The sequence below is a fragment of the Lissotriton helveticus genome, chromosome 3_1 (genome assembly GCF_964261635.1).
Source record: "Lissotriton helveticus chromosome 3_1, aLisHel1.1, whole genome shotgun sequence".
In the NCBI taxonomy this organism is placed as follows: Eukaryota; Metazoa; Chordata; class Amphibia; order Caudata; family Salamandridae; genus Lissotriton; species Lissotriton helveticus.
In genome coordinates this window covers 266,711,430-266,855,608 of record NC_136061.1, presented here as the reverse complement: position 1 = coordinate 266,855,608, position 144,179 = coordinate 266,711,430, and positions in this window count along the sequence as shown.

The window sequence follows — 144,179 nt, the reverse complement described above, 5'->3', positions numbered from 1 at the left end:
AAACAAACAGAGACCTCCCGCCAAGCGCCTGGCACTCTGCAGCGCCACATGTTTGTACCAAAGGTGCCAGGGCCGCTGTGTGTTGGGGGTCCTCCGCCGACGCCTCGGGCTGAAGTGTTGCTCTCCTGCATTTATTTGGCAGGAGCAAACATCTCATTAACAGCTGGGTGAAAACCAACAAGGGTGCCCCTTTTTTCACGGTGGAGTGAACCAGGCTGCCAGGCCCGGGACCAGCTGCCTGCTCCAGAACAAAGCTGTACAGAGAAAGCAGGCTGGCTTCACACCCAACAGACAGCGCAGCGCACCCCGCTGCTGGGTTTGTTTGGACCCAATTCACTACTCCTCACACGGACACACCACTGCTGCTATGGACCTTCAAGGGCTCGTGCTGGCGGGGTGGTGTGGAGCGCTGGTCTTTTGTTTCACACTTTGGTGCCATATGCAAGGGGTGCTATAGATTTCTTACAGCACGCTGTACATATCTATCTATCTATCTATCTATCTATCTATCTATCTATCTATCTATCTATCTATCTATCTATCTATCTATCTATCTATCTATCTATCTATCTATCTATCTATCTATCTATCTATCTATCTATCTATCCATCTATCTACATATAGATGTAGGTAGGTAGGTAGGTAGGTAGGTAGGTAGGTAGATAGATAGATAGATAGATAGATAGATAGATAGATAGATAGATAGATAGATAGATAGATAGATAGATAGATAGATAGATAGATAGATAGATAGATAGATAGATAGATAGATAGATAGATAGATAGATAGATAGATAGATCTATCTATCTATCTATCTATCAACATATAGATGTAGGCAGATAGATAGATAGATAGATAGATAGATAGATAGATAGATAGATAGATAGATAGATAGATAGATAGATAGATAGATAGATAGATAGGTAGGTAGGTAGGTAGGTAGGTAGGTAGGTAGGTCGGACGGTAGGTAGGTAGGTAGGTAGGTAGGTAGGTAGGTAGGTAGGAAGCGAATTCGAAAGTGCAAGTGCATTTATTTTCATTTTCTGTCAGTCACATTAACATTGCTCAGCAGCGGAAAGCACCGACTACAGAGATGTGCTTGCAACCTGCAGTTCAGTTCAGTGACTCAAATTGCTGCATTTCTGACTCCATCTTTTATCTTTCCGAGTTTTACAAAATGAGCACTTTTGAGTTGCAAAATAGTAGGAACTGTTATTTGCAATACGATAAAATTGTGGTAACGATCATCAGTATACAGAAAGTTATTATTAAATGAGGTGAATTATTCAATGAATGAAATATTCATAGTCCCTGGGGTGTAATAGGGCCTTTTAATTACGTTGGTGCTTAAAAATACAGAAACCACAATACATAGTTTAACCACATAAGGTTGACTGAAAAATGGACGAGCATTGGCAATGACAGTAAATCTGGCGTTTTAACTAATGTGCCCCCTCAGTAGCTGATGGATTTAGGCATTCAAATAGTCATCTTACATACCATGTCACTTACCGTAGCACTCATGCATTCATTCGTACACCCACTTAATCATTCTTGCATTCATCCACTTAAGGAAACACAATAAACTCACGCACAAACCCAACAGCATATTGAAGATAAATTAAAAAAGAAAAGTAGAAAAAGAAAACATGCTGCAGCCAACACATGGCAGGCATAGTCTTACAGTAAAAAATACAATTAAACATAGCAGCAGATGGCAGTCTTGAATGGTATTTTACATGGTGTTTCACTGTTTTGAAGTGCCATCATGGCCATCGCATTTAGAACCAATGTGTTAGTTGTCTTGGAATGGTAAAACCGTGAAATTATGGACAATACCATTCCATGACAGTGGCCTGGGCTAGAAGGCGTGGGCATACGAGATGAGATGAAGTGGAAGCAGCCCGTTAGCACTGTGTTGGGAGCTGCAGTATGCTCTGAAATTAATGACATTAAATGGGAAGAAAAACTGAAAGACTGCCGAGCCAGTGTTGATACTGATGCACACTCATGTTCACATGGATATGTGAATGATCAGAAAAAAGCAGTCACTCAAGGAGAAATGCAGCCGGCGCCAATGTCTGAAGTGGATGGATTGCCCCATGTGGTAGGGTATCATGGATGTAAGTAGAGCGCTCTATTGCATTGGCTCCGTTGCTCTGTGAGTGACAACATTGTCTTGATCAGATTTCTTTCCATCTCTACTATTTATTTTAAACATATGTGTTTGTGTGTGTCTGTGCTTGTGTGTAGTAGCAGCCACTGAGGAGTCTTAAGTAAGTCAGAGTTTCCATTGGAAGAGTCAAAGCCTACTAGACAATGCAGCAGCATGGTCTGCTTAAAAAGTCTGTGGACATTCTGAAAGCTTTCCTAGAAATGCATTCCACCCATTATTTACCATAATCTTTGTGTTTTGTAAGTAACAGTTGCCTACTTTCTATCTGCTGGCTTTGTTTCATGCTGCCCAGCTTGAGTTAGTCTCTCCCCTGGAGCATAGCCTGTTTACTGTAACTCCCTTCCGCTCTCCCTTAGGAAGACTTCCTCCCAACTTGAGTACAGGAAACTGCTCAAGACATGGCTTTTAAGAAATTAGCGTTGCCTGACACAGTATGGTAGACCATGAGCGCCTAGACACCTAAGGGTATTAGTGCGCACTACAAATTGTTATAACATAACATAACTGTATTCTTCCATGAGTGAGTGCTCGCTTTCAGTAAACATGCCTATACATTTTGTTATCAACTTGTCACATTTGCCAAGCATTCAAAGACAGAAATCAAATGTCATGCTCTGTCTTGAGAGGGAGCTTGATGTTTACTTTTCTTTCTCTGACTACAAAATGAGAAGGTTTATCTAACAATCAGGTGAAGTGTTGTGGAGATAAAAATATCAATGCACTCAAAATAAATCAATGCACTAGGTGATGCCATTTCCACTTACTATCGTTGTGCACTGTATAGATTTTTCTGTAAAACTGTATGTATGTGCAAATGTAATGGTCATTTTACTTGAAAATGTGTTGTCTGTGATGGTAGTGAACTACCACACCATGCCTACTCCACTCTATAACACTCTACTCCACTCTATGCCACTCTACTCACTGCCAACTCCACTCTATGAAACACTACTCTAATCCCCGCAAAATCACCATCATATGTATAGGAAATTGGGTTATTAGTCATGTACGATGTGAGGCCTGTGCAAGTAATAGGTCAAAAATGTCCCCTTACTAGGAACCAAGCACCCCATTGTGGCTCTTGAACCGCTCAGCCTACCGAAGTAGAGCAGTCTAAGGCCTACTCAGGGGCGGTGGTGTGGGCTAGTAATCGCTATTCACTAACATGCAGTAATAACACTCAATACATGATTTTCCAGATAGTGCTTTTTCTTTAAAAAAGGAAAAGTAAATATATTATTATACACTCACTACTAAATAATATGCATTAACTTACATAAGGCCAATTAAACACCTTAGATGGCATTATGGCATCACATTTGACTTGTAAAGGAGCATGAGACCCTAAATCAAAGTACCCCCCCACCCCCCACCTATACCAGAAAGGACATCACAAAATTCAGGAGTATCACTGTAAATAAAGTACGTCTATTGGCTTTGTTAAGGGATCACCACCACAACATGTATGGCAAGCCTGTTAGTTTTGACAGAAATCACCAAATCAGTAATATAAGGCATGCCTTTTGGCCCTGTTAAAGGTGCATCACATTAAAAAAACAATGAATCCACATGTTAAACACACCAGTATTTCACTGTAATCAATAATCATGCACAAATGCACTCATAATTATCAAAGTTCAAAAGTCACTGTCAGTTTACATGATTAATTAAGCTTTAAAAGTTCAGCTAGAGTTAATACTATAACCATAAACTCTAAATACTATGTTTCCAGTTCTAGGTTTTCAATTATTACATTAGTGCATTCTGAGAATTATAGCCTCTCTGCTTGCTCTATTTTGCCCTATTGTTCTAACATACTTTATCAAGGTGACTTGTAAATGGAAAACACTGACCTCACCCGATGTTGTTTAGGGGTGGGGGAGGAAGCACACTATTGGCGTCTCAGCAAAATGTATTTGTATAGAGGTCATTACATAAATACCATAACTATTTGACGACATACTTACGGATCTCTGTTTATTATGATCACTCATATCACAATATACAAACATGATTATACAGAGAGTATGTGTAAACGTTAACTATTCAATACATTACTTATAAAAACATGACTACTACATAAATCAAAATAATCAAATAATCAAAACAATAATACTAATTAACCCCTTAAATGCATGTGTTGGCCAATGGCCCATCAACGTACACCCTCCCCAGTGCGTCAGTGGGCCATTAGCCAACATCGGGGAGGGCTTAAGATGATCCTCCAGTGCTAGCATCAAAAGATTTCTTTAAAAATAAAAAAGGCAGGAGAGATGCAGAATTGCTTCTGCCTCTCCTCCACCCCAGTTCTGCTCATATGTGATGTAAGCACGCCGCAAGACACGCTGACAGCACTTTTTCCTCATCGGAGCACAAGACAGAAGCAGGTACGCTTCGTCTCCCACACCGGCCTCCTTTGAAAGGGGAGAGTCTCCCTTTCAAATGAGGTCTTCCTGAAAGGGTTTATTGATTGTGGATCACAGTCGCGCTGGGATCCAAAGCCAGAAAACCCCGCTAGACAGCAGTGAAGTGACGTGGGGGGTCGGCTCACATGCAAGTGGGCCAGGGCATATATTTTTAAAACATTTGGTGGTTTTTCCCTTATCTCAAGAAACTATAACTCGTGCCCTTAGGTAACTATAAATAACTCACACCTCTGCCATGCACAGTTTTCTCATCACTAATTTTGTTGCAGATGTTGCAGTTGTATAATGAATGATGTCATACAAGATGTCATTACTGATGTAATATGTGGAATAAGTAGCAGTGCATGTTGAGGACGCAAGTTATAGTTACCTTAGGGCACGAGTTATAGTTTCTTGAGATAAGTCTAACTACAACTGTTAAATTTCTACGGTTTTGTGCATCTAAAATCTGAACCTAAATATAACGTCCCTCTAACCTCTGTTTTTTTCAGTGAATTTCAAAGGCTTTTTAAATTCTATATCCTAACTATAATGTCTCTGTAACCTTTGGTTTCTTCACTGAGGGTGTTATTTAACTATTATTAATATTTCATTACCTTGCGTTGATCCAAACCCTGCCACGCATGGGCTTTGGCCATGTTGGCAGTGTTAGGGGCCAGGCCATGCAACCCAACCCTCGTAGTCCCACAACCCTGCTCTATGCAGCTCTTCAGCAGTGCACAGAGATGGGTAAACTGCACCCTACAGGAACCTACCCCGATGCCTTGCAAGGCCTTTTGCCATGCTCGGCGGGTGAATGGCCGCAGGACATGGCCACCCATCTTCCACATGTAGGCAACCCAGGAGGGGGCATGCATCCCCCTCCCCAGGCCAAATACAGCCCAGGGCACCCCATCACTTGAGGTCACCCAATTATTAAAAGGGAAAGAGGGACAGGTAAGAACATTTTGGGGATCTAGTCAGGCCACACCTCCCTGGACTCACCAGGTGTCTAGTTTTCAGAAATGTGTGGGTCTGATAGGTTTCTCTGGATGACTGCCGAGCCCGGGACCAAAAATGTAAGCTAAGTCATTTTGTGATAGATAATTTTTATGTATCCCCACCAAATCTTGGGACCTTCCTTGTAGTGGGCACTTTGTCTACCCACACAAGTGAGGTAGAATTTTTATCAAGAGACCTGAGGAAATGCTTGGTGGTCGGACTTTTGTGCTGGGCTCAACTTTCCCACACAGAAATGTGAGGAAAATGTGACTTTTTAGCTAAATTTTAAGTGGGCAGGGAATTCTGGATAAGAAAACATTGGGGATCCACACAAGCCACATCTTCCTGGATCCCCTTCACCCGCCAGGGTTCTACGTTTCAAAACGGTGCTCGTTTGGTAGGTTTCCCTAGGTGCCTGCTGAGCTGGGGCCTAAAAGCCACAGCTACTAACATTGCAAAAAACACATTGTTTTCCGTGGCAAAAGGTGATGTGTCTTTGTTGCGGTTGGCCTTCCCACACAAATGAGGCACAGTTCTTTTTGGTAGACCTGGGAAAATATTGGGTGCTAGGACATTTTGTCTGCTTGCACATTCTAAGACTGGTTTTATTAGGCAAAGTTTGAGCTTTGCAATGGATTCTGGCAGTAGTGACCAGTGTCAGGGAAAAATGGTGGGGCAGCGCAGGGGGGTTGGACAATAACAAAATAAAACAATACAAAAAGAACTTAGCTGCCTCCTCACCCCTCTTCCGCTCCTCTGGCTTTACTGCAGCACAGGCTCAGATTCCCAACATCCCCTATGGCTAATCCAGATGCTGCTCTCATGCTGCTGGAAGCATGAGAGCAGCACTGGGATTGGCCTGAGCTGACTGGATTTGTGCTTCCACGGGTTCTGGGAGCCTGAGCATTCTGCTGCCTCCAATCTGGGAACTCACCTCGGGTTGCAGACATCTCAGTGCGTATGTCAGTTTGCTGCCCCAAGATGGTCGGCTGAACCCACATGAGAACTTGCAGCAGTGCCCTCCACTTCTCCTACATACATGTCATCATGATGGCCCCACCCCCAAGGAGGCTCTGTGAAGAAAAATAAAATGATAATAAACCTGTTTAATTATCATTTCATTTTTCCTAGGTTTGCCATAACGGTAGGAGACGCCCCTGTATTCTGGGTAAAAAATCTTGGTGAGAGCAATGCAAGTCACCACACCCTGGACTCACCTAGTTTTAAAAAATATGTTGGCGCAGTAGGTTTCCCTAGGTGGCGGCTGAGCTGGAGTTTAAAAGTCGCAGCTGCCATTATTGCAAAAAACACAGCGCTTTCAGTGGGAAATTGTGACGAGTCTATATTGCTTGTGGCACCCTTTCATGTAGCGAGGACTTGGCCCACCCACACAAGTGAGGCCCCATTTTTCTCAGAAGACTTGGGGAAGCACTGGATGGTAGGAAATATGTGGCTGCCTGCAGATTTCAGGACTTTTCCTCACAGTAATACAAGGAAAATTGTTTTTTAGGCACATTTTAAGCTTTGCTCAGGATTCTGGGTAAAAAAACCTTGGCAGAATCACACAAGTTACCCCACCCTGGATGCCCCCGGGTTTCGAGTTTTCAAAACTGTGCTGATTTGGCAGGATTCCATATGTGCCAGCTGAGATGTGGCACAAAATCCACACTGACCAACATTACAAAAACACATCGTTTTCAGTGAATAAATATGATGTGTCTATGTGGCATTTGGCGTATTTGTTTTGTTTTGTGGACACTTGCCTACCCACACAAGTTAGACACCATCTTTCTCAGGAAACTTCAGGAACACTGGATGGTAGGACATTTGTAGCTGCCTTTAGATTCCAGGACTTTTTCTAAAAAAAATGCAAGGAATTTTTGTTTTTTATTCAAATTTAAGCTTTGCACGAGATTCTGGGTCAAAAATACCTGGTCAGAGCCATGCAAGTCACCCCATGTTGGACTCCCCTGGGTATTGAGTTTTTAAAGATAAGCTGTTTTGATAGGCTTCCAAAGATGCCAGGTGAGCTGGGGCCCAAACTTCACAGGTAGACACCTTATAAAAAAACACGCATTCTGCAGGGTGAAATATGATGTCTCATAGGTCATGTTTTGGGATATTTTGTGTCACAGATGCAAAGCCCAGCCACACAAGTGTAGTACCATTTATATCAAGAGACTTGTTGGAATGCTGAATATTAGAAGTTTTGTCATTACCAATTCAATATCTCTCCCTTTTTTGCCTTTCAAATGTGAGCAAGTGTGTAACACAAAAGACATTTTACAAAATAGTTCCTGTAACACATGCCAGTATGGGAACCAATAAATTCAGAAATGTACAAACAACCTTTGCTCCTAAACTCAGTATATGGTGTAAATTTCAGAAATACAGAGTTTTACTACATATCCTTTTTCAATTCTTTATAATTTACCGATGGATTTTTGTACAGTTGGTGCACAATGAAAAACCAGTGTAAGGTGCCGCTCGGTTGTTGCCTCCGGGTACCTCGGGTTCTTGGAGAACCTACAAGCCCTATATATTGCCATGACAAGAAAGGTTCAGAAAATGTAAGCTGTATTGCTTTTGAAAATCTACCATAGTAAGAAGTAGTTACAGATGAAAATGTAGATACAAATTGCTGTTTTTTTCAACTCAATTTCAATATTATCTTATTTCAACTGTTTCTTTTTGATGAGAAAACCTTGAAGAATCTAAAATAATGACCCTTTGCTGAATTCATATATTTGTCTAGTTTTCATAAAGGTATAGCTTTCCAGGGTGTACCATTGGTTTCAGACCTGTTTCTACCACAAACTGGAAGGAAGTTGAAAGCACAAAAAATAGGAGAGATGGGCTATCTCCCTGTATAATGCAAAACAAGTGTTAAAGAATTTCTTCTTGTTTCTGAAAGCTGGGAAGACGTTGATTTTAGCACCACAAACCCTTTGTTGATACCATTTGCTGGGAAAAAACCTGGATTATTTCCTATGAAGCACTTTTTTCCAATGTTTTCCAATTATTGCTACATTTTGGCTAATAGACTCCCCAGGATGTTGGAAAACAGGAATCTGGCATAGATACCTTTTGTAGAACAAAAGTTATGAAGCCCTAAGCGCAAACTACTCCAAGTAGCAAAAAAGGGCTTACCACGGAGGGACGCTGGAAGGGCCAACAGTTAATGGGTTAATTAATGGAAACAAAACAAAAAAAATAGTATGGGCATTTATCTCTCTCTCTCTCTAATATATATATATATATATATATATATATATATATATATATATATATATATATATATATATATATATATATATATATATATATATTCACTGAAAAAACCATAGGTTATAGACCATATATAGTTAGGAATTAGCATTTACAAAACCTTGAAAATTCACTGAAAAAACCATAGGTTATAGACCATATATCGTTAGGAATTAGCATTTAAAAAACCTTTTTTTACCCACACAAAACCATTGAAATTCCATATATAGTTAGTTGCACTAACTATATATCGCGCACCCGCAATCCACTGCTGATGATGTCACATATTACATCATTCATGACATGGTCAGTGACATCACTGATGACATCACTGATGACATCTCAAATGACATCACTGATGACATGACTGATAACAACATCCAGTGATTTTTTGTTTCTGTAAAGTTTAAATATGTCTTACATATTGAAGAATGAGTGGATGTGTAAGTGTCTGGACGAAGGATTTAGTAGGTGCATGACTGACTGTATGACTGAGTGATTAAATGTGTCTCACTGAGTGCATGGGTTAGTGACTAAACTGTCTTAATTTGTGCATCATTATGTCTGTTGTTCTATAAACTGCTGCATGTGTTGATCAGTAGCTATATGAGTAACTATATGGGTTATTGATTGATTGCCCAAGTATTTGTATGGGAGACTGAGTGTGTGTGTGGCTGGCTGGGAGGTGTATGACTCTGTGCAGATCAATGTGTACTTGTATCAATGATTGTATAAGAAGGTAAGTATGTGTTAGTATATGTTTGAAAATGTAAGGTGCTCTATGTTTAACTGTATAGACAAGAAAATGGAAGTGTCATTGATTCTTTACAGGACTGACTAGGTGTGTGAGTAACTCCATGGATGAGTGGCAGACTGTGAGTGTCTGTATAGGTGTATGAGTGCATATGATAGTGTTGTAAAGATGAGTGATTGTATGTATGAATGATTGTATGGGTGAATGAGTGAAGGTGTGTGTAGACGTAGGAATCAGTGAGTGCGTATGTAGTAACTAGTATTGGTGTGTCAATGGTTTCAAAAATTATACTCTGTATTTAACACTGGGTGAAACAGAGGTTATATTAAAATGTGAGGAGATGCATTGTATTGTCACATGAATGATATCATCAGTGATGTGGTCATTGATGTCAAATGAGATGTCATCAGTGATGTCATCAGTGATGTCATTTGAGATGTCATCAGTGATGTCATCAGTGATGTCACTGACCATGTCATGAATGATGTAATATGTGACATCATCAGCAGTGCATTGCGGGTGCGCGATATATAGTTAGTGCAACTAACTATATATGGAATTTCAATGGTTTTGTGTGGGTAAAATAAGGTTTTTTAAATGCTAATTCCTAACGATATATGGTCTATAACCTATGGTTTTTTCAGTGAATTTTCAAGGTTTTGTAAATGCTAATTCCTAACTATATATGGTCTATAACCTATGGTTTTTTCAGTGAATTTTCAAGGTTTTGTAAATGCTAATTCCTAACTATATATGGTCTATAACCTATGGTTTTTTCAGTGAATTTCAATGGTTTTTTAATAGCAAATATCATAAGCTGTCGAATGTCAAGTACGTGGTAAGTAAAAACATTTTCGTGTTTATGCACACTGATCTGCTTTGAATGCTGCCCCCCCCCCTCATTTCTATTAGGAGTACTCTCTCTTTGCAGATAGTGAAAGGTAGTTAACGCAGGCCTTTGCCCCCGTTGTAATACGTCGTGCCTGCTTCTCTCTCCATTTGATTGATTGTTATCCAAGCATTTACTGTTTTAGAATTGGTTCTCTTTGGTTCATTCTCTATTTACAAACAAACACAGAGTCGCAATACTCTGTTTAGTCTTTGCAGATAACGAAAAATCGTGTAAAAAAACAAAAGGAATCGAGCAAAATCAGTAGGCCACTAATGGGATCTCTTTTTGACCTCGCTAAAATAGAAACATTAAGAACAACCCCTCATGACAAATACGAAACTAGTGAGATGAACTGAACTCCACACCATGATGGCTGCAATACAGCTCGGCTCCGCCACCCACCCCGCCCAAAATAACGATAAAGAGCGGCTGCCATGATTGCTCGCGGAATGGCCACGACGGAGCTACGAAATGGTGGTGCTCTCATGCTAACGCCAGCTTCAGTCTGAAACATCCAGAAACACTGTAGACTACCAATTCGATCAGTTCCGGTAGCGCCCCAATGTAACCCGGTAGAGAAGAACTAGCTCTCCCCTCTTTGACTGATGGTTCTTGTTGCCTGTCCCTTCTTTTGTCATTTAACAGAACTATTTAGCCTGCTGAAAGGGGTTGTGTTCCGACCGCTGGTTGGTGGAGACATTTTGACTATATTCTGGACCTGCGTTGTCGCGTAATGCGTCATATGGTGCGCCGCGTTAGCGCATCCGGAAGTCATCCGGGGCGCGACGCGCAGCGCGTAACGTAAGCATAACAGTTCATGTGACTTGTTAATAAAACTTTTCATTGGTTCATTTTACTTTTCTTATTCTAATGATGAAAGGCTTGGTCATATGACCTAAAAATTACGCTTTTTATTACTTCCGAACATTATTTTTTCTTAAATATATGTTATAATGTTCCAGGCTAATGTACTTTCCCGGAAAATTTACAACTGTCCTGCAAGTAAAATATATTCTTTTTTCGAGAAAAAGGGCGTTTCTTCGTCCCATGACGGAGCCGTTGAGCAAAAGAGGGTCGACCTGCTGTCTTAGTCGCCGATACGCCTGAATATGAGATTCTTATCGATCACTTTATGTTGCAGGAGTAGAAAACACAACAGCCCTTGACCATTTATCTTTACTGCGTTCCTGCGTGTTATACCTTTTACCCTTCATGTAATTGGTCTGCTTTATTTCACTTGCCTTTTAATGATTCTAAAACAGTGACTATTATTAAAAACTTTACCAATGTATATACTACTACCATGTTTTCTTTTAAAAACCTTTATTGTGAAAATTTCATTATACAAATACGAGCCTATAACCACGTGGGCCGGCCACGGAGCAAACTGTAATCGTATATGATGAGTAGACATTTACACTGTAGAGGAACGTAACGGGCGGGCCATTAGGTTGCAAGAACTAAGGTGTCTAACAGTTGCGGAATCGGTGGACGTACATTTTATAATTAAAATACGACAGGGCCAGTTACAATAAAATTATCTAGATATACATTTGTGGGCAAGTACCATGCGTGACGTTAATTCGAACTTTCAATAGTACAGTAATCAATAACACATCAGAACTTAATATCAATAGGGATGTCGAAATACTCAATCAATTCTCGTCCCCGCCCGCCATGTGCTTCAAAACTGCATACGTATCTCGTGATTTCAAGGTTCTGCAACCAGTACACAACAAGGAGTTACGAGTCCCATTTATTCCGGCGCCATTTTGGGCGAGGACGGGCAGGTCCAGGATATAGTCAAAATGTCTCTACCAACCATCGACTATGATGATGTTCATATGCTGTATTTATTAGAGTAACACTCATCTGTACACATGAAATTAATTTGCCACAATCTAAACATGTCATTGTAATCTTTCCAAAGTTCTTCTAAATATTTGGGACCGTTTCCCTTGCCTCTGATGCTGTCAGTGCCACTTCTTTGATGAATGTACTGGCAGGTCGGGGGTTCTCCTCCAAATCTCTCTTTTATGCAGCACTATAATTAATTGGTGCCACCTCTCCATATGACGATGCATGGTATAGTTACCATAACTATATTTTTTTTCGGTTCCTCTGGAGAGTACATCGTGGCAGATGAAGCGTATAACGTACCGGGCATTTACCTTTTTTTGCATGTAGAGGAAAGGAAAAAAAATCGAGCGTCCGAGTTCTAAGGTGTCCCAGGGCCATTTTAGTGGACCAGGCCCAAATCCAAAGAACAGGCCGCCATTTTGAGAGTCCTGTTGCAGCCGCCTGTCGCTGTAGCATCAAGAGCGGCCAAAACTCAGCTGAATGGCAACTGAAACGGTAAAGGGGCGCCCCACTACAGCAGACGAGCCTCCACCTAGGAAGGCCCGTTCACGCCGGCCCCCCCCCCCTTCGGGCACCCCACGCCGTTATTCGGAGCAGTATTGTAGGATGGCCACACCAGTGCAGCAACTTTCTAGACACCACCTCGGTGGTAACCGAATCTCAGCGCCTTGTGGTGTCTTCTATTCAGAAAACATTGTTGTGCTGCCTTCGACCTATTCGCCGCAAGTGCGCACGCAACTCAGCTGCATAGCTTGCTAGACACCACCTCGGTGCTAACCGAATCTCAGCGCCTTGTGGTGTCTTCTATTCCAAAAATATTGTTGCGCTGCCTTTGGCCCCATTCGCACATCGGTCCGCTACTGCCGCCATCTCACAGGCCAACGGGGCGCCCCACGCCGACTTTCAGCATTGTAGGATGGCCACACCAGTGCACCTTACTAGACACCACCTCGGTGCCATCCGGATCTTGGCATCTCAGCGCCTTGTGGTGTCTTCTATTCAGAAAATATTGTTGCGCTGCCTTTGGCCCCATTCGCACATCGGTCCGCTACTGACGCCATCTCACAGGCTAATGGGGCGCCCCACGCCGAGTTTCAGCATTGTAGGATGGCCACACCAGTACAGCAACTTGCTAGACATCACCTCGGTGCCATCCGGATCTTGGCATCTCAGCGCCTTGTGGTGTCTTCTAGTCAGAAAATATTGTTGCGCTGCCTTTGGCCCCATTCGCACATCGGTCCGCTACTGACACCATCTCACAGGCCAACAGGGCGCCCCACGCCGACTTTTACCATTGTAGGATGGCCACACCAGTGCCACAACTTGCTAGACACCACCTCGGTGCCATCCGGATCTTGGCATCTCAGCGCCTTGTGGTGTCTTCTATTCCGAAAATATTGTTGCGCTGCCTTTGGCCCCATTCGCACATCGGTCCGCTACTGACGCCATCTCACAGGCCAACGGGGCGCCCCACGCCGACTTTCAACATTGTAGGATGGCCACACCAGTGTGGCAACTTACTAGACACCACCTCGGTGCCATCCGGATCTTGGCGCGTTGTGCTGCCTTCGGCCTATTCGCACATCGGTCCGCTACTGACGCGAACTCACAGGCCAACGGGGCGCCCCACGCCGACTTTCAGCATTGTAGGATGGCCACACCAGTGCTGCAACTTGCTGGACACCACCTCGGTGCCATCCGGATCTTGGCGCGTTGTGTTGCCTTCGGCCTATTCGCACATCGGTCCGCTACTGACGCCGCCTCACGTGCCAACGTATTTTCTCCGCATTTTATACCCTATGCCGCATAACAGGTCATGTGACTTGTTTATAAAACTTTTCATTGGTTCAGTTTACTTTTGGTTTCCTAATGATGGAGGGCTAGCTGATAGCCTAGGACCGGCCTGGACAATCGGACACAGAGGAAAAGGAGTGTCAGAGGGTGCGGTAGTGAATAGGGCGAAAGGGAGGTGTCGGGCGGGCACAGGGTGTGATTCTCAGGGAAGAGCAGCGCAGATGGGGGGAGGTTTATTACCCATGCATAAGACAGAGAACGAGGGTGACCAGTGCCTGGGGGAGATGCTTGCGAGGGTGGGGAGCCATGCTAAGGATCGACAGCGTGCAGAGAGTGGGTCTGGTCAAGGCATCTAAAATGACTGCCGTGCACGACAAAAGTGTGGCATTTGAAAAAAGGCAAGATGGCGCAGACAATGTTTTTCAACACTTCCTGATTTCCTTCGAATCGAACGTTAACAGACGTTGGGGCATATTACCAAAGTTAAGCGATATTTATCCCTAACGATGCTTAGCAACAAATTTTTTACCGCTAAGCATCGTCAGAAATTATCGCAGATAAACCTTGCTATTATCAAGGTTTATCGCAAATGCCATAAAAAATGACCGCAATGCATTAATATCGCTGAAAACTCAGCGATATTCATGCATTACCGAGCTAATGCTCTTAGCCATGTTATCCACCTCCCATTGGATAACATGGCTAAGAACTGCTCAGGGCAGGTGGTAGCTTTTGGAGATATTCGCGCTTAGCGCGAATATCTCCAAAAGTTGGTAATAGGAGATAGCGATGTTAGCGACTGTTTCCAGTCGCTAACATCTTGGCATGCCCACTTTGCATGTCATTAGTGATAAATATCACTGACATGCAAAGTGGGGCCCAAGATGGTCACTATCTCCTACTAGCGGTCGCTAACTGGTGTTAGCAACAGCTAGGTAATACAGAGATAATTTTATCTCCGCGAAGCGGAGCGCTGTTACAGATATATATCTTTTTTTGAACGTTAATTTCTCAAAATCCACTGAAGCACATATATTGAGACCTAGCAAAGGCACATCGAGCTACCAGTCCCTACAATTTTGCCAAGTTTCGTGCAAATCCATTCAGCCGTTCGATTATTATTATTTTTTTTTTTTTTGCCCCGCGGGGCCCTTTTAAAACCTCCACATCAAACCTAGGGGGTCAGGGAGGATCTACTATGCCCCCTTATGGTCATTTGCCCCTTCGCTTTGGCCTCCTCTTGTCTCTCGATCCTACCGAGAGACAAGATGGCGGCCGCTACGGACTGTTTGGAATGTTTACAGACGCCGGAGAACCAATCAGCTTCGCAAAGCTCCGTTACGCGAAAAGTACGCGAAGCGGAGCGCTGTTACAGATATATATCTTTTTTTGAACGTTAATTTCTCAAAATCCACTGGAGCACATATATTGAGACCTAGCAAAGGCACATCGGGCTACCAGTCCCTACAATTTTGCCAAGTTTCGTGCAAATCCATTCAGCCGTTCGATTATTATTATTTTTTTTTTTTTTGCCCCGCGGGGCCCTTTTAAAACCTCCACATCAAACCTAGAGGGTCAGGGAGGATCTACTATGCCCCCTTATGGTCATTTGCCCCTTCGCTTTGGCCTCCTCTTGTCTCTCGATCCTACCGAGAGACAAGATGGCGGCCGCTACGGACTGTTTGGAATGTTTACAGATGCCGGAGAACCAATCAGCTTCGCTTCACAAAGCTCCGTAACGCGTAAAGTCCGCGAACCGGAGCGCTGCCTGGTCCGCTGTTACAGATATATATCTTTTTTTGAACGTTAATTTCTCAAAATCCACTGGAGCACATATATTGAGACCTAGCAAAGGCACATCGGGCTACCAGTCCCTACAATTTTGCCAAGTTTCGTGCAAATCCATTCAGCCGTTCGGGCTAAAAGTGAGGCCAACCGCCCTATGGAAAACTCAATGTTAAAAACACGTTTTGGGACCCCCCTTTTTTCTCGGCCCCCCCTTGACGAACCCCCCCCAAATTTTCAGGGGCTGCTCAGAAACAAAATGTTCCATTTTCCTGAAAATTTCAGCCAATTCCGTCCACAAACGCCAAAGTTATTAGACATAGAATTTTCAAAAATCCCATAGAGAAAAAATCCTAACTATATATACCTACTGGCGACCGCCAGTAGGTAATATATATATATATATATATATATATATATATATATATATATATATATATATATATATATATATATATATATATATATATATATATAACTAAACATATTAAAAAGTATATATATGTTATATACACACACATATATAATATTATCAATATATATATTTAAGTAGATCAATACATCTATGACAGTTAAGATGATTAATTTATTTTTCTATAATAACAGATATCTATCACAATGTGTAAACATGATTATAACAATTGTATCTATAAGTGTTTCACTATTGAAATAATAAGGACAAACATAAGGTTTTTTTTAAACTCCACAATAATGAACAACATTTTTAAAAAACTTCAATTTGCAGGAAAAAAGGAAAAGCCTGAGTTTGTAAATATGTATCCATGCATGTACATGCGGTTCTCTATCTGGTACATATGTGTTATCTTGTTAAAATCTCCATGCATGTATGACTGTTATGTGTGGTTATGTATCTACATATTTATATATTTATTTTCCTCCCACTGTAGAGGAAAGAAAAGTTAACTAATCTCCCCAAAGCTTACCAAATTACCACTTTATGGCTAATCATATTCCTCTCCCAAAATATCCTCTAACCCCCTCTCTGACTCATCCTAAACCTTTTTTGCTACTATGAACTCTCAAATATTCCTTTCTAAACTCTCCCCTCCATCCATTGTTTATCATATTTACCCAATTGACAGACTTACATGCATAACAGAGCTTTATTGTCTCATCAATGGTAGTAAGTGCTATATAATTACAATTACAATTAAATGCAGACATAGAACCAACTGAGGGCACTGAACACCCAGCTGTATAGCAGAATCCCCAGCCTTCGAAGTGCTTGAAATAATGATGAAATCCTGAAGGGGTCATAATCTCCTGGACACCACAAATATGGGGTCAGTTTTTTAAAATTACTTAGCAGGTGCTGATGTGTCTCCTGTATGCACACACAACATCATTGGTGGTGCCTCTGCCCATTGTGAGGCCACCACAAGAAGAGAAAATGCAGGCAAATTAGGCATTGCAAGGCGTTGGGGTACCTCTTAGCCAAAAGCATGAATAATAATTGAGTGACTTTAGTCACATTCTGTGGCAGCTAAGCAGTTTTGCGTTGCATGAGTTTTTTTCTTTTTGTTCGGGGTGTCCTGTTCCACCTGGCAACCCACCACAGTTGAGAGAGCGCAACTGTGTTGCCCCACCTCCTGACTTTTCAGGGGCCTCGAGATGGTGTCCTGTGTCTGTCTCTTCTCCTGGGGGAGGAAAAGAGTGCAACGGTGCTCAGACTTTTATTTTCCTAGCAAGAGCACAGAGATTGAGTCATAGATCCCCTTTTACAAACAACTGCCTGGAGTAGAGGGTCCCGTCGCCTTGGGTAGCTATGGGGAGAGGGCTCCACACATGCCCCCTCCCAGGCTTATTAAACATTAAGGATGCGTGGCTCCATCTCCGGGCTCTGGCCCCCCAAGGGATATTTTTTTAAGGTGAGCTAGAACTCCACATGATTTGATCCTCACTACTGGGTCAAAGGACACCTTTATTAAAAAGGTCATAACTTGGGCCCCATTGGACCGATTTGAACAAACCTGGGCTCATTTTGCCCCTGGTTGTGAGGCCTGGCCTCCAGGGGCAGCTCCATGAGGCCTCCCAGCCTTACAAGTGGTATAATTTGGAGGAAGATGGCTTCACCGCTCCCTGTGCCAGCTTACCTCCTGGTCATTCTCTCTGGTGCTCCACTCCTCCTTTTGGGGTGTAATAGTCCAGATCTTGCCCCTGCTGGTAGTAAGGGGGCTGGGGGTGGTAAGGGGGCAAGCCTCACTATCCCTTGGTGAGAACTACCTGTCCTGGAATCAACTGTGGCCAGAGTCACAAGTCCCTTAGGGCATCAGTGGGCTTTGTCCTTTCAGTAGTCACTGGCTATTGCTACTGACCAGTTCCAGTAAAAAGCACTCTCTCTTGTGCAAGAGGTTTTAAAAGAGGGTGGACGGTACTAGAAGCCAGAGACCCCTGACCAATACTAGGGTGCCATATCACCTCTCCCCGTCCTAACAATCCTGCATGTTGGGACAGTTCATGATGGCACTGTCCAGAAGACACTGGTCACATTTTCTCTAAGAGCCTCAACTTGAACCCTAGCTGATATCACTGTCATGGCCTTTTTCACCAAACTTCAACAAGGATCCCCCTCCTGTGTTGCCTCCAGTTGTCTGGGCTTCCCCCCATTGTTCAGTGGACCTGGACTGTCCCAGCCCTGGTACAATGTGAGGGTTAATTAACAAACCTCCCACCACAGGAGTTGAGGAAAGCCCTGTCAATTACTTACTTTGGTGTGGGGAGGCCTTTGTTCCCTCTGCTGGGGAGCAGAGTCATTAACTTGTCCAAGCAGGGTCTCAAAGGCCTAGGCTATGATCCTGAGCTAAGGCAGAGAATCTGAACATTCTGGACCACCCATAAGATGTACATGTATCTTCTTGGGACTTGCATATCTGAACTTGATGCACACTTTCACCCCATTTGAAATCTTGCAGGACTTTGCAGGCCAAAGGGAAGCAAAACTGCACTCAAACTCAGATTTCCTCCTGTGTGTATCATAAAGTGGCACTACAGACAAAACAGTAAACCATCTTCTCATCTATCTGATCACTCAGTGGTATTTATGGAACTTACCGGGTTCCCTAAAGCTTCTCCTAGAATTTGGTCATTTGACCGTTCTTTACTCTCATCGTCAGACGACATTTCTTTTCTTAAAACTGAAGCCCAAAACTTCATGCATAATAATATTGGATCGGCTGCACCTGGAATTGTCTGGGACTCTTATAAGGTCGTTTTGAGGGGTCTTATTACCAACAAGGTCTCATATTGGAGAAAACAGTATAGAGAGGAAGTTGCTTCCATTGAAGCTGGCATAGTTAAAACCCAAGCTGATATTGATCTGAATGGTGCTTCCTCCGATACTGTTCTACTACCGTTACACAATAAATTACTTTCTATGAAGGGTCAGCTGGGCTCTGTTTTAAATCAGAAAATTTTGCAGAAATGGGAGGCTAGTAAAGTAGCCAATTTCCAGTATGGCGAAGGTGCTGGGAAGCTATTGGCCTGGAAGTCAAAAACTGACCAGGTCCGCAACAATATTGATACTATTACCGCTAGCAATGTTACATACTCTTCAGATGAGGATATCAGAAGAATATTTAGAGAATTTTTCCAGACCATCTATCATGATGATAAAAAGATCGAACCGGAGCATATTGAGAGTTGGCTGAGAGGAATCTCTCTCCCGGCACTCTCCTCGGAACAACGAACATTTATTGATAGCATCATCACGGAAGAAGAGGTTAGGGTCGCTATCCATAATAGTAAGAAGGGAAAGGCTGCAGGACCCGATGATCTCCCAGCTGAAATCTATAGGGGCCGGGAACATGAAATAATACCCTTTCTTGCTATCTTATTTAATCAAATCTTACAGGAAGGTTTACCCCCCTGCATCTTGGGATAGCGCATCAATCACCCTGATCTTGAAACCAGGGAAGCCAGCCTCGTGTTGTGGGTCATATAGGCCAATCTCAATATTAATAGTAGATTATAAAATCTTTGGTACAGTTCTTGCGAAGAGGTTGGGTCTAGTGGCACCTGATATTTTACATCGTGATCAGAAGGGGTTTGTCAAGGGCCGTCAACTATATGAGTTGACATATGACTTGATAGAGGCTATTGACATGGCAACAAATGACACCCTGCCTCTGGCTGTTTTCACGCTTGATGCCACCAAAGCCTTCGACAGGGTAAATTGGTTATACCTGTCGGGGGCCTTGAGCAAGTTTTTTTTATTTTATTTTTTTTTTTAGTTCAACACTGCTTTATTGCATCATTTGAAAGGAAGTACACAGCTGTGCGTGTCCACAACCCGGAGGCCGGCAGCATGTCGCAACCATCATAACACAGCCTTTAAACCGGCATCCCGGAGGCCCGGTGGCAGATTGTACACCTGTGGGTCGTGGAGCACCTGAGGGAAGAGCAGCAGCAGAACAGTGTTTTCGAGATTTACATATAGTATCATAACATCAAACAGAACTCCCCAACTTCAAAAAACCAAGAGGCAATTCATTCTTCTTCAGAAAAAATAAGAGGTGTCTGGTCGGTAAGGCAGCCTAGATAGGGACGGTCATGCAAGTCACCGTATTCGCAGCTCCGTTTAACCATTAGGGAGCCCACATGTCCACTGACCTCTACATGTGTGGTGCTGTGCTTTGTGGCGAGGCAAGGATAATGTATGTGTATGCGGCAGGTGCGATGGACAGTAGTCAGGACCATACAGGTGAGGGAAACAGCAATCTCCGAACGGGGGGGACCCCAACAGCAGGCCTCGTGTGGAAGAAGGTTGTAAGGACGTTAGCCCTGCGCCCCTGGAACAATATGTCGAGATGGGTGCGAGACACACCTGTGTGTGGAGGTAGGATCGAAACTAACTGCCCCTGTCAGGTTCGCAAGGAAGATCCTTAGAGAGCGTCCGGGCCGCCCTCCGACGTGCCCGCATCATCAGTGTGTGCTAGCAGATAGGACACTAGCGGGCCCCATATGTCCCTGGGTCGACTGGAGATGGGTAGCAATTCAGCAAATGTAGTGTGTTGGTCTTGACAGTAGGTCAAGTCCTCTAACCAGTTCTTGAATTTAGGTGCCCTGCCCCGACCCCATCGACAAGCCACGCGTCTCTCAGCCAATAGGAGCGCAGTGTCTACAAATCTCCGGGAAGTGCTAGGAATCAGTTGACTGTATCCAAGGAGCGTCACCAAGGGGTCAACGGGCACAGCTGCGTTCGTCATTTCCGCAAGAGCAGCCGTCACCTGTTGCCAATATTGTGCCACTTGGGGGCACTCCCATGCCAAGTGTAAAAAATCCGCATGTTCTGCTCGGCATCGCAGACATCGATCGTTATCTGCTAAGCCAAATCTATGTTTTCGCACCGGCGTATAGTACAGGCGCTGTAGGTATTTGTAATGTATAATTTTCAATCTGCTACTGGCAGATATACGGGAGGTGAGCGCACTGCAATAGAGCCATTGGTCATCAGTGATGTCGACGGCAAGTTCAGAGGCCCAGTGTGCCCGAGCATTGGAATCTAGCCTCGAGGCCGTGGTCCGGAGTTGGCGGTAGGCCAGAGACCAGGTGAGTCCCGTCCTGAGAGCATAACAGGAAATGTAGTGGGGGTAGTGTATCCGGTTCATCAGGGAAATTAGGAAGAACGTCCCTCATTCCCGCACGTAAACGGATGTAGTAGAAAAGCTCTAGAGGGGTATAGTTGTGCGCCGCAAAGAAAAGTTCCGCTGATTTGAACTTGCCATTTGAGAACAAATCACCCCAGTTCGCGACACGAACCTTCGCACAGAGGGTGCGTAATCCCTGTTCCCTCAGTAAGGTGAGGTCAGGGTGATAGGCAAGTGGCAGCCTCGGTGAATATGGCAGGAGGCAAGCCAATCTCTTAGCGATACGGCGCCATGCATCCATAGTGCATGATACTGAGGTATTTGGAGTGGTGATGGATGCTTCTGGACAGTGGAGCAGACCATTCAGCGGTATGGGGTGTACGATCCAGTCCTCCACCGCTATATGGGGCATGAATTGCGTGGGAGCCATCCAGTGGTAGGCGAATTGCACCTGTGCGCATAAATAGTACTCCTCGAAGTCGGGGACATCAAAACCGCCTTTGTCATAGGGGAGGGTGAGCGTAGACCACTTGAGCCGCGGGTTCTTGCCACCCCAAAACAGTCTGCGTAGCTCCCCTTTTAGGGTCCGGAAGAAAAAAGCGCCCGGGAAGTAAGGAATATTAAGAAAGAAATAAAGAAATTTGGGGAGGATAACCATTTTGATGAGGGATGCTCTCCCAGCCATAGAAAGCGGTAAGGTGAGCCATCTGTCCACAGATGCAGTCAGTTTGGTAACTGCGACCCCATAATTGGATCGTAAAGTCTCCTACCTATCGCGGGAGACGCGAACCCCCAAGTATCGGAGATCCGCCCGGCACCATTCCAACGGATAATCAAGGGGGAATTCATCCATCGCCTCCGTTAAGGGAAAAATTTGCGATTTAGACCAATTAATATGCACTCCCGATTGTCCCCCAAACACTAGAAACTCCCTGAGTAAGGGATTGAGGTGTGTCTCGGGGTGTTTAACATATAATGTGATATCGTCCGCATAAAGGGACACGTCTATTTGCCTCTGTAGGCACTGAATCGCCCCGTCGCGGTGTAGCTGACGTATGCGACATGCGAGGGGTTCCACAGCTATAGCAAACAATAAGGGTGAGAGTGGACAGCCCTGTCGTGTGCCTCTAGTAATATCAATTGGTTGTGAGAGTCGAGAGTTGACCAAAACTTGCGCCGTAGGTCGAGTATAAAGTAAACGGACCCATGATATAAACAGGGGCGGGAAACCCATAGCTGTCAGAACGGCAAATAAGTATGGCCATTCGACGGAATCGAAAGCTTTGGTAGCATCTAGAAAGACGGCCGCGATCGGTATGTCTGGATGAACAGTGCGGAGGAGAGAAAAAAGGGTACGGAGGTTATGCGACGTGGAACGGCCTGCGACAAATCCCGATTGGTCGAGTAGTACAATGCGAGTCATCAGTAGAGATAGTCTAGTAGCCAGAACCTTAGCCAGTATTTTAACATCGCAGTTGAGGAGAGAAAGTGGTCGGTAAGAATTGCAGGAAGTCGGGTCCTTGTCAGGCTTCAGGAGAGACGTGATTACCACCCGCATGGAGCCCGGAAGGACGCCATCGTTGAGGGATTCTATATAAACCTCGCGAAGGACAGGTGCCATTATATCGATGTAAGTCTTGTAGAACTCAGCGGGAATGCCATCGAGGCCCGGTGCTTTACCATTCTGGAGGGACATGATGGCATCTCGGATCTCATCGAGTTCGAAAGGTGCCCCCAGGAATGCCCTATCCCCATCACTGAGCCAACACAACGCGACGTCCGCTAAATAGTCAGAATAGGAAGTGTCTGACCCTGCGCTGGTAGTGTAAAGCGAGCGGTAGTGTGTTGTGAATGCACTGAGAACCTCGTCCGCATTTCTGAGTACATCGCCGGTGGCGTCCGCAAGTTCGAAGACGACATTGCGATCTCGTGGAGTTCGCGTAAGTGCGGCAAGGACCCTCCCAGGACGATCTCCCTCACAATATCTACGGGCTATCCAATGCTTCCCACGGAACTTAGATTCCCTGGTAGCCTCCTCCTCATACTTCGATAATGTTTCCCTGAAAGCCGCACATAAGTCGGGACTAGAGTCTTCTACCATGCGGACTTCCAGAGCTTTCAGTTCCTTTTCAAGTTTGGTAAGGGTACGGAGGATGTTGCGCAAAACCCCATAGCTTTTGGAGATGCAATAACCCCTGACAGTTACCTTGAAGGCCTCCCAGATGTGTTCCACCGAGTCTACCGAGTCTTTATTTCTGGGAAAAAAGGCGGCTATCTCCTCCCCCAGCTCAGCGCGAAACAGAGTATCCAGCAATATGTCAGGGCATAATCTCCAATGGGGCCTCTGGCAATTCCACCCAGGGGTATGAAATCTAAGCAGAATGGGACTGTGATCAGAGTATGTCCTCGGCAGATGTTCCACCTCTTCCAACTCAGTGGCTAACCCCTTGGTGATCAGGAAATAGTCTAGTCGCGCCCACGTTCCCATGTGTGAGGTAAAGTGTGTGCCCTCCTTCGTTCATGGGTGTAAATGTCTCCAGGCATCCATCAACTCTCCCTCCTCGATCATACCCTCCACCGCCTCACGCGCTCTGGGTTTATAGGAGCAAACCCCGTCTGCCCTGTCCAATGGAGGAAACAATGCTAGGTTGAAATCACCACCCCAAATAATATGACGCGAGCCTGCAGCTCGTATCTTGCCCCACAGTGTGGTGAAAAAAGCAGGTGTATCCACATTCGGTGCGTACCCCACCACAAACGTGTATGTGTCTCGGCCAATTCTACCCCACAGTAAGGCATAGCGCCCCTCACCATCAACTAGTTCCCCAACTTTCTGAAACGGTACAGTGCGTGCTATTAGGATAGCAACTCCCCTCGCATAATTTGAGTATGAGGAAAAAATGCGGTCCCCAGCCCATCTGCTTGCAAAGGTGGTCCTATCTCGTGGCGGCAGATGGGTTTCCTGCAGCATGGCAACCTGAACATGATGTCTATCCAGGTAGGCAATGACATTACGACATTTTTTAGCATTATTCAAGCCCCGGATATTCCATGATAGACATGTTAATTTAGCGTTCGCATTTAGAGGAGCCATAGACAAATCAACAATATCAGCAGCAATGTCAACTTGGGCAGCGAGTCCAGGCCTGACCCATCCCATCCACACAAGCCCACGTGCCAGTATATATTCTGCAACTGTAGTCCAAGCAACAACTGCCTCTTCATCCAGCATCCCAACCCCCCTCCCGCTACGGCATCCCAACCACGCCAACAGCCATTGTTCCTCTCCCAACATCCCTCCTCTCGCCCACCCGCCAACACCCCCAGCATTAATTGCACCAATATTAGTAGTCTTTGCCTCTTCATAGAACAACCCCCCCCTCCCACCCCAGCATCCCAATCATGCCAGAAGCCATTGTACCCCACCCAGCATCCCTCCCCCCTCCCCAACTTCCGTAACACCAACAAAAACATTAGCAGTCTTAAGGGGAATGCCCTGTAGGGGTATAACATAGAGTTCGCACAGCCAGTTCTCGGCCCATAGCTCCAGTTCTGTACCGCCCTCGATGGAGAATATGGCAAGGAGAGTGGTCCTCGGGTACGTTACCACAGGAGCGTTGAGTCTGCGTAGGTCCATGACTTGCAGTCAGCCCAGCGTCCGCACTTCGAGTGACAGCGAGAATTCAAACAATGCAGGAAACGCATTCTATGCAGTTGACGTCAGCAGTCAGTGACCGCTCGGTGCAGGAGAAATGTGTCCGTCCTCTCATTCCTCTGCGGCGTCGCGATCTTCCCTGCACGCTCTTCGGAGTGATTTAAAAAAATCCTCTGCTTTCTGTGGATTGGTGAAAAAACGCTGCGTGCCTTGGTGTGTTATCCGCAGTTTTGCCGGGTAGAGGAGTGCATAATCGATTTGGGCGTCCCGCAGCTTTTTCTTCACCGGGAGAAATTTACGCCTTTCCTCCTGCACCAGTGGCGTGAAATCCGGGTAGATGGAGAAAGTGACGCCATTGTATTGTAAAGTCCATTGGGTTCGGGCTGCCCTCAGCGCAGTGTCACGGTCTCGATAGTTCAATAGTTTGGCAATAATCGGCCTCGGTGACAATCCGGGCTTGGGTACCGGCGCTAAGGAACGGTGTGCTCTTTCCACGATGAATTGAGGAGAGAAGGCGTCCTCTCCGATCGAGCCTTTGAGCAGTTTCTCAATATACAGCTCCATCCTACCCGTATCCGTCGACTCTGGTACATTGACGACGCGTATGTTGTTCCGTCGGCTACGTGCTTCCAAGTCCTCGTTTTTAGCCGCTATTACCCGGAGCAGGTTGTCCATCCTAGCCAGTTGTGTTGCATGAGTCGAGGCGGCGTCCGAGTTGTCAGAAATGCGTTGCTCCGCAGCCGTCAGCCTCTCCTCATGGCGGTCTACCTTATGAACCAGGGCATCCAATCGAGCAGTGACGCCGTCGACCTTCTCGACAACAGTGGCAAACCCCTGCCGCATCTCTTGAAACAGGCTGTGCATGTCAATGTCCTTGGCAGGGGACTCGATGGCCTTTGGAGCCGCGGCGCTGGGCCCAGGATCCGTCGGGAGTGATTTCGCGCCCTTTCTGGCGCCATCAAAACTGAGCTTCGTTTGGCGATTTTCTGGCCGCACCATGGTGGCAGCGGGTCGCAGCACCAGCACACCACGTGTCGTATCAGCACTCTAGGTCCAAAAGTCCAGTGAGCGGGGGCAAAGGTGGTGCGTATGTAATGGTACAGGTGAGGCGCAATGTAGCCGTCTTCAGGCGGGGGGGCCTGCGGCGAGTCTGCAGTTGTCTAGTGGGATAGGTGCAGGCGCTCAGCCCCGTTCCCGCTCCCCCTAGGTGCTTTGGCGATGAAAGGTGGCAAAGCGCAGACAGCAGTGGTGTTCCAGCGTCCCCCTCCGGGGATGGTAGGTCGTAGTGGCGGCCCCGCTATCCAGCAGCAAGCCGGAGGATCCTGAGTATCGGGCCCAAGAGGAAGGCAAAGTTCAGCACAAGTCAGGCACTTCTGGAGATGCCGCCCCCCTAGCCCACCCGCAGGGGAAACTTAAGAGCTGGCAGCCTGAGGGACACCACCACGTCCCCAACGGACCTCAGTATGTCCGTAATGTGAGAGGCAGAGTGTAGCTCAGCATCCAGTATGAGATCAGGTGTCCCAGAGGCAGATCCAGCCGTGCAGAGCGAGCTCTCCCACAGCGGGGGATCCACAGCGCCGCGATCGCCCTCCGGCCCGGGCTCCTCCCGCCACAGTCCCTCACCGTCGGGTCTTTCTGGGCGTGCAGGAGGCCGACCCGTGACCCAGCGCGCCTCCGGGTCCCGGAGCTGGCTCGTCAGACGAGCGGGTCAGCAGCAGCAGGGGGGGACCCAATTGTCGGAGGGCACATCAGCCTCTCACCTCCGTCTCAGATGGTCGCGCAGCGGCCGCCTCACCTCCGGGTGGCCGTCCAAGCTTGCGGCCCTCCCCCTCGTGGTGATCCCCGGCGTCACGTACTCCTCCGCAGCCGGCCTTCCTTGTCCGCCGCGTCCAGAGCAATCTCCGGCGGGCAGAGAAATGGTGATAACTCCGGCTCTGGATGGCGCAGCGGCTCCAGTCTTGGGCCGAGTGTTCCTCCCAGGTATCCGCAGCAGATGTAATTAAAATGCTATATGTGGGCAGCCTGTGGTAGAGGATAGATGTAGGATAATTGTCCGAGGAGCAGGAGCCGCTTATCTAAGCAGCCATTCCGCGTGTGCGCCCTCTAGCGCCCCGGCCTTGGCCAAGTTTAACATCGGTGGGGGCTTCCGTCGAGGTGTCAGTCTTCTGTACCAGAGCCCTACAGCTCGTGTTTTGGTTTTGGTATCGGACCCTTTTACCATCACAAGGGGGACGCGGCAGGGCTGCCCACTTTCCCCTCTCCTATTCGATCTATACATAGAACCCTTCGCTCAGCGTCTGAGGGAGGATATAAACATCAAATCCTTTATCTATAGGGGATGGGAAAGGAAAGTGGCCCTGTACGCGGACGATATTCAGATTTTTTCATCAGAGATACGTACTGCATTTCCAGCAGCAATTAAGCTGGTTCTGGAATTCGGGGAAATCTCAGGGTATGAGGTTAACGCCTCTAAAACTGAGATGATGGTTTGGAATGATGATGTCTGTGATATAAACATGCAGTCCAGTTTAAGCTTGCAATACTTAGGACTCAATATTGTTAAAGACATAAATCAAATTGCTATAACTAATGTTGCTGCTGTTGCAAAAGATTGTCGCAAACTCATGCGATCAATGGACACAACTTCGACTATCTTTATTGGGTAGAGTGAATCTGATTAAGATGACTATCTTACCAAAAGTTTCCTTTTTATTTAATACTATTCCTCTTTATTTTGATCCATCTTTATTAGTAAAACTACAGGGAGAAATTACTTCTTTTATCTGGGATAAACATATCCCAAGGATCGCATGGAAGAAACTTAGGCGACGCAGGGAGAAAGGTGGGTTAGCAGCTCCGGATCTGCAAATCTAAGCATGGGCGTTCCAACTTTCCCATGCCCTAATGCTACTAAAGATGCCTACAGATTTCGGCATTAGGAGCATGTTTTCAGCTTTGCTTACAGGGGAAGGAGTAGCTCAGTCAGGCTTCCTGTTCAAATTTGGAGATCCCAAGTGTTTCAAGAAGATCAAACTGAAGGTTTTGCAGGGGCTGGCAAAAACTTGGGCTAAAGTGAGGGCATCAATAAAGTTGGGTACTTCTCTAGCAGGTCACCTCTTTGGGGTCTTCCTGAGAGTCCTGGATGGCTGGGAGACAGTTTAGTTGTTCCTTTAAGGGATGCAGGGTTGGAGGTTTGGGGTGATCTGTTCATGGAAGGGTGCTTGCTTCCATGGGAATGCTTAAAAAATAAAATTGGGCCAAATCTTTCAAGGTTTAAATACATGCAGATTGCTTGTTGGGATCACTCTTACATCTCCCAGCCCTCCCGGGGGTGTAGATTTCCACTTGGTGGTTGCAGTCAACTGGAATCCCTACTGTTAGACAAACCTCCGGCCAAAAAGGAGATCTCCTTATGGTATAATCTGATTCATAAAGAAGTGGATGGTGAATTTCAACTACCAGAGTAGCTGTGGGGTCCCATACTTGTCGGTCACAATGTGCAAGACCTGTGGCTTACATCGTGCAAGGTACTGTGGGACATTGTTAAGCCTGCTTGGCTACGTAGGAACCATCTTTTCACTCTACATAGAGCATACTATTTCCCACAAAGACTGTCAAAAATTTCACAAGGAAACCCAGTGGCTTGTGCCAAAAGTTTTTTTTAAATATAAACAAAAAACCAGTAAACCATAGCTACTTTTTCTATGAGTGCACACTACTATTTTAAGGCTTATCTCAGGTCAATATATAACCCCGCAGAGGACCCTCTGCACCAGGCTACCTATGTGCATTTACAGGACTGCGCACAACAGTAGTCTTACATGTGCATCCCATACACATGTGCACATATGTGTGCACATGTGTTCACGTGCAACCAGATAATTGCCCCTTATCCTTACTGTTTTGGGGCAGCCTTATCTTAAAAGGCAGACACTGCTGGTAAACACGAGCAGTCCGTTTACCCTGTTATTGCAGTGGGTGAGAAGCCCAAAACCTGGTTATCAAAAATGCAAATCATTCAGGTGTACTAAATGATTAGAACCTTTTTGCAACAGTATGCCAACACAGCTACCATCATGCACCCACACATCCACCATCATGCACTCTAATAGCGACTATCGTAGTTCCACGCCCTGACAGCCATAAACTAACACACTTGACAACAAAAACTCACACACCTAACAACAGACACCCACACATTCACTGCTGTTACTCACACAATCAATGTCATGTGGCAATGTACCTATTTCAACAGCCCCGTGCCCACTAGAATATCTCCCTGTTTGGCACAGCACTACTGCCCATATTTTCTCTTCCAACATGTCTTGGTACATTTTTGCATTATCAAAGGGCATACAAAGTTTGAGTTATTACTCCTATTTTGCCATTCTGCAGCAAATGTTTGAGGTAGTTGTAACTGATTATACTAGAAGGAACAAGAATTTGGACCCATTGCCTTCAGCAGGAGAGACATTTAATGACCTCTCCAGTTAAAAAAGTTCTGGCAGTTCCATTCAACCAGATACTTCACACCATCCTCCATGGCATGTGGTTGGTACAGCTATATTTGATCTCTATGGATGAGACAGAGTCGCCATAGAGAACTGATGTGGTTTTCAATTTTAGGATACCTGTATGTGTCTGGCTGACAGGATAGAGGTTAAGGATGAACTTGCAAAAATGTTTAAATTGGTGGAGAATCATAGAACATTCATGTACCATTTTGCATGAGTTAGGCTTTTAGGAGTGTGTAGGATAAGCACCCCTTTTTTAGTGCAGCGGCAGCACCTGTCCCTTTCCTGCTTCATTCTTCCACAGAGGCATCATGCAGGCAATTTTGTGTGATAAACAACAACACAAAAATGAGAGAAGGGGTCCTAGGGAACTTTTTGAGACATAGCGTAAATATATTCCCAAAATCAGTTATATATCACAACTAAAGTATCCATGGGTCTATTCAAACTCAGAACTACACTAGGCTTAAAGGTACGTGACCCTATTCAGAATGACCAGAACACAGGCCTGGACAATCCTTTTAGGAGGACGGATTCCCATCACTCACCAAGGTGACATGCTTCATCATCCGGGTCTCCTCCTGGCGACCTTATGAGGAACACAATAATAGCATCTGACACTAGGGTACCTATGAAGTTAGCTTAGAGGCAACCTTTTCTTGCAAGGTTTATTGTTGTATTTTGAGTCTTGGGAGAGTTATAGGAGGGTGCACTTTACAAGCGCAGTTGGGACAACTTAAAATATTTTGTACTGATATTGCAATACTCTCTGTAAAAAGCAGAGAGCAGCATGATGGAGCAGCACGGGTTGACTACATATTCCCTAAACAGTGCAAATAACAATGTGGGGGTTCGTTTTGCATTCTGCATTTCATGGATATCATTTTGCTGTGGACCGTGATTAATATACTTTTTCCTTTCAAATTAAAGTACTGATTGCAAAGTCATTTATCAATTGTTGTTATATGCTTGATTGAGTTCTGAGTCTCTAATCACACACTACCTACCTGAGTGAGCACTGGACTGCTATCCTGAGGGTCAAATGCTAAAAGAGTGTACTTGCCATTTACTTGAAGGTTCAACGGTAGGGTAAGCCTTGGGACACCAGAAGCAAAAGGCTCCAGTTTTACAATTTGACCCAAGCAAGCTCAAATTGCTCAGGGACCCCTGAAACATTTACCACATTGACAATCATATTTATCCTTACACCAATCAACATACACCCAGAAAGCCACCAAATACATCTACACGGTCACCATCTGATGACCCCCACACCGACTATTACATGATCACACAGCCATCATCATATATCCACTCACCTACCATCCCACAGCCATACCCCCAGCATCAGATGGCTACACAACCACCATCATCTGAGTAAACTTTCATCATTATACACCAGCATAACCACCATGATTTTCCCATGCACCCACCAGTTTACAGTCATTTAGCTGCTGGTATTTAACCCCAGAGCCATTATCAAATGCTAACACACATTTCATTATACATACACAGCCACCATCATATAAATACGCCCCTAACATCCCACAATCTTATATCCATCATCAGATGCCAACACATCCACCATCATCGGCCTAAACTGTCATCCTTATACTCCAACACAACCACCATGAATTTCCCACATACACACTCACCAGTATACAGCCAGTCAGCTGCCATCATTCAGCCCCACCTATGTCCACTATCAAATGCCCATACACCCACCATCACATCCCCACACACCAACCATCATACTTCCACACCCACGATGTGTGTGTGTGATACACCAATACATGAATCATCATATATTCACTCACTTGATCATACAATTGACAAATCCACAAACATATGACAATGCACCTGCCATCGATCCCACACACCCACCATCATATGCCAGCACATGAATCATCACACACTAAGAAACCAACCACCATAGCCCAATGTGTCCACACAATCAGCGTCACATGCAACACATCATCATCAAACACACAACCAAAAGCATACAGAAACACATCAACCACCACACAGCTACATCACATATGACCACACACCACATGTGCACACAGTCAACATTATATGTCAGCACACCATCAAAAAACCACACACCCATGATAATAAACTCACACACACCCATACAGCTACCATCAGATGCTTCTTCACGTATTATGTGGCCACACACACCTCTTTATTAGGGCCACTCACCCACCATCATCAACGCACACATTCACCATCATACACCACACAGCCGTTACTTCATATCAACACACCCATCATCAGTAGCCCACAAACCCACCATTGCACACCCACCAACAGATCCCATAAACCCACCATTAGACACCAACACATCTGGTCTCAAGCAGACTTTGCACACTGTAAATTGTAAATTGATACTTGTATAGCGCACTACTCACCCGCAAGGGTCTCAAGGCGCTTGTACGAATACCGCTGTGGAACCCATCCTGGCTTTCCCTGTGAGGTGTCCACTCCTGGGCACCCCCAAGGTGGAGGCCAGGCATCCTTAGCGTTGTGGGGGCCGTTGTGGAGATTAAGCAAGCTATTGCCCAGAGTTGCAGAGTGGGACTCCATGATTGGAATAGGCACCGAGGCGAGAATTATCAGGTCCGTGGAATTTTGAGCCCAAGACCCGCCGAGGCGGGGAATTGAACCATGGTCCCGGGCTAGACTTCTGCATCAGGGTCTGCCGCTCTAACCATTGAGCCACACTTCTCCCTGTACACTGCAATGCACAGCAGCCATGTTCAAGGGGCTCGTGCTTCTTTAAAATGGGATCAGGAAAGTGTTTAATTGCTTCCAGGGACATAGCTGCAGGGGCCTGTTTGTGGTGTGACACCCACTAAATAGGTGCATTATTGACTTGGCAGTTCGATCTGGGGGTCCTGGGTTGGATCTGCTATGTCTGTGTTGGTTTTTCTTATCCGCATTTTCCTAACAAGGTTTTAACTTGCGTCAAGAACTTAAAGATATATAGGGACTAATTTACAAAGAAAGTACTAAATCTGCATCCTTGAAGATGCTCTTTTGATCGAGTGCAGATTTACTGCTTTTTCGAATTCACAACTATTGGCAGTAGTAGGCTTGGAAAGCTGTACCAGTCGCAGCTTTCCAGGCCTACTACTGCCATTGTCAGGTGACATTTGGGTCATGTGACATTTTTCAATTTTACTATCTCCAAAGTGCAGAACTCGCTTTACATTTGCACTTTTTTTCCCTCCATATGGAAAATATTTTCCTGCATGGAGAAACCAATCCCCTTACACCTCACAACATTTTTGTGTACCTTTAAAAGGGGATTTATTCTAGCACTTTGCTGGAGCAATAACAATGGCATAGGTAGTAAAGAGTCAGACATGAGTTTGAGAATGCCCAACAACTCACACGTTGGTGTGCATGCACAAACTCTCAGTGAATATCATGGATGAGCCTCCTACTCTACTTGCACAGGACTTACCAAAGCGTACCTTTATGCGGTTGTGATGCACATTTATGCAGTGCAAATTGCTAGATAACCTGTGGTGGTATTGGTAATAAAGTTGGCTTTAGGAATTGGGCCTCAATGTCTATATATTATGGGATGGAAAAGTGCAATGTAAATCTAAATGGCTCTCGTTTCTGTTTTTTTGGGGTTTTTTTTAGAGGTAAGTTGTGAATAGCCCTTGCATTCAAGCTTTTTTTTTTTATATCTGTGCAGGGCAAGAGCTTCGCCATTTGGTACTCAGCGTGATTGGAGCTTTTCTATTGGTGATCGCGACATAGTGGTCATTGCAGGTCTTATAGGCAGCTACCGTGAATGAGGTCCAACCTCCTGTGTGTAAAGGATCAGCTCTTATTGGAAATCAACGTATTGCAAGAGCTGCTGATTGCGCTCTGCTGTTGGTGTAGTGTTAACTGGAGCTGTCATTGCAGCTGTCATTGTGGCACAACATTTCTACTTCCTTTATAATTGGTGGAATTTTGGTAATCAATTTCAGTATTTATGGAGATGCTGAGCGGCAATGGCAAAGCGTGATACTCAAGGAGATGTTCATTTTCTCTACTGTCTTCCAAAAACCTCTGTTCTTCAGGAAATCTGTCTGGCATTTGACTCATCTTCTGTGCATTACCTTTCACAAATTGCAAATTAGGGTGATGTGCAAACCCATATATAATGTATGACAACAGTGACTACTTTTTTTGTTTTGCTGGGGAAAATATTTGTTAATATAAACATTGTATTTATTTGTGCAGTTTATTAGTAATATTTCAGGAATTGTTCCACCTCCCTTATTTCTAGCTGCACCGGGTGAACCACCTATAGATTGGGAGACATGGGAAGCTGTATTCTGAGCTTATGTTGAAGTGCTGGATTCAGATGAGTGTGTACCAGAGAGAAAGCTTGCTTTATTGAAAAATTGCTTAGGTGATTGTGGGTTAAATAGAATTTAAGAATGTACGTGTTCTACTTAATCCTGGGGAAAATTATGTCTATCAGTATGAACCTAAACAGCTGTGCATTCGGTATGGCATGAAGATCAATACTGCTATGGAGAGATTTAAATTACTCTAGAAAGCAACATGAGGATGAATCTATAGAAGAATATGTGTCAACACTTAGATCTTCAGCTGTAACATGTGACTTTGGACATATGAAACATTTTGAGAGACCAATAATAAAATAATACAGGAGAGATTGTGGACCTCTAGTGACATGTGGCATAATACCGCTATTGAAATGGCAAAAGCAATTGAGCATTCAGAGAAAGTCGTGCAGTAAGTGAGAGGAAATGTATGCACTGAAGTTCATGTTATTTCAAATGATAGTGGAGACAAAACAAAAAGAAACGGTTGGCAAAGAAATGACACAAGACCAGTGTTGCAAATATCTGGGGCAAAGAAGGAAGCACTTGTGCTTTAGGTGTGGCAGTATGCCACATCTGGCTAATTCAAAGCTGTGTCCAGCTTTTGATAAGGACTGCTCCAAATGCAATAGGAAAGGGCATTTTAACAAAGTAAGCAGGGCTTTTGTTAAGAAGGTTAATATTGTACAAGATTATGATGACAGGGAGTATGTTGATGATTATCAGTATGTGGACCCTAATACTGTGCTTAGTGTTACTGATGGCCCGAACAAGAATTAGTTTCCTGCTATGTAACTTCTATATAAAGAAAGTCTTAGGGCCAGATGTATCAATTGTTTTTCTCATCGCGAACGGGAACAAGCCTTCTGGGATGTATCATCCCATCGTCAGCATGCAAGCAAGCCCTCGCTTCCGCAGACTACATCCTCCTCCGTGACCTGAACTTCCACCTCGAGAACGCAAACGACAGCAACTCCACCACTCTGCTTGAAAGCCTCGCCAACCTCGGTCTCAAACGGCTCATCACGACCCTTACCCACACCACCTGTCTCACCCTTGACCCCATCCTTTCAGCCAGCAACCACTTCACCTTCAGCCACACCACTGAACTCCACTGGACTGACCACTGCTGCGTCAACTTCACCTTCAAGAAACACACCGCAAACCACCACCCACTAAGGAACCCCTACCGCAGCTGGGATAAGGTCACGGAAGACCAGCTCATCACCACCCTCGCTCAAACCCATCGACAAACACCACAGACACCGATACAGCCGCCACCAACCTCAGGCAATGGATCGATGACTGCGCCAATACTCTCGCCCTGATCAAAAAACCTTCAAACAGGCGCACTGACAGAAAGGCCAGCTGGTTTACCACCAACCTCCAGGAAACTAAGATGAGTTGCCGTAGACTCGAGAAAAGATAGCACCACGAAAAGACACCAGAAAACCACACAGCCCTTAAGAATGTCATCTGCAAACACCACCAACTAATCCGAGCCACCAAAAGGATCTCCTTCAAGGAATGCATCAACAACAACGCACACAACAGCAAAGAGCTCTTCAACATCGTGTAGGAGCTCTCCAACCCCAGCTCTAACTCCAATGACATGCTGCCGTCGCAAGACCTCTGCGACTCCCTAGCCACCTTCTTTCACAGCAAGATCGCGGACATCCACGACAGCTTCAACACCCAGACCTTCCCAACAGCCGCCAACACTGCAGAACCACCGCCCCCACAGCCTCCTGCTCTCCTGGACCCATGTCAATGATGAGGATACCATCAAGACCATGAACACCATCCACTCTGTATCACCAACCAACCCCTGCCCTCACCACATCTTCAACAAAGCAAGCAGCATCATCACCCCCCAACTTCGGAAGATCATCAGCAGCTCCCTCGAGACCACCACCTTCCCAGAAAACTGGGAGCACGCCGAGATCAACGGCCTACTCAAGAAACCCACAGTGGATCCAAAAGACCTCAAGAACTTCTGGCCCATCTCCATCCTCTCGTTCCCAGCGAAAGTCATTGAAAAGAACAGGTAACCGAATCACTTCCTCGAGGAGAACAACATCCAGGACCAGTCCCAATCCGGTTTCTGCAGAAACCACAGCACCAAAACCACCCTCATTGCTGCCAAAGACAACATCAGGGCCATACTAGACAACAGCAAAACCGTGGCCCTCATCCTCCTGGACCTCTCGGCCGCCCTCAACACTGTCTGCCACCACACATAAAGCACATGCATATACGACACAGGATTACATGACAAAACTCTGGACTGGATCACTTCCTTCCTCACCAACAGGACAGAGAGGGTCCGCCTCCCTCCCCTCCGTTCCTAAGCCACCAAAATCATCTGCGGTGTACGCCAAAGATCATCCCTCAGCCTTTTCAACATCTACATGGCTCCACTCACCAACATCGTCCGCTCGCACAACCTCAACATTGTCTCCTACGCCGACGACACTCTACTGATCCTCTCTGTCACCAAAAATCCTGCTCCCGCCAAAACCAACCTCCCCGAAGGAATGAAGGCAGTCACCAGCTAGATGCAGACCAACCGCCTGAAACTTAACTCAGACAAGACAGAAGTCCTCATCCTTGGATCCACCCCCTCAGCCTATGACGACTCTTGGTGGCCAGCCGCACTGGGAGCCGCACCCACACCCACCGACCACGCACGCAACCTGGCAGTCATCCAGGACTCATTGCTCTAAATGACCCTGCAAGTCAACGCCGTCTCCTCCTCCTGCTTCAACACCCTTTGCATGCTCCGCAAGATCTACAGATGGATCCCCACCAAAACCAGAAGAACGATCACACAGGCCCTCGTCAGAAGCAGGCTGGACTACGGCAACGGCCTCTGCGCAGAAACCACGGTCAAACTCCAGAAGAGATTCCAATGCATACAGAACGCCTCCGCACGCAACATCCTTGACATACCCCACATCAGCCACATCACTGCCCACCTGAAGGACCTGCACTGGCTCCCAGTCAAGGAGAGGATCATCTTAAAGCTCATCACCCATGCCCACAAAGCACTACACAACACCGGACCACCATGCCTCAACAAGTGTGTCACCTTCTACACACTGAATCGCCAGCTGCGCTCCACCAACCTCGCCCTTGCCGCCATCCCACTCATCCACAGGACCTCCATCTGTGTCAGATCCTTCTCCTACCTCGTGGCCAAGACGTGGAACACCCTCCCCAAACAGCTGCGACAGACCCAGGACCTGCTGACCTTCAGGAGACTTCTCAAAACCAGGCTGTTCGAGCAGTAGCTGCACCCCACCCCCACTCAGTGCCTTGAGACCCTCACAGGTGATTTGTGCGCTCTACAAATAATTTGATTGATAGAATTAAATTGCGCAGCCTTAATAGTGCCATCAGGGTGGATGCTCATCCTCTTCCCAACTTGCATGAAATGGTCACAACCTTAACAGGTGCAAAGGTTTTTTCTACTATAGACTTGGCTAGTGCGTATCATCAAATTGCTCTAGTGGATGACTCCAACATCTTGCAGCATTCATCACACCTAAAGGTTTATTTAGGTTTTGTAGAATGCCATTTGGGTTAGCTATTCAGCATTGTTATTCCAGAGTCTGATGAAGGAAACTTTGAGGGCATTGATGGTGCAGTGGATTTCCAGGATGATTTTGTGATTTTTGGCAAAACTGCAAAGAAACATGATTGTAATTTAAGCAATATTTTAACAACATTATCTGTTAATAGTCTTACATTGAGATCTGTTAAATTAAGAAGATTAGAAGTAGAGTATTTAGGTATTCCAATTAGAGGGAATAGTACTAAACCTAAGCGCAACTTTATGGAGAATTTCATGAATGTTCCTGTACCTAGCTGTAAGGAACAAATAGTGGCATTTCTAGGTTTAACTGCATTCTATGCAAAATTAGTTCCTAACTATGCTTCAAAGCTTGATTGTTTCAGACCGTTGTTAAACAGAAATGTGAAGTTTGTATGGAATGACAGCATGGCTGCTGCCTTTATGGTTTTGAAATCATTCATCAGTGAAGCACCTTGCTTTAATCCGTTTGTTATTGGCAAGGAGTGTGTAATTGTTTCAGCGGCCCTATAGAAAATATGTCATAAGCTACACTACCTAACTCCTCAATACTCACCATTAATCATAAATCATTTACAAGGCCCATAAACTTACATGACATATTTTGAGCGACTGAATCATGTGACCTAATTAATAAACCTATTCACAAAATATATACATTTATATACATTTGCAGAAAACCGACTTCATCACACCTGATAATCCCTATAATTAATTAAGCCACTGTGGCAATAGATCTGCTAATGGTAACCTTGACTCATGAAATAACAAGTCCAGCTTGTTTTTCAAAGATTATTATATATTTAAAGAAAGTGCATTTAGAAATCTTTTTATTTAAGCATTATTAATAAATTTTTAGCGAAGGTAATGACAGTTTCAAGTTAAATCAAATAGCATAAATCAAATTGAAATATAATTTGGCATCATCTAAACCCTAAGTCCCTAGCTACACTTGCCATATTAAGAAAAAGGGAAAAAGTCTTTAAGCCTAGAAGATTTCTTACGTGCTCCAAGTAAAGTCCAACAGCACGATACGCCCTTCTGGAAAACAGCAAACAGCAACGCTTCCCCTCCCAGAGGGACAGTTTTTATACCTTTCTGACTAACTAATCTAAGTAAAAATGAATACTTTTCTGCCACTCAGAGTCCTCATTGGCTGACAAGTGACAGACCATAGTGTCACCACATTCTTTGGAGCCCAGTTCCGACTTTTTTAAAGAGTCTATTGTCCTTTATTCCAAGACACGAAGCTTCCTCCAGTTTGCAACATTTAATAATTCTGTACGCGACTTTCTTAGCTTGAAAATCTTTCTGCCGGTTCCTGTCCTTGGCCACTCTGACCAAAAGTACAGTCAGTTCATTTGCACAACCACGTTTGCATTTCTTTCTTTCAGAAACTTGGCAGGAATTTTTCCACACCGGACTCTCGTTTTCACTGAGCAAAATTCAGCCAACTGCTCATTTAGATGCACTAGGCCTCAAACCCTCTTTTCGTTAACTAGTATATAAACAAACACAAAAGAATAATTAATGCAAGAAATAAAGTTCATTCTGTTACCCACCCACCTTTGCTAATTAATTAACCCATTAATCTATGTTACCTAGCATTGGCAAATGAAAGCAACAAACAGATTCATGCAACATTTAAGACAAGGAAAAATAAAACATGAGCACACAGAATTAAGCACATGCCATTGATAAACGGCCGCATTTTAGTTCTGACAAGACAATAGACAGGATTAATTTATTATTTCACACACACATGCAAATGCACGTTTATGAGCACACATATTAGTTTCCCACATGTTCATGAGGATGCAACTTTTACTCTAGATTGGTTAATATTTCACTGCACACATTATTAATAATATTATTTTATTATGGAAGTTTTAACTTCACGAGCTGAAATAAATGCATTTCCAAAACTCGCTCCATCAACTCCCTCATCTGGTGATTTCAAAATCACCAAACCACACCCAAAAATTTAGCAACATTTTTATCTAAAGATGAACATGATTTGTTTCACTATGTTAGTATGTATCCCTAGAGACTTGTCTCAGCTGTCTGTCTACAACTTTCATATTGAGCTTTACGAAACTCTTCCAGTTCTATCTCCTTCTCTTGCTCCTTTCTGATCCTGTAAATTCTCTTCTTTTCCCTCATGTATTTCTTTCTCTTGTGTAACATGCAACTGATCTTCAACAAAAGTATCACAAAAACTATTACAAATAAAGGTGTTAGAATCTTGCCAATAATTGAACCACCAATCTCTTGAAACCAGGTTTTGATTGCCTGAAATCTTTTGGATAGACGTTCAGAAAAATCATCCTCTTCTAAAGGAACAATTTCTGAATGCATCTCTGTAATATTTTTGATGTACATCTCTATGTTTCTACTCTCATCAGGGATATATGTACAACAGTGTTGGACATGTAATATGCCACAGACTCCTCCCTCTTTTGCTAGGAGTATGTCTAAAGCAAGACGGTTTTGCATTACCATAGATTTAATTGCAATAACTTCGGTATCCACTAATTGGAAACCACCAGCTGTGTCAGTTGACAATCTGTCAACAATTGTGGATAATTTTCTGATTCTTCCTGCATTCAGGGTTATTCCTACCAAAGGTATCACTGCCTCAAAAATGTCTCCCAAAATTTCTGTGAAACTTTCTCTTTTGTACCTATTTACATGATTACTGATTTCAAATGAGCCTTCTGTGTTTCTGTCAACATGAAATATTTTTGGAAAAACAAGTCCAACAAAACACGTCCCATACCAATGGTCTGGGAGGTTATAATAGGCTTTGTCTCCACAAACAAAATAAATTCCAGGAAAAATTGTGTCTCTACCTCCCTTGAAACCCCAACCCCCCATGATTTGGTAAGTGTCCTCACAATTGCTAGCTCCAACAAAATAATTATCGAACAGAGTATTATCTCTTCTAATACAAAACTTGCCACTAATTGGTTTGTCTATGTGAATTGCAACATTCTCAAAAGATTTGCCATTAAAGTTTTCATCCTCCTTTTGCCAGAAATTTGATTTGGTCTGCTTGACCATCTCATTCCTTTTATAGATTGCCCTTCTCTCTTCAACAAGGTTCAGAAAAGTCTTTTCCTCAGTTCTCAATCTGCATGTTAAATTATTTCTGAAAGCATACTCGTAGGTAAGTTCGTTAGTTACTATAAGAATTCCCTCATCTGTTTCGCTTGCTTATGTTTATTTAAGCTTCTCTCAATTTTCAGGTTTGCAAAAATCTCATCATAATTAGAATAATAATACTGTAATCGACCAGTCTGGTAAAATAAGCTAGCTATCACACTGCAGGTTATGCCATAAGTAAGAGGAAGCATATTGTACGTCACTCCCTCTGAAACAGAAGCAGGCAACTTCACACAAATGTAGCAATCTTTGACTTCCATAACCTTTATATATTTAGCCAGAAGTCTTGAAAAAGTATTGCTAGAAAAATCACCAACAGACCTATCTTGGTGAGCCTCAGGTCTGTGATCAATAACTTTGTTAGCTTTGCCTGTTGCACTATGTTTGTCTTGACTAACTGAAGCTTTGCTTGTCATATTGACCTTATACATCTCCTTATCGATCCCGAAAGGAAAGATGACAGCTAAAACTAACCAGAGCAGAATTATCAAGAGCACACATATCAGAGACATCTTGCAACACCTTTTAAAGATGGAGCATCTTGAGCTGTTGTTTACAAAAACATAAGGCATTTTCACTAAGTTTGTTATAGAAAAAGAAAACAAAAATTTTAAAATATCTCAAAAATGTGTCTAAAATATCTAAATTTTAATCTTTAACACCCCCTATTTTCTGTTTTTGTTTTTTTTAAAAACCCTCTAACAGCTTTTCTTCGACCTTGAGTCACAATTTGTTTTCAAACTAACACAATTTCTTCGACCTTATGTCACCTAACACAATTTCTTCGGCCTTACGCCAAAAACAGTAAACCTAAAATTTCAACATGTAAGTATTTCAATCATTGTCACTATTGTCTTCAACCTCTTCCTGACTACTACTGTTTATCTCCACTACAGGCGATTTATATTTTTGATTTGGCCTTAGTCTTTCTAGAAATAACCTCTATTTTCTTCCCTGTCTCACTTTTTTTTTCAGGATCCTTTTGACTAGTTATTTCATTGATTTGTTCCGTTGATTTCTTTATTAACTTAAATTTCAGCCCTTCACTCTCACTCGGCCAATTATCACCTTTTCTTGGTATTTTCTGCTTTGGCTCAGCCACATTACATTCTGTTCTCCAAGCTCTTTTTCTGAATTTTCTTATTTGAGAATCTTCATCACTCTCATCAGTATCAGTGTCAGAAATTTCAATTCTGGACTCAGGATCTTCTCTACTAGGCAGCCTCACTCCGTTAGGAACATCATCTCTATAACTGGTACTTGGTAATTCGTTCTCCTCCTCTTCTTCAATTACCTTCAACTTCCCAGCTTTGGATTTCTTGTTCCTGCTTTCAGAGCTTCTTTTCTGCTTTTCAATACTCTCCTGGTCTTGATACTGAGCTTGATCAGACTCTTCTATTGTTTCTTTTTCTAGTAGATCTTCATTATTTTCAGAGTCTACAACTATGATCTCCAAATCCTTTTCATTTGATTCTCCATTCACAGTTGAATTTTCCAGATGTCGACCAGCCTGTCGATCTTCAGAATCTGGATTTCTTTCTGATTCTTCTTCTGAATCTGAATCAGCTGTTGTATCACTTTCTTCATCAGAGTTTTCAGGTGTAGGCACACGAATGGTATGACTAGCATGAATCCATCTTTTTATGCCTCTACACTTCACTGCATTTGTTGTCACAAGAATCACTTGTCTTGCTTTCTGCCATCTTGGTACCAAACAGTTTCTTCTTCGGTGAACTTTTGTCCTCACCTAGTCACCAGCTGACAAATCATGAGCTTGCTCTTTTTCTCTTGACTGTACTTCAGTTCCCACCTGATTAGACACAGAAGTCACGACATCAGAAAGTTTCCTACAATACTCTAAAATGACTGTACTTCAGTTCCCACCTGATTAGACACAGAAGTCACGACATCAGAAAGTTTCCTACAATACTCTAAAATTGCACTATCATTAATAGTCAACAATTTTCCTACTGGTATGAATGCCTGTCTCATAACTCTACCCATGAGAATATCATGAGGACTTAAACCTGTCTTTTTATCTGGTGTACTTCTCAGAGTCATCAGAACAAGTGGAAGAGCATCTGTCCACTTTATACCTGTAGCTAGACACATCTTTGCAATTCTGTTCTTTATCGTTCCATTAATTTGCTCAACAACTCCAGATGCCTCTGGTCTGTATGCACAATGCAACTTCTGCTCAATGTGTAAGGCTTCACAAATCGATTTTAATAGTCTGTTTTCAAAATGCCGTCCTCGATCACTCTCCACAGTCACTGGAAAACCGTACCTTGGTATAATTTCCCTTAAAAGTAACTTTGCAACAGTAATTGCATCATTGTGATGTGTAGGAAACGCTTCAACCCATCTTGAAAACAAACAGACAAACACCAAAACATAATGCAGTTTGTTATGTGATGGCATCTCAATGAAATCCATTTGTAATCTGGTGAATGGACCACCCTCCCGTCCTATGGTTCCCATTCCCACAACAGTTTTCCTTATTGGGTTCATTTGCTGGCAATTCAAACACCTCTGAAAAAGAGATTCTGCGATCGTTCTGAATTTGGTATTAAACCAAGTTTCTCTAAAAAGTCTGCCCATTGAATCCCTACCAATATGTCCCAAGCCATGATACATCCTGGCCATGTCAGCTATCATGCAGTTTGGTAAAACTACTCTGCCATCTTTGTAAGTCCAAACTCCATCCTCATCTCGCTGTCTACATTCTGCTCTCAACCATGTATTTTTCTCCTCATCATCAGCTTCATCTTGTAAATCTTTGACTTCTTGCCATGTCTCAACTATTGATGTTAGCATTAATGAATTCAAAGCATGCTCATCATTTCTTTCCCGATTAATTGCAAAATCATTTCTCGCACAGTATTTGGCTATCTCATCTGCGTAAGCATTTCCTTTTGTTATGTAATCGTCCCCTTTCTGGTGTGCAGCACATTTCACAAAAGCAATTTTCTCTGGTAACTGAATGCCATCTATTAATCTTTTTATTAATTTTGCATTTCTGATTGGTGATCCTGCAGATGTCAAGTAGCCTCTCTGAGACCAGAGCTGTCCATAATCATGCACACCTCCGTGCCCATACTGGCTATCTGTTATTATGGTAATTTTCAAATGTATTGCTCTTTCACATGCACGAATCAAAGCAATCAATTCTGCTACTTGAGCTGAACGAATTCCTTTAAGACATGATGCTTCCACAACATCTCCAACTGTGCAGACAGAGTAAGCTGCTCTCAAAAAGCCCTCCTCTGTTCTCAGACAAGAACCATCAACAAAATAAACACGATCTGAAACAGGCAATGGAACATCCTTAATGTCTTGCCTTGGCTTGATACAATATTCCAAAACATCCAAGCACTCATGATCAACATCAATTTCGTTTCTGATTTCTGTAACAGTACCATCAGGCAATAATGTGGAAGGATTTAAATTCACACATCTTGCTATCGAAACATTATCTGATCCCAGAATAATTTTTTCATACTTGGTAAGTCTGTTACTAGTTAAGTGCTGCGTTTTACTTCTGGTAAGAAGAATTTCAACTGAATGAGGAACATAGACTTTCACAGGAAATCCCATTATAAGTCCTTCACTTTGTTCAAGACTTACACTAGTTGCAGCTACTGCTTTTAAGCAGCCTGGTAAAGCTTTTGCAACTGGATCAAGTACTGCCGAGAAATATGCTATTGGTTTTCTCAATTTACCATGTCTCTGTATTAACACAGACAATGCACATCCTTCTCTTTCACTACAGTACAGCTCAAAATCTTTCTCATAATCTGGCATGCCCAGAGCAGGAGCTTCACACAAACTTCTTTTTAGCTTTTCAAAGGCTTCCATCTCATTTTCTGTAAGGACAATTGGATCTCTTATGTCAGATTTTGTCAGTCTCTGCATTGGCTTCGTAATTACCGACTATCCACTAATCCATTGACGACAATAACCAACCATTCCTAGAAACATTCTGACCTGTCTCTGTGTTTTTGGGGGCTGCATTCCTTGAATCATTTTAATTCTCTCAATTGTCACCTGTCTTGTTCCCTTTGCAATTCTGTGACCAAGATATTTTACTTCTTGCTTACAAAACTGCAATTTTGCAGGTGACACCTTATGTCCCTCATCTGCCAAATGATTCAAAAGAGTAATTGTATCTGTAACACAGTTATCCTTTGTTTTTGCTGCAACAAGAAGGTCGTCAATGTACTGGACCAATGTTGATCTTCCAGGTAAATTTAGGTTTTCCAATGATTTCTTTAACAATTCATTAAAGATAGAAGGACTCTCTGTATACCCTTGGGGAATACGACACCATGCTAGTGTGCGACTTTGGAACCGGAACGCAAATATTTCCTGACTCTCTGGATGTAATGGAACAGTAAAGAAAGCATTGCACAGATCAATGACAGTGTACCACTCGCATCATGTGGAATTTGATAAAGAATCACTGCTGGATTTGGGACAACTGGACAACAAGGAACAACTATCTGATTAATTTTTCTCAAATCCTGAACTATTCTGTACGTTCCATTTGGCTTTTTGATTCCCATAATCGGTGAATTACAAGGACTACTCTCAATTTCTTTTAAGACACCCTGTTTTATAAATTTTTCAATCACAGGAATGACACCTTCAATTGTTTCAGTTTTCATTTTATATTGAGGAATGTTTGGAAAATCTATTCCTTGTTTCACAGTAATTTTAACTGGATCAACATGTTTCATCAAACCCATTTCACTTCCTGACAAGTCCCAAATTTCAGATTTAACTGTCTTTTTTAATTCTTCAGGTAAATTTTCTTTATCAAAGACAGGAAATAATTTTGTTTTCTCTGCTTCGACCATTAACATTGTTAATTTATAAAGCCCATCTTCCTCCATAGTTTGTAGCTCAATACCCTCCTGTGAGCAATATATTTTGCAGTTCATCTTGCATAGGATGTCTCTTCCCAGCAAGTTTACAGGACTGCTGTTACAAACTACAAATCTGTGTTTGTCTTTGAATTGCCCAATTTCTATTTTCACAGGCTCTGTCAAATCTGTTTTAATTTGCTGGTTTGTTACACCAACTACTTGGATAGATTCCCCAGAGAGAGGCAGGTTTTCAATTTCCACTGATCTAACAATAGAACGGGTAGCACCAGTGTCCACAAGAAAAGTGATTTCTACATCATTCACTTTACCATTTACAAATGGACCAGACTGGTCAACCTCAAGAGTGGCTCCAAGTACACACTCTTCCCCCTCTCTCAGGCACCGTCATAAGTAGTCATCAGAATCACTCCCTTGATTTTCTGTTAATAAAAATTGTCCAGAAGCATTTGACACATTTGCTCTTTGTGTTCTAATTACCTGATCACCACCGCAGAATCCTGTCTCAGAATTAAACCTTTGAACACCTCCGCAGTTTGGAAGAGGAGGCTGTGGAATCTGACCCTGCTGATTCACTAACTGTCGCTGTAGCTGTTGCTGCAGATTTACATCATTCTGCATCTGTGGATTTAATGATGTATTTTTAAAATTTCTGGGCGGATTTTTACACTCGCGCTTCCAGTGTCCAATTTCGCCACAATTAAAACAAGGTAATTTTTGTTTCAGCTCCTCAATATTAACATTACATTTTGGTTTATTAAAGTTTCCTTTAAACTTTCCCTGACCCTGATTCTGGTTGAAATTTACATTTTTATTTTCTAGGTTAGCAATCTGATGTTCAGCTACTTTCACCTGTGCCCACATTGCTTTTTCTTTTAATTTCTTCTGTTTTGCTTCTAATTCATCACTACAATATTTTGCCTTTCTCAAAATATCATCAACTGAATTTGATTGCCATCTGACAATATTATTTCTGATCATTTCACCAATTTCAGGTCTAAGACCATAAACAAATCTGTAAATGAAGTGACTCATGTCCTTTTCATTTAATTTTTCATAGCCACTGTATTGTTTGAAAATCAACAATAACCTTTCATAGAAAGAATGAACTGATTCTTTTGGCTCCTGATTTGTTCTGTCTATTTTTGCCCAATCTACCTCTTTCGGAGGAATCTTTTGTTTTAACCAGTAAATCACTTTGTCATACAGTCCCATGACTTCTGATGATGGGGCACCTGTCTCTTTATCCCGAGCTGGTTCTACTTTGGGCCAACTCACAGCAATTTTACATTCTGTCCAAAGATCTGATGGGACAACAATATCAAAGAATCCATCGAGATCTATCCACAGAACCTTTGATACCTTGATGAATCTATCCACCTGACGATACCATTCCACTGGCTTTTCTCTCAGCCGGGGGAAATCATTTGTGAATAACAAAATATCCTGTCTTGACCAGGGAACATGAACATAACCACCACCAGCAATTTCCCTAATTGGGAATTGTTTTGCTAATTTTTCTTGCCTTTCCTCTTCCTTCTTTTTAGTCCACTTCACTCTCCATTTACTCAAGTCACCCAATGTTTTGATGTACATAATCAAATCTTTTATATGCATAATTCTTCCCATCGCATTGAAATTTCCAATGTCCTTTTCAGAAAACTCTAATCTGTAGTGTTTTCCCAAATTCTTTTGTTTATTAATATCAATTTCTAATTCTGCAGCTAATTCTTCTAATTGATCATATTTATTTTTTGTTTTCCATTGAATGCTCCTACAAATGAACAGGAGTTCATCATCTTGATAAAGCTTCAAATTGTCAGGACCAATTGTGCCAATTATTAACTCTTCTAAATCTGCCTTTAGTCTCGCAACATCAAGTTTTGAAGTAGAATCTGTTTTTTCTGATAATTCAGTATCTGATTCTGCACTTATAGGTGTTTTACATAATGAATCTGGATTAAAAGTTAAATCAGGCATCCTTGTTTTTTCTTGATGTATTTCAGCTAATTCTGAATAAAAATGTTCAGCTACTTTTTGAATTTCTGCATTTAATAGAATTGTCAAACCTGTTTGCTTAATTTCTCCTTGATCAAAAACAGGTTGAACAGGACCAATAGTTACTGGAACTGTCACTGCTTCCATGCCTTTAGTTAGTTGTCGAATTAATTCTTCTTTTGATCGTAAATATTCTGAATTATCTGTAACTTCCTCATTTCCATTAACTCCCATCAATTTTCCAGAAATTTCTCCTCTCATTGGAGTTTCAGAAAAATTTCTACTTTCATCGTAAACACTAGAATTTGTTCTTGTTTCTAACCTTATAGGAGTTTCAAAAGATTTAGAATTATTTGGATACAATCTGGGTGTTTCTTCATTTAATGGAGGAGCACTCGGTGTGGTTCCAGTAGAAACCATCGGAGTAGACCAAGAACAAGCTGGTTTTAAAGGAGTCTGTTTTTATTAACTAAATAAATGTCTTCTAGAACTTGATCTTCTGATTCACTTTCAACAACAGTATTCTTTTTCTTTTGGATACTCTTTTGACCTGGTATTTCTGTAATCATTTCTCTCACTATGTAGAGACCATCACACATATCTGCCTGTCTCCATTGACGCATTCTATCTTCATGAGTTTCATGTTTAAATTTTGATGAATTTGGAGGTCTTATCATGCCATTTGCTTCCCGCTGAAGTTGAAACATCTCATCCTCCCATTCAACTAAAGCTTCAAATTGAGTCGGTCTAGGCTTCGGCACAAGAGCTGTCATCTTTTCTCTTAAGTTTTTCAAAATTCTCATATTAAATGAACCATCTTCTGGCCAAGCTAAAACGCCGTCATTTTTAGTGTACTGCATCCAAGCATCAAACCAAAGGCAAGTATGATAACCATATTCACCTTCCATATAAGCTGCGGGTGTTTTGTATTTATGAAGTAACTTTCCACCTCGCGTTTCAATTTTCTTTTCTGGTGAAATAAAATTTTTACATCTCTGGAGCAATGTAAGCTTTTTCTCCTCTTTTTTATAATAATAACTCATGTTTTAATCAATTTTGTTCAATTTAAAATGATCGTAAATGTTTTCTGGATGTTCCGCTAAATCAGCCAATCCGTGCGCGAAACACACCAACAAGCCAATCAGGTTAAGCCACGTCACCACTATGCTCAACCAATAGAATTACTGCTTTCCCAACGAACCAATCAACTATCAGCTTGTCAGAGTCACGTGAACCAATCAGTACGCTAGCTGTGACGTATGTTAACCAATCACAGCGCGGAACCTGTGACGTACACAGCCGCTGCGGCTTCTCCTGTCTCACTCCCAGGGCTCACCCCTCCTTCACAAAACTTTTCACAGCGCCATTTTAAGAACGCCTTTTTAATGAAATTCAATTAATAACGACAAAAAGAACAAACCATTCGTCTGTTTCGCTAAATTAAAGTACAGTTTTTACATTTATGCAAGTATTCTTTGCGTGGAATAGACAACGCTATTCTCACAGAATATACATTCGTTGATAAAGTAAACCTTTACTCTACCCTTCAAACAAGTAATAACGATCTTGTTTCTTTCTGAATGCACATAAAGTAGCAATTCAAAGTTTGACTCGAATGGAATTACAAAATCATTTACGCACTTTCAAACGGAAAGTTTCCCTAACCACATATACATGAAATCCTGGCAGGACTTTAACCCACCATAGAAATCCTGAATCACCAGTAAAATAAACGAAGTTAATTTACCCTTCTCTCAAGTTTGAATATAATCTATTACTCTTTTCACAGTGAGTTTTAAAATCAGGCTCTCAGTCCCTATACTCAAAGCTACGATTTCATAGACAATCCTCACTATACATTCTCCCTAACATGCCTATATCCCTAACATGTGCTGTACGTCCACAACACTAGTGATATAATATTACCACTATTCTGAAACAGATCAAATGCACTGTGTAACTTCACTCGTGTTACACCACTCTGTACCGGTACAACTAGGATTTTTCACACTACAGGAAAAACCTTTCGACTACATATAACAAGTGAACAAAACTCGACATATGTTAAACATCGATCCTATGTAATTACTATGTAGCATGTTGGTTACCATAGCAACTGTATCTCTGCTACCAGTTAATTGATCCAGCGGCCCTATAGAAAATATGTCATAAGCTACACTACCTAACTCCACAATACTCACCATTAATCATAAATCATTTACAAGGCCCATAAACTAACATGACATATTTTGAGAGACTGAATCATGTGACCTAATTAATAAACCTATTCACAAAATATATACATTTATATACATTTGCAGAAAACCGACTTCATCACGCCTGATAATCCCTATAATTAATTAAGCCACTGTGGCAATAGATCTGCTAATGGTAACCTTGACTCATGAAATAACAAGTCCAGCTTGTTTTTCAAAGATTATTATTTATTTAAAGAAAGTGCATTTAGAAATCTTTTTATTCAAGCATTATTAATACATTTTTAGCGAAGGTAATGACAGTTTCAAGTTAAATCAAATAGCATAAATCAAATTGAAATATAATTTGGCATCATCTAAACCCTAAGTCCCTAGCTACACTTGCCATATTAAGAAAAAGGGAAAAAGTCTTTAAGCCTAGAAGATTTCTTACTTGCTCCAAGTAAAGTCCAACAGCACGATACGCCCTTCTGGAAAACAGCAAACAGCAGCGCTCCCCCTCCCAGAGGGACAGTTTTTATACCTTTCTGACTAACTAATCTAAGTAAAAATGAATACTTTTCTGCCATTCAGAATCCTCATTGGCTGACAAGTGACAGACCATAGTGTCACCACATTCTTTGTAGCCCAGTTCCGACTTTTTTAAAGAGTCTATTGTCCTTTATTCCAAGTCACGAAGCTTCCTCCAGTTTGCAACATTTAATAATTCTGTACGCGACTTCCTTAGCTTGAAAATCTTTCTGCCGGTTCCTGTCCTTGGCCACACTGACCAAAAGTACAGTCAGTTCATTTGCACAACCACGTTTGCATTTCTTTCTTTCAGAAACATGGCAGGAATTTTTCCACACCGGACTCTCGTTTTCACTGAGCAAAATTCTGCCAACTGCTCATTTAGATGCACTAGGCCTCAAACCCTCTTTTCGTTAACTAGTATATAAACAAACACAAAAGAATAATTAATGCAAGAAATAAAGTTCATTCTGTTACCCACCCACCTTTGCTAATTAATTAACCCATTAATCTATGTTACCTAGCATAGGCAAATGAAAGCAACAAACAGATTCATGCAACATTTAAGACAAGGAAAAATAAAACATGAGCACACAGAAATAAGCACATGCCATTAATAAACGGCCGCATTTTAGTTCTGACATGACAATAGACAGGATTAATTTATTATTTCACACACACATGCAAATGCAACATAATGCACGTTTATGAGCACACATATTAGTTTCCCACATGTTCATGAGGATGCAACTTTTACTCTAGGTTGGTTAATATTTCACCGCACACATTATTAATAATATTATTTTATTATGGAAGTTTTAACTTCACGAGCTGAAATAAATGTATTTCCAAAACTCGCTCCATCATAATCATGGTTGATGCTTGCAATTGTGGTTTGGTTGGTGTTTTCATGCAGAAAGACAATGGACTGGAATGGATTGTGGTGTTTGCTTCAAGGGCATTTCGTTATGTTGTGAAAAAGTATTCAGTGATTGAAAGGGAGCTATTTGATTTTTTATGTGGTGCGTAGCACTTTATAACCTTTTTGTGGGAGGACAAAAAGTACCATAAGAACTGACCGTATGCTTTACTCCATCTAATGGCAGCTGGAGGGGGCCAGGCCATCACAGCAAGATTAGCTAGATGAGCTCCTAGATTGCAGAATTTTCAATACCGCTTGGAGTATGTCCCAGACAAAATGAATATGCAGATTGCGTGTCCGGACTACCATTGCCAGAGGAGAATCCTACATATGATGAGGGCGAGGAGTATAAAGTAGCTTTCATGCTACAGTATATTAATATTTTGGATTTCACACATCCAGTAGTACAGGAACCTAGATGGAAAGTGGAGATGGAGAAAGATTTGAAAAATGTGTTAAAAATGGGTGGCCAGATGAAAGGAAAATCCCAGGAGAGTTGATGGTTTTTTAAGGGTGTGAGAAGAGTTAGCTGTGAAAAATTACATACTGGTAAGGGGTGACAAGTTTATACCACCTTTTAACTTAGGGAAGACTGTCATAGATATTTCCTATGAAGGACACATAGACATTTCTAGTATTAGAAGATGAGTCAGAGAAGTTTTCTGGTGGCGAGGAATAGATATTTGTATTGAATATCACGTCTCTGATTATAATGAATGTGCATCGAGTGACAAAACTGCAAGAACACTAGTTCCTGAACCTCATCCTGTGGAACTTCCGGTAGTACCTTGGCGGAAGCTTGGTTTGAACCATTCAGTGTTCTTCCTAGGCAGGAAGTTTTGGAATAGTCATGAATAATTCTTTTTCTAAATGGCCGGAGTTAAAAATGGTAAAGGAGGTCACATCCGAATGTGTTTTGGAGTCTCTAGATGACATATATACACAAAATATTATTGTAAAAAATATAGTGTAAATTTATATATGCTTAGATAAATAACCTTAATACATTCAAATATATGTATATATATATTATAGTTAAACATAATAATTAATTAGCCTCCACCAATTAAAGAACAAACTGCAAAAGAATTCAAACCACACACATACCAATCAATAAAATGAAACATAAAAGAAAGTAACCGATTGTACTCTCAAACTAATTAAATAAAGACTAGACAAATCACCAAACGCTGTTTCTACATTGAAGTTGCATGAGCTACATAAAATGGACCATGTACATGAGAAAGTGGGTAAAATAAACCTATTAAATAAAAGTGCTAAAAAATTATAAATTGTATTAAACTACATGTAGGAATGTGAACTATATATGTATATGTAACATTACATTACAACATTTATTATCATAAAAAATATATATGGAAAACGTAGTGTAAAAAAGTATGTGAATGAATGTTATATGTAAAAAATAAACTGAATATTTGTATGTGGGTTAAATCACTTAGATATGAATACATAATATATACATTAAACTATGCATGCATATTATTAAAATGTCAAAGCACACAAACATTACCTTCAACGCTACAAAACATACAATAAAGAAAACCTATCAGTGTGCAAAACACGATGAACTGGGATGTGGCCTAAGTGACTACCAATGACTGAGATTCATTCGAGCATTTCATCCATTGTGTTTTTGTATGCTTCATTGTGGGACCGGTATGCGCAGACATGGGTCCCATGTACACTGTGCCACAGGAAATGTGCTATACACAACTGATGAGCACTACTAAGGGTGAAACTGGCCTTGGATAGCTTGTGTTGTGGTGCAGGGAGGACCTGGCTTGGCAGTTTGGGTTGGACTATTCCAGTTGGAGCAGGATCAAGACTGATTTGCTTATAGCTGTATCCAAACTGAAGTGACAGGGTGTGTAAAATAGTGATGGACTGGGATTTAGCACAGATTGATTACCAGTGGCTGAGATTAATTCAACCATACCATGCATTGTGTTTTTCTATCTGTCCGTGTGTTGCCCTAATTGGGATGGGTATGCCCAGACATGCATCCAGTGCACACTGGATCACTGGAACCCAGCTATACTCGGCTAATGAGCTCTATAATGGTGAAACTGGTCTTGGGTTGCTGATGTTTCAGTTCAGGGAGAACCTCACTTGGCAGTTCCTGATGGACTGTTCCCATTGTAGCAGGGTCGTGATTGATTTGCTCATGGCTGTGTCCAAACTGAGGTGGTGTGGTGTGTAAAATCAAAATGAACTATAGCCCTGAGTGACTGCCAGTGGCTGAGATTAATTCAAGCATTTCACCAATCATATTTTTGTATGCTTCAATATAGCACGTAGGTTGTCAGGTATCTGCGAGCAAGAAACTTCTTTTTACCTATTTCCAATTGTTAGCACTCATTCACATATTCTGTTTACATAGTATGACTATTCTGGAGTCGATATTTTCTTGCAAAACATGTGCTGGGTCCAGGTGAGCTAGAGTTTGCAGTAACATTTCCAAATTACATACTTGTTCCGACTTTTCAGAGCTTGTAATATTGAACCTGTATAATCTTTTTTAAACAACCCCTTGAAGAAGTGTGCACCCCTTCAGTTTACAGCAACTGGGTCTTTCTGCAATCCGTTCTCCTTAATCAGGTGCTTCCAGGCATCATCCAGCAAAAACTATCCATATGATACAGATTCTTCAATAGTGCTCTAAAAATAAATCTATTGAGTGCATGAGTTCATTTGTGGATTATTTGATCCAATTGCCGCATACATCAATGAAACCACATTGCCCATACAAGAACTGGTTTGCCTCAGAACTTCGAAACCTTAAAAAGAGATTCGAACTCTCAAGATAATAGCCTTCATCATGGCGTGGACCAATAACTAGAGGTGCACAAACAGCAGAAGCAAGTAGCATGTCATTCAGTGCGATGCAGAGTGCTTGCAGGGAAAAGTACTGGCACCTGAATTGGAAGGGCACTAGTGGGCTGTGAAATGCTATTCAGGTGGGCAGGAAAAAGGCCACGAGGCCAGCTGGGAAACTTTGTACAGTATTTTAGACTTTGGAAGCTTTGAACTTTATGAAGCTCTTGGAGGTAAAAAAAAGAGTGTGTGCAAGGTTGCAAGTCCTCATACTTCACAACTTCACACACCCCTGCCAATGACTGTTGTTCACGGCCCTTCAAAGAATATGATCTGATCAAATTTTGAGATGATGGAGCATTATCTCATTTAATACATTTGATCAAATCACCTGTGTCCCTAAAACAGTTTGTTTTAAGAGTGAAATAATTGATCAGATCAATAACAAAGTTAATACTGTTCCCTAGAGATCGAGACATGACCCCCAGTATCACAGAAGTTCACCCTAAAATATTATAATTAACCTTGATTCTTCTGCATACATATCCTGTGTACCTTTATTGCCCTCCCACCCCTCCCTGCTCAGTGCTATTCATGTGTGGATGTGGCTTGCCCCCCTCAACCTCCTGCTCCTCTGTTGCTCCCCCACTCCTTCCCAGCCCACGTTTAATTTACATTTTGTTTGTACTTTGAGCAGCTTAAGTTTGTTACTGGGCGGCTGATTTCACTAAAAGCATTTAGCACACTCTCTATATTTGTTATTTTAATGCTCCAAGATGGGAACTTCCATCTTGGAGTAGTAAATTAAAATCCGTTACTACACATGTGTGCCATGTGATCAAATTAGGCCTAAGATCCAAAATGGCCGCAGCATCATAACGTATGCATATGCACGTGTGGTGATGCAGGTATTATTGCACCGGGGCAAGTATTTGTCCTTTTTTGCTGAAACTGAACAGCATGGGCAACAAGCAGCAGCAAAGCCAAATGTTTGACTGAGGCCTTTCAAAGTTGAGTGGTATTGGTGTGGACAATACTTGTTCTCTAAGCCATTAGACATTGTTTATTGCCCATAATCAAAGCATTGGAATGTTGGTAGATTTATTGAAGAAAACGAAGTTGCTCAGGGCAAATAATGACCGATATACGCCTTCTGCTCCAACATTCCAAAGTTTTTCTTTTAGTTTCTCCATTTTTAATTTAGAACAATATACCCTTAGTCGGTTGAAGATTTTAATAGACTTATACCCCTTAATCCTCAGGCTATACTGCTTGTTAAAAGCCCCCTCCCTCATTATAGGCCCTCGCCTGTAGCTCGGGTTTATAACTTGGGTTCAGGGCCTTTAACAACCAGTATAGCACTTTGCAGCGAGCTACTACAAGGCTACATTATCTATTATCCGTATGCTCTGTTTATTACTTTATGTCAGAACATTGAAATGTTGAAAGCTCAATTGAAAACAATAATGACTGGTACAGAATTTATGCTCCAACATTCCAATGTTCAACTGTTTTAATTGAGAGCATGCTCTCTCAGTGAGTGACATTTTCTAATAGAGTTATATCTCACCTGTCAGGCGATGTTGGTTGTTATAGGCCCTCATTATAGGTCTTCGCCTGTGGTTCAGGTCTATAACACAGGTTCATGATACAGCCTTTGGTAGTGGGCTATAATGCTGTATTATTGTAGACTGTCAGGCAGTATGCAGTTGCAAAATAAATTAAATACAGCAAACTTTATATAGGATATTTACTGCCAAGGTTCTACAGTTCAGATTATCCCTTTTTATGCAATCCTCATAATCTTAATCTGCATTACAGACAGTGCCTTTCCTATAGGATAGCAATCTAACAATTTGATGAAATTCTGATATAACCTCATGTTGTGCATTATATTCGTAGCACTTACTAGTCTCTGAGAACTCTTTAAAGCACCGAAGCAAAAATAAAAGACAATGAGAGACTTGCTGTATCAAAATAAAGTGGAATCAGATTTGTTTAAATATATTAAATAGACCATGTTTGTCCCTTGAGGGTAATCTACGTATGAAGCCATTAATGCAATAATGTATATGTCTGTTCTCGGAAAAGGATTGGGCAGGGCTGAGAAGGGAAGATGTAAGCTGTACATACATGGGGCATTCACAAAAGTACAAGAAACAGTACTACAGCAGTACTCTTTTACATACTGTTACATGCCATTGTGAATTGGCCCAAAACACTCAAAGAGGTCACAGCCTTCTCTGTTTCTTCGAATTGTGTATGAACATTCCCTGAATATTCCCATTTTTTATGTAAGAGAGGGTGTGGCCTAAGGGCAAGAGTGGTCGACCTCGAAGCTGGGGAACCAGGGTCTCTGCAGGGGTGCTCAAGATCCTGTGATTCTGGGCAAATCATTTAATGTCCCTGTGCCTAACCAATGAATTGTCCGTTTGTAACGCAACTGGTGCTTATGTAAAGCGATCTGAGACCTTCAGGTCTAGTTCCCGCTGTATAAAACAGCCGTGGCCCGTGCAGGTAAGAGGGGTGAGGCCAGGTGGGGAGGCAGAGGGGGATTTCCACAGACGATGATGAGGGAAACATTATTATTGATTTAATTTCCCCTCATCGTCCGTCGAAAATCCCCCTTCCACCCGGCCCCACCAACCCACCGCTCTTAGCTGCACGGGCCGCGACTGGCATAAAACTCCGGCGGGGGGGGGGGTTAAGAATCAAAAAGTACTAGAGAAGTACTAGTTTAGTACTCCAGAATGACTTTGCAACTAGTCCTCACAAAGTAAAGGAAGGCCTGGGAATTCTCCGCGGTTTCTCATACCAGCATGAGAGCCAGGCCAGCTTGCTGAATGATGCTGTGCCCTGGGATGAGGAACAGAAAACGCTGGGCCCTGGAGGGAAGGCCGCTACCCTCATTTATAATCTGTGGTGATAAGATTGAATGGGAGCCTCACACAAAACATCGCTGTGAATTCCTCAAAGAAATCAATGCATCTTTTCCCTCGAGGAGGGGGAAGCCTGCAGCTGTGCGCTATGATAGGGGGGAGGGGGAGGGCATGGATGAAAATAACCAGATGGCCGATATTAGATTTTGCGATTGATTTCTCAACCCCCAGACACACCATTTGAAACAGTTTATCTTTGTGCACAGCATCACACAAGGGGGCTGGTTAAGCAAGCAAGAAGTTGTGTGGTTTGTATAGATTATTGCACTAAGAGGCCAAAAGCACCAGAAGAACACAGCGCATGAGATCATGCAATCTACATTTACAATAAAGGAACAGGCAGATGTTTGTTTATTTCCATTATGGAATTCCTATTTTAGATTGTGGCAGAATTTACTTCAATAAAACTATTTAAAAAATAGTGAATGGTACCTCTGTGTAAGAAATTGTTAAAAATGTTTAAAAAAAACTTTGTTAAAATGTGTTGATTTAAAAAGACACAGATGTTTAGTTTACATTTACACATTTTGGTATCAACGAAGTTAGCGCAAATTCTGGGGGCAAACGGCCTGATGTACCATTGGTTTTCCCATTCTGTGTCTATTGGAAAATGTCTTAGTACACATATGGACCTAAATCCCACACCAGCCGAAATTTACACCTGCCTTGTAATCCCCTTTACACAGTAAACATTAGTTTGCTCCTGAAACGGGATTCCTAGAGCAAATGCATTCAAGACTCAATAGAAAAAAATGTGAACATTGATTTCTTCTGCGAATAGCTCTGACTGCCACAAACACTAACAGAATAATTTAGCACATCCTTACCATTTATTGTAAGCTTCTAAATAGCAGCTTGGTGCAAAATAGCGCCACTTGGGAAGTTTACGTAATCCCTTTTTGCGTTTCATATTTTGCGTTATAAAAGGTGCATGTCAAGTGCATGGCAATTTGTAAAGTTGTCACCGCTGGCATTTCGACAACTCCTCGGGCCTTATTTATGAAGGCCTTGCGTCGCCGGTGCATCACTTTTAACATGGGAAAAAGTGACGCACCGGCAGGCCCGGACTGGCCGTTACGGGCACCGGGCAATTCCCCGGTCGGCCGCAAGGGTGGGGGCCGTTTTCGTGGCAGGGCTGCAAAATCGGCCCTGTAACAAATTCGGCGGAAAACGGCCCTGGTAAAGAGCTTGGTGGCATCCCCCCCCCCGCCCCCAGGGGGGAGGAGGGGGGCCGGCCGAGCACTTTGCCAGGGCCGGTTTTGGTTCCCAGTCCGGCCCTGCGCACCGGTGGCGCAAGGCTTTCATAAATGAGGCCCCTCATCTTTATCACTGACAGACTTAGCTCGCGCTGCTGCCGCTTTGATAACTAGTCATGCCCCATTCCCGTAGATAGTATTAACAGAGACCTGATTCCTCAGGTTCGAAACTCCCATCGGCTGAACATCCTGTGATTCTGGGCAAAACACTTAGGGGCAGATTTATGAGGCCCTTGTGCCTCCTTGTGCCGCAATTGCGTCACTTAATTTGACGCAACGGCGGTGCAAACAATGAGCCCTATTTACAACGTGACGCATCTAGGAGAGGCATCACGTTGGAAAGCCCTGCGCCATAAGGAGGCGTTCCTGCGCAGGGGGGGGTGTTCCTGCGCAGGAACGCCTCCTGAAAGTGAGTGAGTGAAATCTATGAGATTTCACTCAGTCACTTTCTACGTCAATTCATTACGCCTGCTTGAAGCAGGCGTAAGGGTGACGCACCATGCATTGTAGGGGTGGCCCCTGTGCATTGCAGGAGTCATGTCGCACTTGCGACATGACTGCAGCAATGCGCCGCCCGTACGCCGAAAGATGCGTCACGCATTTTCCCTGCCTTGCACCATGGTGCGCCGCATTATAAATGCGGCGCACCATGGGTGGCGAAGCTGTGGCGCACTGTGGTGCACATTAACTGGCGCATCCCTGGGGATTCGCCAGTTAACATAAATCTGCCCCTTAGGGCCTAAATACGAGAATTTTGCAGAGTTGTGGTGCAGCGGTGGAAACCGCGGCGATCCCGCCAAGCATATTGTGGCCTCTGACCACCACTCCTATGTCAGGTTCCCTGGCGGAGCCGACAGCGGTAGTGTGGTCCGACTGCCCGAGTCACAATAGGGCGGTTGGACCGCCGGTGCAGCTTGGGCTGGATCCACTGCACCACACGAGTCTGGCGGTCCAAAGACCATCAGACTCGTAATCTAGCCCTTAATCTCCCATGTCTACGAAAAAAAACAAATGTGTCCTTGTGTGCCTTAACTGGTGCTCATGTGAAGCATTCCCAATACCTTCAGCTCGAGTACGCGCTTTAAAAAACTGCAAAAAAAAGGGAGAAGACCAGAGTAGCTGAGATATGATAGTGATGTATCTAGTGAGGAGGACGACCCATATAACACTGTTCCTGAAAGCTTTAATACTTCCCTATGTTAGAGGAGAAATAATCTTCTCTTTGTTTATTACAAGCTGTATAGCTTAGTTCACACCACTAGGTCATATCCCCTTTAAAGAGGTACTGAAGCATCCCCAAACATGCCTAAGGTGCCTCTTCAAAGGGATGCAAAATAAATCCAAATGGACAGTGAGAGATGGGACCCACATATGGGCATATCTTTGTAACATGGAGTAACTCACTGAGAAAGGCAAAAAGTCATACGCGGAAAGGGTTGAACCAATGTGGAAGGGGTTTAACCAGGCCAATGCACCATATTCCAATTAATCTTGGGCTCTCCTTAGAAGGAGCAGTTCTTTCTGAATTCCTTAGCCCATCACCTCTGCGTGGAAACAAATTACACCCAGGCACATTTTAACCTTTATGCATCATTTTTTTTGTATTAAATGGCCTTCATCAAATTTAATTAATAAGATATGCATTCCTGCCAGATTAATAGAGATAGCGAATATAAACAAGCACAAAAAATCAATAATATATAATAATTATATAACAGGGCTAAAATATATGACTCGCTCAGACACTGGGTTAGAGGTACATTATTTCTTAACATTTAAATTGTTCCCTTCTTCCCTCATTCGTCCCTCCCTATCCTCTCTTCATTTTCCTCAGGCTTTTCCTTCCTCCCTCTTCTCTAGTGCCCTAGTTTAATTCCACCTCCTACACTTTCCTTTTTCCCTTCTCTTTCCTTTCCATAGCCTTCCTCGTCCCACTATAGCGCCTCCCTTTACTCCGATCATCCTCTTTCTCTATTTCCCCATTGTCCACTCACCTGTTTTATACCATATTGTCTTCCCCACTTTCTCCTCCTACTCGTTCACTAATTCCAGTGTTATGTTGTAAGACTGTGTGCCGCATTTATTGTTAGCATGTAAAGCACATTTATACCTTTTGTGATCATGAGCTACATAAAATAGCTACATAAAATTGTGAAATTAGTAAATAAATTGCATTGCGGTAACCAGCAGAGACTGTAAAGGTATATATGCAAAATGCATTTCGGGAGATATGCAATAAAATATATGATAGCATTTTTACATTTGTTTGAACAAACATATTACTTGCCACTTCTCTGAGGCATCTCATCTGACTTGGGAGTTACTTCCAATAAGTTAAATCCCAGCGCACAACTATTTGCCTGGGTCCTGCCTTCCTTGCAAGTCTCAAACATACTTGATTCTCTTCTCGTACAAATTTCGGAAGTTCTGAACTCCAGACTTCCATCCAGGTGCAGCTCCTCCGAGTCACCCCACTGCTCTCAGAGCAGGAAAAATAAAATCATAATAAAGTTATCATTATCATTTTATTTTTTGTAGATTAAGGGCTGGGTTAGGGCGGGGTTGGTGGCACAGGGAGGAGAAGGGGTTTGCACACTCCAAGTGTGCATGACTGTTTGACCTGGCAATGGGAGCCTGTTGAGGAACATGCCCAGGCTCCCATTCACCGTCCGAGCACAAATCACTACACTGCATTGCAGCTTTGTGATTGGTTTTGGGGAGGGAGCCTGTGTTCTTCCTGGTTCCAGCTGCGGAGAGACAACGAGGGACTACAGTGGTGAGACGACACGTGGTGAGGAGGTAAGTATTTTTATTTTTATTTTGTACCCTCCACTCTTGTTTCCTGCCAGCTGCTACTGCCTCCATATTGAGGTACTGTTATCCCCCATGGGTGCGCTGTATCTTGAGTCCATTTGTGAGACCATCCATGTCTGACCAATGTTAGGTTTGAAATTCCCATCCCTGCAACACACTTGTTTTGTGCTATATTAGATTAGCAGTGTGTGGTTAAATAGATGCCATTTGTATTGAGGTTATGCAACCCACTGAGTTATCTCCATAATGTGCAGGCTTCAGTTAGTGAGTGTGACTCCATTTTGCTTTTCGTAATCCCTATTAGGCTGCTTAGACTGTGCCTGAGTTAGGCTTCAACACTCATTTTGCTTGCCTTAGCAGAACACTGTATTTTGTTATTATTTTCTCTTCTGTTCAAGGCTGTTTCTCGACTTACTAATGAATAGGCTATTCTGTCCTAGCACACCTATCCGAATGTGTAGTGTCTGCTCCCAAGTTAGGAGATGCTGAGATCCAGCACCGTAGCCTTGAATCGAAGATAACATGTACCTATCTGGCAGCTGTTAGCTCATCCTACTGTGCCTCTTTGTTCATGTTCGGCCCGGGCCAGTAGTTTTCCATTGTGGGCATTGTTGGAGGCTTCTCGAGAGGAATAATTACTCACTGTAGACTGTTGGGGGGGGGGGTCAGTCCATCACAGGCATCTTAGGGTGCAGGTCAGGATGGACTCCTCTGCAGAGTATATCTAATAAAATGTATGCTTGTATTCTCGACTGTCTGACCAACTCTTCATTCATGGGAAGTCATAGTAGGTGGTTGTAAGTAATCCGGGTGGCCCTTGATGGCCACTTCCTTCAGTTGATGCCCAAACAGGGACCCCGCAAGGTGACACGAGACACCTGAAAATGGGTCGTAGGGTCGTGGTTGCGTCTGGTCGGTCCGGCGGATCGAGGTACCCCACACGATCGAGCTTGGTTCTCACAGCTGCCCCGCCCATCTGATCCTCGTCTAGTGGTCACCGGCTGGGGTCCTGAGAAGGCGAAACCTTGGAGTTGACAGGGGAGAATAATTTGGCTCGACCTGACTGCACCAGGTGAGAGATTTGATTCCTGGGAAAATTGCACCATTCTTGAGCGGCACAAGCCTGCAGGCTGTGTCCTGATACAGTCTCCTGACTGCCTTGGTGCAGTTTCTAGACTGTCTTGCTTGCACGGCACAAGCCGACAGGCTGTGTCCTGGTACGGTCTTTTGGACTGTTTTGGTTTGAATTTGGTGGGTTTGCGGACCCTTTTAAAAGACACAGAGTGTTTGTGAACAATCTGCCAGGCCATGTTATTCTATGCTCCTGTAACTGATGTAATTTTGTAACTCGCTAATCCTCATGTAAAGCGCTCTGATACCTCCGGGTCTAGCCAGCGCTATATAAAACTCTGCAAATAAATAAACTGATAATTTGGGGGGTTTTTTCTCGAAAAGGTCTGGGGCTAGAGCCTGTCTTCTTGAACTTGGTACGGTCTCTGGACTGCAGTGGGCGGTTTGCTGACCGTTTTGTTTTGGTTCTAGAGCAATTGTTCTCTTGTTAACTTTCCTTCTGTTATTTTCGTAGGTGTTGTATTTGTCCATTGAGGACAGGGTATGTGTCTTATATTAAGATGCCTGGTTTAAGTAAGCTTCGATGTTTCAGATGTTGATGTTGTTCTACTGATGCATTTATTGGAAGAGAGCCAGCCTGCGCCTTACGAAGGGTTCATCAAATTTTTATGCATACGTCAAGTAAGTATGGGCGAATTTTGCGGTTCGCAAATTTGCGTGAATTCACAAAAAAAATCAGCGAATTCGCAAATTTCCCCGCAAAATCGCAGATTTTTTTGCAATTGCACTATACTCAACTGGAGTACTTTCTACTGGCTAATCAGTAAGTGCTACCTCGTTGGGTAAATGTATCGTGCTTTTCCTGCACTACAGCTGCGTAAAGGCCCAGAAGAGTTGTCTCCAGTGACCCCGTGTGTCTGTAACTTTGCCACCGCGCCCATAGGCGCCGGGGTCCCTTGAGTGAGCTGTCCATCATAGTGGGGGAAAGGGCGGGAAGAGGTTGCATAGCCTAGTGTGTGTGGGGCCGGGCTTCTGTGCGAGTTCACATCCCTCTTGTTTTTAAAGGTCAGAGGCCGATCAGCGCACCAGATGAGGAGAAAGCAGTAAGTGCTACCTCATTGGGTAAATGTATTGTGCTTTTCCTGCACTACAGCTGTGTAAAGGCCCAGTACAGCTGTGTAAAGGCCCAGAAGAGTTGTCTCCAGTGACCCTGTGTGTCTGTAACTTTGCCACCGCGCCCATAGGCGCCGAGGTCCCTTGAGTGAGCTGTCCATCACAGTGGGGGAAAAGGCGGGAAGAGGTTGCATAGCCTAGTGTATGTGGGGCCGGGCTTCTGTGTGAGTTCACATGCCTCTTGTTTATAAAGGTCAGAGGCCGATCAGCGCAGCAGATGAGGGGAAAGCAGTAAGTGCTACCTCATTGGGTAAATGTATCGTGCTTTTCCTGCACTAGAGCTGTGTAAAGGCCCAGAAGAGTTGTCTCCTGTGACCCCGTGTGTCTGTAACTTTGCCACCGCGCCCATAGGCGCCAAGGTCCCTCGAGTGAGCAGTCCATCACAGTGGGGGAAAGGGAGGAAAGAGGTTGCATAACCTAGTGCATGTGGGGCCGGGCTTCTGTGCGAGTTCACTTGCCTCTTGTTTATAAAGGTCAGAGGCCGATCAGCGCAGCAGATGAGGAGAAAGCAGTAAGTGCTACCTTGTTGGGTAAATGTATCGTGCTTTTCCTGCACTACAGTTGTGTAAAGGCCCAGAAGAGTTGTCTCCAGTGACCCCGTGTGTCTGTATCTTTGCCACCGCGCCCAGAGGCGCCGAGGTCCCTCGAGTGAGCTGTCCATCACAGTGGGGGAAAGGGAGGGAAAAGGTTGCATAGCCTAGTGCGTGTGGGGCAGGGCTTCTGTGCGAGTTCACATGCCTCTTGTTCATAAAGGTCAGAGGCGGATCAGCGCAGCAGATTAGGAGAAAGCAGTAAGTGCTACCTCGTTGGGTAAATGTATCGTGCTTTTCCTGCACTACAGCTGTGTGAAGGCCCAGAAGAGTCGTCTCCAGTGACCCCGTGTGTCTCTAACTTTGCCACCGCGCCCATGGGCGCCAAGTTCCCTCGAGTGAGCTGTCCATCACAGTGGGGGAAAGGGAGGGAAGAGGTTGCATAGCCTAGTGCGTGTGGGAAGTAAGCAGGGGCGTAAAATCCGTTCCGTTCACGGAATTTGCGGATTTTCTGCAATTTCGCTGTCCGCGAATCTCGCGAAATTGCAGAAAAATTCGCGAAATCGCGTGCGGGACGGATTTTCAAAAACTGAAGTACATGAAGCACTTACAGGGTTACAGCAGGTGCCCAAGTTGAAGCTAATTTCTTTGTAATCATTTACAAAATGGTTACAAGGAAATTAACTTCAACTTGGGCACCTGCTGTAACCCTGTAAGTGCTTCCTAAGCGGCGCCTCCAGAGTTGTTGCCTACTTGCAACTATTCTCTGACCCTGCTCTGACCCTCGAAGCAGGGTCAGAGAATAGTTACAAGTATGGCACAATGCTCCAGGCTGTCACAAAAATTAAACCACAACAGGAAGCACTTACAGATAAGAAAGCAGGTGCCGGACTTGAAGCTCAAATTCAGTAACACATTAACCAGCCCCCGGTTGAGGCTGGGCAGGTGTGCTTTCTCCCCATAATCTACAGTGGTGAACCAGAGGGTGCAGAGATGAACCAGGAGGTGCAGTTGAGAACCAGTGGGTGCTGTGATGAACCAGAGGGTGGCAGTGGTGAACCAGAGGGTGGCAGTGGTGAACCAGAGGGTGCTGTGATGAACCAGAGGGTGGCAGTGATGAACCAGAGGGTGTCAGTGATGAACCAGAGGGTGACAGTGATGAACCAGAGGGTGGCGGTGGTGAACCAGAGGGTGTCAGTGGTGAACCAGAGGGTGGCAGTGGTGAACCAGAGGGTGCTGTGATGAACCACAGGGTGGCAGTGATGAACCAGAGGGTGGCAGTGGCAAACCAGAGGGTGGCAGTGGTGAACCAGAGGGTGGCAGTGATGAACCAGAGGGTGGCAGTGATGAACCAGAGGGTGACAGTGGTGAACCAGAGGGTGACAGTGGTGAACCAGAGGTTGTTGTGATGAACCAGATGGTGACAGTGGTCACCAGAGGGTGGCAGTGGTGAACCAAAGGGTGCTGTGATGAACCAGAGGGCGGCAGTGGTGAACCAGAGGGTGGCAGTGGTGAACCAGAGGGTGCTGTGATGAATCAGAGGGTGGCAGTGATGAACCAGATGGTGGCAGTGGCGAACCAGAGGGTGGCAGTGATGAACCAGAGGGTGGCAGTGATGATCCAGAGGGTGGCAGTGGCGAACCAGAGGGTGGCAGTGATGAACCAGAGGGTGGCAGTGATAAACCAGAGGGTGGCAGTGGTGAACCAGAGGGTGGCAGTGGTGAACCAGAGGGTGGCAGTGATGAACCAGCGGGTGACAGTGGTGAACCAGAGGGTGGCAGTGGTGAACCAGAGGGTGGCAGGGATGAACCGGAGGGTGGCAGTGGTGAACCAGAGGGTGGCAGTGATGAACCAGAGGGTGGCAGTGATGAACCAAAGGGTGGCGCTGCTAAACTGCCCGGGAGCCCTGTGGGTGTGAGCCCCCACGCTGCTGAGCTGCCCAGGGGTTGTGAGCCCACACGCTCCTGAACTGCCCTGGGGCCCAGTGAGTGTGAGCCCCCGTGCTGCTGAACTGCCCCGGAGCCCGCTCAGTGTGAAAATCATTTGTGCTCAATTGCCTGGGAGCCCTCTGGGTGTGAGCACACATTGTGCTAAGTGCCCCCATGCCCCCAGTACATATATACCCATACCGCACAGCACCATTATGCTCTTGTACCATGAAGTCTGGTGCCTGGATGCTCCTGATCCGTGTAGGTGGTACCACCGTCTGGTGCAGTCAAAATGTAAAGTCATAACTTGCTACACAGCACCAATAAACATGTGTCCCCCCTGGCACCGGTAGGCGCTTGTACCAGGCGTGGAACACCCGCATGCCACTGCACCCTACTGCCCAGCGCCAGCATATGTCTGTACGGGGCAGTTTAGTATGAGATGGGACATTGTCCAGCAGCAGCAGCTGCATGCGCCTGAACCCACTGAGCAGGATCAGAATGGCTTTGTACCAACATGCGCAGCAGAGCTATCTTGGACATCTGAAGGATTCTGGGGTCCTGTGCCAAACGTATGTTTGCATCCATGAGTTTCCCGAGCGCCATTCCTGTGTAGCTCCTGTGACCAGGAGGCTGCTTTCTCCTCATCTGCTGCTCTGCTTGGTCTCTGAACCTTTATAAACAAGATGCATGTGAACTCGCATAGAAGCCCTGCCCGTTTGGCCCCGTCCACCACACACTGGTGGTATGAAACGTCTTCCTGCCCGTCCCCACTATAATGGCCAGCTCACTCAAGGGACCTCGGCACCTTTTGGCGCGCTGGCAAAGTTACAGGCACACGTTGTCACATATTTGTGCAAGAGGCACAGAAATCCGCGAGTTTGTGGGAAAATTCGCAAACTCGCGGATTTTTTTGCCATTTCGCATGAATTCACGGACCGCGAATTCGCAAATTTCGCCCATACTTAGTGGGAAGGGGCGAAACGGGCGGGCCTTCTGTGCGAATTCACATGCCTCTCGTTTATAAAGGGTCAGAGACCGATCAGAGCAGCAAATAAGGAGAAAGCAGCCTCCTGGTCACTGGAAGTACAGGGAGATTGCGCTCGAGAAACTCGTGGATGCCTAGACCCCCATCACGAATTTCAGCTAATTGTAGACAGTAGATCTGGGGAGAAAGCACACCTGCCTAGCATCGACCGTGCTCACTAGATTCTTGGGATGATTATAATGCGTTACTGAATTTGAGCTTCAACTCGGGCACCTGCTTTATTTATATCTGTAAGTGCTTCCTGCTGAGGTTTGATTTTTGTGACAGGAGCCTCATTGCCTAATTGTAACTATTCTCTGGATCATCACTGCCAGCCTCTGGTTCATCACTGCCACCCTCTGGTTCACCACTGCCACCCTCTGGTTCATCACTGCCACCCTCTGATTCCTCACAGCACCCTCTGGTTCACCACTGCCACCCTCTGGTTCACCACTGCCACCCTCTGGTTAATCACAGCACCCTTTGGTTCACCACTGCCACCCTCTGGTGACCCCTGCCACCCTCTGGTTCACCCCTGCCACCATCTGGTTCATCACAGCACCCTCTGGTTCACCACTGTCACCCTCTGGTTCACCACTGTCACCCTCTGGTTCATCACTGCCACCCTCTGGTTCATCACTGCCACCCTCTGGTTCACCACTGCCACCCTCTGGTTCGCCACTGCCACCCTCTGGTTCATCACTGCCACCCTCTGGTTCATCACAGCACCCTCTGGTTCACCACTGCCACCCTCTGGTTCACCACTGACACCCTCTGGTTCACCACCGCCACCCTCTGGTTCATCACTGCCACCCTCTGGTTCACCACTGCCACCCTCTGGTTCATCACTGTCACCCTCTGGTTCATCACTGGCATCCTCTGGTTCATCACTGCCACCCTCTGGTTCATCACAGCACCCTCTGGTTCACCACAGCCACCCTCTGGTTCATCACAGCACCCACTGGTTCTCAACTGCACCTTCTGGTTCATCTCTGCACCCTCTGGTTCACCACTGTAGATTATGGAGAGAAAGCACACCTGCCCAGCCTCAACCCGGGCTGGTTAATGTGTTACTGAATTTGAGCTTCAAGTACGGCACCTGCTTCCTTATCTGTAAGTGCTTCCTGTTGTGGTTTAATTTTTTGTGACAGCCTGGAGCATTGTGCCATACTTGTAACTATTCTCTGACCCTGCTTCGAGGGTCAGAGAATAGTCGCAAGTAGGCAACGAGGCGCCGCTCAGGAAGCACTTACAGGGTTACAGCAGGTGCCCAAGTTGAAGTTAATTTCCTTGTAACCATTTTGTAAATGGTTACAAAGAAATTAGCTTCAACTTGGGCACCTGCTGTAACCCTGTAAGTGCTTCCTGAGCAAAATTCGTCCCGCTCGCGGATTTGCGGATTTTTCTGCGATTTCGCGTGATTCGCGGATCGCGAAATCGTGGAAAATCTGCAAATTCCGGAGCGGAACGAATTTTCCACCCATACTTAACGTCAAGCATAGTATTGGCCCTATTATGTTTTTTTTATACATCTTTTTATTAAGGAAATGCAAAATAACAATACAACAAAAACAACAACCTGAAAAGGAGCAATTGTCAGAATTAGCACATCACGTGAAATAGACATATCACATATACGACCAATGAAATTAAGGGGGAACACAAAAATCCTCTGTATCCGTTCCATGGGCCCCATATTTTAGTCCATTTGCCTGGGCAGCCTCTGCTCTCGTATATCACCCTCTCGGCCAGCATGCACCAGTCCCTGCCCTCAGCCCAATGCGCGCGTCGAGGCACGACTCCCCCCTTACATGTTCTGGCAATGGTACGTTTTGCAATGATACAGCCCAAGGAGACCCATAGTTGTTCGATGCGGTTGAGGTTGGTTGCATCCCAAATGTTTAAGATACAGAGTCTAGGGGAGGGTTCTATTGATTTCTGACATATTCGGGACAAGGTGGATAAAATCTCGTTCCAATAGTGTTGGAGAATTGGTTAGTCCCAACACTGATGTAGGAAAGTACCAAAAGGAGCCACAATCCCGGGGGCAGAGTTGGGATGTTGTCAAACCCATTTTAACAAGTGATGTGGAGGTGTAATAAGCCCTATGAAGTATTATAAGTTGTATAAGCTTAAAGCGGGATTGGATTGCTACCTCTTCCTAGGAGATGCCAAGGCCTCCCTCCAATCCTTTCTGGTATTTCCCCTATGTCGTCCGCCCATTTCATGCAAAGTTTATCGAGTGGTTCCGGTAAGTTATTAAGTATTTTACGGTAAATTAGGGAAATAGCCTACTCTGGGAGGTAATCATCAAGGAGCCTGTCTTCTAGAGGTGATGAGAAGGGCAGAGCGGAACCCTTGGGGATGGCTTTATTTAATGCACTATGTGCTTGCAGGTAACAGAATATTTCCCCCTCCTGCAACTGGTACTTTACCCTAAATTCATCCAATGGAACCACTGCACCCTTCTCCCACATGTCCCCCACTGCGGAAAGCCCAATCAAGTCCCATTTATCAAAACCAGGTAGACTCGACAGCATACCCAATTGACAGGATTCCAGCAATGGAGTAACTCACAAGATTTTACTGTTCCAGCCTAGCGTGGTAGTGGCCGAGTGCCAGATTGAGAGGTGGAGGTGGGCGTAAAGAATGGTAGTTGCTTGAGCCCTCCATATAGCGTCCTCATATAATTGCCCACCGCCATATTAAACCCATCCATTCTGTACGCTGGGTCCGTAATGGGACGGAGGGCTCAGTGATTTAGGACCACCAATTGCTAGGCCCAGTAATATATTTTGATTGCAGGAAGTACAATACCACCATTGGTCCAGCTGTGCAAGAGTTTTGTTATGGCGCTTTGGGTTGTGCCGCCATTCCATAACAGTGAACGGACCTCGGAATCAATAGTTTGAAAATATTGTGGTGAGACGTGATTGGTGGTAGGTTGTGTTCTGTAGGGAGTATAGAAAATAGGTAAGTGCCATCATTTTGAAGAGGGCGGCTCTACCAAGTAGGGTAAGGGGCAGTGCCCTCCAATGCTGTAGATCAGCCCGGAGGCGATGCAGGGGAGGGAGGAGGTTTTTCCTGTGAAAGACATCCGTGTCTCTCATGGCATAGATACCCAGGTAGCGGGAGCTATCCGTGACTTTCCTAGCTGTGCAACCTGGAGGAAGCCGTGGGGGATCTCCACTGAGGACATAGATCAATTACTTGTTCCAGTCAATGGTGTAGCCCGAGTATTTACGAAAAAGAGTGAGAATATGGAGCACTGCATGGAGCGAAGTTCATGGTTTGGCCAAATATAAACGAATATCATCAGAATAGAGGGATATTCTGTCCGACCAATCCGGGGCCCAATTCAGTCCACGAATAAATAGGTCACCTCTGATCCACACCACCAAGGGCTCCAGTGCCAGAGTGAATAGCAGCGGTGACAGGGGGCAACCCTGCCTCGTGCCCTTCCCCAGTTCGAAAATTGCCGATCTGCCACTGTTGACCGAAACGCGGGCCAAAGGTTTGTCATATAATAAATGCACACAGTACGTAAAACGTGGACCAAAGCCATATCTTTCCAGAGAGGAAAATAAGAAAGGCCATTCCGTCATGTCAAATGCCATTTTAGTGTCCAAAGATACGATCACCGCATCTTCTGGTATGGTGGAGGCTCTGCCCAATACTCTGAACAGGCGACGGAGGTTGAGCACCGTGTTTTTTGTCGGCCTAAAGCCGGATTGGTCCAGGTGTATTCGTTTATGGAGATGGGGCAATAGGCAAAGGGCCAGAAGTTTAGCTAGGATTTTAACCTCTGGGTCGAGGAGGGAAATTGGTTGATATGAACCGCACTGTTCTCAGAGTTTCCCTTGTTTGTGCATGACCACAATGTTAGCCAAGCGCTATGTCTCGGGCAAACCCCCATGTTCTGTGCTTTCATCATACATTCGTACTAGGTATGGAGCCAGAACCGATGAGACTGCCTTATAGAGTTCGATTGGAAGGCCACTAGGACTCATAGCCTTCCCAGAGCGCAATGCCCCAATCGCCTTAGATACCTCCTCAGGATCAAGTGGAGTGTCAATGTGTGTAACATCTTGAGGGCCTAACCTTGGCAGGGGGAGGCTAGAAAGCAGGTCGGAGGTTTCTTCCTACGTGGAAGTGGAAGTATGGACATAGAGGCACTCAAAATGGAGAGCGAAAATCTCTGCAATTCCATCTCGGTCGCTTCGCCATTCTCCTCAAGGAGCAACAATGTCAGCCACCCAGCTACTGGCCGATTCATGCTAATCCAACCACGCCAATAATTTACTGGTTGCCTTGTCTCCTATTTCATATCCCTGATATTGAGTAGAGCGGTAGTGAGCCTGGGCCACCTCACCCCATCTCTGAAGATGTCCTCCTCAAGTGCATCCTCGAAACAAAGCCCTCCAACCATTCTCTTGACCCCATCCCTAGTGCCATTACCATTGACTTCTATACCCATTATCTTCCCTATTGGACCACTCTGGTCAACCTCTCCCTCTGTCAAGGCTCCGTTCCTGTTCCCTTCAAAAGTGGGCAGGTCACCCCTCTGCTTAAAAAACCCACTGCTAATGCGAATGACCTCAACATCTTCCGCCCCATCACTTTCCTACCCTTTCTTGCGAAGATCACAGAAAGATGTGTTGCGAAACAACTCTCTCATCATATCAAGGACAATGATCTTCTTGACAATTTTCAGTCCGGCTTCATCCAAAACGGCAGCACTGAAAGAGCCCTGCTGCAAGTGATTGATGACGTGCTGCGGATACTCGATTCGGGGGGGTCTTGTCTTCTAATTCTCCTTGACCTTTCTACAGCCTTTGACACTTTCAATCACAACACCCTCCTCAACACTCTTCAACAGAGAATGGGCATGGAGGGCACTGTTCTTAAATGGTTTGCTTCCTTCCTCTCTGATAGATCCCAAATGATCAAAATAGCGGACAGTCTTTCATCTCTTTTGGCGGTGGGTCAATGTGTTCCTCAAGGCTCTATACTTGCACCCACATTGTTCAATCTCTATTTGGAACCACTGGGAAATCTCCTAAGTAAATCTGGGGTCCACTATCATCTCTATGCAGACGACACTCAAATCTACCTCAAGGTTGCCTCCACTCATTATCTCTCCGTCCTAAGCTCTACTTTGGACTCCATTCAAAACTGGATGTCAACACATCAACTGATTCTGAATCCCTCCAAAACTGAATTCCTCCTCCTCTCCTCCTCACTTTCTCCTCCCCCAGTTCAATCATGGATGGACCAGATGAATCTACTGAACAATAAACCCATCATTGTCGACAGCGCAAAATCGCTTGGTGTCATACTCGACACAAAACTCAATCTACTCTCCCACATTAATTCAATTGCAAAGTCTGCTCGATACCAACTGCACCTTCTTTGGGGGATTCGTCGCTTCTTCCCGGAGCATGACCTTAAAACCCTGGTCCAATCGCTGGTCGTCTCCAGACTGGACTACTGCAATTCTCTTCTTACTGGCCTCCCCAAATCCCACCTGTCCCCCCTTAAGTCTGTTCTCTTTTCAGCAGCTCCTTTCATTTATGGGGCCAAAAGAAGCGACCACATCACACCAATGTTATCCACTCTCCGCTGGCTTCCCATCGAGGCAAGATCTATCTACAAGACTGCCTGCATTACCCACAAAGCCTTGCACTCCTCCTCTCCTCGCTACCTGGCAAATCAACTGAAACTCTCTGGAGGCTCTAGACCATCACGAAATGCGGAATATCTACTGCTTGAACCTCCCACTTTCAAGAAGGAAAGATCGATGGCCCAATCCTTTTCAGGCAACGCAGTGAGAATCTGGAACTCACTTCCGCCTCAGTTCCGGACCACCACCTCCTAACAGGCCTTCAAAACTGACCTCAAAGTTCTCCTCCTTCAAAGACACTTCCAAAGTTAATTCATGCCCTCTCTGTTATCTGAAGACCTTTTAGTATAGAAAATTTCTATTCTCCATGACTATGGAAGTGCCTTCCCAGTGTGTTCTTGTAGTTTGAGAGTTTGCCATTTATTGCAGTATTACCCTTTTACCTGTGTTTGGTACTCTTTTGTAACATGCCCAAGTCACTTTTCTCTTGTAACACACTGTTTGCTTCCTCTTACATTTTCTTTGCTTTCGATACTTGCACAAGTGCCACCATTGCTTACGTAACGTTTGGTCTTGTGTTTGAGTGTCCTCCATTTATTGCAGTATTATACCTCTATTTGTACCTTGTACGCTTTTGTAACCTGCACACATGTCACTTTTTCCTCCTGTAATGCACTATTTGCTACCTCTTGTATTATGTTTGCTCACGATTGTCACTTTTGCCTCAAGTAATGTAACGTTTGCTTTTGTAATTTGTTCACTTGTAATGTTCTCATGTATCAGTTCTGTTCCTATTGTGAAGCGCTCTGACACCTTCGGGTAAAGTCCGCGCTATATAAAAACGCATAAATAATACAAATAAAATATATTGTGATATTCTCTCTGCTTCACTGCAAGCCTGTGGTAAGTGTCCGTGGAGGCGGATGCGAATAGGTCACGTTTGAGATCGGCCACCTCTAGTTCTATATTCTCTAGTCGCTTACATTTATCCTTTTGATGGCCTGTTACTGCTGCCACCCCACACCCCCAAATCACCATCTTATATGCCTACCATACGTTACATCCGAGTCAACGGAGCCCTCGTTTTTTGCAAAATAATCCAACATGGCCTTTATCAGTTTGTCTCGTATCTCCAGGACTCAGGGATACCATGGGCTGAGGGCCACCTCTCGACTAGAGTGGGAAGGAACACCACCATAATGAGCCAGGATCAGAGAGTGGTCAGATATGCCCCTAGGCAAAAATGTTATGTCACTAAACATAGAAAGCTGAGAGGTTTGGCAGAAGAGATAATCTATACGTGACATGCTCCCATGGACCCCTGAAAGGAAGGTGTTTTGCAGATCGGAGGGGTGATGGGTGCACCATGCGTCAACCAGTCCTAGGGTCATTAAAAAGTCTGACAAGAGTTTCCCCTGTGGTTCATTTTGTCAGGGCGGTAAACGATTCAAGTCCCCAGCCAGGGTGGCGTTACAGTCTCCCCCTAGTACGATGCCTCCCTCTGATAAGTTCAGCATTTGAGGGCCTAGAGCGGTCAGGTTGGAGGAGTGGAATTTGGGGGTATGTATAATGATGTCACATTGAGAGAGCAGCCTTCCCAACCTCTGGATACCGTGAAAATTGCCCAGCGGAATCGTGTGTAAGTGTTTTGACCTGAAAGGGAAGAGAGGAGCGTGAAAGGATGCCTTACCCTCTGGATCCCCTAGGAGAACCCACGTTGAGCAAGTAGTTTGTAGCCCCAGCGATTCAATGCATTGTATGTAGTGCTGGGAATATGTGTTTCTTGAAGAAGTACGAGGTCAGGGGAGTGGTGTTTCAGATAATACAAGAATAGCCCCCTTTTAATCCGGTCGCTTAATCCATTCACATTCCAGGTTATTATTTTCAGTCGGCCCAGGGCGGTAGAGACTATAGGAGTGTCACTCATTAGGATCAGAGAACAGGAGCCCCATCTCCCATCAGGCCCAGGAAATAGTAGTGCGCAATGGGATACATAACAGAAGTCTACACGTGAAGTCAGTATGCATGTCAATAACCACCTTACAAGTGTGCATGATCATCATAGACAGATTGCTCAAAAAATGAAACAAACAAAAAACCTTACTAAAACACCCTGGACCCCCACCACCCTGCCTCCCTGCAACGTGGACCCAGAACTGCCCACCACCCCTTTTGCAGAGTGCTTGGATACCCATAACGAAAACCAATTAGAGGGGAACGCTACACAACCAATGTAACCCAAGATTCGACCCTCTTCCCCCCAAAAAAGCATCATAGTTGCCCAAAATGAACCCTAAAGAATCTTGCAGCCACAAATCAGAAGTCTCTAACCCCAATTGCTCCTGGCGATATGTCCCCCCATCCCCCTCCCCCCAAAAAAACAGGCCTCAATTAAACATTAACAAGTGTCTTGGAATGTTCATTTATGGGCAAACACGTATGTGTTGACTAACCTTGGGCAAAGCACTATGCTACGCTCGCATAGTTTGCAAAGTTTGCGCTTCTTCGCACTACGCGAATTGCACGTAGCACAGTGCAAACACGCGTAGCGTAGAGCAGAGGTTATTTTTTGCTTGCTCGCGGTCCTCACCGTCAAGTTGGCGACCGCGAGCAAGCAAAATTACATCCCGGCGAGACTTTTTCCTCATTCGCGATCAGCAACATCAAGTTGCCGGTCGCAAGTGCGAAAATAAACCTCCCGGCAAGATTCTCAATGCGGGGAGGTCAGGTTTCTCATTGCGAGTGGTTGCATATTCTCGTGACCGCTCACGATGAGAAACTACAAGTCCGCGTTGACAAAGGTGCCGCTCAAGTAGAAATCTACTTGAGCGGCAGAAAACGACTGCTTGCACTGTGCAAGATGCAGTTTGCACTGCTTGCACAGTGTGGACAAGCATCCGGCACTGTGCAATCAGTGCGAACAGCATTATGAACAGTGCACTAGGCAGTTCGCATAGCTATGACTAGCTCACTTAGTGCAAAGTGCACTTCGCATTGCTACGTGTGGCGCTACTTCGCGAATTACGCCCAGGGTTAGTGTTGACCACTATGCAGTTAGCAAATGTTTTTCATCCACCACAACCAATGAGTGTGACCGGGAGAATCACAGTCAATATCGTAGCAAGACACCAAACACAAGGCATGAACCCCCAGTTCGTGTTGAGTCTGCCAATACCTGTACCGCACAAGCTCAGCCAATCTTTCCTTGAGGAAGTTCGGATTCGTGGGGGTGATCCCGAAAAGCACTGTCCCAGTCTGTGGAAGAACTTTACCTCTCCAGCCAGACCCAGGCCTCCTCTAGGGACTGGAAGAAGAGCAACTTGCAGTTTGATTGCACATGTCACTTTGCAGGGAACAGAATGGCATGTTTCAGATTGTGTCCACTGAGGTCACGCTTTCCTTCCAGAAATGAGTGTCGCCTCTGCTGCACCTCGTAGGTAAAATTCGGGAAAAAGGTGATACTTGAGTTTTAACTTTTCAGGGAGGGTCCACCCCTCACGGCCTGGAGGATGATATCTTGGTCATGAAAATTGAAGATCCGTGCCAGAACGGGTCAAGGTGCAGTGCCCGGCTACGGATGGCCTGCAGGCACTCTGTGGGCGTGTTCGACAGAGAAGTATTTGGAGAGGGACCAAGGTTGCAGATGATTTTGGATCAAGTCCTCAATGAACAGGTCGGTGACCTGCCCCTACGCTCATTCGGGAACCCCCAGGATATTCATGTTGTCTCTTCTTGTGCACCCTTCATAATCTTCCAGTCGGGCTTCAAGATCAGTTGTCTGGGCTTGCAGTTGCTTGGCCACCGAATCTAACCGCATTGTGGAGGTCGTAAGTGTGGCTATGGAGCTTTCTTTTGCCTTGACTCGTTTCCCCATGTTCTTCAGATCAACGCGGATCAGGTTGACATCAATAGAGACTGTGTTGATTTTATGTTCCAGTGCCGTACGGACCCCCTGGACCGCTTCCATTATGTCCGTCAATGTCGGGCCCCCATCATCAGATTGTTGCTTTGCCTCTGCATCATCCTGCTTCCCCTCAGTTTCTTCAGGCTTGGAATGGGCACACTTCGACAGTCTGTGCAGAGTGGATGGCTTGGGGCCCCTTGCTGTGGCCATTGTGTCCCGTTCCTCCCCCCAGATCGAGAGATGTCAGGTCAGAGGAGCGTCAGGCGCACAAGGCATTGGACAGGCTAGGGCTGAACAGTTGGGCCCGTGCGTGGCCCAAAATGGCAGCGGCTGAAACTCAGGCAAGCGCAGCCCGGGCACTGAAGGTCTTCATCAAGGGGTGGATGGTGCAACAGCTCCGGCGCGCAAGATAGGCAGGTAGGCGGCCTCCCTCATCTTCATCAAAAGAGCCCCCAGCTCCCAGCAGAGTCAAGCCACCAGACGGAGGGAAGAAAGGGGAGAACAGGGGAAAATATGTCTTAAACTGCCCTGTAATGCTCACGAGCCCCAACATTGTTCCTCAGGCCTAGCAGAGTGCACATCGGTAAAGGTCCCTGCCCACAGTTCATTGGAGAGTCTGGCAGGAAGTGCCATGGACTACATTACGCCGTATTTGTCCCAGGTGCAATGATCAAGGCGCCCCAGGCCTTTGTCACTCACAGGCAGTCTGTGGAAGTCCACACAAGTCCCGGAGCCTGGAAGGTGCGATCCAGCGGCGGCAGCTACTGGGTACCAGGTCCTTTCTCAGCAAGCGCCTCCCGAGGCCAAGTGTCTCTGACGCGCCCGCCGGCAGCATTAGTCTTGTGGCTGATAACTTCAAATGGCTCCAGCGTCAGCAGTCAGGGTCCGATTTGTCTCTGTGGCGGATCGGTTTGATCTGTGACTCGAGGCACCTCTGTAGCCATGGAAATCACGGGCAAACAGATCAGTGTGATGGATGTGAGGGGGTAATTAGTCGGCGGCTGACCGGAGCGCTATCCCAGTGGAGCAATCTTGGGTGTTGACTAGCCACGCCCCTGGGCCCTATTATGTTTAGCTCATTGAGGCATAAATATATGAGGGACAATGCTGAGCTGCAATGCCCCTTACTAGTTTGTTCGATCAACAAAAATTGAATTTCTTGCAGGATAAATTGTTCGCTAAAAAGAGCAGGCAGTCAATGTTTGATTCTCTAGGAGTATTGCAGAAAGAAGCAAAGCAGCAACGAAGAGGGCGACGCAAACTATAACACAGTAAGCAGTGGCTTATGAAAGGAAATAGAGAAAGGCATAGAAGGTGCAGATAGAAAGTTCTGATTACAGGCTGATAAATGTTATGTTACTAGAGAGGAAGGTGATGATTTTGTTGAAGAACAATTGGATTCTCGCCCCCCACCTCCTTATGCCCCTGAACGGATATACCCACCGACTAGAAAGGGCAGCACTAGAGTCTTCGGCCTCTAGTGCGACCCTCTCTATTGTTTCTGTTTCTAGCACTATAGCTTCAGACCCGGCCCCACTTGTTCTCCCCTACCCGCACAAATCAGAGGGGTTGGAGCCGTTAGCTCTCCTGTCCTGTCTATTAGTTCTGTTTCGACTGCAACTCCCATTTCACTCCTACAACCCTGTCTCCCTATATGATGTCTCTGCATCTGAGCTTTCCCCCTTGAGTACGACACTCCAAACATATTTAAATGTCAAAACACCTGTGCGTGGGATTCAGGAAGTGAACTGGGCAACAGCGTGAGACCGCATGGAGAAAGTGTTGGTGCGTTCTACTGTGGGTGATGAGGAAAAGCAAATGGTGGCAAATCAAGCAACTCAGTGGGCTCAGAACACAATCTATAGTGTGGAAGATGTGTGGAGTGTGATGAAGGATTATGAGCTCTTCGTACGGCAGCATGCCCTTAAGCACATGTCGGCCCCATTAATAGGACTGTGGGAACAGTGTTTTCAGGGTGTTGCCCCGCAGATCATTTATGACATACGAGAAAGGGTATATGCTACAGGTATGTGCTCCCAATTAGGTTTTTAGCAATGTAACGACACTGGTGGGTTACAGAGGCAGACTGCTCCAAAAGGTTCAGACGATAGAGACACAGCACCCTATGAGGGAGGTCCATCCCATTTACCATCCTGAAATACTAGAACTGCGTGACTCCATGGACACTGTAATTAGACCATGGGGTGATGCTCGGTTTCAGGAACAGTAGATCTATAGTCCTTGGAAGAGGAGTGAGGTCCTATCTCTAAAAAGCCAGCTGCTGGACCCTTGAAGAAACCCACAGCATATTATAAAGAATTGATGGAGGCAGCCTCCTCCACAGTGATGATGTTATGTGATATTGAATTGTTCTTTGGTCTGGTGTTTATGCAGCAGGTTACGAGGGGGAGAGGTAGACATTTGGGTTCAGCCCAGCGGTTACCTAGGTCTAATAGGGGTGGTGCTTCAAGTGCGCCCCTTGGGCTTAACCAATGTGCGTATTGTAAGCAGGAGGGACATTGGCAGAATGAGTGTCCCAACTTGCTACAGAAAGGTGAGGCCCAAGAGATCAGGGGTTTAGAGGACGTGAAAGAGGAGGCAGAGGCAGAGGGGAGATGCAGTCAGAGAATATATCACACAATAGACAGAGTGGGAACTATTTTGATGACCCCCAAGGCCGACAGTATTATCATGATGACTATGACATGGACGAGGTGATGGGTTTGTCCCATAGCTAGGACAGCCAGGGACAGTGTGCAGGCCCAGTTCCAGTGCCTGTAGATCAGCGCGGACCCTATGTTATGGCGGAATTGCATGGTAGGACTAAGACATTTCTAGCTTATACAGGGGCTATGAATAGCTCTGTTTCCCGTTCACTGGTCCCGTGGGCTGCTCTGTCTGGCCAAAATAATGTGTTTGTAGGCTTTTCAGGCATGCCGGTTGCTAGCCCCATTTCCAAACCTCTTGCCTTGACTATTGGCCCCTTCACGGTTGATTCACCATTTTTATTGACATCCAATTGTGGGGAGAATTTGTTGGGAATGGACTTGTTAAAAAGGTTACATGTGACAATATTCTGTTCTCCTGATGGTGTATGCATGACTATTGGACCACAGGTGGCCCGTGCAAAGCAATGCTTTGCAACCCTTCTGAGCTTCCCCAGATGGACGTCATCGAAATGGAATGGATGAATAACTTGAAGTATGTATTGGTAGTGATTTGTGCATTCAGTAAATGGATTTAGGCTTACCCCACTAAAGAGAATACATCTATGGTGACGGCGAAGGCACTCTTGAAAGAGTTCTTCCCACGCTATGGATTGTCACGTGTGATTTGGAGTGACAACAGAAGTCACTTCAGTTCAAAAGTTATTGAATTGGTGTGCACAGGTTTGCATATTAAGCAGAAGTTTCATGCAGCGAATCACCCCCAGTCAGCAGGCCTGGTTTAGAAGTACAGTTGTACTCTCAAATTGAAGTTAGCAAAGATCCAAGAAAGCACAGGATTGCGATGGCCAGATGCGTTACCCTTGGCTTTATTATCTAACAGAGCAACAGTGCATTCTAGAACAGGGTTGTCCCCGTATAAGGTGGTCTTCGGACGTCCTGCTAATGTCTTGGGCGTCCCAAGACCCAAGCGCTTTTCTGAGATAGAGTACCCTCTACTTGCAGATTATCTGTATGAGTTGTCTAAAGATCTTCATTCTCTTCACCAACAGATCCACGCTGCAACCGGTACCGGAGGGGCCCGGGTATCGAACACTGCCCGGTGACTTTGTGCTTATCAGAAATTTTCAACTGAAATGCTGTTTGGAGCCGAGGTGGAAGGGGCCTCTCCTCGTCCTTCTCGCCACCCGTACAGCAGTAAAAGTAGTCAGCAGAAATCACTGGATCCATGGTTCACATGTTAAACAGATACCTCTACCTCTTCTGAATGACCGTTGGGTTGTCGAAAGCATCGCTGATCAGGAAGGAGAGAGGCTGCCACACTTTGTTCACTTCTCTGATGCCTGATTGAGGTGGGTGCAGACGGACAAAGAAAGTGGCGCAGCCCTATTTGAGGCGACCGCCACCCCGGAGTCTCGATGCCCACCTGACCCTGAGTTTCTGCCCCTTTTCGTTGATGAAAGAGTGCCTGAAATACTAAATATAATTTGCAGCCCCGAAAGAAGGACGGTGCACCAGCCGATCAGTCCAGGAGTTATGGAAGGTCTTGTGCTTAGGGTGCAGGTGCTGTGCCTAAGGTGCTTGGATTAGACTAGATTGAGCTACACTGGTGCACTGCCCTTGACACTGGACAGGATAGTTTAGGGTACCTGCCCAGGAGGGAGGGTGCCCTGTCCTGCAAGAAGATGATTTTTTTTCAGCAAGGGCTGCGATTGTGCAGCTCCCCCATGGGAATGGTACATAGCACCGTCGTTGATGAACGATAGGAGCACACCAGCGAGGCTCTAAATGGACGCTGGGTGATTTGTGCCCCCCTTGTACTGTTGTTGCAATAGTGGCTCCAGCTCGTGATTTTTCCTTGTGACACATATAAGTTGCCCTTGAAGTTTTAGAAATGTATCCCTTTGGCTGTCCTATCCATGATGAGGAGCAGCCCTTTGTGGCTCCGCGTCCCACTTCAGATGGGCCTGTTTGGTCCTCTAGGTCCACTAAGAGTTAAATAGTGTTTGTTGTAATAATTTTTCTTTCCCTGATATTTGTTTTTTAGAGTGCTTTTCTTCCTAGAAGAGAAATACCCAGTGCATGCTTGGATAAGTACGACACCAGCCCCTCATGAACATAATTTTAGTACCTTAGCACCTCACAAATAAGAACAGCGGAAGTCCTTTATGGACAATGTTTTTATTCTGACGTTGCAGCAAACGCATGTGGCTTATAATACGATGAAATGTTGGCTGTGTGGTTTGTTACCTTCTGTAACACACTGAAGTGAAAACTTGCTGCCTATGTCCTATGTTGATAGTTGCGAGAGGTGGTTCACCTTACTTAGTCTGATCTGCTCATTCTCTCAGGTTGACTCCTTGGAACAAAAAGGCAGCAGTTCCTGTTCCTTGACAATGAATGTGTATTCCCAGCATAGGTCCCCACTTGGTGTTTTCCCTGGTAATGGGCAGTTTGATTGAGTATTCTTGAATTCTTGCCTCAGGGTTGCGGATCGAGGTAGGAAGGCAAACAGAACAGAGATGGACAGAGATAGGTTCTTGCAGTTCAATGTATCAGAATATTACCAATCCTTCCAAGCATGCAATGTCACCGAAGATAAGCTCATACCTCTGGTGGTGATTGATGTGCTGACTCCCTTTTGTGTTCAAGGGGCAGGAGACATAGAGGTGGGGGAAAGCATGTGCAACACCACTTCTATATTGATGATGCAAAAAGGTCTGCCCTTGATCCCGCCATCTAATGTTTATTTTCTTTCTGGTACTCGTGGTTATGTGTGGCTCCCTGAGGGATGGTCCTGGAGGTGCTATCTTTCCTACCTCCTTCCCCCAGCCTATATAGCCCCTCCCAACTACCACAAAACTCATCGCCTACAGCGTAGGGGTATCCTACCCTCCTGATTTAGGAGGATGATTAGTACAGATGATATAGACCAGACTGACACGACCCTACAACAATTTACTGACGCAATTAAAGGAATTCTACCCTTCTGGTTAATAGCCTCAATATTAGACGACTCACCCGGGTGTTGGAGGTGGTTATCAATTTGACGGCAGAATTACTGACCATTATTACAGTAGAGCTTCAAGCTTCGATACTCGTTGCTCTTCAAACCAGATGGTTTTAGACGACATTCTCGCAGATAAGGGTGGAGCTTGTCGCGTCATCGGTAGCAGTTGTTGCGTATACATTCCTGATCATGCCCCCAATGTATATTCTGCCATACAGAAGCTCCACAAACTTGCATCTGACATTTATCAAGATTAGGGATGGGCTGAAAACTTCATTCCGCCCACGGAATGTGCAGAATTTTACCTGTTCCGCATTCCGCGAAGTAAGCGTAACAGGCAAATCTCCGCACACTCGGGCGGAGTGGAGTTGGCCTCTCGCCCATTTCCCGCCCGCACTATTAAAACATTATAAATAAGAATTTAAAACACCTTACCTTATCAGCGGTGTCCCCGGGATTCCCTCCTTCTCCATTGCGACTTCTTTATGAAACTGCACATGCACATTTCTCGTAAGGAATGCGCATGCGCAGTTTTCCGGAAGAAGGTGCGATGGAATAGGAGGGAAGCCTGGGGACACCACCGATAATGTAAGGTGTTTTAAATTCCTATTTATAATGTTTTAATAGTGTGAACAGGAGGCGGGCGGGGCGTAGCGGAGCTATGTAGAGTTTGCGAAGATGAGGTCCGTCTCAGTGGCACTCCACATAGCCCCGCTACGCCCACTACGCCCACTGTAAATCAAGATAACGGGTCATGGTCCTTGACATGGTCTGAACTGGGGGTGGCGGAGTGAGCTAAAGAATGATGATGGATTTAACCCAGATCAGTTAACTGGGGTGAGTGCTTGCAATGTTCAACACTCCGTCCATCATCCCCTTTGGTTTTGCTTGGTTCGCCCTAAGTTAGCAGGGTGTGCCCAGACGCGGGTCCCTTGCTCACTTTGCAACTGGATTCAAGCTAGCCTGGCTGATGACAGCTGATTAGCCAGAAACCGGTCCCAGGATGCTTGTTTCCGGTCCAGGGAAGACATGGCTTGGCAGTTCGGGCTAGACTGTTCCCATGAGGCACAGGGTTAGACTGTTTTGCATATGGCCATGTCTGAACTGGGGTGGCGGAGTGAGCTAAAGAATGATGATGGATTAAACCCGGATCAGTTGACTGGGGGTGAGTGCTTGACGTGAGTCCCTTGTTCACTTTGCCACTGGATTCAAGCTAGCCTAGCTGATGACAGCTGATTAGCCAGAAACCGGTCCCAGGATGTATTCACGTTATGCAACCCACTGAGTTATCCTCATAATGTGCAGGCTTCAGTTAGCGAGTGTGACTCCATTTTGCATTTTGTAATCCCTATTAGACTGCTTAGACTGTGCCTGAGTTAGGCTTTATTGCTCGTATTGCTTGCCTCAGCAGAACACTGTATTTCGTTATTATTTTCTCTTCTGTTCAAGGCTGTTTCTTCACTTACTAATGAATAGGCCATTCTGCCCTCTCATACCTATCCGAATGTGTAGTTTCTGCTCCCACGTTAGGAGATGCTGAGACCCAGCACCATAGCCTTGAATAGAAGATTGCATGTACCCATCTACCATGTGGGTGTTAGCTCATCCTACAATGCCTCTTTGTTCATGTTTGGCCCAGGTGGGTGTGGTTGGAGACCTCTCCGGAGGAAGGATTACTCACTGTAGTCTGTTGGGGGGTCAGTCCCTCGGCAGACATCTTAGGGTGCCGGTCAGGATGGACTCCTCTGCAGAGTATATCTAATAAAATGTATGCTTGTATACTCTACTGTCTGACCAACTCTTCATTCTTGGGAAGGCATAGCAGGTGGTTGTAAGTAACCTGTGTGGCCCCTAAGGGCCACTTCCTTCACCAACCCAAGCTACTTGATGCAAATTACTTTTAATTGCTAGTCTTACATTCTGCACTCTACCATTCGTATGGGCTCTAGTCACCAATAACAGGTACAAACTATTATCCAACTCTATGGCACTCGTTTTATGGACATTTGAAGGTTAAAAGATTGAGTTGACTCATGATGGTTTGAAAAAGTGTCTTTAGGGTTACATACAGATCAGCACAAGGGATACATTAGTCCACTGAGCTTCCAACTTTCTTCCTTTGGTAATCTTTACGTTTTGTGCACTCATGACCTCTGCTGAGATGATATTCCAGACAGCTGATTCCTCTGTCGTGACACTAATTCATGCATTTTCTCTCTTTGGCCCTCAACCTCTTCCCCTTTGTGGCATTGTTTGTCATTCATATAAATGCTTGCTCTCATATAATACTTTTGAGATCTTTTTTTATATTTCTTTTTATTAAACATAAACAGTTCGGCAAATCAGTTTACACTTGTGAGGTATTCGTTCAAGAATGGCATGCACGTTTTGGCAACACAAATATCTGGGACAGACCACGAAAAACAGGAAAGGGTTTCAGGGAGATAGAGACTCACCTTCCGAGGGGATATTTGGGGTAGTACATATATTTCCCCGGTAGACATTCCACTTACACCATACTAAGGACCACTTTTTGGGACATGCACCAGCCTACATTTGAGCAATGTTTCATTTCGCCACCGGGCGTATATCCTTCTTTAGTACTTCCCTCATGAGCTAGTGTATCCGCCGCCAGTACAGTTGTATAAGTTCACACTCCCAAATTATGTGCAGGAACGTGCCCAATTGACCACAGTGCCTTCTACGATCCCCCTCTCCCTCCTCCCCATATGAACCAGTAGGGGACCTGTGACAAATATCCTGTGTAAGATTTTTAGTTGAGCCAAAATCGCCACTTCTCGAGTAGAGGCTACAGCCTCCAGCCACTCCTCATCATCAAATACTAGGCCTTCTCTTTCCCAACACTCTCGATAACATTTGAGGGGATCCAGGGTGTTATTAATCAATTTTTTATAAGTTAGGGAAATTGCTTTCTGTGGGAGGTATCCATCGAGTAATCTGTCTTCTAGTGGTGAAGACTCGGGGGGAGGAGCCCTTCCGCAGGTTTGTTACAAGTGCATGGCTTATCTGAAGGTATCGAAAATACTCTGAGCCAGTTAACTCGTACCCTTGCCGCAGTGTATCAAACGTGAGCACCTCGCCCTTCACCCAGAGATCTCCAATCTGGAAGATTACGATGAGGTCCCATTTGTCAAATACATTAGAGGACCGCAGATTGCCCAGTTGTTCCGAGTTCCACAAGGGAGTTGCCAATGTGAGTTTCCGGTCCCATCCTAAGCTTTTACTTGCCGCATGCCAGACCTGGACAGCGTGTTTGGTCGGACCAGTTAAGGGGAATTTCCTAGGGTTCGAGTACAAGGCCCTGTTATAGTCCCTGCCAGGCAGAAGTCATCTATCCAAGGAATACCCTGGATCATCCGGGCTGCAATAGGTGCTTTGATTGATAGCGGCGAGGTGGGAAGCCCAATAATATTTCCTGATGTCAGGGAGACTTATTCCTCCAGCATACCAGTTTAAGATCAGTTTATTTAGAACAATCCGGGCCCTCCCATCCCATAGCAACTCACTTTGCAAGCTCTCGAATTCCCTAAAGTGTCTCGCAGGGACCAGATCAGGCGAGTTTTGCAGGGCGCAGAGGAAACGGGGCAATGACATAATTTTATATAGGGCTGCCCTGCCCAGCAATGAGAGTGGGAGTGCCTTCGTAATGGCCATATCACGCCTCAGTCTCAGCAAGGGTGGGAGCAGATTTCTCTCAAAACGGAGCTTGGAGTCCGCGGTGACAAAAATCCCAAGGTGGCGAAAGCCATCCCTAGCCATTTGAATAGGGCAGTCCCTGGGTTTGGAGAGAGGGTCTCCACTAAGGACATACATGAGAGACTTACTCCAGACTTACTCCAGTTGATCGAGTAGCCGGAGCTGGAAGCCGGAAGATGTCTAGTACACACCTAAATAACATTTTGGGGGAGGCTAGGTTTAGGAGAATATCATCTGCGTATAGCGAGATACAGTCTTCCCAGTCCGCCGACCACTGTAGCCCTCGTATCACTGGGTCCCTTCTGATCCATGCCGCCAGTGGCTCCAGGAAAAGGTCAAAAAGCAGGGGCAACAGAGGACATCCCTGGCGGGTACCACGACTCAGTTCAAAAGTGTCTAATAGTTTGTTGTTAACCACTACCAGTGCCAGGGGCCCTGAGTAGAGGAGTCTAACCCATGCTATGAAAATGGGCCCAAACCCCATTTTGGTAAGGACAGCAAGAAGGTACGGCCATTCAATGGTGTTAAATGCCATAGAGGTATCTAGGGAAACAATCACAGTCACCGCCTGAATTGTGTCCACCCTACCCAGCACTCCATGTACTCTGCATAGATTGAGTGCATATTTCGGTGGGCCATAAAGCCCGATTGATCGGGATGCACCAGACCACTAATCACCCGAGCCAGCCGGGTAGTCAAGAGTTTGGCCAGTATTTTAGGTTTGGCATTATGCTGGGAAATGGGTCTGTGGGAGGAGAATTTGTTTCTAGGTTTTAGCCTCACTATTGATCACAACCAACAACGCGATCCGCTGGTCTTGCAGGAGCGACCCCACCCTCCTACTCTCTTCCAACATAGCTCTCAAATGCGAGGCTATTTATCTGGGCGCAGTTTATACAATTCAATCGGTAGGCCGTTTGGGCCAAAGGCCGTCCCTGACTGGAGGCTCCTGATTGCCTGAGCTATTTCATCATTGGTATTATTGCTCTCCAGTACGCTCTTATCCTCCTCAGAGAGAGTGGGGAGGTGGATATCTCGAAGTAGATCTAGGGAATCCTCCTTGAGTAAGGTTGTGCTTGATTGATAAACCGCGCTATAGTGTGCCGCAAATTCACTAGCAATTGTTTGGGGATCTGTGATTTTCATTCCTTCCTCGTCTATCAGCTCTGGGACAAGTCTGTCGGCCCTTTCTTTTTTGTCCAGCCAGGTGAGTCGCTTTATCTCCCCACTCATACACTCTTCCGTCCCTCTCTCTTCCCCGTGTTCTGGCTTTGTCGGTGGCGATACCTTTATATTCTTCTCTCTTCAATTGAAAGATGTGTAGCGTTTCCTTAGTCACTTCGTCCTCATGACTGTCCTCCAGCTGGAGTATTTCATTCCACTTTTGAGATATTTAAATGTTTATCATAGTTCTTTAGTTGCCAGTGGCATAACACATAATGGGGCTCCCTTGCAGAATGTGATGAGGGGCCTCTGAGTCTCCCATATAGTACATACATTCATTGGTCTTGGGATAGCTAGGGACTCTCTAAACGGCTGGGGGCCCTCCATAGGAATGCACCCTCACAACACTACAGGGGCCTGTTATAACTTAAGTCCCTGCCAGTTGAGTTTGAGTCTATGAGTACCTTTAATAATCTATAATGTTTATAGTGCAACATCTGTCCTGATATTTCTTCCCTTTTAATGTCTCCCAAAAGGTGTGATCTCAAGGGAGAGGTGGGGCCATATTATCAAAAGTTCTCCGAGGGCGCAAATGATTCATACATCCACTTTTTCACCCCTGGAACATTTTTGTAACACAGAAGAGGCCACAGAGCCTTGCAGAAACTTATGCAACCCCTTCTGTAATACAGATCATGCTGGCGTGGTCCCATGAAAATGACGTATTACTTTGCCACTGTGTCCATGTTGTATTACTGACACCAGTGCATAGATAAAGAGGCGAGCAGGAGATGCACTTACAGTGTAGCAAATAAAGGTGGTTTGCAATCAGTTTACTCTACGAAGGACCCCCATAGCAGGGGCTGATGGTATCTCCTACATTGCGCTCACATTCCCCTTCGGGTAGGTGCCATCACTCATTGCACCCTTCTGCAAATAAATGACTGTCTCACTTTGCAAACCGGTCGCCCCTCCCATCCCCGAACAAGATAAGGTGGACTGACGGTTTCAAATAGCCAGTCTATCGCAAGCGCAGGTGTGTAGCTGCACTACGGATTGCGCATTCATTATGACGGGGAGCCGTGACCTGGTCTGTGCCTGGCGCACCCTATTAAAGGTGCACGCTGTGCAAACCAGAGCAAGATACCCTGGTATAATAGGAGGCTGAATTACATTCCAGCTGCACGGAAATGAGATAACTATTGTCCTATATTTGCTTACTCTTCCTTTTGAAGTCCTGTGTATTTCTCTTTAAGTTACTCTGTAGATTTATAGGTATATTAAATAATCAGCAGGAGCAATAATAGCCGCAGCACTTATTCACTTTATATTCATTTCACGCCTACGTGCAGTTTTATTGTATGCCGAATTAATTTGCTTTTGTGATAAGGAATATTAGCAAATGCTATCCAATTTTCTGCAAATTTGATAGAGATCAGAAAAACATGCAGTGCTATTTGTGTCCTGCAAAATGCAGCTTACGTGCAGGCTCGCACCTATCATGTGCACACAAACACCACCAATGTATACTGATAAATACACACGCAGACTACAAACCTACACAACAACCTCATTCATTCCCACACTCTTGAGCACACTAACCCCATAAGCAACCTAGATTCCATGTATACAAAGCGCACACCTACCACACAAATAAGCATGCAAACCAACCTCCTCACAGGATTCTATAAAATTGTGTCAGACATGAAGAATATGGGGCAGATTTACGAGCCCCTTACGACACTTTTACGCCGCCGTTGCGTCACTTTTGTGACGCAGCGGCGGCGTAAACAATGCGCCATATTGCGACCTATTTACAATGTGACGCATCTAGGCAGATGCGTCACGTTGTAAAGCCCTGCGCCACATGAAACCTGCGTCAGGTTTCATGTGGGCGTTCTGCCGCAGGGTGGGCGTTCCCTCGTAGGAAAGCCCCGTAAAACTGACACAGTGAAATCTACAAGATTTCACTGAGTCAGTTTTACGGCGCTGCTGCGTCAAATCCTTACGCCTGCTTCAAGCAGGCGTAAGGAGTGACGCACCACATTATTTAAGGGTGGCCCCTGTGCATTGCAGGAGTTGCGTCGCTCTTGCGACGCAACTCCAGCAATGCGCCGCCCATACACCACAAGATGCATCACGCATCTTCCCTTCCTTGCACCATGGTGCGCCGCATTGTAAATGCGGCGCATCCGTGGTGGCGCAAGGTGGGGATTGCATGACGCATCTGTTCTGGCGCATCCCTGCTGATTTGCAGAGATGCGCCAGAACATGTAAATATGCCCCTATGTGTTTTAGGTGAAAAAAATACATCCAACTGAAATTTTCTATTAATTGATTTATATAAAGAAAAATTAAAGTAGAGTCCTCACAATCAAATGAGATAAATATCAGTATGAACTTACCTTTAACTTGTGTGAATATAAATAAATAGCACGATAAATATCATGCCTTATGGCAAAAAATGATTTCATTTTAAACACATAATTACTCCAAGCTGGCATTGTCAAAACCAATAGGTCTGGCTTGAGTAAAATATTAAAAGAAGCATGCTGTAGTGAGAAAACTAATTAAAAACTGCAATCATATGCATCTGTGAGATAAAGAATTTAATGTGTGATGATTCAGTGTACCTTTGAAACGCAAATAATCCCCTGTGAAATGTAAGTTCTATAGGAGGCTTAATGTTACGCCAAACATCCAACCGCATGTACTGGGTGAGCTAATGCTGGGCGTGACCAAAGCCCATTCTTTGTATATTTTGAAATACTATTTACAGTAGATATGGCAGACAGCTGCACTCTCTGCAAGCCAGACCTAGAAATTGAAAATTATTGAATATATTACATTTATTTAAAAAGTGAATGCCCATTGTGTTTCCTCATAGTTCATGCAGAAACTTTGGTTAACAATCTTGGGTGTGGTTACAGTTAAGGAGGAATGATCAGTCCATGCCTTGGCCCCACTGAAAGTCACCTCAGCCTTGCCTAAAGCTGTGACCAACTTTGGCGCACCCATGACTCTATGATGAGGAGGCAGGAGATTAGATTGCTATACAGGTATTATCATAATTTGAGTATCACTGGTTTTGAATTGAAAAACACCCCTCTATGGCAGACAATATCAAGCAGTGATGCAATGTTGAAGATAGGCCTAGAATGACTTGACATAAGAAACATTTTAATAAGGGGCGGGTGTAACTTGCGTAATTCTGTTTAGCCTAATCACGTGGAATTACCCAAAGAGTATGCAAAATTAAATGAGAAGAGCAATTCTGCATTTAGCGCTACCTTCTTAGGGTAAAAAATACTCTCTCAGATCCAAAATGAATGTGAGGATGCATTTTGCACTAAAAAACAGCGCTAAGTGCAACAGGACATGAATAGCAAGTGCAAGCAGCTGCTCGGGCTCGCTAAATGAACACTTGGGGTAGGATTTCCCCCCAACTTACTCCATGCATTGGCGCTATTTTCTTGCCACAATATGCACCCCTGTTTTCTAAAAAAGAAATATTGCAAAATGCAACAGATCACCAGTAGTAAGTGCAAGCAGCCACTCATGCTTACTAAATCTGCTCTTGTGGACAAGCTCAGCTGTATCCCGGAGTGTGGCACGAGAGACACTGAAAACCAGGGTATTATTGGTGGAAGATCTGCTTACAGGAGGAGGGAATACTTAAGTCATGTTGCACGAGTGTGGGGCATGTTCATGGGGGAGATTTTGTGACCTGAGTATGCGCCTAGCGGGTGTGGGAGCATTATGTGTCAACACCCTCTGAAACAACCTACAATATATCCTTTGAGTCATCAATATTGTGTGGGAGATTATGTTTTACAAACTAAGGGCCTCATTATGATGTAGGATTTTCCGCATCCTCCGGGCCGGCGGAAGCCATCGCCGGCCCGGAGGATGCGGAAAATCCTCTGCGGACCCACCAAAGACCCACCGCCACATTAGGATGGCTGGTGGGTCCTGGTTTCCGTATGCTGCTTTTCCGCCGCGGTTGGCTTACAACCGCGGCGGAAAAGCACTAATATGGTGACGGTGTCTCTCAGACACCGTCAGCCAGATTAGGATGGGCTCTGAAACATGCTTTTCCGCGGCGGCTTTTCCGCCATGGAAAAGCATGTCTAACTTCACTGCGGGGGCCCGTTGCGGGCCCCCTAGGTGAAGGTGGGGTGGGGGGTGCACATGGGGGGTACCTATGGTACCCCCCTGCATTTGTATGCAGAAAGCAGCAGGCACCGCGCGGTGCCTGCCACTTTCTACATACAAATGCAAAGCGCGCATTTTTAACATTGCTGCGGGTGCAGCTTGAAGCCGCACCCGCCGCAATGTTAAAAATAGAGGATGTGACCGCCAGGGTGGCGGTCACATCCTAATTGCACTGGAGGGACCTCCGCAGGCCATGCGGAGGTTCCCTCCTACTCTATGGTGGCGGACGGACTCAGGTCCGTCGGCCATCATAATGTGCCCTTAAGTTTGCCAACCAGGCCCTTTAAACAAGGCCCCAACTCATCACATCTTAGGTGCTGTGAAAGGAGCCGAAGGACCAGTGGCTCCACTCACAGAACAGAGAAGCCCGTCAGGTGGGCGGGGAGCTCGAGCGCAGGCGGTTCACCTCCAAGGTAATGGAGGGACTGGCCTTTGCTACAGTGTCAGGCTAGAGGACCTAAATGACATTCATTCTACTTTGAGGCAACAATGTAAATAGCTACAGTTCATCAACGTCACTATCATAATATCATTGTTCCAGATGTATTTGGAAAGGGGTCACTGATCTCAACGATGTAGGGAAAGATTTTGGCAGGTATGTTGGATGCTGTTTAGAAAACAAACATCCAAAAGAACACTGCAGAATATTACAAATATACTAGGATGAACTGTTTTTATTTAGTTTTATCTTGATTTGAACTAAAGCCTACAACCATCAGGCCAGCAAGAAGCACAGAAACAAATCGCAAATTAAAACCCACCTCTCTATTCCCCACTTACCAACCCCCAGGTTGTTCAATCCACTCCTTGTCCCCTCCATGATTACCACAGTCCCATTACACCAGATTTTAGTTTACAGGAATGTGAATGTTACATCATTGGTGTCTGTCTCTAGTAATTTATGTCGCGGCTAATGGTATGATTCTCAATACTTTGCGGTATCATGGGCAGCTTATTTCTCTATACTAAGTCAATAGACATTTAAGGACCCTTTCCGCATCAAATGATACTGCAGTTTGTTCATAAAAATTGCATTAGTTTTTCCACTACCAAAAGTTTACAAATTCTTGACAACCAATCCCTCTCAGTAGGAGGCGTGGCTTACCCTCATAGACACAATATGGGTTGGATTTTAGCTACTAGTGTCAGGACTGAGTGCTTTCCAATGAGCGACTTGTATGGTTTGTCCTCCTGGTAGGGGAGGTGAACTGTGGGTTACGAGTTCCAAATACCAAGTTAGTTGCCTGCAGTATTGCACCCCATTGCCAGCTTTGGGTAGCACCCATGTAGGTGGAGAAGCGATCCTGTCTGTCCACAGCCTCCCCATGAGAGAGGCAATCTTATGTTCCTCCGTCTATTCATTTTTCGGGTGTTTGCTGCCACTAGAAGGGGGATCTTGTACATGGTCCCTTTTCCTTTCATATTTCTTATTGCCACTCTAGATTTCTCAAAAACTTTCCCCCATTTGTATTTAGCTATCATTCTGCCTAGTTCTATCTCCTATCCTGTTCTTTTGTTTGGTTGGATGTGAATGAAAGTGTACAGTGATCAGGGTTTTGATTGTGGTCCTCTCATATCACCCACTTCTCAAATGTTGTTTGCAGTGGTCCAGTCTCTGATTATGTCAAGACTGGACTACCGCAATGTTCTGTATCTCAGGGTCTCTCAGGCACGGTTAATGAGACTTCATCCTGTACAGTATATGGCAGCCCGGCTCGGCTGCTACTGAATCTGCTCAGATGCTCTCCTTCAGTACCGGCCCTGGAAAAGTTGCACTGGCTTCCTATGACGGAACGGGTTTCTTTTAAAGCCAAATGTTACTGGCAAAAAATCCTCAACAACAAAGGCCTGGCTATTTGTACCCTCTGATTGCATCCTACTCCCCTAGAAGAAACTTGAGATCAGCCGAGGCCTCCTTAGTATGTATTCCCAGAATCAAAAAGCTTGCATTGTGGGCTGCTCCTTCAGCTGTTCGGCAGCCAAGCTGTGGAATTACCTCCCTCTTGTGCTTAGGCAGTAAAAATCGGAGCTATCCTTCCACAAGAAATTTGGGGGCGTATTATCAAGCTTAATACCGCCGCTTTTAGTGGCCCTTTTCGTCGGAAAAGCAGCGATTTTTTTAACGCACAATTATCAAGGACACGCTAACGCATTTCCTTGAGTAAGCAGCCCTTTTTACTCCACTTTGCATGTCAGCGATGAATATCGCTAATGACATGCAAAATAGGAGTTCCTTTCCATTTCTCCATGGAAATACGCGCTGACACAGCAGCGCAATATTAGCAAGCCTCGTGCAAACCCGCAATGTCATAAAGTAAACCAGGTTATCGCGGGTTTGTAACACCTGGTTTGTAACTGACTTAGCCATACTTATTATGGCAGGTGGATTGAACGGCTGAGGCAACGGGGCATATCATCAAGGAAATGCAATAAATATTGCATTTCCCGCTTTGCGCGATTCTGTTTCACGACGCTATCACAGGATTTAATCGCCATGGAGATATGCCTTACTAATAACGCGATATCTCGGCGATTAAATCCAGCAATACACGGCGCTAAACAGAATCGCGCAAAGCGGGAAATGTGATATTTATCACGTTTCCTTGATAATATGCCCCTTAAAACTTGTTTTTTAGATTATTTTAACTCCTGGTATTTTAGCATATGTTGGCCTGTATTGTAGTGATGAAACCTTAGCGCTGGGACACGTCAGAGGACGTAGCTAAGTGCTTTTTAAGCCATAATATTATTATTATTATTATTATTATTATTATTATTATTATTATTATTATTAGTAGTAGTAGTATTATTGCACTTCACTATCTTCCTCATTGTTGGGCACATTGTCCAGTTGTGCACTTGCATATAGGTAGACTGCTTTTTCTCTGGGACACCAAATTCTTTTCTGATCTCATATACTTTAATGTCCTCCCCCACTGAGGTAAGCTTAACATCAGGCGTTTACTTTTGTTAAACATTTTAATGCTGTCTGTCTAGTTCAGGAATTAAATTGAGATTGTCAGTTTCAATCTTGCCCCAGTCAACCAGAAAGTGTTTGCACTCTCTGGGAGTAGCTAGCAAGAAGTGGGAGTTCCATTCCCCCATGTGAAACCAGTAGCTATAGGAATCTAGTTGCCACTCTCAATATCTTCCCCACGGATGTACGTTGTTACGTCGTGTGGTATTACCACGTGTACCGCTACAACGCATATTTTACAACGCAAGTCGTTACCACAACTTGCGCTGTAGGGGTGCGGACTTAGTAGTCGTTTCATTTACTATTCCAACACCAGCCTACGTACAGTAGGGAAGGTGTTGGAATAGTAAATCTACTATTCCTTGTCCTTTAGCACCCTCCAGCCCTCCAGAACTTGCGTTCTAAAATACGCGTTGTAAAGGTACTGTGGGGTAACATCCGCGTCGTAAAGGATGTTCCCCCTTCCCCACCACCCCCCTCAAATCCCATAATAAAACTGTTGAGTGTCAGGTAAAATAATCAGAAAAGGGGAGGAGGGGTTGGGAGGGTATGTAATATGATGCAAGATTGTTTGGAGTGGGCCTACATGAAAATTGCATAATTTCCTTTCTGGAAATCATGTGAAATGCTAAATAAAGTATTAAAATTATAACAGTCCTGCATTTTGCACATTTTTTAATACATTTTTTAATGCTAACATATTAGCACAAAATTGCGAGTGACGTGAACAACAGCCACACATATTCTATTTCTTCACATTGTTCCTGCGCTCCTATGGGAGGATTGTTATCCAAAAAAAGTTCTCAATTACTCAATATGGCATACTGGCTAATCTCCGGCATTTTGCATAACATGCATAATGCAAGGTGTCACAAATTATGCAAGATTACACCAGCAAGAATGACATTTCAGCTGTACCTAGTTGTGAACAGGAACATGATTTTGGACAGAAACATCATCTTAACAGTGGCAATCCTGTTCCAGTTTTTTCTGATTGCTACAAGCAGCGATGGGTAGTTGAGGGCAATAACCTGTCTCATGGATGTGGATATCTGAATTGCTGGATGGGACACTGGTTGAGGTCCAGTTCAAAGGGTTAAGGGCATGGAGATCCTGCACCTGAGCAGAACAAGTGTTTAGAACCAATGCTTTAGACTTTATGATGTTGACTTTAAATTTGGAGATGGAACTGTACTTTCCCACTTCTGCCCATAGCTGAGGCAGAAAATGTATGGGGCGCATGTTCTAGAGAATGATGTCTATTCCATTGTCACGTAAATGGTGTCTACAGCTACCCTGATGCCTCCAATGCCCTCCTTTCAATGTGTTCTGTTCGCAAAGGGTTTGAGTGTAAAGGCAAACAAAAGCGGTGACAGTGGACAAACTTGATGTGGGCCTGAGAGCGACCATGACCCTACCGCCCCACTTACTTGATACCTTGACTGCAGATTCCACTGAGCTCCCTGAGGGATGCTGGCGACAGCTAAGAGAAAGAATCAAACACTACATTAGCAGAGGGAAGGGGCTATCTGGTCACAAAAAATACACCAAAAGGACAACCTTTTGCAGAACAAGAGGGGAAGAGCGAAGGTGGAGAAAAGGACGCCGGATGCTGAGGAAGAGGTCTCAGGAGAGAGGAGACGAGATTCTTGCCACAACTCTGGAGAGTTATGACCACAGAGGTAAGTGAAGGGCAGGAGGTTGGGTGCCATAAAATAAATAAAAGGGAGGGAGAGTAAGAGGAGCACCTTCACAAGAGGAGGGAGCAGGAAACCCAAAAAGGGGGACTACTTAAGGGCACCTAAGTCGCTGTCAGACCGAGGATGGGCTAAGGGCACTCAGAGGCAGATATAGCCGCCCAGACAAAGGTAATTCTAGGCAGCCTGGGAGAAGGAAGTCAGACCCCATGAAGGGGAAAATGTAGCATAAGACCGGTGAACTTTGCCTAAAGCACCCCGTAAGAGTAACAAGGGATTCCCCTGTATGTGCAGGAGATACACTGGGCATGGTGGTGGAAAACATTGAATTGGCAAATGAGATCAGGAAAGCACAGCCCTCACCGTAACAGTTTAATACTTCAAACAATGTTCATAATTCACTTACCTGCATCTTGTCCTGTATGTTGAGGGACGCCGGTGGCAGGTATCACCCACGCCCTAGAGTGAAGAAAAGGAGAAAGGCTTTTAGCCCAGTGACTTCATTCCAATGGAGAGACTACCCAGGAGAACTGCCAAGTGGAAAAAATCCTGGTTGTGGTATCTAGCTGCATCCCTATATACATTTTCCATCCAGAGTATCTCTCTGAGTTATGAGTACTGGGAGGTGATGCCATTTACTCTTATGTGCACATTTGTTTTTGCTAACTAGCCATCAGCAGGGTCTCGAACCTTGGGACAAAACCTATGAGGTGTCCTAGGCATTTCATAAATGTCCAACGGATCCTAATGAAATCTTGTTCCACATCCTGAGATACAAACATTGCATCCCTCTGAGTTCCCAAGACATTTTCTATGAAACGTTGCATTTCTCTTTATGTAGTGCCACGTTGGTGGCCCAGGAATGAAGCCGGACTGAGTGAACCAGCCCAGGCATGGCGGGTTCTATTTGCTAAGATGAATTTGAATAGTTTACCATCAAAGATCAAGAGGGAGATAGGTCTATAGGACCACATTAAGATAGGTATATGCCTATTTCCGGACAACTGATATGGAGGCATTCAGCACCAAGTCAGACCCCTCTACCCGTTTCACCAAAAGAGTCGAAGAGCTTTGCTCAAATTTAGGCAAGAGGTATGCAAAATGTTTTGTATAATAGAGCTGTGCATTCTTCTGGTTCAGTTGTTTTCCACACTTTAAGCCTGTATATACTGGTGATCGCCTCTTCTTTACCTATAGGGTCATCTAAGGTCTCTGCTTGTACTTGTGTCACCTATTGTCTACATATGTGTCTCTCGCCCGTCTCTGAGACCAATTTTGCTCTCAGTTGGCCACAAGGATTCTACCTACTTTGTTCTGTGTTGCATAAACTCCGAGCAGTACTCAGAATGGCATATTCTGACTTATTCAATTATAATAATTGTACCTGGGAGTACAGCAGCAGAATCTTGCAACACATCGAGGACTCTTTAAGTTGTTTATGAACTGTCTTGAGGACAGCCAAGTCACATTAGAGTTTCACCCTTTTGTCCACACCTGCCTTGTTCCAAAGGCATTGAAAGAGGAATGTGGTGAGTTCAGAAGATGAATGAGCAGTAAAGGTGCCTTTAAATTTTGTTTTTATGTTGTCACATTTGCTGTATGTTCAAAGATATAGTCAGGTGTCAGGCTATCTCTTCCTACAAAGTGCTGCTTTTCTTTTAACATGGAGATTGATGTTTACTTTTTTCTATGACTGTAAATTTGAAGTGTAGAATGTGGCAATCTTGCTGGTGTTCAGGGAGTGTGAAAGGGAAGGATGAAGGAAGTCCATTTTTTTAAACTCACAAATGATTTACATACCTGTGAATGAACTGTACACATATTTCAGAATATATCAGCAGTTTGGAAGGCGCAAAGGAAGCACTTAGGAAGTGTGATGGAAACAAAGATTTTAATAGGATGAAAACAAATCAATACATTTTACTTGCCGATGCTCAAACTAAAAGTTATCACTGTATAGTTTTATCAGTAAAACTGCATGACTCTGCCAATTTTTATGCCATTTCAATGTAAAATGTGCTATCTGTAATTAACAGTGTGCAACAACACCCTGCTTTCAGTAATATGTAAGTGACACTTTGCTCTTAAATGCACCATTGGCTAAGTAGTACTCCCTTTCCATTCTGCTGAGTGGGCATGGATCATTTGCGACACATGTTCTTTGCATAGTGCTTAGATTTTTCACAATGCCTATAGCTTTAGTAATGTAACACTGATGGCAGCACCCCACTCTGAAAATTGTTTCAGCTCCACTGGTTCAAACATGATGACATTGAAATGAAGAAACCCTTTAAAATAATTTTGAGCACCGAAAGCATCAATATTTTCATATCAGCTTTGTCATTATCTAGCTACTTCCCCTGTAGTAGCTGCGTCCTGCAGGAAGAAGTCATTTAGTCGTACGTTTGATCCTTTTCTCTTAAGTCAGGGTGCCACAAGAATGGCATAAAAGGGTAGTATAGTCTGATAATATTATTTGGTCTGTCATTGTTTCAGTAATTCTGGGTACTAAAGGTCTAATTTCGATGGCAGTCTGTCGGGCGACCGACCACCATCGCTGGGGAATGAGACCACCCGAAAAGGAGTCGATGGTCCTACCTGCCATGCTTTGATAAGACCGCCGTGTTGGAGGTCAGAAACTGCCTTTTTCTACCGCAGCTTACTCTGCAGCCTGGAAAAGGGTCATAGGATAAGCCGCAGTTGAAAAAGGCATTTTTCACACATCCATGACCCGTGTGCCAGGCACCATGTGGTGCCTGGCACACTGAGCATGGATGTGTGAGGGGCATCACTTGTGCCCCCCTGGCCGCTTAGTAGTAGCCCAAAGTCCCTTTCCAGCTGCCTTTCCATGGTGGTGGGACCGTCATGGAAATGGACATCCTAATCCCAATGGCAGTGCCTGTCAGGCACCGCCCTCATGTTGGAATAGGAGTCCAACCTCTGCCCCGAGGGGCTCCTTGAGCCTTTCATAGGCAGAAGTCTTTCCCCCTATATCATCGCTCTGACTGTCGGTATTGTAATTCGGCAGTCGGACCGATGGCCTGGATGTCGGGCAGCCTGCTAGTGACAGGCTGTTGGTGACGGTCCACCCATCATAAAAATTAGGACCTAAATTGCTATTGACTAGAAAGTGATTATGTTTGGCATATGTATGGCGTGCCAAGGAGTAAAAAATATAATTGCTGTCATCACGAGTTGGGCTCTCAATATGTCTACCAGGCCCATTAAAGCCAACCATTCCTTAAAAAGCAAGGAAAAGGGGATATGTTCAGCGCTAGGTGCTCTCTAAACGATAGCTTCCCTACTATTATTTCACATGTAGTTATTGAAATACCTCTGGAAGTGGTGCCTAAGGAAATCAAGAATGCAATCCCACATTCTCAAAATGAATTTTATTACTTACAATATATCAATCTCATTAATAGCAAATCAATGTTTGCATAATCATCAACATGTAATAAATATTGGAATCACATTTATCATTATTATTCATTAATACATGTACCATTACATGTATTAATTTGATTAAGAAAGAAATAAAATTGTACAAAATCATGAATTGAACATACAAAAAAAAGCCAACACGTGTTTCACGATAATAGCTGTACCAGACTTTATCCACATTGCGGATTTTCGCGTGATGTCCAAATGGTCATTGTATTAACCTTATCATGGGTTGGCAGTTATATTAAAGATGTAATTGCAATGCATATAAAATCAAGTGAACACTTTGGGAGAAATTGGATGATTATTCTATGGACAAAGTAACATCTCCTACTTAAGATATATAACTTCCCATATGTTGGGACACAGAGCATATGGTTTTCTAATAAAAAGAAAGTATGTATCTGATTTGAACACAGGAACTCAATATATATTAGGGACAGTGATGATAATCTGTTGTTTGGGCTCCATTTGAACACACATGTTTCTTATGTGACTGACCAGTTTGTATTTAAATAGTGCTGTTTTTCAGATTAGTTGCCTTGAAAAAGCGACAGGTGTCGTGAAACATTTGTTGGCTGTGCTTTTGTTTGTTCATTTTCATATTATGTACAATGTACATACACATGTATAATAACTCCTTAAAGTACACTGTTGCCACACAAGATCTGCCATACCAGGTTCAAATTGCCGCCTAAGATAATGTTGCCATCTACTATGCTGAGTATGTCTTAGATGGGATTTTTTATGGAAGATTCTTGGTTAACTTTTAGGCACAACAGTGATGAAGCCTTTGGGAACCCACTGTGAAAATTATGTTAGAGCCCTCCCTGCCTCATCTGGTATAACTTATTTGACCTCCCAGGAAAGTGTTTTGTGCATAGAATCGCTTATTCAAGCTAAATGTAACAGACCAAATGAGAGGTTTTGCCTAGGGAACTACTTGGATTTTAATCTGTACAATCCCTTTTAAGCAAGAGAGTTTCTTATAGGATGAAGTTCTCCCAATCCAGTAATTTCAAGAAGCTGATAATCTTAATACATTAGGGTGAGAAAGCAAAAGGCAAACAGATGATGGACGGAACGCACAGCAAATCAAACATTCACCCTCAGTCAATAGATCTGGGTTACATCCATCATTCTTGTGCTCACCATGCCACCCCAGTTTAGACCCAGTCAAATCAGTCTTGACCATGTGCCTCATGGGAACTGTCCAGACCGAACTGCCAAGCCAGGTCCTCCCTGGACCAGAACCAAGCATCTTGGGACCGCAAGTCCCGAGTGGGACGAGTATACCCAGACGTGGGCCCTGTGCTCTCCATGCCCTGGAGTGAAGCTATCCTGGCTGTTGAGGGATGAAACCCTGAAACTGGTCCTAGAATGCTTGTTTCCAGTCCAGGGAGGACCTGGCCTGGCAGTTCGGGCTGTACTGTTCCCATTGGGCGCAAGGTCAAGACTGATTTGCATATGGCTGTGTTCAAACTGGAATGAGATGGAGAGCAAAGAATGGATTTAAGCCCAGATCTCTGTACTGGGGTGAATATATGACATTGTTCTGCATTCTGTCCATCAATTGTTCTTTTTGTATTAATCTTCATACATTAGGCAGGTGCATTGATTCCCCGAACAGTAAGAATCATTATTTTCACTATGCTTTGTTGATATAAATTATAGAAAAATCAAGGCTGGTTTGCCTATTTTCCCTGTTCCTTTCTGAGATGGCATGAGGGACGAAAAGATGGTGTACTGAGATGCGGCCAGAGTAATTACCAAGGTCTGAGATTAATTCAAACATTCCACCCATCACTTTTTTGTTTCTTTCAGTGGACTTGACTACACAGCAGACCAGTTAACACACCCTTCGCCCCATTGTACACCAGGTGTTGCATAACTATGTAATGTACATAAAGTGTGAGACCCAGATCTGTTTCACACTATGGGCCTGCTGATTCTGAGAGTTTTTTAAGATGTTCTACCCAGCCACAACATCTAATGTGCACTCAGGCTTGCTGTGCGGCTTACACTCAGGTCAGCTCTCATGCTTCTCCTTGGAAGTCGTCTGCCTGTAACAAGATATCCCTTCTGGCTCCATTACAACATCCCAGGTTGAGAATTTTGTCTTGCTTCTGTCACCTGGGCATTCCTGCTCTATTAATATTCAGCAGGCCCCATTTGGGGTGGAAGAGGGGATCCTAAAGTTTTTGTTCAGTAGTTATGTATGGCAGCATGTCACGGACCATCATTCAGCCCCTGGGTGGTGGGTCTCAGATCAGCCATTAAGGGGTGCCATGTCAAACAATCTCCCATGCAATTTGCTCCAAAGACGCAAATCACCACTGTCTTCAACCCAATCTGCGCTGTATGGCGTCAGAGGGCTGCCCACCTTTATTTCTTCACCTTTCACTTTGCATCTGACTTGATTGCTTTACTTTCGGGTCCTGCAGCTTCCCATGTAGCACAATGATTTCCTTCTCACTATGAAGTGCATCCTGCCTGCTGCTCATCAGCACTAAATACGGGCCTTTCAGAAGTTTCACTTAGTATTCTTGGACACTCCTACAATTCTGAATCTATTTTTTCTTTTCCCACTATCCTTGGGCCATCTGATCTGCTCACCACAAGATGGGAGCCACCACCTTATGCCAGGCCTCTCCATGGTTGTGTTTTTCCTTTCCTGTCACTGAATTCCACCACAGGTACACAGTCTATTACTCTGGATTCTATAGAGGTTGATTCCACATTTTGAAGGCTATTCAGGCAGGATCAGGGCACCAGTCCTAATCGTTGGGTATATGGGAGATTCGTAGCGCTCATGTAGAAATACACTCCTAAATCTATTCCAAATGTAATTCCCTTGGGTGCTTGCAATGCCAATGGGATACGAGAACACCCTACTTCTCGCTCTGCAATCTTAAGATTGAACACAATTTACCACAATGATCGCAGCACACCACTTATCACAACAATAATACTTTTTTTCAAAAAAACATAGGACAATCCATTGGGCTCTTGAAGATATATTCCTTCTTTTTAATCGTTTTGTTCAAACCCCCATCCCTTATGTCATGCCAACGCGTTTCGCCGTGGTTCAAGATAACCAATCGGCTTCATCAGGGCTGGAAATTATACAAGTAGCGCTTTTACAACAACATTCTTTTCCCAAGTGCTACATGCATTGATACAGAGCCCCTCGTGGTCAACAACCCTGTGCATTCCAATGCTCTAACACTCTGTGAGACATGCACGATATTTGTCCATTATTTGCACCTTGTGATTCACTCATTTAGAAAAAACATTTCTACATTGTACATTTTTCAACTTAGAATATTCACGCATTTCTTTAAAATTAATTTCATCCAGTAATGGGTTAAACCAAAGCCACATAATATGTAAGTGACCTAAACAAAGTATGATACCAGCTGAGACCGATGTGTCATTTACGATTACATTACCCAAGTGCAAAAGCAAATAAACACAAACCACATTCAACATGTAGTTACCTTAAACTTTATGTTAATTCCTTGGTACCTGATGCGAAAATTAAATTAATTTGAGAAAATTATTCACTACCAACAGACAAGGCAAGGCTAGATTCATTGCGCATTTGTTCGGTAATTAGAATATTTACAGGACGATTCCCTACCTCCTTGGCAGAATAAATTTTCCTTTACAGTTAATACTTTTCTTTGAAGGTTTACTCAACCGATAAAAAACACCCGTGTTCGTTCTAAAACATAAATAGATACACCTACTCGTCTGTGCTCAATTTAAACCTGCAGGCTTCTTTTAGATATCCATATTCAACATATACTGCCACCTCGTGGCCCGTCTTACCTTAGTACTTCATACAAGGCGTGCGGTATACATCTTAGGGCTTCTGCCGTAGATTCCCATTTAGAGACTACCACTTACTCCTAATCTTTCTGCAATCAATAAAACATTCCATTAGTTTCCACTCCCATATGGCAAAAAGGTTCCTATCTGAGAGCTAGTTGCTTCGTATAACCTATCAAAAGTCTGCCGATTATGCTCAAATCATCGTTATCCCGCCGCCGCCTGCTTCTCAAAAAGGGTCTCCCCCTGCCAAATCGAAGCATAAATTGCCATTACTACTCCGAAGCATTCCTAAAGTTAGCAATCCAATCCTCTTTTCGGCTCGCTTACCTTCAATAATATCGTTCAGTTCAACCCGAGTACAGGCGACCAAGTTCCTCTTCCTTCGTTAACTTAAGTACGTCACCGTCGCGTGTACATAGAAAGTGGACTACCGGGCGCCACGTATGTCTGCCATCTTAAACTGGTTAGACTTTCTCTATCCTGAAGCTAAATGCTTCTTTCTGATGCCCTCATGCCATAAACTTCAGCAATATGGTACAACAGTTCAGATCCCCTAACACTTAACGTGCCCAAAATATTTAACTTGTATATTAAAAATTTCAATTTGCCGCCTTCACCAAATAAAATCTAAGGCACTCTTGCTAATCGACGCAAACACAGTTTATCAAACCGTATAGTCAAATCAGCTTCCATCTTGTTTGCAAAAAAACTCAATAAAGTTTTATCCACGCACATTGAGAATTAAGTCTTAAGTCCGCCATCTTAGACTGGTTAAGGTTTCTCTATTCCATAGCCATACATATCTTTATCAATGCCCTTATGCCAAAGAAATCAGTGATTTGACACACCACAGCTCAAGTCTCCTGATGTTTAACGTACCCACAGTATTAAAATTACATATTAGACATATTACCAAATCCAGAACTCGATCTCCATCTCACCGCTAATTGGTACTTCCATATTCCTGAAATCTCTGTATGAGGAAATTTACTTTTATTCCCCAAATGGTCATGTTCATATCTAGAGTTCAGTTGTTACATTAAGCTCATCAAATAAAGTACTCCTTACCCTTCATAAGTTCAAGTACTACAGCTACTTATTGTGCAACCTGCAAATATTATATTTAGTCACCAAGAAAATATTGTAGTTCCTGTAGGCCGTCCTCTACGGCCCTCAAGCGCTTGATCCACTTTGCCTCCTGCCTTCTCAATTTCAATTCCCTATTCCCACCTCGTGGGTCAGTGTACACATGTTCAATACCATAGAATTTGAAGCTCTTACTCTTGTCTTGCATGCTACAATTATGTATATGTTCCGCTATTGGATACCTTACATCGTTATTCTTCACTGCTCTTAAATGCTCTCCCATCCTCTGCTTCAACATGCGGATCGTGCTTCCTACATAGATTTGCAAACATTTACATTCAATTATATAAATAACATTTTTCGTGCTGCATGTGATGTTCATTCTTATATCATACATTTTGCCATCCTTGATTTGAAAACGTTTAGTTTTGTCCTTGGCACATCTGCACATGCCACAGTGCCCACATTTAAAAAAGCCCTTTGAGTGCTCATCTAGCCATGTCTTTGGTTGCTCCGACCGAGGGTAACTTGGGCTCAGCAGAGATCCCAATGTCTGCCCTCTTCTAAACGTTATTTGAGGTCGTGCTCCCACATATTTATCCAGAGTTTTGTCCATTTTCAATACTTTCCAATGCTTGTTCATGCTCTGTAATAGAACATTACCCACTGGAGTGTAGTTTGTGATCAATATAATAGGTTACTCATCTTTTACCATTTTGCCAATTGGCTTCAGGGTTGAACCGCGTTCTATACTCATTACCCTCCTTTTTGCCTGATTAATATTCCGCTTATCATACCCTCTACGGATGAAACTGCTTTCCATGTAATTTATACATTCATTAAATTGCTGCTCTTCACTACAATTTCGTCTTGCCCTCAACATCTCACCAAATGGGTTCACTCTCATCTGATGAGATTGGTGGGCACTCCTCACATGCAGAATTGTATTGCAAGAGGTTGGTTTTCGATATATGCGACTTTCAATACAGCCCTTATTTACAACCAATTCAACATCCAAAAAGGTTATTTGAGTCGTACTGTGGTTGGTGGTGAACCTGATGTTCATATGGTTACTATTCAGATACTCGTAAAATCCTTCTAGTGCCTGCTCTGAGCCTGTCCAGATCATTACACAGTCATCTATGAATCTGCCCCAATACAGGATAAACCCATTCCATTCACTTGCTACTGGGCCCCAGATGAATCTTTTTTCCAGCCAGCTGATAAATATATTTGCGTAGGCTGGTGAAAATCTCGAGCCCATGGCCACACCCTGTTTTTGCCTAAACCATTCACCTTTGAATAGAAAGAAATTATGCGTTAGAATTAGCTCAGTCATGGCCAGCGTCATTCGTGTATGTTGCCAGTGACTCGCTGGTCTTTTAGAAAGGAAATGGTCTAGGGCTTTAAGCCCTAACTCATTTTTTATGCTCGTGTATCCAGGGTTACCAGTGTCATCCCTGTCTCCCATTGTATGTCACCCAAGATATTTCAAATGTGACGTGTATCTTTGATATACGATGGCAAATTAGTCATAATTGGCTGCAGAAAGACATCAACAAATTGCGACATGTGTTCTGTTGGACCCCCAATGCCTGACACAAAAATGTCCTACCTGGTGGAAATGGTAGGCCCTTGTGAATCTTAGGTAAAGTATGCAGGCAGAGATATCTGGGACGGTTCACTTTCAAGAAAAGGTATTCTTCCTCATCTAGCAGTCCACTGTCATACCACTGCTTCAGGTGAGTATTAATGATAGCAGTGAGGGAGAACATAGGGTTTTGGGCCACTTTTTCATAGCAAACTTCATTCTTTAGCTGAGTATATATTTCTTATTCATAATCTTCTCTATCCATTACCACTATGTTCCCCCCTTTGTCCGCTTTCCTAATGATTAGCTCCGTATTATTCACCAATTCATTCAAAGCATTCCTTTCATGCTGTGTCAAGTTGCCTCTAATGTAGCCCCCGGGAATGTCTTTACATCATTGGTATCCAGATCAGCAATTACTAGTTTATGGAAAATCTCTATGTTGTTACCACTAAGGAGATTTGGTGACCATCTGGACTTGTTTTTTAAACCACTGGACACTGATAAATCTGGTCTGATATCTAGATCTTCTAGGACCTTAGCCACTGTTACAGGTTCTTCCTCTAATTCTGTTATAGATAATAGAGCAACCGCATCCTGAATATCATTTATAGTAGATGAATTAGACACCATACTACATGATTGCAAAGCATCATCTTTATTTCGCTTTGGATTTTGAGCACAATATTTTTTCAGTTTCAATCATCTAATATATTTAAATAGATCGATTTTTGTGTCACATAAATTACCTCTTACAATTGGGCAAAAACCTAAGTGCTTCTTGAGTAATTCAATCAAGTGATATTGTTGACAGATTCACCACTTCAACCTTGTTATCTACTTGTCCGTCTATTCTTTCTTGTCCCATGATCTTGTCTTCATTCCTGCCCGATCCCCTGCTGCTCCCTCCTTTCTTTCCTCTTCTTGTTTTCTTATGGGTCCTGGGCGTTTCGCCTGTTCCCGATTGCCTCTTTTTATCCTGTTCACTTCTTGTAAGAAGGAGGAATTCCCTAAAGGGTGCAGTTGTCTTACTGCTGAGCTAGATGTCCCCTCTGTGTCACTACTGCTAGTTGGAATGCTACTTAAGGAGGTGTTGCTCGAACTGGAGGAAATAAGCACCTGTGGTTGCTTATTCTTTTCTGCTTGCATGAGATAGTCACATCTTTTAGAGAATGTGAAAATTCTTCCTCTGCTATAATCAATCTCATCGCTTTTCACTTTGCGTGCCTATTTTTGTTTTATATCATTTTGGTGATTATTCAATACCCCTTTCAGGATCTCATAGTTCTTAGCTGTTGGGTCAGGCAGATTAAGGGCTGCAATTTCATCTTCTAACTGGGCGATCTCAGCTTGGAACTTCGCTACCTTTCTATCTGAATTTTCAATTAGAATGTCCATAATGTCCATAAGGATTAGGGCACCAATAGATGCTGATGTCATTAGGTCTCATGTCGCTTCCATGTCCTCATGAGTCCACACCCCTGTAAAAAATAGATTAAAGATAGTTACTCGATGTCTGCAATCTCTCTGTTTTGATAAACAATAAATCATTAGCAACTCCCCCACTGTGAAAGACATGATATTGTCGACAATTTGATCAATGATCAGCTAATTACATCATGAGACTGTGGCTTTGTTTATTACTGCCAAGAGAAGGGCCAATAATTAGACGGCAAAACAGTACATAAAATCATGTTGAGTAAGGCTGAAAAGCAGACAGGATGAAAAGCAAACATGCACCAGCCATAACCAGCTACAATAATGGTCTTGGTGTCATTAAACTGTCTCAGGGTCTGATTCACATAGTGCCTCTGCACATGACGCGGAGGACCCGCATGCGTGGCAGGGGGCCCTTGTGGCAGGACCTCGGCAATGACAAACTGTGGTTCAGAAGTCCCTCCATGAGAGAGCACCCCCACCACAGGTGTGGGCCCTCCGCCACAAGTGGAGAGGTAATTTGTGAATCAGGCCCACAGTTCTCAAAACAACTAGTCATTAGCAATTACTCTGGGAATTTGCAGACTTGACATGGAGACCAAGCTGATCAAGGCTTATGGAATGCTCCTTCATGACATAGTTAACAAGTTGGTTGGTAATTTGTGAATGGTGTATCAGAAGATGGTGACCTAGATGATTAAGGCTGAGAAAACTCCCCATTAGAACACTCTCACCAAGTCAGTAAAATCATGTGAAGAGGTCCGAAACAGCAGCTTGTCATCATTTTTTATTTGGTTGCCATGCTTTTCATATCTCAAAAAAACGACTAGCCATGACATTGTCATTAAATTGTCATGGTTCTTGAGACAACCTGTTGTTAATTAAATGGTCAAGGCTTAGGGAATAGACTCTACTCTGACAGATTCATGCTCAAAATTTGCAGATGCCGCTGTGCACATCAACAAGTATGTCCATTTTTAGGTATTGCTTGATGGCACAGTGGTCTGCAAGATGTATTGTTAACAATTCTTTCAACTATTCAGAAAGTGAGTTTTGGCTCCACCATGTGAATTATTACTCATTCAAATCATTAGTTTGGCTATTTAGTGTATCATTCCACTTTCCATGAAGTACTTCCATTGCAATCCATGAGGGATTATTTCACAAATGCAAAGGGCACTCATCACTCTGTTTGTCCCTGTCGGAATCCCTGTTTAAAGAGCCATGATGCAAGCAGGAGCTTCTAGGCCCAGATGTGACGGTGTAGGCCTTTTAGTCCCGGTGTCCCAGGGCATGGTCTGCTATGGATCCTAAGCAACTGGGCCAAGAACTCAAGCAAGCACATAGAGAGGCAACAGAGCAATTATTTTTCAAAATGCTTCAACACACTAAAAGTAAGTGTCCTTCAATGATGCGAAAAAACGGTCTCTTTAATAAATCCTTGAGACATTCTCGATGCAAGATGATCAAGCACAACAGCCACAGTACAGCCAATGCGTTTCGCCAAATGGGGCTTCCTCAGGGCTGTAGACACAACATGAATACAATCAACAACATTCATTTGCTCATCACAAGATATGTAACAAGATTGATTAAATAACATCATATCATCTTGTTTATATGAAATGTTTTTGCCAAGTACACTTTTTTTAAAAACATGTCTCAACAGAAAACTTCAATTATTTGAGACCAAGAAAGGACCATTGAATTACATATTATGAGAAATTATTATTTCAAAGGAAGAGAGAAAAGACTAAACAGAAGAGAACACCCAGTAAATAAATAAATTATTTTGGTTTTAAACAAAGAGGAAAATGTGAAGAAAAATAAGAAAAATGAACGAAGCAGAGGAAAAACCAACACCTCAACCAATTTTACCAAACTTGGTTACACTAATTAATTTGAATTAAATTCTGGAAAACTCCTATCCAAGGTCACAAATGAGGAAAATTTCATAAAAACTACCCATAATGTGTGCATACATAGAAACAAATGCCCCTTATATCCAAAGAGGAAGTAAGCTATAATATCTGGTAATGGCTCTCTGACAGAACATCTGTCAGAGTTTGTGGACCTTTTCCTTAAACTGTTTGTGACCAACCTCCCTTCTTTTATTGAAGATACTAAGGATTTCTTGAATAAAATTGAAGATGTACAGTGGGATAACTCCATGTGGCTAGTGACCATGGACGTGTAGTCCTTGTATACATGTATCAAAAAGGAGTTTGGTAGGATGGCTATGGATCTTTTTCTTTCAACTAGAAGCGCTACCTTATTAGAACATAATGGTATGCTCTTGGAAATGATTGACATAATCTTATGTAACAACTTCTTCCTGTTCAATCAAATGTGGTTCCATCAACAACAAGGTACAGCAATGGGCTCAAGATTCGCACCATCCTATGCAAATTTATTCATGGGATGGTTCGAAAAAGTCTATGTTTGGTCCCATAATGCGAACAAGTGGACAGGAGATGTCCATTTTTGGGGACGCTACCTAGACAATGTCTTCTTGGTCTGGACTGGGTCTGAGGAGAATCTGGTACAGTTTTTCAACCATTTTAATGACAATTCTTTCAATGTACGCTTTACCATGAATAGATCTAAGAATACTATTCACTTTCTTGATGTGGAAGTATATGTAGAGCACGGAAAATTACTAACTTCCCTATACAGGAAGGAAACTGTGGTCAACAGTACACTCCATTTTGATATTGCACATGCAATGAGTACAAAGAATGCAATTTCTCTTGGCGAGCTGATTTGTGTTTGTCGCAATTGCAGCGATGACACACATTTTGAAAGACATGCAAAAGACACTGTACAACGATTTAAGAAGAAAGGGTATAAGCATCAAGTACCTAATCGGGCCTTGGACAAGGACAGGCATGTGAGCAAAATTGATACACTTAAACCAAAAAGGTAACTGACACCTCAAAATAGTGAACGTTTGGCCTTTGTTACAACATTTTCACAGTTGAATCAGGATACGTATAAAATTTTGCAACGGCATTTGAAAATCTTGATGGGGACACCAGGTGTTGGGCCACTTCTTGGTGCCAAATCTTCCATTATCTACAAAAGATCTGGGACACTGAGGGAGGCTCTATGCCCTAGTTATACGGCCATTCGAGCAAATAACCCTAAGACGTGGCTTAAACGCACTAAAGGTTTTTTTATATGCGGAAATTGCAATGTGTGTCAACTGGGTGTGAATAAGATCCTGCGTTTCGCATATAACAGCGGATAGTTGCATGAGCTAAAACACTTCATGAACTGTCAATCAATGTATGTGATTTATGTGATTGTGTGTAACTGTACCAGAATCTATGTTGGGAGTACAGTAAGACAGTTAAAGGTGAATCTTCAGGAACATCGTAGGGCTTGTTCCAGAAATGATAGCACCAATGCCCTTGGGGCCCATATCTGTGAATCTAAAATTTCAAAGACCAACTTTAAATTCCCAGGCAGACGAGCGGGTAACAGAGAGTTACGCCGAAGACAACTGGAGGCGGCCTGGATTTGTAAATTAAGGGCTACAACATCAGGTTTGAACTCAGATAATGAGATGCACTATCTTTTGTAACATGCTTGTTCACGATCTGCCGACTTACAAGTGTATTTAGTTAATCCTCATATAGGTAACAACGCTGGAACCTTATATATAAGATTGGCAAATCATATTGCATGGGTCTTAATAATGTATTGTGTTTGAAGAATCAATGTGTCTTGCCCCAAAAAATGAGAGTATCACCCATCCTTTTTTGGGTGCTTATTATGGTAATTAACTCTGTTTTGAAATTGAAATGTACTTTATATACATATTGTAATGTTATCATCGAATGATGACATGGATGATAATGTGCCTCAAATTGGAAAGGGTCTGCCTTTCCCTCTCCTGTTTTAGGTATTTTATTAAAATTGATTCTACTTTGCAATTGAAATGTATTTTATGTATATATTAATGTTATCATTGTGTATTAACATGGATGATATGATGTGCTTCTAATTGGAGAAAGTCCTCCTTTCTTTCTCCTGTTTTTGGCACATTTTTTAAATCAGTGAAGGTTTTCTAAATTTCCTCTCTCACAATATTTTTTAAAATCTAAAAGAAAAACATTTTTTTTACCTACTTTGCTGACCTGGTCGTGTAATTTTGAAAGACGATTTGTAAATATGTGTGCAACTTATGGGATAAATCTGTACGAGTATATATATATATGTATATATATACATATATATATATATATATATATATATATATATATATATATATATATATATATATATATATATATATGTCATTATACTGGACATATATTTCATTGTGTTAAGCATTAATGACATGTAAAAGGATTGTTATTCTTGCTTGACTCTTCTATAATCTGGTACTACATCTTCTATATACACATCTCTCTCACTGAAGGTGACACTTTCTTTTACTGTGCTTTGGGTTTAATATGTCAGGGCCATGACCTTGTTGACTAGTAGAAGAATACTATATATGACATTATGTCTTTACTTTTTCTTTGGCTTGCACATTTAAGCATTGATTAAGACGGCCGGTTCAAGAACTGGTTGGGGTTTACATTGTGCGACTCATAGTTATAGGATAGAGGTGCTTACATGCCCTTAGCGGTGGCGTGAGTCTTAATGACACATATTCTGCCTCCTCTTGCCTACTCAGTTCGAGCATGCGCTATGCATCTATAAAAAGTTACTATTTTAAAGAATTAACTGGGGATCTAACCTTTATTTTCTGACCACGCTGGGAAACTTGATATCTTTTTGGTCTTACAGCCACATGCATCATTGTAGGAATTTGCGATTCCTAAATTGCGAAAATTAAGGAATCACAATTTAGGAATCGCAAATTCCTATGCATCAAGCAATCGCAAACGTTTTTGTGATTTCTAAAATTTCCTTATTTGCGATTCCTTAATTGCGAATCGCAATTAAAGAATCGCTTTACATTGATTCCCATGGGCCTAAAGGCTAAAGGCCCATAGGAATCAATGGGAATGCATTCTCATTTTGCGAATTCGCAATTAAGGAATCGCAAAATGAGAATGCAATTTCAAGGGTGCAGGGGGGGTCCAAAGGACACCCCGTGCACCCCTGAAATGTCACGTAAGTACATTTTACTCACACACATGTCCCAAGGGCATGTGTGTGTAAAATATAAGTTTCAAAAATGCACTTTTGTGCATTTTTGAAACTTTTCGCAAATTACCACGAAGGTTTACTTCATGGTAATTTTCCCCTTGCTAATTGCGAATTCGCAATTTAAAAACAATCATGCATAGAATTTAAGAAATCGCAAAATTTGCGATTTCTTAACTTGCGAAAAATGAAAAAAAAAATGATGCATCCCAAAAAAGGTTTTTGCATTCGCAAACGGCCGAATTTTGCGATTCGCACCGTTTGCGAATGCAAAAACGCTTGATGCATGTGGCCCTTAGTTTCGTTTGGGCCTTAGTATTTTATTAATATACACACATTGAGAAACAAATCCATGTAGTGCACAATCACGTTTTTAAAAATAGAGTTTTTGGGACAAAAATACGGTCGGAGCAACGCCGTGGAATTTGTTTAGAGTTACACTCTAATGGTTGTATTTAGGGAAGCCACGTGAGCGGAGGTTACGGGAAATTACGTTCCGCATTGGCTTAAAAGAAGTCACAGGGCACATTACTCATTTCCTTTTGGATCTCGAGTTGGGCTGTCGGCGGGTCGAGAGACTCGGGGACTTACGGGGGCCAGCTAAGGAGCAACTATTATAAGTAAACTTGCAGGACTACTCGCATATATTTTAAAAGAAGCTAGATGTTGATGTATACATGCGGATGGTCGGCATATGTTTATATATTGCATTGGCCGTAATTATTATTGTGGGATTACTACTTTTCCACGTCTTTATTTAATACGACAAATAGATGCGGATGCTAGCATACTTCGTAATCACAGGGGCTGGTTGTAGGATTCATGCTCAAGTTTTTGTGGATAGCCAATTTTTTATAGTTAGCGCGTGACTTGATCAATTTGGCTTTATCATTTCCTGTGAGTAACAGAATTGTGATCCTAATGACGTGAGCGGGTCTATTTATGTCCAGACACATCCAGATCCGTATTCCAGTGTGTAGTCTGCTTAATCTGTCAGCGACATTATTATGTGGTATAAATATAATAGCGTTGGTGAGTCTGGACCATGGCATTGATGGTCATTTCACCTACTCGTGTAGATGGAATTTTGCTTATCATTAACGGACGTGTTTTAGTGCGTCTAGAGTGCCTACCTAGGCATAATTTTGTGAAATATCAAATGTTTGAAACAAGGTACCCTTATCATGGTATTAACTTTCTTTCAATTGATTGAACTTTATTGCAGTACACTAAGTGTCGCATATCATAGTGAACACCAGCAACTTGAGGAACGTTATATAGTTCTAAGACGTGGAGAATTGAAGGTAAATGATGGTTATTGTATCACTGACTATGCAGTTAGCTTGGTTTTCCAGCAATAGATATATTGCAGTTGATGTTGGATATTTCGTTTCAGCAACTGTGAACCGTTCTGTGCAAAGCGTGCACCACATTTTATTGGATATCATCCAGGAGATTACTTACTAGTGACGGAGGGGATATCTTTTATTAAAAGGTATTTGTGCTTTTAAAATTAATTTTCAATATCTTAATATATGGTTGTCTTTTTGTGCAGGTGAAGCAAAATTAATAATAGTATTGTTTTGGTCATTGTGCTTATTTTTATAGTCCATACTACAGTGACCAGATATATCAGAGATCACCCCAACAATGGTGGACTCAGTTCTATGGTGAGATTTTTTTGGTGTTGGCTAGCTTACTTCCTCTTTGGATATAAGGGGCATTTGTTTCTATATATGCACACATTATGGGTAGTTTTTGTGAAATTTTTGTCGTTTGTGAGTTTGGATAGGAGTTTTCCAGAATTTACTTTGAATTAATTAGTGTAACCTCATTTGGCAAAATTGGTATAGGTGTTGGCTTTTTCCTCTGCTTCTTTCATTTTTCCTATTTTTCTTAAAATGTTCCTCTTTGTTTAAAACCAAAGTAATGTATTTCTTCACTGGGTGTTCTCTTCTCTTTAGTCTTTTCTCTCTTCCTTTGAAATAATAATTTCTCATAATCTGTAATTCAATGATCCTTTCTTGGTCTCAAATAATTGGAGTTTTCTGTTGAGATGGGTTTTTTAAAAAAAGCGTACTTGGCAAAAAAAGTCATATAAACGAGATGATATGATTTTATTTAATCAATCTTGTTACATATCTTGTGATGAGCAATTGAATGTTGTTGATTGTATTCATGTTGTGTTTACAGCCCTGAGGAACCCCCATTTGGGCGAAACGCGTTGGTTGTACTGTTCAAAAGAATGTCATATAAACGAGATGATATGATTTTATTTAATAAATCTTGTTACATATCTTGTGATGAGCAATTGAATGTCGTTGATTGTACTCATGTTGTGTTTACAGCCCTGAGCAACCCCCATTTGGGTGAAACGCATTGACTGTACTGTGGCTATTGTGCTTAATCATCTTGCATCGAGAATGTCTCAAGGATTTATTAAAGAGACCGTTTTTTCGCATCATTGAAGGATACTCTTACTTTTGGTGTGTTGAAGCATTTTGAAAAATAATTGCTTTGTAGCCTCTCTATGTGATTGTTTGTGTACTAAATGCTTATGGTCTTGTGGTACTGGACCAATGAGGTGGGCAACGGTAATTGAGTGATCTATTAGGATACGGTGCAACTTTTCTTCCCCTTACTGCCAATCCGTTTATTACTGGGCCAAGAACTCCTTCAGCACTTGAGTATCAGTGTTTAGGTGTGTCAAACAGTCCAAGGCTTCTCGATGGCAGAAGCAGACACAGGGTGGTGAACCCGGGCTAACTTCTCAAAATACGATCAGCAACAGTGATAAAAGATTGTCCATTCCAATAATTTCTTCAATTAAAAAAGGTGTATTTAAATATGAACACTATGTAAAATTTGACATTCACAAATAATACACAAAGCCCTCTGAGGTTAGTGCTCTAGAGGTTCATAAGTGAGTCCCTGAGTCCAACTGCCCTCTCTCTAGCTGTAATGGTCATTCCCTATTCACAATAGGTGACATTCAGGTTAAGCCCCACTAGTAGCCCAAGTCTTACGAGTCCCCCTCTGACTCTTGATTAAAGTAAAAATTGTTCCAGCACCAAAGCACTATCTGGCAGGCAAGTTCTCACAGGGCATCTGGCTCGTAAATCAGTCTTACCCTCACCAGCAGGATTCGAGTGATAAGACACTCTGAGGACACCATCTTCACGGGTGGTGAAGTTGCAGTGGCTGCTTCTGGTAAGTCTTTCACACATGGCCCAGCAGTGCTGCGGCCGGTGTCCTTGAGTACCTCACATGTGGTCCAGCAGTGGCAGCACTGGGAGGGGTTATTGATGCTCCTCCAATGCAAGTAAGTTCCTTGGACTACTCCCCAGGTAGGGGGGCAATGTGATGCTCCTGATGGTCTTCTATCATGGCCTGGGTCACCATGGCGGCCTCCTTCCTCTGATGATAGCTCTCAACCAAACCTGATTACTTTCCCTTGTCTGGTGGCACCCCGGCATACAGGGTCACTGTTCTTCCTCTATACACGGGCTATGGCCCAATCAGCACAGCAGCAATCGTCACAGCTGCCCCACCTGGCATAAGGGTTTGCAGACTTACAAACTGCACACGGGCAATGACCCTTCACAGCAGTCCTCCTCTGGCATACAGGGGGTTGCCCACTTTCCCCTGCAAACAGACAATGACCCGATTGGTGCAGCAGCTGTCTCCTCAAACCATGCTACAGGGTTCCAGTTACCATGATCTCCCATGAACCTCACTCCCTCCAACCCTCTCCTCTCCCTCACAGGGCACACTGGTCTTGGCAAGCAGGCTCCAGGGGCAAGTAGTCTTGAAGTACCTTGGGTGCTGTCCCTTTACCCAGCTGTGTGACTGGCAGACCTTAGACCTTAGTCCTTGTCACAGGCTAAAGTCTTGAAGAGCGGCAGTGTGCAATCCCTACAGCTCCTCTCGCAGTCCGACTAGCTGGTTGACAGTTGGCAATTTTGGGGACCTCAAGCTCCTCTTCTTATAGTCTATTTCTAGACACAAATGTGTTTTAGAGTCTGACTCTTTGAAGTTTATGTTTGAGTTTGTTTCCTTTTGAAGCACCCTTTCCTCTGCCCTGCCTTTCTCCGCACAGCAGGAGCGACTCCAAATCTGATAGCCCCAAAACACAGGCATGGGAGTGACTGGAGGTTCACACCTGAATGTGAGTCATAGTGATATGTGTATCATATGGTTACCCCAGAGTCTTAACCCTACTTGTTATGATTCGCTTATCACTCCCATCTCCTTGCTGATATGTGCCCAGGCCTCTTCCGCATGACCCCTTTCTGAATCAAAGAGCCTGGCTCTCCCTTTCCTCCAGTATGTCCCACCCAGCTTACAAGAAAGCATCAATCCACAAATCTGTCTAGGAAGATTCCTCTACCTTTGCCTCTCATGTTCCTCTAGTCAGTCTCCAAAAATGGAACTCAGAGTCTTCCAAGTATTATACCATTCACATGCACACATACACCCAGCACATGCATATAGCATGCATACACTGCATAGCACTACATACTTCATGCGTTGTACCATTCACAGCCATACACACACACAGTATATGTATATTATTTGCACTGCATTATCCTTCTATGGTACCACTCACAGGCACAAATGCATCCAGCACATGTGTATCACACAAGCACTGCTCAACACTCCACACCAAAGCTAAGCATACAGCAGCAGAACTTTAAATGAGTGAGCCTGTAGGCCTTGCTCCAGTGGATCAACAAAGAACAAAAACCAACACAACAGCTGACCAGGGTCAAGCACTTCAATTCTACAGTTTCAATAGTCAAAAGATAAGTGCAACAGCTTCCAGTATCCGCTGTGGAAAGATGTCAATTTAAGACAAAAGTTCATACAAAAGGAAGGTGCACTTGATAGAAGTCAAGCAGGTGACAAATTTAAGATCCAGAAATTCTTCTTTTTATTTAAGTCTTGTTAAAAAACCGGCACACAGTCAATACGTTTCGTTCCCCGGTACCACGGGAACTTCGTCAAGGCTTATTGAATTATCAGTTAAGTAACCTGAGGGCTGAGACATTCCACGGTCAGTCATGCGTAGGTGATTGTACGAACAAGTCCGATTCACGTAATCCTGGGTCAGATAGTGAATTTCCGGAAGGATCACAAACAACTCTAACAGTACTCCAATTAGTATTCAAAACACTTCTTTTCAAGGTCGGTGGTAAAGTCCAATAATAATTGCTGAAAAGATGAAGGCGTAAACTTAGATCAGGGACACCCGAATATAAGGGGGCCTGTCAAAGGTATCTTAAATGGATTACAATAATTGTCCCATGCTGTGTCGTGGATTCATGTATAAAGGTAAATAGCAAGAGTGCTGCTGTAGCTATCTCAAGGTAAGATGCGACTGGTCACCACATGCGGCCACATAATTGGAATGAACAATATCGAAGTAGTATGACCCACGTCTTATTAAGGTCCCACTGTCAACATATATAAATATCATACCATCGTAGCGCAGCAGTCGAGCAGCATGGTAACTCGCAACAGTAAGGAAGTGTTTTGAATACTAATTGGAGTACTGTTCGAGTTGTTTGTGATCCTTCCAGAAATTCACTATCTGACCCAGGATTACGTGAATCGGACTTGTTCGTACAATCTTTCATTTTCCAATCTTTATTTCGACCATTCGGTCATAAAAGGTATACATACAATAAAATCACATGAATTCAATCAAATTTGGTAAAACATCAATACATGATTTTAAAATCAACACACACAATAGGAACAGTTATTTTTAAGAATTGAAGCGATTCTAAAGACTACCCAGCATTTTTTAAAAGACACTTACGCGTATACCAAACATTCGTAAAGAATTTGGAAAGTGCAAAAACGGTTGGGCCAGAGACATCGGATTTTAAAATCCTGTACATAGGTGTGTATTCCCTGCCACCCAGATTCTTGATCAAGGGAAGCAGCCAATACTTTCTGGCTGCCTTATAGGCTGGGCAGAAAAAAACCACATGCAAATCATTTTCCTCTTTGTCAACGCAAAGAGGGCAGTACTTGGTGGAAGGGACTTGTGACTAAGTGCTTGAAAAGGACCGGAAAGGCAATGTGCTGTATCTCCACTGGAGAAATAACTTTCTGGTAAGTATGGGATATATGGGATCGAAAGCCTTCTCAAATCTGTAGAGATCCTTGGTTTGCAGGAATATGGAAGAAAGGGACCCCTCTGTCTGGGTAGCTAAGGCCCTTGTCCTTTTGTGTTCGTGATACAGATTCGCCAGGGATCTCTTAGAGATTCCTGGTGCTGCATTTGCTGGTTCGGACCACAATTCAGGGAGCCCCAGATCAGTGCAAATTGACTGGATGTTTTGGACCCAGGGAATACTGAGCGCCTTAGGGTGCTTTAATAGTTCGGCCAGTTCCGCCCTATAGTCGGCGAGATCATCGCCACTCCATAGCCTACGCCAGAAGGCAATGGGTCTTAGACTTATCTCGTCGGCAAGTGGCCGTATCCCTAGATCAAGCCTCAGAGGAAGGAGTGGGGTGCTAGGGGGAAGTGTGGTTATTTGTCTTATAAACCTATTTTCCGTAGAAGACAGGTTCCGACATGGGATGTGGCCCCACAATTCAGCCCCATACAAAATCGCCCCCCTGGCCTGGGCCTTATATATCTGGATTAAGGCCCCCAGTGGGCGATAGGTCGAACCGGTCATCATCCGGGATATACCCCCGTTAATTTGAACTAATTTAAGGTTAGCCCTGCTCTGATGAGTCCCCCAGGTCCTATTTTCGTTAAGCGTCACGCCGAGATATTCAAACGTGGCTACTCTTTCCAGCCGCACTGCTCCCAATTGGGGATTCGGGCGCTGTTTGGGGCTCGGATTCAATACCATATATTTGGTTTTTGTGGCGTTGATTTCCAGCCCTCTATCCTGACAGAAGGCCACAAAGGCATCGAGTATCCTTTGGATGCCCATGGGTGTTTTAGAGATCAACAGTGTGTCGTCCGCAAACATTATTGCGGGCACACTGTTGCCATTTAATTTGGGGGCATCTGTATTATCGATAACGTTAAGATGGGCGATCACCCCGTTGACGAAGAGGCAAAACAGGGTCGGCGCCAGCACACAGCCCTGTCTTACCCCTCTGCCAACGGGGAATCTATCAGTCAGTTCCCCCAACCTCCCACACCTCACCTGGGCATAATTATTATGGTGCAGCCTCTGCAAGGTCAATAAAATATCTGGTGGTACGCCCATCCCTGCCAAGATGATCCAAAGTTTTCCCCTGGGCACGAGGTCAAAGGCGGCCCGTAGGTCCACGAAAATCGTGTACAAACTACCGCCCTCAAACCTCACTGTCCTCCAATAGACCAGATTCAGTCTGAAGACCTGATCCACAGTCGAAACCCCTTTCCTAAATCCTGCCTGATAGGGACTCAGGGCGCCCACCTCTTCTATCCATTCCTGAAGCCTATTCAGGAGAACCCTGCCGAACAGCTTCTGTGCTACGTCAATCAGGCTGATCGGTCTGTAGTTGGCTGGGAGGAGAGGGGATCCCTTTTTAAAAATCGGGACCACCTCAGCCCCCAGCCAAGTACTAGGGATTTCCATCCCACCGAGAATACCGTTGAAAAGAGCAGCGAGGTAAGGCGCCCAGACGGTGGGCTCCTGCTTGAACAGATCTGCCGGTAGCCCATCCAGTCCAGGCGCCTTCCCCGAAGCCAAGCCTGAAATAGCAGCAGTGACCTCACTCAGTGTTATTAGGTCCGCCTGAGGGCCCAGCCTCTCAGGTTCAATTGACGCAAGAAGTTCTCCGGACTCAGCACTATATAGGGACTGGAAATGGTCCTGCCACACTCCAGGAGCTATGTTAGGCTCCACTGCCGAATGTAGACTCCCTGATCCCCCATTCACAATCCTCCAGAACAGGCGTTGATCTTGTATTGCTAAGGCCTTTGTGAGTTCTTCCCACTGGTTTTCCTCCCATTCTATTTTGGCCTGAGCGAGAAGCTTCTTGTACGCGTGCCTGCATTGCTTAAGGCGTTCCCCTCCTGTGCCCTCCTTAATTACTCCAAGGAGTTCTGTTTTGGCCCGTCTACAGGCTGCGTTGTACCATTGTGTTTTACCTTGGCACCTCACCCTTGGCTTTCGTAAGTTACGAGTGAAGTGGGGTGCCGCAACTTTTATGAGCTCCTCGTGGGCATCAAACAGTTTGCTCCTTATATCTATTTTATTTGCCACACTGTCAAGATCCCCAACAATTTCCAGAATAGGAGTAATCTCTGCGTAAAACAGTGGGAGTTTATCCTTGTTTGTGACCATTTGCTCCCATCTGATTCTCTTCCTACTGTTATCTAGGAGGAGCGTGGGGCGATTCTCTACCTCATGGGACACTGGGGCCTGAGGTGCTGGGTGGACAAGGTCTAACTCGAGGGCATTGTGGTCACTGTCCATCCTGTCTATTACCCTGAAATCCTGTATTGTTGGCCACCTCACTAATTGGACCAGGACATAATCCAAATGAGACTCTCTTCCCCGGCGGTTGTAAGTATTTTTGCCTGGTCTGTCGGATTTAATTCGCCCATTACACGCTCTAAGCCCGAACCTTAACGTCAGGGCAGTAATTTGCAGTGCCAGTGGGGTCCAGGCTTTCGAAGATGGCACGTCAACCCATGGTACTGCCCACCTGTCTTCTTCTTCTGATAAGAACCCTTCCTGGATGCCGGGGAGTGGCTCATAGTGAGAGTTAAAGTCCCCACCCACCACATAATATGAATCAGTCGACAGGTCAGATAGAAAGTTCGAGAGTTCATCCATTGTCGGTGATTCTTTTGCCATTCCCATCGGCCTGGAATAGATGTTGACCAGCAGGAGGTTAGCTTTGTTTGGCCATGTTAATAAGACCCCAAGGATATCATCAGAATTGCATGGGAGCCGTGTAGCCACACAGCCCAGGTGAGCAGCAACCCACGTCGTGAGGCCCCCTGATGGGGGGCCTTTGCCTTCCCACCTTGCTGAGATATGAAATGATGAGTAACCTTGATGTCCATAGTCCTCTCTGGCCCAGGTTTCCTGGAACATGCATATGTCACCAGTCTCTATGTACTTTGCCCAGGCCGGGTCTTCCAGTTTATTAGCTAATCCCGCGATGTTCCAGGAGATTATCTTCAAATGTTCAGAGGTGGCAGATGCCATACCATGAAGGCTGGAAGAGGTGAGTCCAGGCTCCACTTCAATAGCGGGGCCTGTAGTGAGGGCAGCAAAAGCTGCATGTGGCACCGGGGGTCTCGGCGCACCATTGCCCGCAAGGAAAGGAACCATAGTTATCCCCTCAGCAACAACTACCCCATCAGTGGCTAGGTGAGGGGATTCGGTTCTGCCGTGGTCTGAAACAGCTGGGTCATTCAGTGGGCCAGAATTTGGACCGGAAGACACAGTGGGAAGTTCCAAGAGGCCACGGGAGCCCGAGACCCCTGGCACTGTCTTACAGACAGTAAGTCAATCAACCCCATCCAAACCGTTCAAACAGTTAAAGCGATTAAAATCGCAAAAAGGTGTGTCCGGCGGCTGGAAGTACGGGCGTTGTACAGAGCCTCTGTGTTTGCGTCTGTATTCCACCCTTGTCCAATCATCGTGTATTGGCACCTGGTGCCTGGGGATCGGTGGAAAGAAAAAAGATACTGGGAGGGTCTGTATGGTAGAATCGAGGGAACGATTCATTCCTCCGCAAATGTGTCGGACCGTGCCCGGATCCTTAAAGGTTACCATGATACAGTCCCCCACTATGGTTTTCCTGGTCTTCCCTAGCCATGGGACCCTTCTCACCATGATGATTTCGTTATTAAAATGAGATGGCAAGGGTCGGTTCCAGTTAAGCCATTTTATTACCTTTTTCTTAAGGGACTGATAGTCCTCATTTTCCCCTGATCTTAAGTGGGGGGCACCAGCTAAGACCACCATTAATCTATTAGCTTCGGGCGGGAGGTCTGGCCTCCGTGGTCTTGGAATTGGGCCAACGGGCGTAGGTGGAGGGGCATTAGCCTGATCGTAATGTGCTCCAGAGGACTCTGTTTGAGAGCTATAGGGGGCTAGATCCAGTGGGTGGGTAGGTCTATTGCTTTGGTTATTATGTCGTGCCTGGAGTTGGATGGCCATAAGGGGTTGCAAAGGGGGGGCAGATGGCGGGTTTCTGGAGGGGGCTTTAATGGCATTAGTTGCAACTTCTGCTTTAGATGGATCCCCATCAGAAGAATAGGTTCTCACTAGCTGTGTCTGCTTACTTACTAGAGTGTTCAGAGTGGTAAGAGAAGTTTCTAGTAGGGTGAGCCTAATCTCGACTTTTTTTAAGCTGTCGGTAATAGGCTGCAAAAGGGAGCGGAGTAGGAATTCAATGCTCCCCTTGGCAGAAAGTGGAAGGTTTAGGTTCGACGAAATGACCTCTGATTCTTTAGTAGTGGCAATTATACTGGAGTTTGGGGGCTTAGGAGTAGGAATGGTAGGCACTATCTCCGTAGGTTTCCCCAGTAGCACGGTATTAGTGCGTTTCTTGCCAAAGTCAAGATGTGATATTTTAGATTTCCCCCACCCCCCCATTGTTTTCCGAGCACGTTTACTAGGTGGGGGCCTATGTAACTCCACCGCTACATTTAATTTGGACTTGCTCTTATTAGGCAATTGCAATGGTGGGGTTTGGGTTAACAGGTTAACGGTAGTATGGGAAAACTCTTGAGGGGCTGACTCTGTGTTTTTTCCAACCGCTAGCCCTGGGGTAGAAGGAATTTCCCTTAGTAAGACGGGAAAGTCCTCGAGTGTCGAATTAATTAAACTGCTAGGTGGCGTACCTTCCTCTTGAGTGATGGGGTAAGGGATGATATCGGTCGAGGGCCTGGTTTTCATAGATTCAATGGAGCGCCTGCGCTCCACCCTACGTTTCTCAAGTGAACTTTCCTTGTCCACCTCTCCTTTAGTGGCTTTAAAATAATTATCCAAAGTCCCAGAGCAGGAAGCGCCATCCCTTGAGGGAGTTTCCCGTGGTGGAGGCGAAGGCATTGCTTTAGATGTGCAGTAAGGGGGATCAAGAGAGTGGGCCCAGCCCAGCCTCCTTTGGCCACTGACGGCCAAAGACGGTCCCGCCCTTGTCCCGGGCTTCTCCCGGCGCCCTCCCGCGCGCTCCCGCGCCGCGGGAGTGATGATTCCTTAATGTAGCTATCCAACTAGCTACCAGGGGGGCGTGGCCGGCAGGGAGAGCAGCCCAGCTGGAGTAGGGGCTCGCGGGGACTCCTGGTCCTCGGAGTCCACCGCTGTGCTCGCAGCCCTGCCGGATGCCCAGGAACAATGCCCCTTCACAGGCCGAAGAAAATGCCACACGCCGCGAAGCGGGACCCGCGCAGCGGGTCCGGCGAGGGGCAGCGGCTGTAGCAAAGTCACTGGGTTCCTCACACGGGTGAGAGATACTTCCCGCAGGGTCGGCAACAGAATCCGCCGAAGTCCAGGTAGAGCGGCTAATTAAGGAGCCAGAGAGTGAGGGCGGGGCCGGCAGTGAGAGCAGCCCAGCTGGAGTAGGGGCTCGCGGGGACTCCTGGTCCTCGGAGTCCACCGCTGTGCTCGCAGCCCTGCCGGATGCCCAGGAACAATGCCCCTTCACAGGCCGAAGAAAATGCCACACGCCGCGAAGCGGGACCCACGCAGCGGGTCCGGCGAGGTGCAGCGGCTGTAGCAAAGTCACTGGGTTCCTCACACGGGTGAAAGATACTTCCCGCAGGGTCGGCAACAGAATCCGCCGAAGTCCAGGTAGAGCGGCTAATTAAGGAGCCAGAGAGTGAGGGCGGGGCCGGCAGGGAGAGCAGCCCAGCTGGAGTAGGGGCTCGCGGGGACTCCTGGTCCTCGGAGTCCACCGCTGCGCTCGCAGCCCTGCCGGATGCCCAGGAACAATGCCCCTTCACAGGCCGAAGAAAATGCCACACGCCGCGAAGCGGGACCCGCGCAGCGGGTCCGGCGAGGGGCAGCGGCTGTAGCAAAGTCACTGGGTTCCTCACACGGGTGAGAGATACTTCCCGCAGGGTCGGCAACAGAATCCGCCGAAGTCCAGGTAGAGCGGCTAATTAAGGAGCCAGAGAGTGAGGGCGGGGCCGGCAGGGAGAGCAGCCCAGCTGGAGTAGGGGCTCGCGGGGACTCCTGGTCCTCGGAGTCCACCGCTGTGCTCGCAGCCCTGCCGGATGCCCAGGAACAATGCCCCTTCACAGGCCGAAGAAAATGCCACACGCCGCGAAGCGGGACCCGCGCAGCGGGTCCGGCGAGGGGCAGCGGCTGTAGCAAAGTCACTGGGTTCCTCACACGGGTGAGAGATACTTCCCGCAGGGTCGGCAACAGAATCCGCCGAAGTCCAGGTAGAGCGGCTAATTAAGGAGCCAGAGAGTGAGGGCGGGGCCGGCAGGGAGAGCAGCCCAGCTGGAGTAGGGGCTCGCGGGGACTCCTGGTCCTCGGAGTCCACCGCTGCGCTCGCAGCCCTGCCGGATGCCCAGGAACAATGCCCCTTCACAGGCCGAAGAAAATGCCACACGCCGCGAAGCGGGACCCGCGCAGCGGGTCCGGCGAGGGGCAGCGGCTGTAGCAAAGTCACTGGGTTCCTCACACGGGTGAGAGATACTTCCCGCAGGGTCGGCAACAGAATCCGCCGAAGTCCAGGTAGAGCGGCTAATTAAGGAGCCAGAGAGTGAGGGCGGGGCCGGCAGGGAGAGCAGCCCAGCTGGAGTAGGGGCTCGCGGGGACTCCTGGTCCTCGGAGTCCACCGCTGTGCTCGCAGCCCTGCCGGATGCCCAGGAACAATGCCCCTTCACAGGCCGAAGAAAATGCCACACGCCGCGAAGCGGGACCCGCGCAGCGGGTCCGGCGAGGGGCAGCGGCTGTAGCAAAGTAGCGGCTGTAGCAAAGTCACTGGGTTCCTCACACGGGTGAGAGATACTTCCCGCAGGGTCGGCAACAGAATCACCTACGCATGACTGACCGTGGAATATCTCAGCCCTCAGGTTACTTAACTGATAATTCAATAAGCCCTGACGAAGTTCCCGTGGTACCGGGGAACGAAACGCTTTGACTGTGTGCCGGTTTTTTAACAAGACTTAAATAAAAAGAAGAATTTCTGGATCTTAAAGTTGTCGCCTTACTCCAGTGACACAGGTTAAAAAGGACATGTTCACTCCTACTGATCACTCCATGGTATGTTGCCACCACTGCACTTGTACTGCATAACTCCTGGTAAAGGCAGTTGCTATTCACCACTATGATGGCAGTGATTCGGGTGCCCATCCTGGTTCAAAAAGACGGCAATCCTTGAGAGAGTGCTATGTCATGAAACGTGTTTGCCTGCGACAACAAATATCAGAATTAGGGTTTGAGAAATCATTACATGGCAGGGGTGCACGTCCATCACCATGCAAGGAACTTTTCCATCCCAACAGTCACCTTAAACCAGTGGTTAATTTGTAAAAAAATAACCGCTGGGGCTCTCGTCTGGAGGCATCTTCTACCAGCCCATTTCTCCTTGAAACCCTACAAGTGGGTAGAGCATGTGGTGTAATGGCCAGAACTGCCGACCTCCGAGCTCGGGAACCAAGTTCAGGTCTCGGCGTTGGTTCAATATCCTGTGATTCATAGTGAATCACTTAACCTTCCTGTGCCTAATGAAAATGAATGTGTCCTTAACTGGTGCTCAAGCACCGGTGTTCCTGAGCACCTGCTCAAATTAAGCACTGCCTTCAACTCTTTATCTTCCTATATGCGCTATATACTGAAAGCAGTCTTTTTTTTATTACTTTACCTCTGCATTTGCAAAACCAATAGGGGAGGTTTTAATGTGATAAATAGCATCCCTGCACGCAACACATAAAGACAGCTATTGTGAATGAAAGTTGTCACATTAAAGCCTGTCCTATGGGCTTTGCCAATGGTTTAGAGTGCAAACATATCACATAGTGCCTAGACCTTGATATTCCAGACTCAATACATTTTGCATAGCAAATAGCAGAATGAGAACTGCCTTGTTCCAGCTAAATGCCATTCTGCGATTCCTTGAAAGAAGCGTGTTGGCAAGCCTGACCTCCCCTAAACCTCCTGTATGTATTACATACTCACCTCTGACATGCCTTCCTGCAACAGGCCAGCTCCCTAACAAGACGGGCGCTTTTGTTCCCGGGCAGGAAACCGTGTTCTTTCAGAACAGGAACAGCACCTTTCCCCTCTATTCAAGAATTCATAGGCTTTCCTCTCTCACCCGTGAGCCTGCAGAATTATCGCAGGGTGACACAAAGATAAAGAAAAAAAGAAAGAGAATGAAAAAAACATATCTTTCTTGGCCAATTAAATGATTCAGCGAAATAAGGTGTGAAAGGGTTAAACAGAAGCAACAAAAAAAAGTTTCGCGCCAGGTTTTTCAACCCCCAAGCCCCTCCGAATTTAGAAGGTGTCTTTCTTTGTATTTTAACTGTGGCAAAAAGATTAAATTGTTTACGAGCTAGGAACCCTGGCTGGCTGGATGAGCGGCGAGAGAGACGAGGAGAGACGTTATAATTCCCCCTTGTATTTTGCGCCTCTGTCCCCCTGTGTTGCCACTAATTCTTTTATCTGGCCCCAGCACTCCAGGCATTATGTGCATTCATAAAAAAAAACCCTAACTGAAGCAGGCAAAATTACTGTTCTGTGCGTTCTACCTTGGATAACCATCTCTTGAATACTGATTACTTTTTTTTCCCTGCACAAAGCGACCAACACAAGTTGGTCTTTAACCCTTTATCTTTAGCAAGCAGAAAGACACGAGGAACATCTTACTCAGTCGGAAAAAAAATAGCATAGAGAAGAATTACTGTTATCTCCTCGCCAGAAGAGGAACAGCAGAGATAAGGGGCGGCTAAAGAATTAAAAAGCGCGTTGCATTTGGGGCCCGTAAATTCACGCCGGAGCCGGTTCTATTTGTCTGTCACTGGGGTTCATAATTTCTCGAGCTTGTTTTGATAGACTTATTGTGCGGACCGCATAGAAAACTCATCAGCATTTGTTGCCTGTGAGCATTATTGTCAGTGGTAACCGCATGGCTATAGACTGCGGGGAGATAATGGTGAAGTATAAAAGCGATAAAGGCGAGCCCTCTTCTCATTAAGGGCTATCTGCACCGCTGCAGACTGCGCCCTATTGAGTGACTGGGGCCGGTGCACCGGGCATAAATTAGGAGCGGGGAAAAACCGAAAGGCCGCATCATTATTTCGAGAAAGTTATAATGACATGCCACAAGCTTAAGACCTATTTACTCCCGCGCCTGACAATAAATATAAAGAGAGCTTACGCTGGGGTGACCAGGCCTGGTGGCCATATTGATCGCGCGTGCGCCCTGCGCAACCAGCGGGCTAGAGCTGGCAGGTGAGAGCTGAATTATCTTGAGGCCTGCGCCTAGACTGGAGGCGAGATTTGTGTTGTGAAACTTCCCAGGTTGCCTTGCAACCAAATGCCCTTCTAAGGGAATGAAAAAAAAGACTGTTATATTCAAAGGTGACATAACTCCGGAAACTGCCTGGTGGGTACCCGCACACCCAGGAACAAAGTGCTTGGAGGCCATGATGGATGGTGTGTGGGATGAGGATTGGTTTAATTATTTTTGCAACCTCTTACTCTAAATGATAATGGTCCCATATCATGGTAGACGCCTTCCACTTGGGGAAAGGTGCATTTCCTCAATCAATTGACTTCAAGAGGTGCTTGGAAATTCAGTGAATGATGTAATAATAGATCTCAAAACCTCAACTGACCTCATCGAGCAAACATTCTAGAATGCCTATTAATGGCAATTGTTAGGCTGTGTTAAAATAACGGTTTGTTTTTCTACGCTTAATTAAACTCTAAATAAAAAAAGACCAATGATGCTTACACATTCTGGCTGCCTCTGTTTCACCTACTGATCAAGCAATAAATTGGGATGACATTTCAGCATCTTGCTTCACAAAGGACTATTTAAGAGTTTCAAACTATATTGAATAAGTAACCTGACATTTTTGGCTGACTATGTTTGAAATTGAGTTTTTCTTAACTCAGATGGTGGTGTATCATAGACAGATAAACTCAGTGGATGTAACAAGAAATCACAAGTTAAAAATTTCAAAAGAGTCAGACAGAGAATCAGGGTAAATGAATGAAAAGTGACTAGCGTATAGAGAAAGGTCATTGGAGTTGTTATGGTATGTTATGCAGACTTGTAGAGCGCACTATCACCGGGAGGGTATCCTGGTGCTGAGCAGGTGTGATTCTAGGCACATGTAGGCCCTAGTAAAAATACTCGAAAATCAGGTCTCCAGCTTCTTTTAGAATTCAAGACGTGAGGAGGAGGCTCTCATGTGTAACGGCAGGCAAGTCCACACTTTAGGAGTGATGGAGGAGAAGGCTTGGCCATCTGATCAGTTTTTCTGTATGCATGGAATTTGTGCTAGTAGGAGTCCAGATGAACAGAGGTGTCTGGAAGGGTTGTGAATACAGATGTGATTGCTGAGGTATGATGGGCCAGTGTTATGTCTAAAGTTGTTAGACCTGACATGCTTGACCTGATATTCCCCCAAACGTTTTGCATTCACTCCTTCTATTTGCTTAATTATTTTTTGGTGGCTTTCGGACTCTGCACACTTTAGTACTATTAACCAATGTGAAAGTGATTGTGCTTGCTCCCTAAAACATGGCAACATTGGATTATATCTAATTGGATTATTTCCTTTACTTGCAACACAAAATCAGAGATGCACCACTTAATAACACTAGTCAAAGAATCCTTTAACCCCTTCGACGCTCATGACGAGCTGGGCTCGTCATGCAGTAGCCTCCTGCTACGCTCATGACGAGCCCAGCTCGTCATGAATGTGCGAGGATCGCGAAATCCCAGCACAGCAGGGGAATTCCCATAGCATCCAAGAGGTTAAATAGTAGTTCTTTATGCAGCCACCAAGTCGTTGGACACTGGTCAAGTTTTTGTTATATCCGTTTTCCTTTATTAGTTCTTTGTTTACAAGACAAACAACAAGACTTGTAAGTCCCTGGTAAATTGTACAACATGTACCCAGGCCCTGTAAATTAAATTCTACTTATTGTGCCACCCACTAAAGTATGCATTTAAAACATGTTTCAGGTCTGCAACTGCAGCCTCTGCCAATTCGCCCTGGCAATATTAACCATTTGCCAGACCGAAACCTTGCTTTTTAATTTATATGTCATCCCCAAGGTGGCCCCTAAAGGCTCATAAGGCAGGGTGATTTGTATGTCCTGGTAGTGAGATTTCCTAAAAGGTGTTTTTCTCTACTGAAAGCCCTATCTCCCCAAAGACTAACCTCTATCTCCCCAAAGACTAACATGAGGTTACCTCATTGCATTTAATGTGATAAATAAAGTGAAAAAGATATGCTGTTAGGCTCAAGAGGATTGTAATTTAAAATTTTCTTTAATGGAAAAATCAGATTTTAAGTCACAATTCTGAAAATGCCACTTTTAGAAAGTTCTTTCAACAACAAGAGAGAGAGGGAAGAAAGAACACTCTTATACCCCCTGTAAACTCATATTCAACAAAAAAAGAGTGACTCAGAAACAACCATAAAATGGTTGTTCTAAAAAGTTAAAGAGAAAAAGGCACCAAGAATGTTTTTAAAAGAACCCTCACTCACCGACCTGGTCAGTGACATGCTTCATCATAGGGTTCCACCAGAGAAGCCGAATGCTTCCCTGGTGTGCTTCCACGCCTGAATTACAGCGGAGCAGGATGTTAGATACGTATGTGCATAGATAGCGAAATGTGAAAGTGATGATTAAAAAGTGTTTGGGACTAGCCCGTCCAATGATTTATTAAAGGCTGCCCAAATACTAATAAAAACGTGAAATGGATGTAAATCAGTCCTATAAAGTGGCTGGTGGCATCCAGAATTTTAAGAAATGGTCAACATGTTTCTGCTTAAACACATTATTAGCAAAGCATTTGTCAGGACCCAGAGAAAATTCCACGGCGGTGAGCACACGCTAAGGCGCACCCTAACCTGTGGAATATTATAACAGAAGGTACAACTCACAGTTTTACCCAGTGGTCTTGCGTAGTTTTAAAGACCTTTATGTTAATTCCAACCTGTAAAAGAAAGACATTCTATTAATGTGTCCTAACTTCAATCCAGTTAAGTGCAGCTACAAGCTTAAATGAACATTACAAAGGTGACTACTCTCTTTAAACCAGTCTAGACTATATGTTTCTGGACAAATACGTATATTCGGTAAAATTAAAAGAACAACATATCAGCGCTTGAAATAATGTGTCTAATAATATACCAATGGCAATGGTTCAGTTATCTTTGCCAATGCCTTTAAACATTTTTTTAAAGACTATCATGATTCAATATATTATTGAAGCGCATCGTGGTGCTCAGGGCTTTCTAAGCACCAACGGGCGTCAAGAACGTGGACTAACAGCTCAAAAAAGATATCATCATGCATGCTTTGTGCTGCTGCCGGCCAACACTTTTGAACCCCCAGGGGTGGGCGGGGATAGTATGGCTGGTGAGAAGCATGCGTCTGAATTTTACAAATATTACGGAGAGAAATGGCTTACTTTGACTAAACAAGTGACTTGTAACATGGAATCACGGGGAGGTAGGAAGGACGTTTGGGTATCTAAAACAAAACAGAAGAAACGGGCTCATAAGTACGAGCAGGAGAAAAAGGCTCAAGAATACGAGCAGGCTCGTTGGTTCGAGTACTCTCGTCATTTTAGAATTATCATGCGCCCTATGTGTAAAGTACTCACTTCGCGTTTCGTCCGATCCTGGCCTGCACACCTAGCTAAGTCCGCCCCGGTCCGAATATTAGCGTTCTGGCAGTCCTCCAGGATCAATAAAGGATACTCCATGACGTCACAACGTCAAGAACATGTGACGTGTATTACTCACGTGACCTGAGACGCGAGGATGACGCGCTTCGCTAAACAACGAGCACGTCACCCTGGATTGAAAAGTATAAACTTTATTAGTCACTAAATATGGGCACATTAGTTTAAAATGCAAAAACAAGTTGCAAACCCCCTAAAAAAAAAAATTTTTATTTTGGGCTCTGTGGTTTTCCAATGTACATGTTCACAGTGTTGTCCCAGTAAGAGGCGATTATCGTAAAAGGTTTCTAAGTTACAGAAAAATGGTGACAGTTTTCCAAGACCAACGATTGGCAGAGGGCATTACCTGAGCCTTAGCCTGTATGGGGCTACCATATTACTAACCCTGGGCGAAGAACTACGCTCCGTTCGCGGAGCTAGCGGAGTTTCGGCAACTCCGCGTTCCGCGGAGAACGCGTAGCTGTCGATTACTCCGCGATCCGGTGCGTAGCGTAGTTCTCGCGCGCTGAATAACATGATCGCGTGCGCGGCAATGGCTTTCCTTGGTTCTGCGTTCGCTTTTTCCTGGTCGCGTGTGCCACCATGTTTGGAAACACTCTCGCACAATCCCGTGCGACTGTGCGAACGCGATAACGTCATTTGGACGCGCGATAGCGTCATAAGGATGCGCGAGGATGCTTGTTGGTAAGATAGATTTCCCGAACACGCAGAAACTGCATTCTTGCACAGAATAACTCGCGAGCAAGTTAAAACCATAATAAATTACCATTTTTGTTAGCAAAAATTTTTTTTAAAAACTTAAAGTTGTACCTTTGGCTGTATTTTTGGGGGGGAAGGAGCCCTCTTTTTGTTTCTACTCTTCTTTTGAAGAGTAAGGAGGAAGGAGGAAGGGCCCTTGAGTTTACAACTTCCTGTTCCTGTCCACCAGGCTCCTCCCAGTGCTTTGTCCATGTGGTGCTCACTTTCCTTTGGATTTTGAGCTGGAAGGATCACTTTTTGTGTGTGTTGGCTGCATTACTGATTTTTCTTGGATTTATTGAGGACTTTTGGATTTGGAATTCTCTTTTTCAAGTAAGTTTGTGTAATGTATGAGTGAGATGTAGATAGACTTGTGTTTGTTTGATTTTTAATTTTTTTTTAACTACAGTATTCAATCCTGTAATCAAATTATTGATGGAGGCCTGTACTTTTATGAGGTCCCACTCCCAACTTGAATATTTTTTTTAAATTTCATCCAGGCTACATAGAGAGGTACCCATGGGTCCAATCATGTTTCTGTAGTCTGTGTTAACATTTTTATTCCAGTTTGTAAACAAACATCATGGATGGCATTGGATTATGTTCATTATGCTATAGCAATGTCTGTTGTGGAATTTCTGTTTGTGGAATTTGAAATGTTTTTATTTTTTAAGCCAATAGCTGACCCTAGTACTCCATGTAGTTAGTGTGTACTAGGCATGCTTGAGTTCATTGTATTAACTTTCTGTGGTTGGCCTGGCCATGTGTTGGCGGCCATTTTATGTTTCCAGCCACTTTGCTCTTGCCATAGGCCTCCAACCTTGTGGCCTACTCTGCCAGTAGGCCAGAGGTACTACTCATAGGGTCATGAAAGTTAATCAACTGTTTTTGTGGTGTACCCTTATTTTGAAAATCATGGATGGCTTGGATTGATGTAGAAAATCTTATTTTTATGTGTGGGGTATTTCAGGTTTTGGGTGTGTTTAAATACTCTGTCAATTTCTGACATTAGGTAACCCTAGGAATACAGCTTGGGTAGTTTTGGTAACTTCGCACAGTGTGAGAACGTGACCTTACATTTTTTGTCTTGTTCGCGCACTCAATATACTTTCTCGGGAACGCGAAAACGACGTTTTCTTCCATTCGCGCTGCCGAACACGCCGAAAATGTTTAATGTGTTTCTTGTGCTATAAAAAGTCCTCATTTATGTTGTCATTTGGTTGTAGTTTTCTCTTTTTGGAGCATGGACCACTTCCATTTTCTGTCCTCTATGTAATGATTTCTTGTTTATGGGTGGGGTGACCAATTTGGGCGGTGGTGGTGTGTCCATTTTGTGAAGCAAAGCATTGTCCCTTTGCCATAGGCATTATTGTCTGTCTTCTCTTTCTTGTCATGTTGTTGTTGGTGGCCAGGCCATGTGGTGGCGGCCATTTTGTGTATGCTTCCTTTGTCATTTTGCCATGTTGTTGTTGGTGGCCAGGCCATGTGGTGGAGGCCATTTTTGTATACATCCTTTGTGAATTTTCCATGTTGTTGTTGGTGGGCAGGCCCTATGGTGGCGGCCATTTTGTGTATGCTTTCTTTGTGATTTTGTATTAAGCCTGACACCTAACTGGCTGCCAGGACTCTAGGGTGCACAACATAAAAATGAGCGAACTCTTAATCCATATAAACTTTTCGTTTGTATTTAAACCATCATTTTTTGTATATATGCAATATACATCTCATAAAACATGTCCATCATCATCAAACATAATTTTCAGTGTACAAATCAATGTGGTTTATAATGTGCATAAAAAAAGAAGAATCATTTCAAAATATAAACCCAATGCATTTCGGGACCTTTCGTGGTCCCTTCGTCAGGGGTCTGTCAAGAAAAGGAACATAAATTAGTGAAAAGGAAACTAACTTCTTTCGATGTTCACGAGTTTCTCAGTTACTTTAGATATAAATAAATTTGTTCTATGATTGTAAATTTCATAGCGTCTCATTACCTGAGATCCTAACTTTTTTAATTTTAGGAATTACATTACTTATTTAATTGCGCTAGTTTGAAATATTTTTTTGAACTGAAACAACCATTTGCTACACGCTAAAAGTGCTATTTACATTAGCAGTTTGGGTCATAGGCTTCTTGCTGAGCCTACCTACCGTTTATGGCAAGTTGCTTGAAGTAATGAACGATACTTCTATGGAAAAAGATGAGATTGAGCACGAAGCTCTTTAGTATACTGTAGTTTAATACATATTGTCTATACACATTGTCCCTTTACTTTAAAAAAAAGAGATGCAATCATTACCTGCGAGCCTGTGCGTAACGCGTTGGTCTCGCTTCTGTGGCCAAGTAAAATAAATTTATACTGGAAATAAAGGGGAAAAGAATATTTTAGTCTAATTACATTAGACAACCGTGTGGGTGATCCATTTTGCGTATTTAACGCCATACCAGTTTGTTACCTGTTCAAGAAAGCGTTTCTAAGTCTTCCTTATTCTTTCAGCGAACTGTTGGTACCAACCTGTTGAAAGGTTGAAAATATTGCTTAAATATGCTAACGTTCTTCTTGTTACCATGCTCTATTGCAAAAAATGTCTTTAAATTACCTGCGGTCCTATGCTGTGAAGCTTCGGTCCCGCAACGCTTGTACCTCTGCTGATTTGACTGTGGAAAAAACCACATTTTAAAGATATGATGTTTAGATTTTCAAATGCCGGTTATTTCAGCATTTTAAAGGCCGAATGCGCAGCTTACCTAGAAACTTAGGTTTGATCTCCGTGTATTTGGAATCCACGTTAAGGCGTTTGCTGCCGCCATTCAGGTATTAGTCCTTTATTCAGTTCTAGTGGTTTAGACCACTGACATAAAGAATGGACTTAAGCGTTTCTGGTTAGTTCCGAAGGACTGGGAGCGGCCATTTTAGAATGGTTATATTAAAGCGGTCATATCTATGTTAATATCTTGTGCTTCCACATTATTAAGTGCGTTTTTGGGCTTATTCCATTTATATAAGGTGTTAAATGTATGACTATCAAGTTACTAGAATTTTGTTTAGAAAATAGTTATTTTACATGGCAATAACTTTTACTTACAACTAAACGGCACAGCAATGGGTTTTCCCGGAGCTTGTATCTACGCCAATATCTTCATGGCCAAATTTGAAGATGATCACATTTTGAAGCATTCGGAGTGGCAAGATGGATTGGTCTATTACAAAAGATATATAGATGACATTTTTATCCTTTGGAAAGACTCACAAATGAAATTACTAGAGAACATTCAAAATCTTAACACCATTGACCCTCGGATTCAGTTTACTCACAGTATAAGTACAGAAGCACTGCCTTTCCTAGATGTCTTAGTGGAAATCAAAGAAAACACCATACACACAAGTGTATATAAAAAACCAACAGACAAAAACAATGCCCTATTATTTGGAAGTTTTCATCCAGCGAGCTTGATCAACAACTTGCCTGTGTCGCAATTCATGCGAATCAAGAGAATCACATCAGACCCAGAGGTCTGTAATAAAACTATAGAGGAACAAAAGCACAAATATTTGGATAGAGGTTACCCAAAAAAACTCCTTGAGGCACATGTAGAAAAAATCAAAACTATTCCGAGAAGTGAATTACTTGTGAAAAAGTTGAAAAAAACAAACAAAAGGATGGTATTTGTGTCAAAATACTCCACATCGTCTTGGGAGATAAAGAAAATAATCAAAAAAAGATGGGAGATTTTGCAAATAGAAAAAGACTTTGGATCTTTGTTTCTTGAGCAACCTCTGTTTGCCTATAAAAGGGCACAAAACCTTAAAGAAATGCTTAGCAAACCCAGTAAATCTGGAAGCACTATGGAAGAGCTCACAACATTCAAAGGAACAATGAAATGTTACAATTGTAAAAATTGCAACAATATCATCCCGGGAAATGTAATTTTGCACCCAAGAACTGGCGAAAAAATTCAATTGAAACACAATACAACATGCAATTCGGAACATGTAATATATGCTATCAAGTGCCCGTGTGGGCTCCTCTATGTAGGAAAAACTGATAGAAAATTAAAAGTGAGGTTAACGGAGCACAAAAGTCGGATACATTTGAAGAACACGACTTCACCTCTGGCACAACATTGGATAGAAGCAAGGCACACCATAGCGCAGTTGAGATTTCAAATAGTCGAGCAGGTGCCGCAGAGATTGGGATTCGATAATGCAAAGATCCTTCTCCAGAGAGAAGCATTCTGGATGCGTAAATTACAGACTTTGGTCCCATTCGGGCTCAATGATAAAATGGAGATGGTCTGTTTTCTTTAAACAGTCAATATGTATGGCCAGATCTGACACCCCGCGAATTCAGACACGTGATATAGTAGACAGCTCATAATAAATTCTTAGAGACACACATTATCAGTATATCAGTAACATATGCAATTCATATTTTGCACATTAATATATAAAGCATATAATACAAGATTGTAAATAGGCAGGTAGTAGAATGCACAGATACTGTAAATATTCAATTGCTTGACCATATTGTTCTGAAGAGCTGTTATCGTTTTGTATATACGTTGGCATTCGAAATATTTTTGTCAGACCTGTTAATTGGCCCTAAATAATTTTTCTGCATGCGAGTTGATATAAATGGAATAAGCCCAAAAACGCACTTAATAATGTGGAAGCACAAGATATTAACATAGATATGACCGCTTTAATATAACCATTCTAAAATGGCCGCTCCCAGTCCTTCGGAACTAACCAGAAACGCTTAAGTCCATTCTTTATGTCAGTGGTCTAAACCACTAGAACTGAATAAAGGACTAATACCTGAATGGCGGCAGCAAACGCCTTAACGTGGATTCCAAATACACGGAGATCAAACCTAAGTTTCTAGGTAAGCTGCGCATTCGGCCTTTAAAATGCTGAAATAACCGGCATTTGAAAATCTAAACATCATATCTTTAAAATGTGGTTTTTTCCACAGTCAAATCAGCAGAGGTACAAGCGTTGCGGGACCGAAGCTTCACAGCATAGGACCGCAGGTAATTTAAAGACATTTTTTGCAATAGAGCATGGTAACAAGAAGAACGTTAGCATATTTAAGCAATATTTTCAACCTTTCAACAGGTTGCTACCAACAGTTCGCTGAAAGAATAAGGAAGACTTAGAAACGCTTTCTTGAACAGGTAAAAAACTGGTATGGCGTTAAATACGCAAAATGGATCACCCACACGGTTGTCTAATGTAATTAGACTAAAATATTCTTTTCCCCTTTATTTCCAGTATAAATTTATTTTACTTGGCCACAGAAGCGAGACCAACGCGTTACGCACAGGCTCGCAGGTAATGATTGCATCTCTTTTTTTTAAAGTAAAGGGACAATGTGTATAGACAATATGTATTAAACTACAGTATACTAAAGAGCTTCGTGCTCAATCTCATCTTTTTCCATAGAAGTATCGTTCATTACTTCAAGCAACTTGCCATAAACGGTAGGTAGGCTCAGCAAGAAGCCTATGACCCAAACTGCTAATGTAAATAGCACTTTTAGCGTGTAGCAAATGGTTGTTTCAGTTTAAAAAAATATTTCAAACTAGCGCAATTAAATAAGTAATGTAATTCCTAAAATTAAAAAAGTTAGGATCTCAGGTAATGAGACGCTATGAAATTTACAATCATAGAACAAATTTATTTGTATCTAAAGTAACTGAGAAACTCGTGAACATCGAAAGAAGTTAGTTTCCTTTTCACTAATTTATGTTCCTTTTCTTGACAGACCCCTGACGAAGGGACCACGAAAGGTCCCGAAATGCATTGGGTTTATATTTTGAAATGATTCTTCTTTTTTTATGCACATTATAAACCACATTGATTTGTACACTGAAAATTATGTTTGATGATGATGGACATGTTTTATGAGATGTATATTGCATATATACAAAAAATGATGGTTTAAATACAAACGAAAAGTTTATATGGATTAAGAGTTCGCTCATTTTTATGTTGTGCACCCTGGAGTCCTGGCAGCCAGTTAGGTGTCAGGCTTAATACATTGTCTATATGGTGTAGCAGGCACCAATCGAAGGTAGCACACGGTTTTGATTAAACGCCCCTAAATTCAGTAAAGCAGAGTGCAGTACCCACACACATACACTTTCTTTGTGATTTTGCCATGTTGTTGTTGGTGGCCAGGCCATGTGGTGGAGGCCATTTTGTGTATAGTATACATCCTTTGTGAATTTTCCATGTTGTTGTTGGTGGCCAGGCCCTATGGTGGCGCCCATTTTGTGTGTCCTTCCTTTGTGCTTTTGCCATAGGCATCCAAGGTTTTTACTATTCTGGCACTAGGGCAGAGTTACTACTACTCATAGCCATAGGTGCATTAAAGTTAATCAACTCTTGACACGCGACATTACATTTTTTGTCTTGTTCGCGCGCTCAATGTACTTGCTCGGGAACGCGAAAACGACGTTTTCTTCCATTCGCGCTGCCGAACACGCCGATTTAGCATTCTCGCGGACAATATGTCCCGAGTTGCATAAAAGTTTCTCAAAAATGTTGCATGTGTTTCTTGTGCACCCAAAAAAACAGAAGTTGTCATTTGGTTGTAGTTTTTGGAGCCTGGAACAATTCCAGTGTCTGTCTTCTTGTTTGTGGGTGGGCTGACCACGTGGGCAGTGGTGCGGCTACTTTGTGAAGCAAAACAAAGCATTGTCCTTTTCCCATAGGCATTTATTGTCTGTCTTCTTTTTTCTCTTTCTTTTCATGTTGCTGGGGGTGGCTAGGCCATGTGGTGGTGGCCATTTTGTAGGTACTTCCTTTGTGCATTTATCACTGGTCTCCCAGCTTTTGGTCTGATCTGACAGTAGGCCAGAGTCCCAGAGGTAGTAGTTAGCGGGGGTGCTGCCTTTATGTAGCTGTTTTAATTCGGTGTATGCAATTAACATCATTAGGGCATGTGTGTATGGCATTGCATTCCAAAATGTGTTGTCTGGGCAGGGGTTTGTTTGTATGTGTTTTTGCGGTGTTAGGTTTACAACCTCTGTCTTAGCCATGGGGTATTATTTTATTCCTTGCATTAACCTGTCATGTGCAGCAGGCATCCTCCTTTTTCTGTCCATATTGGTATATATAGGCCTGCTTGACTTTATTGGTTCTTTCTGGACTTCATGTGGCTTTGAGCTGTGGTGCTGGACTGGTATTATTTATTAGTCTTCTGTTTTGTCTTTTATACATTGGCCTGTGTGTCTTTCAATTGTTCATGTTGCCTTACTGCTTGTTTGACTGATGTTGTTCTGCCTTCTTTACTTGTAGGTGCACAAAAAAAGACTGAGGAGGTGCTGGTTGTTTTTTCATCCATCGCTCGTTCTACTGCCAGACGGACTTCCTTCAGTTGTACGCCACGTGTGGTGTGTGACTCATCTGACCAGACATCTCTGCAATTTGTGCTGCTGTGAGCTGACATCAGAAGAAGATGGGCCCTAAGAAAGCTACCAGGTCCTCCACCACGAAGAAAGTTGCTGAGAAGAAGGAACAGAAGAAGGAAGTGTCACTTAAGTCTGGTATGGACCCCAAAACCTTTTTTGGGACCCCAAAAGGTACGCCTGCAGCAGCGGTGTCTGGGGTGCAAGCTGGGACCAGCACATCCGCATTAGTGGGGGCAAGCCACCATCCGAGGGCCAAGCACATGATGAGGGTCGAAGAGGTAGCCAGCCTTCTGTTTGCGAGCAGTGATACTGAGCCTGAACTAAACGTATCGCTGTCTCAAAGTAGTACACAATCCACGCAAGATGGAAGTGCTCAACAACCACCGCCAGCAGTAGATGTTCAACAACCACAACCACCGCCCGCAATAGGAGTTGTTCACCCACAACCACTTCCCGCAACAGTTGTTGAACAACCACAAGCACCGCCCGCAACAGTTGTTGAACAACCACAACCACCGCCCGCAACAGTTCTTGTTGAAGAACCACAGCCCGCAATAGTACTTCCTCAAGAACAACAACCACCATCTCCGCACGCAATAGTAGTAGTTGTTCCTCCCGAAGTCGGGGCAGTTCAGGAAGTAGAGCCTCATTCCGAGCAAGAAGAAGAGGAAGCCACTTCTGGAGGTGATCTATTGCCTTTGATTTCACCAAGGGAAAGGAGGGTTAGTGCATCCAGTTCTTCGTCAAGCATCCCTTCCGATGACCTTGATACGGATTGGCAGCCACAACTATCTGAGCATTCAAAGGAGAGACATCCCAAGAAGACCAGGCTAGGAAAAAGGAAGTTTCCAGCCAGGCTTGAACTTATGGAGGCCGATGTAGGTGAGCAGGATACTGCTGGTGATAAAGACGGGTCTGACACTGTCATCATCACGAGTGTTATTCCTGGTGCAGAGGATGTAGAGACCAACATTTTCACCCTATCCAGAAATGCTGCAATTAGTGATGAGCAGGTAGCACGCATAACTCCTACACACTCAACACCCAAAGTAACACCAGCTCCCATTTTTTCATCAGCGAAGGCCCGGCAGCATCCGACATCCAGCAGAAGCGCCACTTCAACAGAAGGAGGTAGTGGCAGTACTAGGACTGAGCTGTCACATAGTGAAATTCAACAATCCTCCAGTCCATCCGGCATTGGCAGTGGGTCCTCCTCTTCCTATGGCAGGAGACAAAAGTTTACCTCCCCAGTGTGGGACTTCTTTACGGTTCACCCATTTCAGGAGAACATTGCTGTATGCACCATTTGTCATGTCAATGTTAGTCGTGGTAAGCTTGGTACAAACTATGGTACTGGAGGCCAAACGACCCATTTGAAAAAAACACACTTAATCAGGTGGGAGAACCACCTTGCAAGCTTAAAATTTTTTAGCACTGGTGTTGGTGGGGATACTGTGGTACAAGGTCCACTCATGGTTGACCAGGAGGTAGAAGAAGAGGGAGACGATGACCTTCTATCTAGGAGTGGTACACAAAGGAGCCCTGTCGCCAGCACTGGAGTGGTAAAGTCCACATCCTCCGCATCAGCAACTTCTCAGTGGCACCAGAGTCAGCTGGAAACACCAAGGAGTGCAAAGTCAGCGATGCAAGGTGGTCCGTCTAGCATAAGTGAAAGAAATGCAAAGCAGCGTACCATTCCTAGCATGTTTAGGCAGGAGGGAAAGTACGAGCGGAACCACCCAGTAGCACGTTTGTACAATGCGAAACTTGCGAAAATGTTAGCACTGGACCTTCTCCCATTTTCATTTGTTGAGGCTGTTGGATTTCTGGAATTAGTGGCAACCCTCTGCCCAAAATGGAAGGTTCCCAGTCGCTACTATTTTGCCCGATTTGCTGTCCCAGCACTACACCACGACGTGCTGGAATTGATTGGGAAAGCCTTACAACAGAGTGTTGTCCATTGTATCCACCTGACAACAGACATGTGGAGCAGTTGCGATGCTACAGATTTCATGTGCATCACCGCACACTGGATCTCTTTTGCAGGTGTTAAAGACAAGTTAACTTCAGGCCTCCGTGACGTTGCTGGAATTTTTAATGATACGCGCAGACATGCAACTATAGCCATGTTTGGTATGGACAAAAGTCATACTGCTGAAAACATTTTGTCTGACTTTAACACCAAGGTCTTTGAATGGCTGAAACCAAGAGGCCTTAAGATTGGTTTTGTTGCCACCGACAATGGCAGTAATGTAGTGAAGGCAATGAGAGAAGGACATTATTTCAGGGTACCCTGTTTGGCACACTGCATTAACTTAGTCGTGCAAGACTTTCTGAAAACTGAAGCCAAAGTCAGCAACATACTGATCATCTGCAGAAGAATATGCACGCACTTTAACCATTCTTTTAAAGGACGGAAGCTGCTACGGGTCATTCAGCGTGAGCATAACTTGCCAGTCAAAGCACTGATCCAGGAGGTCCCAACACGTTGGAACTCAACTTATTTCATGCTTGAGCGTCTCTTTGAGCAGTACATCCCACTGAATGCTTATGTTATGTCAAGAAGCTTAGGGGATCCTACTGTTAATCTTAAAGCCCTGACCATTGAGATGTGGCAGTGGGACCTCATTAAATGCATCACAGAGATGCTACTACCCTTTGAGGTCTTCACACGTGCAGTTAGCAGGGAGGACTGTACTATGGGCCAAGCCATCCCATTGTTGTACATGCTTGAGCAACAGGTGAAGGAGGTCTGTCAAACATACGAAGGTGACGAACAAAAAGTTGATGCATATACCTTGGCCAAGGGCTTAACCAACCGCTTGTCTACAAACGCAAGGCTCAACAATATTGTGTCAGGTGAACATTACATAACTGCAACAATCTTGGATCCACGGTACAAATTATTTCTCAGCAGTAGCGCAGTAATTCCTTTTTCAGATGAGGATGTTGACAAGTACAAAACTTCCATAGCTGCGGAAGCTAATGAGTTAGAAACTGAACGGCTGTTACTTAAAGGCCTGCCACTGCCAGCCCAGGCCAGTCCAAGTACTCCTGACACAAGTTCTTCACAGCATGAGAACAGTGCGTCTGCTTTCCAGCAGGCACCAACAGTACCAAAAGCAGCACCTACACGATCGGATTCAGCAGACTCAACCAAAAGCATAACTGCTTTTTTTCTACAGAAAGGGATGGGTAAGTCCGTTGCTGTTGCAAAGGGAAAAGAGGACCAGCAAAGCCGAGCCCCAATGAACACTGAGCGGATGGTTCAGGCCTATCTGGATGACACAACAGAGGTGTTCATGGAGCAAAGCCCATTGGTCTATTGGTATGAAAGAAGGAGACAGTGGCCAGTGCTGAGCAGGCTGGCGATAAAGTATCTGGCTTGTCCTGTAGCCAGTGTCTCTTCTGAGCGGGTTTTCAGTGCTGCTGGTGCCATTGTCACATCGAAAAGGACTAGTCTCTCCCCCAAAAGCGTGGAGAGGCTGACAATGATAAAAATGAATCAACGCTTCATACCACCAGACTATCAAGTACGTGAATCAGCGCAGGATGAAGAAAGCGAGTCCGAAGACCTCCTCACTACTGGGTTACATGACCTACTTCTGTCCGAACGCACAGAGTTTGAGGACGAGCTCCTCTTCCCTGACAACTAGGCTTTTAAATTGTTACTTTCTCCCTTCCTTTATTTGTGTTATTTTCTTATTAACAATGGCTTTCTGGTGCTAAACTGCAAATAAAAAAAAACCACAACCAAATCCATCCCCACAACTGATTCTTTTTATGTACCTACTGGAGTTGCACGACTGCTTTTATTTTCACTGTATCTTTTTATTTACCTACTGGAGTTGCACGCCTGTGCATTTGTTGACTGCAGCACTCCTCAGAGTGTTGCTCCATCTTCTTGCCTCCCACTCAAGTCAATACAATTCCATCTTGCCAGCCATACATTGGATTTTGTATGTAGATGGAGTATAGTACAATAATGTAGCCTCTAACAGTCCCTCCATAACAAGTGAACCGTACAGTCATGACTACAGCCATCCTCTATATCATTTGAAATCTGCAACTCATCACTGTCTTACTCTTAAGGCTACCACCTCTGTCTGTAGGCATTCATAGAGACTCTTCAGTGTCAATACTTGAGCAGGCATCCACAACTGAAGTCAACTTGATGTGATTTTTAAAAGGCTCGGCAGCATCTGTGATCAATCATCTGATAGTGAAAGACAAGAGCAAGACAGGTATATTAAATGAATGATGCAATGCATTGCATAGGATGTTTAGCTGACTCTGAGCAAATGTGCATGGAATTAAAGTATACTAGTAAGTTCAGACTCACGTGATGGGCAATTTTTCCATGTTATTTAATAATATAAATTATTTACGCACTTGTGATCCTACTACTACAGGTGCAGTCAGTACTTAATTTATCGTTCGTAGTCACTCACTACAGAGTAGACTGAGTTGCTGGTGCTGTTGGACTAGACGTGCCAGACCTGATAATGATGGTGACACCACACATATCATTGCACGCTGCCAGTCAGTTCGATCTGCGCTGATTGATGTACGATGTTTCTTGGAGTGGAATACAAGGTAAATACAAATAAGAGGCACAGCACAGTAGAGTAGACCCAGGCTACTTCATGTGTGTGCACTGCACTGTGCAGTGGTACAGTACAA